Source organism: Oryctolagus cuniculus, chromosome 8, assembly GCF_051225735.1.
Source record: "Oryctolagus cuniculus isolate XC-2025 breed Fujian yellow rabbit chromosome 8, ASM5122573v1, whole genome shotgun sequence".
NCBI classification, from domain to species: Eukaryota; Metazoa; Chordata; class Mammalia; order Lagomorpha; family Leporidae; genus Oryctolagus; species Oryctolagus cuniculus.
The window spans coordinates 53,808,308-53,952,486 of record NC_142874.1 but is presented as its reverse complement, the minus strand read 5'-3'; the positions used below and the strand labels follow the sequence as shown (position 1 = coordinate 53,952,486).

At 42.2% G+C, this 144,179-nt stretch overlaps 2 protein-coding genes across 37 annotated transcripts; one reads left to right on the top strand and one right to left on the bottom strand.

The window, feature by feature from the left end:
- Nucleotides 1–33,995: 33,995 nt before the first annotated feature.
- SCOC (short coiled-coil protein) lies at nt 33,996–73,969 on the top strand. 35 transcript variants are annotated; one of them, XM_089302469.1, is made up of 6 exons: nt 65,323–65,411; nt 68,755–68,833; nt 68,937–69,097; nt 70,542–70,613; nt 70,983–71,063; nt 72,401–73,969. In XM_089302469.1, exons 3-6 carry the CDS (start codon nt 69,079–69,081, stop codon nt 72,541–72,543), a joined length of 315 nt encoding a protein of 104 aa, XP_089158595.1. In that variant the 5' UTR covers nt 65,323–65,411; nt 68,755–68,833; nt 68,937–69,078; the 3' UTR covers nt 72,544–73,969. The 35 variants fall into 35 exon arrangements, with proteins under 35 accessions (XP_017202823.2, XP_089158586.1, XP_008265647.2 ...); XM_070047541.2 differs by having other exon boundaries at nt 70,980–71,063; XM_070047543.2 differs by having other exon boundaries at nt 68,911–69,097; nt 70,980–71,063.
- Nucleotides 73,970–80,919: 6,950 nt separating this feature from the next.
- On the bottom strand, nt 80,920–140,201 carry CLGN (calmegin). 2 transcript variants are annotated; one of them, XM_089302459.1, is made up of 15 exons: nt 139,708–140,201; nt 123,580–123,732; nt 121,298–121,371; nt 120,252–120,310; nt 114,801–114,942; nt 101,517–101,598; nt 99,857–100,049; nt 96,159–96,348; nt 92,650–92,763; nt 92,386–92,536; nt 90,284–90,499; nt 89,196–89,321; nt 87,521–87,695; nt 84,778–84,878; nt 80,920–82,992 (listed from the first exon to the last, which is right to left on the bottom strand). In XM_089302459.1, exons 2-15 carry the CDS (start codon nt 123,721–123,723, stop codon nt 82,912–82,914), a joined length of 1,848 nt encoding a protein of 615 aa, XP_089158585.1. In that variant the 5' UTR covers nt 123,724–123,732; nt 139,708–140,201; the 3' UTR covers nt 80,920–82,911. The 2 variants fall into 2 exon arrangements, with proteins under 2 accessions (XP_089158585.1, XP_008265641.2); XM_008267419.5 differs by having other exon boundaries at nt 139,756–140,201.
- Between the last annotated feature and the right edge of the window lie 3,978 nt (nt 140,202–144,179).

Sequence of the window (144,179 nt, the reverse complement as noted above, 5' to 3'; positions counted from 1 at the left end):
GCCCCTCTTCCACACCAGCTCTCTGTTGTGGCCAGGGAGTGCAGTGGAGGATGGCCCAGGTGCTTGGGCCCTGCACCCCATGGGAGACCAGGAAAAGCACCTGGCTCCTGCTACCGGATCAGCGCGGTGCGCCGGCCGCAGCGCGCTGGCCGCAGCGGCCATTGGAGGGTGAACCAACGGCAAAGGAAGACCTTTCTCTCTGTCTCTCTCTCTCACTGTCCACTCTGCCTGTCAAAAAAAAAAAATTTTTTTTTATCTTTGTCCCCTGCCGTGGTACACCCATCAGTTCAGCCAGAGTGTGTAGAGGTGGCGGCTTAGACCCTGTGGCGCTGCCCCCAACCTTGCTTGGTTCCCCGTGCCTATGAATGGCAATAGAAATCTCTGACTGCCTGAGACGTGGATCCTGGCCTGTTTCCTGTCCTTCACAGTGTCTGGAGCCTTGGCCATGCACAGCATTGCTTCTCCATGCACAAATCAGACCTGAGGATCCCAGGCTCCTCTCTTTTCTGCAGGAACATCTCCTGAGCTCAGCTCGAGCTATGAGGACAAGACCAGGAACTCTTCTTTTCTTTAAACTTTTTATTTTAATTTTCAATTAGTTTTTAATGGCATCAATGTGATTTGTAGATACAATTCTAAGAACTCAATGAAATTCCCTTCCTCCCTTCCCCCTCTGTCTCTCCCACCCTCCTTCCCTCTCTCCCTCTTTCTGTCCCTTTTTTAGGTTTTGAGATAACATACTTCAAACTCACATTACAGTAGGAACCAGGAAGTCTTAGGTGTCCTTGTAAAATACATACTAGAGTGGCCGGCGCTGTGGCTCACTAGGCTAATCCTCAGCCTGTGGCACCGGTACCCTGGGTTCTAGTCCCAGTTGGGGCACCAGATTCTGTCCTGGTTGCCCCTCTTCCAGTCCAGCTCTCTGCTGTGGCCCAGGAGTGCAGTGGAGGATGGCCCAGGTCCTTGGGCCCTGCACCCGCATGGGAGACCATGAGGAAGCACCTGGCTCCTGGCTTCAGATTGGCTCAGTACACCGGCCGTGGCAGCCATTTGGGGGGTGAACCAACGGAAAGGAAGACCTTTCTCTCTGTCTCTCTCTCTCACTGTCTAACTCTGCCTGTCAAAAAAAAAAAAAAAATACATACTAGAGTCCAAGAAGAGGAAAATGGGGTTAAGTCTTGCAAGACAACTTGGGAACGATTCACTAGAATTCTTCTGATGTGGCTTATCCCACTCTGCTCTATTGCATAATTTGTGGGTAGAGGTGCCAAAGAAAACCACCATTGCCTGTTCCACCTCCAATGTCTGCACACAGATCTGTCCATTCAATTGTTAATTCCACAAATTCCAACTGAAAGTCTGCTGCTAGCCTCTTTGGGACATCCCTAGATGATTCAGACCTGGCCCACACCCTAAAGGATTCATGGTGTAGTTTGGGACATGATGCCCGTCCAGATTGCCCTAACACCAGCTGGAGTGTGCAGAGCACTGTGCGAGACACCGGGGGACCACGGGTTTCCTGTTAGAAGAGAAGGCTTCAGGGAGGCAGTGACAGTGCAGCTGGGCCTTGGCAGGGAAGACTGGCATTAGAGTGTGGGTACCCACAAGGTGTTGGTGGCTGGATGGCAGGAGACCAAGAGGAAAAGTGAGAGGGAAGAGAGGGCAAGTACAGTTAGGGGGTCGGGGAGAACTGTGGCGATACTGCCACTGGTGCCGGACACATTGAGTGTGGAATTCCTGTTGGCCATCCTGGTGGAGCTTTCCAGCAGGCAAGGACAGAGTCTTGAGGAAGCTTGAACTGGAGATCGCACATCTGCACAAAGGGGCCTTCGGAGATATTGGATGTTGCCTAGGAACTGGAGCTGAGTGCTACAGTGGCGCAATTAACACTCTACGCAACGACGCCAACGACTTCATTACTCACAGGCAGGCCGTCCACCAACTCACAGCTCTGCCTCTGCAGAAGCCCTGGGAAGACACAGAATCATGGGGAGACTCTGCAGTAGGTCAGAGCTGAGGGCTTGTCGGTGTGGGGCTCCCCATAACCAAAAACTGATTTATCTCGTTACATTACGGAAAAAAAAAGAGGAGGAAGTAGGCTGCCCTTTCTTCTCATCCCTGACTGGAGACTGACATCGTGAGTACCCCTTGATTCCTCCTGCTCTCTCGGGTGGACCCCAGCTTCTCAGAATGATGTAGACACATGTTCCGGCCGTTCTGTGATTAGTCCACTGCTGTGCTATTATAAGCATTATTGATCTCACAATCCATTAGGGCGCCAGTCACCATAAATAATTTATCTCTTCAGGCATGAGCTAGTCTCTGACACAGATGCCATCAGCAAGAATCCCCTTCAGGAGGTTTGTGCTGGAGGAAAAACAACTGCATTGCAGACGTAGATTAAACACACAAGGTCCATGGAGGAATGAAAATAATGACTGAGCAAATGCCGCGTCTGGGGATCGCGTTCTGCCGGGGAAGCTCTGTTGAGGAGAGGATGCGGCTGCGGGTTTGCAGACCAGCGACGGGCTTCCTAGCTGAGGGGGTTTGTTGAACGTATTGGAGCAGTTCTAGATGTTATCATTGCCGGGAAGCAGGGAGGGTTGGAGGGACTCAGGAGTGGGCAGGAACAGGCACAGAAGAAATAGTAAATGCGATCTCATCGAAGGGAATAGGGGAACTAAAAGACAAGTTTAGGGGCAGGCATTGTGGCATGTTGGGTTAGGCTTCTCACATTTCTTATCGGAGTGCTGGTTGCGGTCCTGGCTCTCCTATTTCTGATCCAGCTTCGTGCTATCGGCACCTGGAAAGGCTCAAGTGGGAGATTCAGATTGAGTTCCAGGCTCTGGGCTTTGACCTGCCCCAGCTTTTGGGGAATGAACCAGTGGGTGGAAGATCTCTCTCTCTCTCTCTCTCTCTCCTCTCTCTCCCCTTACCCCCATCTCTGCCTTTCAAATATTGTTTGAAGTCCATGTATAATTTTTCATAACATGCATTTCCATGAGCTTTCTCAAGGTCCCTTGCGTTTGTATGCATCTTAAACTTCCAGAGGCCAAGTGGGAAGGAAATTAAAGTTACAAGCTCTCTGGTAAACAAACAAAGACCATTAGAGCTTAGATTGCGCCTATAACTTGCTGAGAGGTCATATGACAATCCCAGTGCTCAGATTTCAGGCTTAAAGCAACTTTGCAAAGGAGGAGCCATCTTGACAGACAAGGGAGAGGGGGAGATGCTACTGAGGTGAGGGGGATGGGTGGGCAAAAGTCTGCAATTGTGAGCACACAAATCATAGGTGCCAGGAAATGGGTTTCAGCTGGGGCAGAGATTGGATGGTATAAAACTAGAGTTCCAAGCCAGGGCAGTGGACAAGGGCTGCCTGCTTATAACTTTTCCACAATTCACTGGAGTCAGAGGTGCCTTTGACAGGGTACTGAAGACTTGAAAAAAAATCCACCTTTTCTCCCATTAAAGCAACTTCTTAAATTTTATTTGAGAGAGAGAGAGAGAGAGAGAGAGAGAGAGAGGCTGCTCTCATCCACGGTTCACTCTCCCAGCACCTGTAATGGCTAGAGCTGAAATAGAAACCTAATCTGGGTTTCCCATGTGAGTGGCAGGAACCCAGCTACTCAAACCATAACCTGCTACTTCCCAGGGTACACGTTAGAAGAAAGGTAGGAATCTAGAACGGAGCTGTGACTCAAACCCAGGCCTTCCGATATGGGATGTGGGCATCCGCCAAGTGGTAGCTCAGTGCTGGGTGAAACGTCTGCCCCTTTTGTCTCCCTTGAGTCCTTTGTTCTTGAGCTTCCCAGAACTTCTCTGCCACTTTCAGTCTGGCAGAGAAAAAAAATAATCATTAAGCTCATTTAAAACAGGTCTACATGTTAACCCTGTGAGTAAGTGAGGATCTGGACAGAGCCCACGTCAGAGGGCTCAACCAAGGGAATGAACAGGCCGCCTGCTACAGACAAGCTGTGAGAGCTGAAGAGCTGACAGGAGATGCTGGGGAAGATATCAGCGACAGCCAGAGCCGGACGCATCCAGGAGATGCACCCAGGCCTCCCAGGGGATACTGGAACCATGGTGTGACCACAGAGGAGACATGGATGCTGCCAGAGACATCACCCAAAGCAGAGAGCCAGAGACAGGAGTGGGAATACTCCAACTTCTCTCCCCCTGCCCTGTAACCTCCTGCTAGGATTTCCCTTGGGCCTAGCCTAGCTGGATGTCAGCTAGGAAACAGTTCGCGGTATGAGCAGAGGAAGAGTGGGGGAATGGCTGACTTTTCCTTATGCATATTTGTGGATACCTCCCCGCCAAAAAGCAGTGATTGCCTGTGGAAAATCAATTTCTAGTCGTGGAATTGGGCATCAAGTGAGACAAAATTTATGGCAATACTTGTGACTGCATTGGTCTGAGTGTTTCTGTTAGGAAACTGGTGCAGTTTTAGCCAGGTGGCCACATGGCCCAACCTCTGGTCAAGCTGCACCCCCAACCTAATGGGATTCACTGCTCCTGCTTCCCTGCCCGCCCTCCGGCAAAGTTTTAAAAGGGCCTGTTCCTGAACACGTGCTCTCTTGGTTCTCTCTTGGCCCCTCTCTTGGCTCTTGGCTCCTCTCTTGGCTCCTCTCCTCCTCTCATCTCTCTTCTCTTCTCTATCTCTTACAGTCTCCTTCTCTCTTTTTCCCTTCGCCACTCCTTCACTCTGGTCTGTTGGGTGTTCTCCAATAAACCCTTTCCCTTATTCCGGCGTTCGGTGTATTTTGTGATGGCTAACATTAATATATAACAGTTTTGTTCCCTCCACCCCCAATTCATATGTTGAAATCCAAGCCCAGTATAGAGGTATTAAGGGATTGGAGGGTGGCAGAGTTTGGAGCACCAGTCTAAAGGCCACTTGGAACCAGCTCATCCAAATCAGAGTGCCTGGGTTTGAGTTCTGACTCTGCTTCCGACTGCAGCTTTCTGCTACTGTGCACCCTCAGAGGAAGCAGGCAATAGCCCAGGTACTTGGCTATCTTGCCACCCACATGGGAGTCCAGGTTGAGTTCTGGGCTCCCGGCATCAGCCCTGGCTATCATGGGCATTTAGGGGGTAAACCAGCAGATAAAAGATTTCTCTCTCTCTCTCTCTCTCTCATGTGCCACTGCACCTCTGTGTTTCAAATAAAAATAAATAATAAAATGAATATTAAAGCAAGAGAGAGGGAGAGAGGGCCTTGAGAGTGGTTATGGGGGCTCCATCCTCGTGAATGGTATTAGTCCCTCATACAAGAAGGCCAAGAGGTGCTTGTCCATTCCTCCTGCCTTGGGAGGACGCAGCAAGCAGGGGGCGTCTATGAAGCAGAGAGAGACTTCACCAGACAATGGGCCCACAGGGGCCTTGAGCTTTGCCTTCCCAGCCTCCAGAACTGCGAGCAACACGTTTCTTCTGCTTGTCAATGACCCCTCTAAGGTATTGTATCATGGCAGCCCAAAGAGACCAAAGCAGTGACTTCACAGTTAATACTGCTCAGTCTACTGCCAATTCTCGGGCAGAGTTCACTCCCCTGAAATCCCTTCTCAGGGCCAGTGCTGTGATGTAGCAGGTAAAGCTGTCAACTCCAGTGCTGGCATCCCATATGGGCACTGGTTCAAGACCTGGCTGCTCTACTTCTGATCCAGCTCTCTGCCACGGCCTAGGAAAGCAGTAGAAGATGGCCCAAATCCTTGGGTCCCTGCACCTGCGTGGGAGACCGGGAAGAATCTCCTGGCTCCTGGCTTCAGATTAGCCCACCTCTGGCTGTTGCAGCCATTTAGGGAGTGAACCAACAGATCAAAGATTTCTCTCTCTCTCTCTCTCTCTCTCTCTGCCTCTGCCTCTGCCTCTCTGTAACTCTGCCTTTCAAATAAATGAATAAATCTTTAAAAAAAGAGAACAGAATCACTTTTTGGACTCAGTGCTAGCCTGTACTGCGTTCTCAGCGTGCCCACAGTCTCCCTTTCCTTGCTGGGTCCTCTGCAGCTCTTCCAGACCCTTCTTTCCCCTCAGCGATCTCACACACCCTGAGGAGCATCTTTGAGCTGGATCGCAGTCTTGTCAGTTGACATTTTAAAAAAGGTTTTTCTATCTATTCTATTAACTTAAAAGACAGTGCAACAGAGAGGGGGAGAGAGACAGGGAGATATGCTCTCTCTGCTGGTTCACTACCTGAATAGCTATAACCAGGGCTGGGCCAGGCTAAAACCAGGAGCCAGGAACTCCATCCGTGTCTCCCCCATGGGCCCAAGTACTTTGGGCTGTCATGCTCTGTCTTCCCATGAACATTGTTAGGAGGTTGGATTGGAAGGGGAACAGCTGGGGCTCAAACCAACACTCTGATATGAGATGCCAATGTCACAAGTGGCGGCTTTACCTGCTGCACCACAACTCCAGTCCTTTGTAGACTGATTTGAGTAATGCAATCAACCACAAACACACACACACACACACACGTTATATTAAGGGGAATCCACCTGAACCTTCCAAGGCCTTATGGACACTCCTGGACAATGGGGCCCCCACAGAAAGCCTGCCCCCAAGGCGATGCTTCATAGTAACCACAAAGGGCTTCATGCCTTTACGTTCAAATGCCTGAAATTATTTCAAAGGACGGTCATGATGAGGGATGATAATATGAGGACAGAGAGATTCTGTTTTGTTTTATCCCAAGAAGTTAGTGTTGATTTATATCACATTGATTTAATATAATTCACTGGATGTGGATTGACCAATCACAGGGCAGATGGCCATGCAGAGACATGTTCCTACCCTTATACCAATTCAGTTAGGGGCAGAAGGAGGATGTGAGGGATTTGCTAGTGGCAGGGACTGCTGTCATCCAGCATGACACAGGCAAACCATTGCTTTCTGTGAATGGGATGTGATGACTGCCCTGCTCATCTGCTTGGTGCTGTCGCTGCAATTCACTAGTTCTTAAACAGAGCTTGACAAAATGGTCTTGTTGTTAAGCCAGGCTGCTAATTGTGCTGGTAATTAAAAATTGGCAGTGCTGAGTTTGGCCCACGTTCCCTACCTCAGAACCTTCCAAATCAGCATTTGCCTTTCACAATGAAGAAAACACCTGCTGTTTCCCCCACTCATTTTCTAGGACCTTCCAGTGCCACTTAGCTGCTGCTTTCACAGAGCCTGAGATGATTTCTGGTATTCCATTCAGAAAGACTGCATGTGCAGCAGAGAAAAATGGCTATATATATAGCTAGGGCCAAGCAGAGGATGACCTCCAAGAACGCGCCAAGGAGCTAAAGCCAGGACTGTGCTCGTGGCCTCAGCTCACCCTCCTGCCTGGCTTCTTTGATGACGCCTCACTCCATTCGGATTTCTGGCTCTGGGAGCCTGTCCGTTCCAGGAGGTTGTGAGCCACGCGGCAGACTGCAGCTTGCAGGCTTGTTTGTGCATGCGTCCTCACGCGTGCACATCCACTCACAGCGGATGCGTCAGCCTCCTATATTTATCCAGTTGCTGTTCCAGTGACTCTGAGAAGTGTCTGGAGAAAAACAAAGCTGCCTCCTCCTGCTAGGCAAGCTGCCTGAACTCCAGGGACGAGCTCTGCTGTCTCATTCAGTGTGCATGTGTGTGTGTTTTAGGGGGGCAGAGCGCGGTCTGCAGTGTGGGTCACCTGTTAGACACCCTCTCCCTCCCCAGCCAGCCTGTAGCTTACAAATCACAAGCAGACAGCTCTGGAGCTGTAATCACGGCTCTGCTGTCCTTGCTCGCTCCCAGGTGGGTCTGATTGGGATGCAGGGGATGTGAGTGGAGTGAACAGGGGACCAGGTTCCTGGGGTGGGATCAAGTGTGAGCAGTAGCAGCAGTAAGGAAGACGCACGTGGAAAGGAATCATTGTATGAAGAGTCAGGGATCATTGACGTCATCTTCCCCAGATTGCTGTCTTAGAGGTGAGAGAATGGAGACCAAGGCGGTGAAGAGTAATCTGGCCCCCGTGCTGACCCTGAAGCCCCGCCCTTCTGAAGCCCAGCACACTGACTGTCGTGATCCTACACCCAGCCGCTGGAGCGTCTCGTTACAGTGGGCCGTTCTCCAACAAGCACCCTTCAGAATGGGGGACCCAGACGCTGTGCTGAAGACCACGCACAGGTCTCGGCCAGGGAAGTCCACTCACAGGTAACAGGGTGTGTTGGTGGGGAATGACTAGAATGGAGCGCACCTCAGGTCTCGGGTTTCTGCCGAGGGCCACCACCTAAACAGGTCTTTGTCCTCTCTGTCCTTGAGCCGTCGTCTGGACTGTGCACTCCAGCCACTTCTTGGGCCATCTTTTATGATCATTTCCTAATTCTCTGTGGGCAAGCACAGTACCCACAGGATTACTTACTCCAGAAAGACCCACTGCAAATATCCAGATGGACTTTGTAATCTTTGCCCATTCCTTTACTTCTGTCACCTTGGATACCTTGATGTATCCAAGACAAAAATTAATACCATCCAAAATCTTGAAGAGTGATGAAATTCCTATTTAAGCATCCTTTAGTACGGATAAGAGGTTACTCAGAAGTACCTACTGCAAATTTCTGTTCTTCTCTATCCCGAATTCCACGACTCATGCCCATTACTCCGATTCCTCTCCTCTCTTCCTAGATTTCCAATCCAGGCTGCCTCGCCTGCCACATCTCCTTCCTTCTCCTGCTCCCTTCTGGAGTTCTGTGTGTTTCCCTTGCTTCTTCAGGCCACTTTATGACCATGTTACCTCTTTTCACTTTCTCCCAGTTCTCCTTTCTACCCATTTCTCTGACCAGCACACAAAGGAACAGGAACTAAGAAGCTAAGGCAATGATCTTCCTTAGAATGTGGGGTAGAGAATGGTTATACATCCTTACACATTATTTTTTTCATCTGAATCATATGAAAAAATCACATGATTTGTCTTCAACTAGTTGAACGGGGTAGGGTTGCTCCATTATTGAATTCCTAAAGACCTGGAAGTCATACAGCATTACTTACAGCCTGCTTCCATCTGCCGTTGCCCCTCAGACGTGGGAAATAGCCAGGGCCTGCCCTGGACAGCAGTGCTCCTAAGGTGCCATGGTGCGTGCATTCCCAGAGACGTAACTGTTGCCAGCTGGATACACAGCTCCTTCATTTTACCAAACTTTGGGTAAGTCTTATTTTTAAAGATTTATTTATTTATTTATTTATTTACATGAAAGAGTTACAGGCCGGCGCCGCGGCTCACTAGGCTAATCCTCCACTTGTGGCACCAGCACCCCGGGTTCTAGTCCCGGTCGGGGCGCCGGATTCTGTCCCGGTTGCTCCTCTTCCAGGCCAGCTCTCTGCTATGGCCCGGGAAGGCAGTGGAGGATGGCCCAAGTGCTTGGGCCCTGCACCCCATGGGAGACCAGGATAAGCACCTGGCTCCTGGCTTCGGATCGATGCAGTGCTGGCTGTAGCAGCCATTTTGGGAGTGAACCAACGGAAAGGAAGACCTTTCTCTCTGTCTCTCTCTCACTGTCTAACTCTGCCTGTCAAATAAAAGAAAGAAAGAAAGAAAGAAAGAAAGAAAGAAAGAAAGAAAGAAAGAAAGAAAGAAAGAGTTACAGAGAGAAAAAAGCAGAGGCAGAGAGAGAGAGAGAGTCTTCCATCCACTAGTTAAGTCCCAAATGACCACAACGGCCAGGGCTGGACCAGACTGAAGCCAGGAGCCAGGAGCTTCATCTGGGTCTCCCACCTGGGTACAGGGGCCCAAACACTTAGGCTGCCTTCCACTGATTTTCCCAGGTGCATTAGTAGGGAGCAGGATTGGAACTGGAGCAGCTGGGACTCGAACGGCTACCCATTGGCATGTTGGTGCTGCAGATGATAGCTTAACTCACTACACCACGGCACCAGCCCCTTAGAATGTGGGGTAGAGAATGGTTATACATTCTTACACATTACTTTTTTATCATAATCATATGAAAAATTACATGATTTTCTGATTATGCCAAGCCTTAAGCACAGCCCGAGGAGCACTAAACCCTTCAGAGGTGTCATTCCATGGCCAGTGCATGTGTACCCTGATTTCCCACCAATAAGCGCCAAAGCGGCAGCCAGCATGAGCAGAGCATTCAGCACAATTTCTGGCCTTGGAAGCCATCTTCACCCCTTGGAAAGCATCGGGGAAAGAACATCAGCCCCTCTTTGAGGCCTTTTGCCCTTCCTCGAGGGACGAGTCCTGACCGTTCTGTGTGGTGAAACTGCAAGGACTGAGCATGAGAAACCGAGGCCTTCCTTGCCGGGTTTCTGTGGGTCCCCCATTGGAGGATGGGTGTGTTCGCTCACTGCCCGCCGTGTGGGTGGCAATCACGAGGGGGTCAGAGCCCGCACCTGCTTCCAGCACCAGGGCTAAAGACCCAATTCTCCCTCTGTTGCAGTGTAGGGACGCAGTAGGTCAAGACGACACATGTGTTTTGCTAATTGTGTGTTCCACAGGGCCAGCCCTCTCTTGGGTGAAATGTACCAAGTTTTAGACTCAGAGAAAGGCACTAGGGAGTCTGACTGTGGCCACAATTAAGCCTTACTCTTCATTCCAGCTTTATCCTTAATAATGGATTCTTTTTTTTTTTTTTTACCTTCATTTGTCTGGTTCCTCCAACTGTTTCTCATTAGCACTTGTGAAACCATAATATTAACATTCAATTCATGTAAATTAATATTCAACTACTAATCCTGTAAATACCCCCAGGGAGGGAGCACATTAACTCATAACTCCTTATTGTGAGCGAATCTATGTCATGCAATTAACAGTTCCCATCACCCACCACATGTGAGTCTAAAGTCAAGGAAAATCCTAGGGTCATCCTAGGTAAGTCTTTAGGATGCTTTCAGTGGCGAAGATGGAGACTCCAAGCTCAATGATGCAACATACAGAGGATTTTTCTCCAAATCTCCCTCTAAGAAACTGACCTCCTTCCCAGTGACTCTGGATGTGGGTGGGTGGACAGCACAGCAGTGTGGTTGGAGGGGGAAGGGTGGTTTAGGGTCACTTTGTTTGAGTTCAAGCTTTCTCTATCCAACTGTAAGACTTTGGGCTGGTGACTTAACTTTTTTTTTCCTCAGATGTATCACCTGGTAAATTGGGACAATACCTCTTAGGATGATTGTGGAGAGTGAGATGAGAGAATTGTGTGAAGATCTTCAAGCAATGCCCGGCAGGTGGGAAGCCCCCAATAAATGTTAGTGCTGAGCAGTGGTAGTAAGAAAAAAATTTTCTGCCAACAAAAATTGTGCCTTGAGGATGCATGTGCCAATGGGAAATTGTCTTCACTGTTTAAAATCATCTTGTTTTGCAAAATTTCAGGAGGAACACTTTATTTTTTAATTTTTATTTATTTATTTTTATTTGAAACAAAGAGAGACATAGAGGCAGATGGGGAGAGATCTTCCAACTGCTGGTTCACTTTCCAAATACCTACAGCAGTCAGGGTTGCGCCAGGCTGAAGCTAGGATCCTGGAACTCCATCCAGGTCACCCACATGGATGACAAAGACCTAAGAATTTGAGCCATCACCTGCTTCCTTCCAAGGTATGTATTAGCAGGAAGCTGGATTAGAAGGGCAGTAGCACTCCAAAATGATGTACAGGCATCCTAAATGGTGACCAAACAGCAGCCCCATTATGGGGATTAATTTATGAAACTGAGAAACAGCTACATAGCTTTCTAGCAAATCTGAACTAAGATGTACTTGTTAAAAAAAAATTAGAAATACTGCTTCTATTGCTTTCCCCACCCTTGCTAGCTCAAGGATCATTTCCTAGCTGCTTTTACCCAAAGACACATGTCAGACCCAGATGGAGTGACAACTGCCTCCTGAAAGTCTCGCCACGGGCCCCTAAGTGGGGGCATTTCTAATTTTGAAATGAGCTATGTGGTTCAAAAGCTCCGTGCTTTCCAACAAGTCGATGATTGATAAGACTTTCTCGTTCACTGATCAAGCTTGGTAAAACGGAAAAACAAGAACTAAAAATATCCTTTGTGTTTGAGCAAGGGGCACTGAAGGTTAAAGGAGACAGAGCTCTACATATGCGATTATGTCATTGTGCGTTTAATCAGCAGGTTGGAGTAAGTTATCCTGAAATGAAACCGTGTTTGTTGTCTGTTCTCATAAACCTGTGCTTATAACTGCAACAGAATAGAATGCCTCTTCACTCACTGTTTTTTTTTTTTTTTAAGATTCAAGTTATTGGTCATTGTACCATCTAGGAATTTTATGAGCTATAGAACCACCAAGAAACTCATTTGATGTGACCTTCTGAAGGTCACCTTTGATTTCGCATGAATTTTCTATAAAACTGCGATGATCTCTTGCATGCTAATGAAGTAAAGGTGAGACATAATAAATGATGCCTTTTAGGTTTTGTTTCTGTCCTCCACCTGGAAAACCTGGATGAATAGCTCTTCAGAGAACTCTCACTGAGTGTCTTCTCCAGGTATTCATGTCAAGGAATCCTCATGACCTTCAATGTGTTTATCATTGCATTTCCATTTAACAAATAAACTAATTTATTAATCTGAGGTTTACACTGCCAAGAAAATGTCACCAGATTGAAAAAATAGATTTTTTTTTTTTTGACAGGCAGAGTGGACAGTGAGAGAGAGAGATAGAGAGAAAGGTCTTCCTTTTTGCTGTTGGTTCACCCTCCAATGGCCGCCACGGACTAGAACCTGGTGTGCCGGTGCCACAAGGCAGAGTATTAGCCTAGTGAGCCACAGCGCTGGCCGGAAAGATAGATTTTAAATTGAGCATTTGACCTAAAGTGGAGAGTAATAAAAGCAGAAAATTCATTTGTTGTTTTTGCAAATCTTCCATCTGTACCTAAGAGTTAGGCATCTCAGATCCACAAGGCTAAGCTAGTATCCTAGGCAAGGCAGCCTATACATTGAAGGTCTTGTTAATTTACAAAGCAAGACCTATGGGGCCAGCGCTATGGTGCAGTGGGTTAAAGTCCCAGCCTGCAGCACTGGCATCCCATATGGGCACTGGTTTGAGTCCTGGCTGCTCCACGTCCGATCCAGCTCTCTGCTTTGGCCTGGGAAAGCAGTAGAAGATGGCCCAAGTGCTTGGGCCCCTGCACCCATGTGGGAGACCCAGAAGAAGCTCCGTTGTGGCCATTTGGGGAGTGAACCAGCAGATGGAAAATCTCTCTCTCTCTCTCTCTCTCTCTGCCTCTCCTTCTATCTCTGTGTAACTATGACTTTCAAATAAGTAAATAAATAAATAAATCTTTAAAAAAAAGGAATAAAACAAGAGCTAAAATAAAGGCAATAAAGCCGTAACTTCATGAAAAGATCAGGTGCTTACAAAGAGTGACAACTCATTCTGAAACTGGGATCCTCTATGTCAAAAGATGACAAATGAAGGCTGGCGCCACAGCTCAATAGGCTAATCCTCCGCCTTGCGGCGCTGGCACACCAGGTTCTAGTCCCGGTCGGGGCGCCGGATTCTGTCCCGGTTGCCCCTCTTCCAGGCCAGCTCTCTGCTGTGGCCTGGGAAGGCAGTGGAGGATGGCCCAAGTGCTTGGGCCCTGCACCCCATGGGAGACCAGGAGAAGTACCTGGCTCCTGCCATCGGATCAGGCAGAGTTACAGAGAGGGTAGAACCAGAGATAGAGATAGAGAGAGAGAGAGAGAGAGAGGTCTTCTATCTGCTGGTTTCACTCCCCAAATGGCTGCAATGACCAGAGCTAAGCTGATCCAAAGCCAGGAGCCACGAGCTTCTTCTGGGTCTGCTGCATGGGTATAGGGCCTAAGGACTTGAGCCATCTTCTACTGCTTTCCCAGGCCATAGCAGAGAGCTGGATCGGAAGTGGAGCAGCAAGAACTCAAACTGGCACCCATATGGGATGCTGGCATGGCAGGCGGCAGCTTTACCCACTACACCAGAGCATGAATTTTTTATTTGAAAGTCAGAGTTACATAGAGAGGTAACAGAGAGAGAGAGAGAGAGGTCATCCATCTGCTGGTTCATTCCCCAGTTGGCCGTAACAGCCGGAGCTGTGCTGATCTGATGCCAGGAGCCAGGAGCTTCTTCTGGGTCTCCCACGTGGGTGCAGGGGCCCAAGGACTTGGGCCATCTTCTACTGGTTTCCCAGGCCATAGCAGAGAGCTGGATCAGAAGTGGAGCAGCCAGGACTCGAACCTGCACCAGTATGGGATGCTGGTACTGCAGATGGAGGCTTTACCCACTACGCCACAGCACCAGCCCCTCAATATATTTTAAAAATTTTATTTATATATTCATTTGAGAGGCAGAAAGAAAGAGAGAGAGAGAGAGAGATCTTACCCACTGACTCATTCCCCGGGTGCTCTGAATGGGGGAGCCTGGAACTCAATCCAGGTCTCCCACATGGGTGACAGGGACCCAACTACCTGAGCCATCATCATCTGCTGCCTCTCAAGGTCTGCATGGGCGGAAAGCTGGAGTCAGGAGCTGGTGCCGGGTGTTGAACCGAGGCATTCTCATGTGGGCCGCAGGCTGCTTAACTGCTAGGCTAACCACATGCCCCTGTAGACTGGGTATTTTGAAAGGGAAGAGCATGGCTAACAACATTTCACACCACGTTGTCCCATAGGGCCTGCACTGCATGTATATAACGTGATCAGTTCTCACAACAGCCCTTCGAGCTCAGTACGCACTAAGTGGTAGAGCTGGGTTTGTAATTTGGTGTTAATTCCAGAAAACCAGCGTGCTTTCTAAGAGGAGCAAATGCTCAAAACCACATTTCATCTGGTTTTTTGACAGCTATTTTCTGTTTCCAGTAACATTGTCTGTTAGTCTGGGCAGCGGTCGGTGGGCATCCCACCTCTGTGGGCAGCTCCTGGCGCTTCTGCAGTGTGCCTCCAGGGACTCCCACACCCTGGTGTGTGCCACGTTCCACGGAGAAGCAGGAGGGCTGATCTTCCTCTCTCAGCACCCTCTTTGAACACTTCCACTCAGATTTCCACAAGTCTCTGCTTTCCCGAGTTCTTGCTTTCTGCTTCAGTTTCCAAGAGATCCCTGACTTTTGTCTTCTAGTTCTACAATAGGATTTGTTAGATAAGAGAAATAGGCACAGTATGTGCTGTGGCTGTTAAGATTCGAATGCTAGAGTCTTCTGTGGTAGGGAAGTATTTCCAAAAATAAGAAAACAAACCCCAGAGGCACGGTCTCTGTGTTTCTCTACAAAGGCATCAAGCAGAAACCCTGGAAAATGTGTCACTCCCAATGCTTAGTCTCCAGCCAGGTGAGGAATCACAGGCAGAAATGCTAGCAAAAATGCATCCATCTTTGCTAAGGTCAAGGGCCTGTCCTCAATGCCCAGCCCTGGGGAGCTAGGGGTGAGTGAGGGGAGGCAGTCAACTGAGCTGAATGAGAGAAAGGCATAATTCTCGCAATTGTTCCCTTTAGGGACAAGTTCATTCAGATGCTTATGCGTGTTCGCCTGGATCCTAGTTGCGACCTCAGAGGGAGGTCGGGTCAGAAAGAGGACAGTTTCCCAAGTCAACAAGCACTCCACAGGAAGGAAATCCTAGGATCTCCCCCTCCCCCCACACCGTACCTATTCCTTCTTTGTCTGGAATACCACCGATGGTAATTAGTTCACCCCACTGTATGGCACTACCTGTTTTCACGTGGACATGTTTGCTGTGTGTGCCCCTTTGTTAAGAGCGTGCCTCCTGCTTACCAGAGTCCAGTTTCATCTTGGGGTCCTGATTGGAGAGTATGCACGTGGATCAGGAGAGACAACCCAGGTTCTCAGGCAGAGGTGGGAAGGGGAGGGATGGGTTCAGAATCCCTTGGGGGCTTTATTCCAAGTGTCTTTCCCTTGCTGCCTCTTCCACCCCACTTCACCCCAGGAAGAACTGTTATGCTTGAGGGTACATTGAGCCCCTGGGGCGGGGACGGGGGGGGGGGGGGGGGGGGAATGTAGGGTGGGGGGGCACCTCGAGTCTCTACAACCTAAAACATTTCACTGGAACTATGATAATGAGATGCCTGGGAATGGATTGCTTCTGTAGCTGATGGGATTTTTGGTCCACAAACGAAGGCGTGCGTAAGAAACATTAAATCTCTATTTTTTACAAACCAACCAGTTTAACCCAGAGCCCTGGTCTCTCCCGTCTTGAGAGAAAACAAGACCTCGAACACTCATGGGGGTCCCTCCCCCCTCAGGGTCGCACCTGTGCCACAGCTCTGCCCTGTGAAGGTGTCTGTGGAGGTAGATGGCTCAGTGTTGCTCAACCGTCCCACAGTTTTCCACTAAGCCTCCATCATCCTTGGTCCTAAGGACTGTCAGCATTTTGATGGTTCTGAGCCATGGCTAAGACTGGACCCTTTAGTCAGGTGCTTTAGGGGTACTGCCAGCCCTAAGATGTTGCCTGTGGCTCTTCTCAGTGGGTTTTGTGGCCTCCTTCCTGGTCTATTCCAAGGCCCCCTTGTACTCCACTTTTGGTCTAGGAACCTTTTTTCTAATCTTAGCAAAGCCTCTTTGCTTCCTGTTACCTCTTTATCTTTAACAAACCCCTGGTTCCTTAGCAAACCCTCCAGGTTGTCCTGTGGGCTCAGCCTTCTGCAAATAAATCCAGAAATTCTTGTTAAGTTATTTCCACATCCTGTCCTACCACATACTTCCCTTAAGGCAATGAAATATGGAATCAGCTCCAGGTTTGAGTAAGACAAACATACAGAAAAGAAAAAAACATATAAATCGGCAACCAAAAATTATCATTTCATATTTTATCCTCTTTTCATTAATAAATTGTAATTCTAGTTCCCAAATATATTTAGAAAGATGTTTTGGGGGCTGTTCCAAGAATCCTCCTAAATGTTCAAAATCAATTTAATACATAATAATGGTTCCAGTTAATGTTTGGAGATTTAAGAGATGGAAAACGCAGGTCTCCACCCATACAATAAGAAAAACCCTAGATAAACTACAAAACCCACAACTTCTCTTGACCTTATCAGAGAACTGATAATATAGGCAAACAAGTAACTCAAAACCAGGAGAGGGACACAGGCCTGCAGGGAGAAACAGGATTCAAGCTTTGGCTTTCCCAGGACAGATGCCGCCAAATGCCCTCAAAGCTGGTAAGAAGATTAAGCTAGGAATGTTTAAAGAGTTGCTAAAGGCCAAGTGTGGGCCAGCATGGCAGTGTGAGGCCTCAGGGGCTGCCGACACTGGAGGGTTCACATCCTCTTAGAATTTTTCTTCCAGGAACACCAGGTGCTGGCAGAGAGCTTCCGTGAGAGCCCCAAGGCAGCGTCCTCCAAGCCTGGGGAAAGGGGCCTGCAGCTGCTGCCTGGAGACCAACACCCTGACCATCTCCTTTATCTCCCTTATTCAACAAAGCTGTTATTGGCAGAGGGAAGAGGCTCAGAACCCTTCCCTGCAGGCCCTGGTGGAGAAGAGGGGAGAGAAAGAAGCCCCACCACTCACTGGGAGAAGGGCAGGTGTGTTTGCCAGGCCCAGCAGTACAGCAGCAGAAGAGGCAGGGGCACTTGGGACCCGAGTTTCCAGTGTTTCTGCCTAAGATGGTGGCTTCATGGCAACATGAGAGGCCACCAGGCTCTCCTTTCCCGGCTGAGCTAGGAAGGGTTGCAGTGGAAGACAGTTTGGAGGGCTACAAGATAAAGACTATCTCCAGGGATGAACCCAGAGGCAAGGCTCAGATCCAAGAGGTGAGACAAAAACACGGTTATCACTGGAGGAGGCTGAAACAGCTGGAGCACAGAGGGCCACCCTAGCAGCACTAAACTCCCAGGCCAACTCGACCCTGCTAAGACAAACTTCCACATTAAAAGCCGGGCAGAAGGAAAGTTATGCTTATCTCTAAGCACCAAAAAATATTTACTTAGTAAACATTTATTGTCCTATAACATGTTTACCTTTCAACAAAGAATTACAAGGCATACCACAAGGCAAGGAAAACACAGTCTGGAGAGACCGTGCAGTCATCAGACCTAGTCTCAGACTCGTGTTGGATGTGTCAGATAGGACATTTAAAATAACTGTGATTCATGCATTAAAGATTAATGGGAAAGGTGGATACTGTGAAACATCAGAGGGGTAATTTCAGCAATGCGGTAGAAACAGGAAGAAGGAATCAAGTGAAAATGTTGGGAATCAGAACCACAGTTACGGTTCCGAAGGCTGTATTGGACAAGCTCCGCAGCAGGCCACAGTCAAGGAGAGAAATAACGAAGTTGAATAGAGGCCAAGAAAGTTTACAAACTGAAATAAAGGAGAAAATGGTAGAAAAAAATAGAACAAAGTGGCAGTAGATATGGAATGGTATCAGACAGTCTAAAACGTGCATAATGTGAGATCCCAGAAAAAGTAGAAAGAGAAGGGAAAAGAGAAGTAGTTGAGAAATAATTGCTGAGACGTCTCCTAATGAGTGACAAAGCCTACCGTGGGCTGAATGTGTCCCCCCAAATTCATGCATGAGAACATGATCTCTAAGGCAGCAGTTTTAGAAGAAGGGATTCAGTGGGAGGTGCGCGGGCTATGAGGGTTCCACCCTCATGGAAGGATTTTTTTAAAGATTTACTTGACTGAGCCGGCGCCGTGGCTCAATAGGCTAATCCTCCACCTTGCGGCGCCGGCACACCGGGTTCTAGTCCCGGTTGGGGCGCCGGATTCTGTCCCGGTTGCCCCTCTTCCAGGCCAGCTCTCTGCTATGGCCAGGGAGTGCAGTGGAGGATGGCCCAGGTGCTTGGGCCCTGCACCCCATGGGAGACCAGGAAAAGCACCTGGATCCTGGCTCCTGCCATCGGATCAGCGCGGTGTGCCGGCTGCAGCGGCGGCCATTGGAGGGTGAACCAACGGCAAAGGAAGACCTTTCTCTCTCTGTCTCTCTCTCACTGTCCACTCTGCCTATCAAAAAAAAAAAAAAAAAAAAAAAAAAAAAAAAAAAAAAAAAAAAAAGATTTACTTGACTTATTTGAAAGACAGAGTTACAGAGAAAGGTAGAGGCAGAGATAAAGGTCTTCCACCTACTGGTTCACTCCCCAGATGGCCGCAACGCACTGATCCATACCCAGGTGCCAGGTGCTTCTTCCGGCTCTCCCATGCAGGTGCAGGGGCCCAAGCACTTTGGCCATCTTCTACCATTATCCCAGGCCATAGCAGAGAGCTGGATTGGAAGAGGAGCAGCCAGGACTCGAACTGGCACCATATGGGATGCTGGTGCTTAGGGCCAGGGCTTTAACCAGCTGTGCCACAGTGCCCGCCCCATCTTGGAAGGATTAGCGCCACCTCAGAAAGGCCTTTAGAGCCTGGGTTGTTCCCCTTCCGCCTTCCACCTTGCGACGAGCCAGCAGGAAGCTTGTCACCAGATCCCAGAACTTGGCATTGGATTCCCCAGCCTCCAGAACCATGAAAAAAACAAAGGTCTGAGCTTTATCAATTACCCAGTCTGTGGTGTTTTGAAGTTTTGCGGCACAAAACAGCCTATGACAGCAACTGGTATCGGAAAGAGTTGGGTGTTGCTATCATAAATACCTGAAAATATGGAAGCGGCTTTGGAACTGGGTAATGGGTGGATACTGGGACAATTTTTAAAAATGGTTTGTTTATTTAAAGGCAGAGCAAGAGTGAGAGCAAGATAGGTGCTACTGGTCGTGGAGGGGAGGGTGGTTGCAGGAATGAGTTCGTGGGTTCTTCTCCTCAGCTTAGTATAGAAATAAAAAGCCAGGAAACAATTTGCAAAGAGGCAGAAACTTTGATTTGATTGGCAAGCGACAGAAAAAAGTATCTGGTTTGAGGGGAGACCAGAAGGAGTGCCCGAGCTGGACACTGGCTTTGAGGAAGTGCCCTAGGTTTTTAAGGCATCACTGTCTGTTCATTGGGTCATCCTATTTGGGGTGCCTGTTGGATGGAGGTTTCATATACGTATATTGATTGGCTTGGAGTTCATGGAGATAGTAAGGGTCTCCCAGAAATGGCCCGACTCTCCCTCCTCTGCCAACTCTAGGTGAAAGATTGCACCCACCCTGAAGGTCACACAAGAAGCTATTGGGGGGAGGAGGATGCCAGTCAATCTGGAGACAGGCTTTCCAGACACAGCTGGCAGCCTGCTTATGAAGGACATTCTACCCGTGTCTAAGGGGCCCACAGACCCCCCAGCCCCACTGGGCCACCTCGATAGGGTCAGGAGAGGGATACCAGGGGAGAGAACGAGATTTTCCATCTACCGGCTTATTCCCTAAATGCTGGGGCCGGATCTGCACAAAGCCAGGAACTCCATTGACTGGAACTCAGGTGCTTGAGCTGTCACTGCTACTTGCCAGGGTGCACATCAACAGGTAACTGGGTCAGAAGTGGAAGTGGAGGCAGGACTCAATGCCTGGCACTCAGATATGGGATGTGGATGTCCCAAGTGGCAGCTCTGCCCACTGCAACACCTGCCCCATAGAACCATTTTTAAGTGAATATTGGAAAACCTCTGTGTTGCTATAAACTAGAATCCAGGGCAAGTCTGGGCTCAGAAGATGAGCAGAGCTTCAGAGAGAGCCTTGGTCTTCTGAGAGGTGAGTGTTGTGAACAGAGTGATATTAGAAATGGGGACAGGGCAGGGGACTTCGGTGGAGCCTTAGATGGGAATGAGGAAGATGGTATCAGAAATGAGAGGAAAGGCCATTCTTATTACAAAATGGCCAAGACCTTGGCTAATTTTTGCCTGTGTTCCAGGGTTTTATGGAAGATAGGGCCTAAGAGTGGTGAACTAGGACCTTCAGCAGAGGAAATCTGTGAGCAGGCCAGTGTTCAGGGTGCCACACAGATTCTCTTAATTGTTTATGGTAAACTGGGAGAGGAGAGAAATGATTCAAAGACAGGATTTATAATTAAAAGGAAAAGGTAAAGATTTGCCAAGTTCTCAACCTGGGCATGTAAAGAATAAAAAAGCATGTTTAGGAGAGAAAGCCAAAGATGTAACCGCGTGGCTGTTTGATAAGGAAATTCTCATGGATAAAAGGAAGCTAGGTGCGCTTTATCAGGATGATGGGAGAGTGGCCTAGAAATATCATTGGAGCAAGCAGATGAAAGGAAATAATAGAGAACAGGAATCAATGAAACTGTGAGAAAAAGAACAATACCAAAATCAAGGAGATAGGAAGAGAACTCTTTAATAAAATCATAAAGTTGGTAAGATTTTGGTTAGGCTGATCGAGGAAGAGGGAGTGAAAACAGAATTTACCAGCACCAGGAATGAAAGAAGACTTGATCACTGATCTCACAGACATTGAAAGGATAGTAAGAGAGTCTTACAGGTAAATTCAACAATTTAGGTAAGATGAACAAATTCCTTGAATGACCAAACTACCACAAGCTGCTCAAGGAGAAATACCTACCTGGAACTCTGTAGTATCTATTTTAAAAATTGAATTTGTAGGGGCCGGTGCTGTGGCGTAGCAGGCAAGACCACTGCCTGCAGTGCTGGCACCCCATATGGGCGCCAGTTCAAGTCTCGGCTGCTCCACTTCTGATCCCGCTCTCTGCTATGGCCTGGGAAAGCAATAAAAGATGGCCCAAGTCCTTGGACCCCTGCACCTGCATGGGAGACCCAGAGGAAGTTCCTGGCTTCGGATCAGCACAGTTCCAGCCGTTGCGGCGATCTGGGGAGTGAACCACCAGATGGAAGATCTCTCTCTCTCTGCCTCTCTTTCTCTCTGTGTAACTCTGACTTTCAAATAAATAAATAAATCTTTAAAAAAAATTTAAAAATTGAATTTGTAGTTTTAAACTTCTAAAAACTCTTAGCCAAATGGTTTCGCTGGTAAATTCCATGAAACATGTAAGCAGGAAATAATGCCAGTTCTGCATTATATAATTACAAGAATTTCAGTAATGCAGCAGAAGAGGGAATATTTCCCAACTCAGTTTATGGGGTTAGCACTACTCTAAAACCCAAGCAAGATTTTATACTGAAGGAAAGAAAACTACAGACTAAGATACCTATGAATATGAAAGCAAAAGTTCTCAAATAATAAATATTTTCAATCTAATAATATCAAAAAGGATAAGACAAGGTCAATTGGGGTTCATCCCTGATCCCAAGAATGAAAAGTGGTTCAAATTACAAGATAAATCAATGTAATTCATCATTTTATATGAATTCATTGCAGTAGGAGCAAAAAATATTAAATTCAATATCTGTGCATGATAAAACTAGAAACAGAACATTGTTAACTTTGCCTAGGAAAGTTATGAGAAGCCTACAACTTATGTCATACATTTTTTTAAAGATTTATTTATTTATTTGAAAGGTAGAGTTACAGAGAGGCCAAGGAAGAGAGAGAGATCTTCCATTTGCTATTTCACTCCCCAAATGGCGAAAACAGCCAAAGTTGGGCCGATATGAAGCCAGGAGTCAGGAGCTCCTTCCAGATCTCCCACACAGAGAGTGGGAGATATTGAGAGAATCATTGTCATCCTAGGTTGATGTCATTTAATGAGGTACTGGATAAGTGACCTGTGATATATTGTACCATGGACTATTATTTAGCCAAAATATTTAATACACTATTGAAAAAAAAAAAACAAAAAAATATGATTAAAATTTATTTCACTTGTTACCTGAAAAGAATATACACTATAGATTCACATAACACCATGAATGGATCGTCAATGCATTATGTAGGTCAAAGAAACCATATTGTAAGCTTACATCTTTATGACATATGTAAAAGGCACATCTATAGGAACAGAAAACAGGCTAGTGGTTGCCAGGGAAAAAGGAGAAGTTCTCCACAAAGAGGCTGGATGGGGCACTTTTTAGGATAGAACTATTCTATATGGTACGGGGTGGGGGATTCATGGCTCTGTACATTTGTCCAACTGTTTAGAACTGTAAACCTCAAAGAAATTCACTGCATGCACATTGAAAAAAAAAGTCAGCCAGGATGTCAGTGGGCACAATAGGGGATGCAGAGAAAAATTATTTGCTGAGCAGAAACTTTTTTCAAATGTCAAAGAGTAGAGAAAACAAACAGCAATAAATATAAAGTCATGACTTCAAAAAAGTTCGCGCATAATTTCTTCCCTTTGTGCACTGCAGTGAATCCTGTGATAACGTGGCTCCTGAAAAGCAAGGCCTGTGTTTGTCTCCCTCTGTAGGCCCACAAGTTACAGTACAGGGTTTCTCAACCTTGAGGGATGCAGGCCACCTCCCTTTTGAGAAGAAAAGCTTGTCTTGAACGTCCAATGTTAATATCACTTATACTCTTGCTTATAGGAAATGTTTATATGTATGAATACATAAATTATGCTTGTAATTCATATATAGCTACAAAACCACTTATAACAAAATTATAAATTAGACATGGAAAACTATAATTCCACCTGAGTAACATTAAATTGGTGAAAATCAGTCACTCCTTATGGCGTGACCCTGCTCCTGATGTCTGTGGTGTGGTCTTTGGGGGTGGGCGTGGGCAGGCTTGGTTACTATTGGCCCTATGTTCCTGCCATTATTCTCTCTTCTAATGACTGCATGAATCTGACGTCATTTGGGGTGACTTGAAGATGCTGGGAATCACATCCCACATTGGCACCATCACAACTCCTTGTAGCTCCTGTTGTAATGTTTCTATTCCCATCTGCACCTAACTGATGATAAACACAATTCAATGTAGATCAGGCTTGGTCCTCAAGCTCAAAGGGGCCCAGCTATGAGGTTGCCATGACACAGGTGGACACTGCAGTGATTATAAAAGAAGGCCCTGTCGTCTCTGTCCCGAGTCTTTGCTGGCTGTAGAGAATTCTGATGGAAGGAAGAGGAAAACATCACCCTCAGGTGGGATTTCTAAACCTTGCGCCACTACACTGATCTGTTTTGAACTATTTGGAACTGCCTAAGATTGGAGTAATGTTTTCTAGACTGAAAAAAAATAAAATAAAATCACTTTTAGTGGGCAGTTCAACCAGCGATTTAAACAGAAATTATTTTTCAAAACCCGCTTGACCTAATTCTGTTGATGATCTGTGATCCAGAGACATCCACACCATAGAAAGGAATAGTCATGGGTTCCTTCTGGAGTAATCCAGCACTTTGTTGTGTTTCATATGAAAAATAGAACATGCTTTTGAATGTTCACAACGGTGCAGTCAGCTTTGCTTGAATGTGCAAGATCGCAAGTCAGGGACTGGGCCAGGGCTATGTCAGAGAAAGGCGCTGACTGGCATCTTTTTTCTGGAATGCTGAATATCGCTGCCAGTTACACAACTCAACAGACAAGCTATTTAACCATCTGCCTTCGGCCTTGGTGCCCTGCAGATGTCTGGAGCTCCACGTCTGAGAACAGCTCAAGGGTCTCAATACCGCACTTGAGAACCCGACACCCATGAGCCAAATCCTGGCAGGAACACTGGCCGTCTATATAGTCCTTGTGCAAATCGCCAGCCTCCCTGTGACTTCACTTCCTCACCAGCGCTCTGACAGCAGCAGTGACGAGGCAGGCCTTTGGCACAGTGGCTAAGACGCTGTTTGGGATGCTTGCATCCTACAGGGCACTGCCTGAGTCCTGGCACTGTTCCCTATTCCAGTTCCATGCTGAGGGCAGCAGTGTTGGTCTCTGTCTCACATTTCAGAGACTTGGATTGAGTTTCTGCCTCCTGGCTTCAGCCTGGCCCTGTCTTGATTGTTGTGGGCATTTTGGGAGTGAACCTGTGGGTAGAGAGGAGATCTATGTCTGTCTATCTCTCTGCCTCTCAATAAAGAAAATAAATAAATAAGTAAGCTAATAGTGATGAGTTTCAAAGGAAGAGATGGCAGGTGAGGGAGTCCAGGCTATATCCCTCCCCAGATCTGATGCTTCTGTGTGTGGGTTCCTTTGAGCTGAGGGCACCTGGGCAAGAGTGGCCACAGGCACTTTCTCTGAGCTTGCCTCTTCTGCCTCAATACGCATGCTCAAAAGGATCTCAAAGGTCAGGAATTCCCTCCCTGGATGTGGCTCTTGAGCTGGGGGAAGATTGGCTGAGATCACTGGAAGGGAGGCTGGGGAATGATGCTGTTCTCTCCAGGGCTGCTCCAGACAACTTTTCTTCCCTGGGAGACCCTGTAGCTGCATGACAAGACAAGCTTTCCTCACCGCAGACTTCTCCCCTCACCCTCTCAGGACGACTCCTGCAGCCGCTACTGCCCTGAGGCCCAGTCTCTACTGTTGTCTGTAGCTCAGGGCGCTCTGCAAGATCCAATCCCCTGGGCCTTTGTCCAGTTTCACATTTTGTGAGACTTTTGTACATTTGTACTTCATTAGTATGTTTTTCCTTCCTATAAATCTGTCTTATGCCAATTTCATTTGTAGCCCTGCAGAAGAACCTAGAAGGATGGAGGTAAGCCTTTTTTTTTTTTTTTTTTTTTTTTGCTTCCTGGCACAGGAAACAGATAATATACCAAGAGAAAAGCTTAGCATGTAGGGTGGACTCTTGTTATCATCACACATAACACACTGGGTTACAGGCATTCACTCCTTGTTTTTTATTTAAACTCAACTGGTCTATGAAATCTTTGAGGGCGAGACAATAATTTATTTTCCTCTATCTATAGTCCTGAGCACACAACACTCAACAGATGTGTTTTGAACTAAAGAGGGGACAGAACTGGAAATCTGTCCAAGAGGAAGGAAAGAAATGAACACAATCAAGCAAAAGAACAAATCTGAGTAATCCTCACCTTGGAGGGCTATAATATCAGTTGCCACCTTAGGGTCATCCTCTATAGCAAACTTTTTTCATCTCAAGGCATTTAACAAGTTTTCTTCACAGTTCTTTTGGGTAGATGGCTGGCAGCAATTTCGTAACTACAAGTTTTCTTTGCTGTAGCAGAAACTTCAGTGCTAATAAGCAAGCCAACTTTTAAGAAGCCTTACCCTAAAGTGCTGGGAATGTTTTTGACCCAAGTGTTGGATAGATAGCATGTATCTGTCATCTTCCAATCTGCACACCTTGTGTAGGTTACACCTCCACACAACGTTTTAAAAAGACCTTTGCCCATCTGTACTGATGGCAACTGACAAATGTTTGCAGCACCATCACCACTCCCCTGACACTCCCTTCTTAAGTATCTCTCAACCTTCTGCTTTCAAAGGCATCCTGTACCTCCTCAGTACATAATCACAGGAAATCTAATACTCACTTTGAGTAGGCAAAGCCCTTAAGATTTCAAACCACTGAAGCTTTTTGTTAAATAGCACCCAAAATTAATGTTCACATAATCCATCCACCAGAGGGAGCCCACAAAGACAGAATACTAGGAACCTACTGACCTTAGCAAGCCTTCAATCAGAATTTCCAAGAGGCAACACACTTTGAAGGTGCAAAGAGAAAACTTGTCTAAGACAACTATGACTGTGACAATAAGGAAGCTCACCTTTTGGGAACACTTTATTAATTAGGATTAGTCAGTTGGAGAGGTGAGTGTTGTCGGCTTTTCTGCTGAATATAAAAATTTAATTTATAAATACAGTCTACACCTGTAGGAATTAAAACTTTTGTTGCATGGAAGCAGAACATTACAGTATATATGCAAATTAGAAAAAGGCACCCTGTGAGGTCTGGGGTGTAGCTTCATGGGCCATTATGGGCTAGATTTCAGACCCCACTTTGCCTTCCCAGGCAGCTCTGTGCAAGCATAGTACCCATATGAGGCAGCCCCAGAGTCTGGGCAGTGGTGGCTCCGAGGGATGCTTTGGAAAGCTTTTAATTCTTCCTCTCTCCAATTCCTTGATAAGGAGGATGTATTTTCCTAGTCTCAATGCAGCTCCAAGACCAGTTGCCCACCTGCTTTCTTCCAGTTACAATGCTGACCTTAAGTTCTTCCTATAAGAGAGTCCAGTCCACCACTCAGCTCTGGAAATGATCATTTTCTATTCTGTCCTCTTCTGCCTCTGATCTGTCCTGCTGGAAGGGTGTTGCTCATAAGTCCCAAGTTGTCCTTTAATTTAAAAATTTCATTTCTGGATCACTCCTTATGATTGTAACCACTCTCACCATCAGATTTTCTCACTGGTTAAACATTTTCGTGCGAGGAAACTGAAACCAGACATTCATTGAAACATCTTGTACTCGGGTGGGATCGTTTCACAGTCTGTACCTTATTTGATCTGACAGCAGCACTTAACACTGTTGACAACTCTGTCCTTGGGAAGCAGTTTACCATTTAGCTTCCAGAACGCAGCTCCCACACCTCTCCTCCGTCCATGTTGACTGCCCTGTCTCAGTCTCCTGCACTGATTCCTCCTGGTCTTCCTGACTCTAAGTTTGGACAGTCACAATCCATCCTCTCCTCTGCTCTGTCTGTGCCATGGCATAGGCAACCTCATCTCGTCCATGGCTTTAGAAAGCATTGGTCACAGACAATGCTCAAGTTTATTGCTCCCGTGCCCTGAACTCTAGACTCACAACATGCCTTGTAGATGCCTACTTCACGTCTCCGTTTGGATGTTCCAAGGCATCGCAATCTTGACGTGCCACAAATAGAACTCTTAATTTTCTCCCTCAAGTGCGTTCCTCCCATAGTCATTTTCACATGAGCCAATGATACTTCCTTTTTTGATTGCTTATATAAGAAATCCTGGAGTCATGTTGACTTTTCTGTTTTACATTAGCAGATGCTGTTGTTTCCCCATTTGAAATATGTCCAGATTTTTTTTGTTTTTGAAAAGCAGGAAGACTCAGAGAGAAGCAGAGAGAGAGAGAGAGAGAGAGAGAGAAAACTTCATATGCTAAATTCTGGGGCTGGGCCAGCCAAAGTCAGGGCCTTAGAGCTTAATCCAGATAACCTATGAAGGTGGCAGGGACTCAACTATTTGGGCCATCACCTGTTGCTTCTCAGGGTCTATATCAGCAGGCAGCTGGAACGAGGAGCTAGATCCAGGACCTGAATGCAGAGACTCTGATAAGGGATGCAGGCCAAACACTCCCCTGTGTGCAGACTTTGACTGCTTCTTACCACCCCCACAGCTATCACTCGGGCCTGACTCACAGCACTGACTCTTTCCCTGGATTATGGTCACAGCATTCTAATGGACTTCCCTGGTTCTGCCTTCTTCCATTCCTACCCCACGACCTCAGCTGATTCTCATCACTATAGTCAGAACCATCCTGTTACAATAAGTCAAAGTCTCCCCTCTGCATAACAAGTCCCATCTCACAGAGAAAAACCCAAGGACACAACAAGGTGCGGCAGATTCCACATGGTCAGTCCTCTGCCATGTTTCTGGATGCCGTTCTGGTCTCCTTGTGGGAACCTTCTCCAGAATGGCACCACGGGGTCTTTGTACTTGCTGATCCTTCTGCCACTGCTCTTTGTAATGATGTCTTTCTCCATCTCTGCTCCAGTGTCGTCCACTAGGCAGACGTTTCCTGGGTCCGTATATTAAGTAGCACCACACGCCTATCATTCTCTGTATGCCTTGGCTCACGTTATTTTCCTCATAGCATTTCTCTATGTATAGACATACTGTAAATATCTCGTGTATGTATACAAAGGATCTTGTTGCCTTCATGTTATATACCCAGCGCCTAGAACAACGTCTGGCACACAGCATGTGCCCAATCAAGATTTGTTGAGTGAATGTTGAATGAATATTGGCAGTTTAGATACTGACTAGAAGTTACATGCAATATGCAAAAGAAAATGTGTTAAAATTTGCTGAAGATTTTCCTGTGTTGCCCAAGCAGAATTGGGCATCTTGGAAAGCATTTAAAGAAACACAGTGTTTACCCTGGAAGCACAGTGGATGCCACATGAATATTTGATGAATGGCAGACTGGAATCTGCCATCTTTGTGCTTGAGTAGATTGCCTAGAGGTAATTGGGCAAAAAAGGAAGCTACGAATAACAGCATTTAACCCCTTAAAGTTGTGTTGACACACAACACTGTGTTTATTGCATTTCATTTTTACCCATGGCTACTAAATTCTGCTATTATAAAAGATTTTTATGCAAGTTATATTCCCATTAAAGTGAACATATTATGAATGTCATGGTTCATTATTGCTGATGCTGAAGAATTCAGTCTGATGCCTTTTTTAAAAAAATAAGAATGTCTCAGGGTTGCTATTTAAAATTTTCACTTGTTTATTTATTTGAAAAGAAGACACACATGGTGAGAGAGAAGAAGAGAGGAAGACAATGAGAGAGGGAGAGAGTAAGAGAGAGATATCTTCCATCTGCTGGTTTACTCCTAATGCCTGCGACAACCATGGCTGAGCCAAGTTGAGGCCAGGGAACTCAATTCTAGGTCTCTCAGGTGAGTGGCAGGGACTCAGCTACTTGAGTGTCATCACCATTAGCATCCAGGGTATGCGTTAGCAGGAAGCTGGAGTTGGCAGAGGAGCCAGGACTCAAATCTATTTGGGATACAGGCATCTCAAATGGCATCTTAACCTCTGTGTCGAATGCCCCTGCCCCCACCCCACCCATGTGTTATCAGTGAGTAACCATCATTGAAGTCATGAGTTGTGTTTCTATTTATCTTCTGCCAAAGATAGTTGTTTATATAAAAATTCCTGTCTTGATGTATGTGGTTAGGATATTAAAGTATTAGCGTTCTTCAAAAAGCTCATAGAAAGTAAAATTAAACATTTGTTTTGCTACAAAAAAATTTGAAATTCATATGTGGTATTTTTATAAGCTGCATTTCCATGAACTTTTTGAAGCACCTGAATATAATTACTGAAATTCAGTCCATTATTGAAATGACATATGATTTAGATACACTTTTGAGACTGAAAGATAAATTAATTTAAAACAGGATACAATTAAGGAAAAGTTTTGTCTTAAGAAAATACATTAATAGCCAAAGTTCTTCTCTGTTTTATTTCATTTTTATTTTTAAGGTTTATTTATTAATTTATTGATTTGAAAGTCAGAATCACACAGAGAGAGAAGGAGAGGCAGAGAGAGAGAGAGAGAGAGAGAGGTCGGTCTTCCATTCATTGGTTCACTCCCCAGTTGGCCACAATGGCCAGAGCTGCGCTGATCCAAAGCCAAGACCCAGGAGCTTCTTCTGGATCTCCCATGTGGGTTCAGGGACATAAGAACTTAGGTCATCTTGTACTGCTTTCCCAGGCCACAGCACAGAGCTGGATTGGAAGTGGAGCAGTAGAGACTTGAACTAGCACCCGTATGAGATGCTGGCACTGCAGGCGGTGGCTTTACCTACTAAGCCACAGCGCTGGCCCCTGTTTTATTTTGATAACATGAAATTTTCCTCTTAACAAACTTTTAAGTGTATCATACAGCAGATATTTAGGATTCATTCATATTTCATAACCAAAACTATATACTCTTTGAGTACCAGCTCCTCATTTTCCTGTTCACCCCTCAGTCCCAGCCTCATTCTGCCTGCTGATTCTGTGGGTTTGAACCTGGGATGTCACATACAAGTGGAGTCATATGGTATTTGATATATAGATGCAATGGGATGTTATTTGGTCTTTCAAAAGAGGGAAATCAAATATGTGACAGATAGCATGGGTGAACCTTGAGTGAAATGACTGGTTTATGGTAGCCTAAAGAAGAATGCAGGTCTAAAATTTCCCAATATTTCTTTTCTTACATACTTTAATGTGGGATCACCATCTTTAAAATGAACATGTAGAGGCAAAACGCAATTGGCATTCTCATTAGATTGTCTATTTCCATGCACCATGGCAGTCAGTATAGAGTTTGGACCAGGACTGCTTGGGTGAGAATCTTTGTCTCTCACAGTTCCTGGCTATGGGTCCTGAGCAAAAACCATTGGTTTTGTTTCCTTACAAGATTGTCTTAAGGAATAATGAGATGGGATCGCTTCTTGGCCTTTTGGCTAAGATCAAGTGTAGGAATAAAGACATGGTACAAGAAAAACTCAGAGAATGGTGCTGAGCAAACAGTAATCATTCAGTAAATACTAGCTATTGTTAATAGCTATACATAACGAAAATAAAGCTTCACCATCACATTCTCCCTTTGTAGTTAATGAGTTGAATTAATCCAATTTGCACTATTTTGTCAAAAATATTCAAATAGTTTCATGTGAAATTATTCCCAAAGAAGGAGAACCTCTTACTACAAAGAAGAATGCTTAACACCTTTCTTAGAGGTGCCAGTAGCTCTCCAGGAATCTCCTGATTGCATATACTTCACATGTCATAATTGGTACTCAGAGCTCTTAGAGAAATTCCTGAGCTATTGTTCAGAAAACGCTCTGAGAAAGCACATAGCAAACACTTCAACTTCATTATTGATGCTGATATGTTGCTACCATGAAAAAGGGAGTGTGAGAATGCTAATTAATTCATGAATTCTCCTCATTTTATGCTTTCTTCAGGTATGTGATCCCCAACATCCATGGGCATGCACACATAAACACACTTATATCTCATACCCCCCACTTAAAAATGAGAGACAGTGATTTATTACATAACCATATTATCTTAGTGCTTATGTGTTTGATTCCTGGTTTAGGAAAGATTATATACAATGAAGATTTGTATTCTTAACTTAACCTCCTTTGATGCAGGTGTATTCTATCCCTATTCATTCCACAATACATCTTATGGTGAATTTGAAATTATAGCATATATTATCATTGAGAAACTTACGATTCAGTCATATTATGGAGAGACAGGCACAGCATGCATGGATAATTATTTTTTATGACTGAATTTCCTAATACTTCAAAAAACTGTCATGAACTTCATATATGATAAACTTAACCATGACAGAGACAATTCAGGGGTGTTTAGTGTATTCCTAGGGTTGTGAAACCACCACCTGTCTCTAGTTTCTTTTCTTTTCCATCACCCCAGAAGTCATCATTCCTGTTCTCCCCTTCCCCATGACCACTGATCTGTTTCCTGTCTTTACGGACTGCCTATTCCTAATTTATCATGTAAAAGGGATCACACAAAGTGTCTGGCTCATTTTATTTAGCATAATGTTTTTCAGGTGTGTGTAAGTGATAGCATGTGTCAGTGCTTTGTTCTTGTTTTTTTGCTGAATAATGTTCCATTGGATGTATACTTCTGTATCTTTATTTATCCACTGATGAACATTTGGTTGTTTCTAACTTTTGACTATTATGAATAGTTATATTCATAACTATAAACACGTCCATACAGATTCCCTTGTGGACCTACATTTTTATTTCTCTTTGTTGTGAGTGGAACTCATGGTCAGCTTTGGCTCAAGACACCCTTGTCAAAGCTCCCCGATTCTAAAGGTCAAGCTAGACCTTCCATTCCACTTTTTTTTTTTTTTTTTTTTTTTTTTTGGACAGGCAGAGTTAGACAGTGAAAGAGAGAGAGAGACAGAGAGAAAGGTCTTCCTTTCCATTGGTTCACCCCCCCTCCCCCCAATGGCTGCTACAGCCGGTGCACTGCGCCGATCTGAAGCCAGGAGTCAGGTGCTTCCTCCTGGCCTCCCATGCGGGTGCAGGGCCCACGCACTTGGGCCATCCTCCACTGCCTTCCCGGGCCACAGAACCGGGCCACAGCAGAGAGCTGGACTAGAAGAGGAGCAACCGGGACAGAATTCAGCGCCCCAACCGGGACTAGAACCCAGGGTGCCAGCGCTGCAGGCAGAGGATTAGCCTAGTGAGCCGTGGCACCGGCCATCCACTTTGTTTTAATACTAGGCCAGCTTTGCAACCTTTCCTGCCTTCCTCTCTCCCTTTTTTCTCCTACCCTTTTAAAATCTTTCTTGGTATAGTAGAAGACGTGAACTAATACAGTCTAGCATTCAAAGCTCTCTTACACATGACTGTATATTATCTTCCACCTTTTCTCCCACCTCCTCCTTCCACGCATCGTTCTCTCCTGGGAACCGAGTGCCTAATGCCGCCTGTTGCTGAGCTTTCGCCAAGCCCCTTCACCGAGGAGCACTCACTGGCAGCCTGGACATTTTTGACTGTTGGGTCCCATTTGTCATTGATCATGCTTCTCACATATCACTTTCTCTGAACCTTTCTACATCATGTCAGCCACATATACTCTCTTCCTTCTTTAAACCTCCAGGACTCTTGTTTTTGAACCCCTTTATAAGTTGGTTAAAAACAATAGATAAATGTCTTACTTTGCACCCCAAAATGCCCAGTTTGTGTAATATAGGCACTCAGTATTTGTAGAATATAATTGAGAAATTTTATTCTAGTGAGTTCATTTCTATGAACTTGGGTGAATTGAAAAATTCTATGTATTAAAGCCCTTAGTGCCAAAGACAGAATGTAATGACTCAATTTTTAAGATCTGCTTAAAATATTTCATCAAATTTGGTCATTTTTTTCCCGAAAGGAAAGATGATTTGAAATTCTAGCATAGTCTTATATCTGTGTATTTGAATCTGAGCTAGTGAGTAGACCAGGAGAAGTAGTTGTAAAAGAATGCTTCCTCCTCAAACAATGGGCCCCTGACTAAGGACCTCCCTTTGGGGTCAACTTCAGAAACAGAAAAGGGGCATCCTGCCATTTGAATAAACGTTTATAGGGTAAGGTATATCTACAGTAATGTGAAAAAGCACTCTGGGCTCAATGTAGAGAGTCTTGTTTTTTCACATCTGCCTGATTGTCTGATTGTTACAGCGGCTGTCACTTAAAAAATTCACCTTTGTGTCACCTTTCAGCCTTACAAAAGACTTAGTCTCATATTACAAATAGGAAATCGAGGTTCTGAAAGCCTAGGTACATTGCCTCCAGGTCACGCTAGGTCATAAGTTTATCATAGGTATCCAAAAGATGATATATAAAATTAACTCCAGCCTCATCCTAATGGTTTCTGGGCATTTTCTTTGGGCAGTTCAGCTCAAGGAGACTGTCATGGACTGAAGGCAAGGTTCAGTGTCTAGCCAGGGTACAGCAGCTGTGTCAGCTCAACGACCCAGGGAGAGGCTGTAACTGTTTAACTTGTTCGGGAACAATATCCGGCTCGAATGAAGCACTCAGGTAAGGGGACAGTTAGCGCAAGGATCAGATAGCACCTGCTTGGCTGCACGCTTATTAATGATTGAACAAGCGCGATCGCATGGGACAACAGCCGCTCTTGTCTGCCCCCGTTTTCTCATTAACAGGCTGAGAATTGAACGAGATGGATGGTTCAAGCCAAGAGGAGGAGGACAGCACATTCACCAACATCTCTCTGGCAGATGACATCGGTAAGAAAGAAATGGATGAATTCTAAAACATACAATTCAGTAGCTGCTCAGAAGCCTTGTAAAGTATCATGTTTATTATTTTAATGATAAAACATATTCCTTTAAGAAATCTTTAAAAAGTGTAGCTACAAAGATAGTTTTAAATTAAGTGACAATTGTAGAGTGACAATTTTAAAAGTTCTTGTGGTTATGTTACATGTGCTTTTGAAGATGAATTAACCCATTTATTGGTTATAAAATGTTGTTTCCTAACAGTTCAGGAAACACGATTGTAAAGTTGTTACTAAGCTGTCTATGAAATTATTACCATAGTTTTATTCAACTGTGTTGTAAAATAATTTTATATTTTCTGAAAAACAGTATATAAAACATTTAGATTAAAGGATCATTTCAGAAAATATGTAGTTTTTTTTTTTTTTCAAATTAGTTTTGAGAGGGAGAGAGAGACAGACAGACAGACAGACACACACACACACACACACACACAGTCCCAACCATTGGTTCACTCTCCGAATGTCTGCACTGTTTGGCCCTGGGCTGGGGCTGGAGCTGGGAGCTGGGAGCTGAGAATGTAATCCACATATCCCATGTGAGTGGCACCATAACCCCTGCCTACCAGGGTCTGCATTGGCGAGAAGCTGGAATCAGGAGCTGGAGCCAGGAATCAAACCCAGGCACTCCACGTGGGACTTGGGCACTTTAATTGGTAGGCTGTAGATCTGCTCCAAACGTGGATTTAAAGCAAGGGCAAAGTTGACTGTATTCAACATGGGAGAAGGGAAAAACGAGCAGTGTTTTTAAAATGCTGAGGGAAGATATAACTGTGGCTCATTCAACGTCTCAGAGAAAACAGACAGTGCTGACTTGCACGATGTTAAGTGGAAACACAGGCACCCAAGGCTTGGGGTGTGCGTGTGTGGTTGTTTGGCTGTTTTTGTTTTCCATCCAAGTTCTTTCAGCACACTCACGGTAAGAAGCCAGCAAGACTGCCGCTAAGCAATGGGGGTTACAGATTTTGATTAACAGAGAGCAGCGCATGAATATTTAACATCCACTGCTCTTTCATGCAGCCACGCTTCTCCACTCTCTCCCTAAATGCTCAGATTCAAAAAGCGTCTTTCTAAAGTGCAGCCAGACAATTAACACAAGCCGCCAGCCAGGGCTCAGCTTCCCTCCCGGCGCGACAGAAACACGCGGGGGTCTTTGGAAATCAAAGAGGGGTATTTTTCAGTCTTTATAGGGGGCCGAAGGGGACAGGGTCCTGGGGCTGTTGAAGAAATGGGATGCCCCTGTCCTGGACGCGCTCCCACCAAGCTGTTCGAGAAAATGACAGAACTGCAGAGACTGTGAAGGAAACAAAGACAAAGGGAAACCGAAGTTTCAGAGCTTCTGTAAGGCACGGCGAGCCCTGAGCAAGTGCAAGGCGGGGCCGATCCTACTCCCGCCCCGCGCTGCCTGCTTGGAATGCCACTCGCTCAGTTTTCTTTCTGCCTTGTACCCCGGGCTGAGCCTGAAGGCAGAACCGGGGCCTTTCTGAAAGCCGTCTCCTCCATCCCGCCCCTCGACACTACCCTCCACGCCTCATTTTCTGTCACCTTTACACTTCCAATGCAGAAGAAGGCAGCAGGACAAGGAATCAAAATGCAGGTGTCCAGTGCCGCTGGGGCAACAATTCTGCATGAATGCTGAATAAACCGGAAAGGGGGAGGAATATGCTCTGGTGCTGGTGAGCGTGATGGCGGCCAAGGGAGCCCTGAAGATGTCTCCTTGCTCCCCGTCACAACCTGCTCCTCCCTGGTCCCAGAATCGTAGTGAGCAAAGGGCCTTACTTAGCAGATGGTCCAGCCAGGTAACCAGTGATGGGCTCAAAAAACCGTACTAGTGTGTGCTGTTTTCAGTATTTCAAAGTGACCCATGGCAATTGTTCACATCTGTGTCACAAAAATGCAGCAGTGAACTAAAAAACCATTGGCTTTTGGAAATTTTTATCTGTTCGATGTGATAGCACTAGCTAGCTCTTATTAGGAAGAGGTGTTTGGGCTTTGACAAATAAAAAACAGGAAAGTAAGTTATTATGAAATGAATGGAGCTTGCTTGACAGACATCATTCATTCAAACTGTGTAGTCCCTAAAGACTAGAACATTGAAAAGATACAGCTTACATTATAGGAAAATTTACTCCAATTTCTTCCCCTTTTGTACTACATACACAGCATACACACATGAGAACTTCAAAAACTTCATGGAAAACAGAATTAAAAGATAAGTTTATTTTTTAAAAAGATTTAGTTTACATATTTGAGAGACAGAGTTACAGAGAGAGGTAGAGACAGAGAGAGAGAGGTCTTCCATGCATTGGTTCACCCCCCAGGTGGCCCCAACGGCCCGAGCTGTGCCAATCCGAAGCCAGGAGCTTCTTCTGGGTCTCCCACATGGGTGTAATGGCCCAAGGACTTGGGCCATCTTCTACTGCTATCTCAGGCCATAGCAAAGAGCTGGATCGGAAGAGGATCAGCTGGGATTAGAATCGGCACACATATAGGATGCCATTGCTTCAGGCCATGGCTTTAACCCTCTGCACCAGAGTGCTGGCCCCTATAAGTCTTTTTTTTTTTTTTAAAGATTATTTATTTATTTATTTATTTGTGAAGTAGAGATATAGACAGAGGAAGGGAGAGACAGAGAGAAAGGTCTTCCATCTGCTGGTTCACTCTCCAAATGGCCGCAATGGCCGGAGCTGGGGTGACCTGAAGCCAGGAGCCAGAAACTTCTTCTGGATGTCCCACATTGGGCCATCTTCTGCTGCTTCCCCAAGCTGTTAGCAGAGAGCTGGATCAGAAGAGGAGCAGCCGGGACATGAACCAGCACTCATATAGGATGCCGCAAGTGGAGGCTTAGCCCACCACGCCACAGCGCCAACCCTGAAAAGTTTATTTGTATAAAAAAGTTTGAAGTTTGTACATGGTCTTAAAAGTTTCTGAAGCCCCTTGTTGTAATCATGCCTCAGGAACTGTGGTGCCAACTCCCAGTGTGGCCACTTCACACCCAGTGTGACCCTCCTTGGCTCCCATTCCCATGACACTGTTGCTTTCCATAATCAGAGGCTGGCAAGAGCAAAGAGAAGGAAGTTTTTATAAATTCTGGGGGAGAAACTTGAGGGCATTACACTTTAGTTTATCTTTGGTTTTCATTACTTAAGTAACCCTACTTCCTGTTACCGTGGAGCCATGAGAACGGGCAGTACCAGCAGTCACTGAAATCCCAAACCACTCATGCTCCCTAAACCCATGTGTAGGATGGTTGTGTGGATTTCAGAACAAATGACCCACAGAAACAAGGTTTTAAGTGATAGGATTCCAACCCTGCCTACACTAACCCCAAAGTACCCTAACTTTGTGACAAAGTGCCCCAGAGCATTGCAACAAAAATCACAGAGCTCCAGGAGGCTGGGGTAGGGGATGGGTGAGTTTCAACCTCTGTCAGAGACTGTGACGACTGCTGACCATGGACTGTTGCCACTTCATATTGGATTGAGCTGTGTTTCTTTAATGGCATCATCTTTTGCAACGCTGGGTTTTCTGCGGTTGCTGTAACCAAAAGCAAATTCTCAATTGAGAACAAGGGATGATGGTGGCAGTTTAGCAATGTTGGAGAAGTTATGTAGTACTGAACAGGTGTGCACAACCCCGAAGTAAGTCATTAAGAATGAAGCTTAGGGGCTGGCGCTGTGGCGTAGCCAGTAAAGCCGCCGCCTGCAGTGCCTGCATCCCATATGGGCGCCAGTTCAAGTCCCAGCTGCTCCACTTCCAATCCAGCTCTCTGCTGTGGCCTGGGAAAGCAGTAGAAGATGGCCCAAGCCCTTGGGCCCCTGCATCCACATGGGAGACCCAGAAGAAGCTCCTGACTCCTGGCTTCGGATTGGCACAGCCCCGGCTGTTGCGACCAATTGGGGAGTGAAACAGCGGATAGAAGACCTCTCTCTCTCTGCCTCTACTCCTTCTCTCTCTGTGTAACTCCGACTTTCAAATAAAATAAATAAATATTTTTTAAAAAAGAAGGAAGCTTAAACATTTTCTTTCAACAAAGGTGCATATTTTCTTCATTGACTGCTAAGTATTTAGGACATAAATGTGTTTCTATCTAAATACTTAATATATGGAACTTCGGGGTGTGCCTCTTGGACTTGGAGCACTGTGGGAACATTACTGGGACACTCAGGGCACCATAAACCAAGATAGTTTGGGAAAATCTGGTCTCCTGATACTAAAACTTCACAGGTCTCAGTTCTGGGACTTTGGCGCTGGGGCCCACGTGATGCAGGGTGGAAGGTGTCTGGTTGTGTCAATCTCTCTTTCCTCCACGGGCTCTGATGCCACCAGCCATCACAAGCTCTTCTTTAAGCTTTCTCTTCTTTCTCAGGCTCCATGGGGCAGCTGTTGCCTACAGTGTTTCCCTAGGATTCTCTCCTTAGCTACTTTTCTTCTCCCTTCAGACACACTCTCTGGATGACCTTAGCTACTCCTAGTCCCCCTCTTGCTCTCCCCATGCTATTTCCCAGTGACTCTAACATGAAGGTTGCAAATGCAAACACAGTCAGGGCCAGATAACATACATGTGGGCAAGAGGCAATGCTCCATCGACTATTTAACTCAATTTCCAAAACAACTATTAAAATATCAATTCTGTTTTCAGTTTATTAGGTAGTTCATCATGATGTTGTTAAATACACCAGACACTGTTCCTGCTATCATTTATTTCACAATGACATCTCAAGTTTAAATTCTTTAAGGACATGCTTTGTACATATGACTAATGGGAACTTGTGTGCCTATGAAACATATGGGAGCATTCTGCATTTCTCACCACCATTTTCCTTGAAGCACACTGTCTTCTCTGAGCAGATTTAATGTCCTATTTCTTATTTAGCAACTTATCCACAACTAAAAATTCTGTATGTTCACAGTGCATAATATAATGTTTGGATATATGCATACATTGTGAAATGGCTTAATCAAGCGAATTAACATATATAAGGGTACTTCACAAAGGTCATGGAAAATGGAATTAAAAGATAAATTCAGCAGCAGGTGCTTGGTGCACCAGTTAAGTCCCTGAGCTTGAGCCCCTGCTCCGATGTTCAGATTCCAGGTTTCTGCTAATCGTCTGCACAGACGATGGCTCGAGCACGTGGGTCCTGCTACCCACTTAGGAGACCCAGGTTGGGTTCTGGGCTCCTGGCTTTGGTTGGCCTGGTCCAACCTGGCTATTGTGGACATTTGGAGAGTGAATCAGCAGATGGAAGGTCTCTCTGTGTCTCTCTGCCTTTCAAATAAAATAAAAACACACAAATAAAAATTAAAGAAAAAAGGTAATTTCATTTTGAGCAAAATAATTTTGAAATTTATGCATACATATATAATCTCATTTCTTCTTCATGTTGAGAACACTTAAAAATTTACTCTTTTCCATCAATTTTTAGGTATACGATGTACTGTTAATAATAATCACCCATGCTATACAATAGCTCTGCTGAACTTACTCCTTTTAACTGAAATTTTAAATACTTTGATCAATGTCTCCCCAGTCTCCATCATTCCCCAGCTTCTGCCCCTTTCTACTCTCTGATGCTTTCAAGTTCAAGTTTTTAGATAATTGAGATGATGTATTAGTAGTCTTTCTGTTTCTGGCTTATTTCAGTTAGCATACTATTCTCTAGGTTCATCTATGCTATTGCAAATGATAGGATTTCCTCCTTTTAAAGCTGAATAGTTGGCTGGCACCCCGGGTTCTAGTCCCAGTTGGGGCGCCAGGTCTGTCCTGGTTGCTCCTCTTCCAGTCCAGCTCTCAGCTGTGGCCCGGGAGGGCAGTGGAGGATGGCCCAGGTCCTTGGGCCCTGCACCTGCTTGGGAGACCAAGAGAAGCACCTGGCTCCTGGCTTTGGATTGGCACAGCGCGCCGGCAACACATCAGCCAAAGCGGCCACTTGGGGGGTGAACCAATGGAAAAAGGAAGATCTTTCTCTGTCTCTCTCTCTTTCACTAACTCTGCCTGTCCAAAAAAAAAAAAAGTTGACTAGTACTCCACTGTACATAAACATACACATTTCCTTTATCTATTCACCTCCCAGAAGGCATTTAGGTTGTTTCCCATCTAGGTTGTTGTGAACAATGCTCAATGGATGTGGTTGCTGATATCTCTTTGATACACTGGTTTCATTTCTTTTGGATATTTGAGAGAGCTTTAAAAGGTTCATGGAAAATGCATATCATGACCAGAATAACTTGTATTAACTGGCTATAACATGCCTGACCAGAATCTAGTTTGAGAACCCAAGATGGAGATAAAAACAATAGTTTGGAAAAGAGTTCTTATCAAGGCCGGCGCCGCAGCTCAATAGGCTAATCCTCCGCCTGCAACACCGGCACACCGGGTTCTAGTCCTGGTCGGGGCACTGGATTCTGTCCCGGTTGCCCCTATTTCAGGCCAGCTCTCTGCTGTGGCCAGGGAGTGCAGTGGAGGATGGCCCAGGTGCTTGGGCCCTGCACCCCATGAGAGACCAGGAGAAGCACCTGGCTCCTGGCTTAGATCGGCGCTGCACACCGGCCTCAGCAGCCATTGGAGGGTGAACCAATGGCAAAGGAAGACCTTTCTGTCTGTCTGTCTCTCACTGTCCACTCTGCCTGTCAAAAAAAAAAAAAAAAAAAAAAAGAGCTCTTATCAGAGCAGCATGAATTCTGCTAAAATGGAAGGAAGAACAAGCATCAGACGGGTGGTGAGGCGAGGGAGGAAGAATGATGAAGTCATTGATATTTTGTGAAAAGTTTAGGATGATGATGCCTTAAGGAAATCAGCAGTTTGCAAAGGGTTAACTCACTTTTAGGAAGGGACATGAAGATGTTGAAGCTGGAGCCAGCAGTGACAGATCATCCACCATCAACTTGTGAGAAAAAAATTAATTTTGTTTGTGCCCTAATTGAAGAGGACTGACAACAGAAACAACAACTTCATAGACATCTCAATTGGTTCAGCTTCCATGGTTCTGCAGGCTGAAACATTAAAGCAGAGCAAATGTCTGCTTAACGGGTGCCAAAACTCTTGTGCCCAGACCAGCTGCAGACAAGAGCAAAGCTTTCAGTGGAAATTTCAAATAGGCAGGATCAAGTTCATGAGGTATTTCTTCCAAAAATTCTAACAGGAGGTAGAAGGTGGTTTTACCAGTATGATCCAAATCAGTGGCTACCAAGAGGTGGAAGCTGTCCAGTCAAAGCCTAGGTAGACTATTCATGAGCAAAGGTGACGGTAAGAGTTTATTTGGGATGCTCAAGGCATTTTACTTGTTGACCTTCTAGGGGGCAACAGATTGGAACCATCTGCTTATTAGCAGAGTGGTTTGAGAGAGTAAACCAAGACTTTAGCAGAAAAACACCTGGGAGGGCCGGCGCCGTGGCTCACTTGGTTGATCCTCCACCTGTGGTGCCGGCGTCCCTTATGGGCGCCAGGTTCTAGTCCTGGTTGCTCCTCTTCCAGTCCAGCTCTCTGCTGTGGCCCGGGAGGGCAGTGGAGAATGGCCCAAGTGCTTGGCCCCTGCACCCGCATGGGAGACCAGGAGGAAGCTCCTGGCTTTGGATCAGCATAGTTCCAGCCATGCTGGTCATTTGGGGGGTGAACCAATGGAAGGAAGGTCTTTGTCTCTCTCTCTCACTGTCTAACTCTGTCAAATAAATAAAAAAAAAAGAAGAAAAACACCTGGGAAAGCTTCACCAGCGAGTCCTCCTACCTCAACAGAACTCCTCTCATTCCTCTCATCAAATAGGGTCAATTTTATGAGCACTTCCATGGGAAATCATTAGACATAGATACCTCACAGTCCCCATTTGTCTGCTTCTGACTTCTTTTTGTCTTCTAACCTTAAAAAGCAATCTTTAAAGACATCCATTTTTCTTCACCCAATCACATAAAAAAGACTGCATTGACATCGTTGAACAGCCAGGATCCTCAATTGTTTAGGGGTGGATTAAATGGCTGGTATCGTTGCTTACAAAATACTTTGAGCTTGGTGGATCTTACATTGAGAAATAAAGTTTATATATTTTTAATCTTTTAATTCCATTTTCCATGAACAATTTGAAGCGCCCTTGTATATTAGCCAGCTTTGGGTATTTTTTTTAGAGCGATAAAAAAACAATTAATGTACCCACCAACACTTGTTTTCCCTCATCTTCTTGAGAACAGCCATTCTAACAGGTGTTCGGTGCTCTGTCACTGTGACAATTTGATTTTGTTGATAATCAGTGATGCTGAGCAGTTTTTCATGTGCCTGCTGGTCATGTGTATGGTTTCTTTTGCAAAATGTCTATCTTTTTCCCATTTTAAGACTGAGTTGTTTCTTGCATTTTCTACATTTGATGGAAGCAAGGGAACAAGGAATCACTTACATTCCTCTTAAAACTCTACTGTAAGAAGACAGTCGAGCGATTGGTCCCGGGTCCAGAGGTCTAGGCAGGAGGGGTGTGTGCTGAGGTTGCTCTGAGAACGTGAGCCCGCTCGAAGGGCAGAACTATTTTCAGCTTCTAGCTGACGATTGCCATGGAGAGACAGAAATGCAGATAAGAGGAATTTTCAACAGACACCAGATATTTTGAATATGTGTTCAATTGCCTCCTTCTCCCATGTTTTCCACCTGTCCTAATTTTGTAAACAACAACACAGAAGACCAAACAAAGCACATCTGCAGGACAGAGGTGGTACAGATGAAACTATTTTCAGACTTCTGCTCTCAAGTCTTTATTGCTTGCCTTTATCTCTCTTCTGAGTTTCTGACTCATGAGCTGATTGTTTGGTGGACCCCTAGATACTGCTGAGGTGCCTGATAAATTTATCACCCCCAAATTTATTCTCAATTCTGTAGTCATAATTTTAATAAATGGCCCCAGTTATCTAAGCTAGAAATCCACGTTATTCCTTCTCTCAGCCAATTACTGATTCTTGCTTACTTGACCTTGAACCTGTCTCTCAAAGAAATCTGGCCCTGTGCATCCCTACTACCATGTCCCTGGGCAGGCCCTCATTCACATAAACCACAGCACCAGCCCTCTAGCTGCTCTTCCTAGTTTTTATCCTCCACATGGGCCATATCGTTTCTTCTATTGCAAAGAACAACCAGTGCCGCATGTCCCCTGACAAATGAAGTCCAAGTCACTTAGCACGGTATTTAAGGTCTCCCCATCCAGCCCCGGCTCCACCTGTCTCTTGGGTGTCATTTCCTGTAGGAGACACTGGCAGTTTCAGGCGCACACTGCCTATTCCATGACTCTGGGTGTTGTGCTGCTTCCTCTTTACCAGGAACAACATCTTTGTTCTCGCCTGGCCAACTCCTACCTACCTGTTAAGAGCCCTGCTCAGGCATTACCTCCATCAGGAGCCTTCTTGATTCTTCCATGCTGTGTTAGGTCTCCTTTCTCTTTCCCGAGAACCCAGAGTTTGCCTTTATCAGGATTTTGTCCAAGCATATTCTACTCTATATTCTACCCGCATAGACATATGTGTGTGTGTGTCTCCTCCGTAACACACTACAAGCTGCTAGAAGACAGAGCTTTGATTTTAAAATGTCTGTACTCTTGGCATCTAGCACGGTGTCTGGCACATAACAGATAGTGAATGCATTTTTGCCAAAGAATTTGGACAGAATTTGTGCATGTATTGGGATGAGGGCCAATTAGGCAGGCCAGACCCCTTGCTGAGAACCCACTCTGAAGAGCGGATTTCCTAAATGGTTTCTAGGGGTTAGAGCTTCTCTTCTCCTTCCACTTCTGGGTCATTTTAGTTCTGTTTTCAGAAAACATTTATGGAGCACCTACTATCCCATGCTCGGTTTTGGATGGGACCTAGGTACCTGGACAGCTGGCCCAGGGTAGTGTGGCAGGAGGGCTTGAATTTCGGAGTCAGACATGGCTGGATTTGAATCTGTTCGACTTTGAGCAAGTTATGTAACAACGCCGAGCCTCTGTTCCTCCCCTAGCAAAATGATCACCGGAATGCGTCTCCGAAGTGTTTTGAAGATTGAACTGATCAGGAACCCCCTTGAGCTCGCCTGGTGCATCGTGAGCTCTCAGTGTTGCTCTTCCGCCACTTCAAGGAGCTCACACAAGTTTTTAAGACTCCCAGATTTGTCCACATTAGTTTTCATGGCAACGGCAGAGTCCTGTGGCCATGGCACTGTCAGCCAGGTCGCCCAGGAGAGGGAGACGTCAGCAAACCCTTCACAGGACAACACGGCTCGTTTCTGATCGGGATGCTAAAGTCTTTCCTCTTTCTCCCAGGCCTCCCGCCTCCCTGCCGCCGGCCTTCCGGCTGCTCCTCTCTTTTATGCCTCTGCCTCCTTCCTGACCGCGCGCTCTAAAACCTCTCCTGAAACATATTCAAAGCCGTGACTGCATCTGCTTTTGGCATCAGCCAATTAGCCCCCATTGTAAGGTCGTAATATGCTTCCCGGAGAAGTGGTGTGGACTGTCGCGTGCTCTCATTCGGTGCTGCCTCCTCCCACCGTGTGGAAAATGTAACAATAGCCCTTCAGGCCAGCTGAAAGTAGCCTGGGCTGCAAGAGCTTTCCGGAGGCCATCTGCCACCCCCTCCATCAGCACTCCAAAGAAAAGAGAGCGAGGGCCTTGTGTTTCGTCTCTTCCTCCATTATAATACAGGCTGGAGAGGGAAACAGGCTTGCGGCCACCGGGCTCAGAGAAACGCTGGGCATGGCGGGGATCTGCTCTGAAGGGAGCTGGGGTTTGGAGCCCGGCGTTGCAGCCAGCATCACACGCCCAAGTGTCTGCTGCACGGCTGTCAATAGCTTAGCTGGGTGACGCTGCACATGACAGTCCCAGAGTTGGGGCTTCTTGAAACAAGCACGTGAGGCTGCACCAAGTGCTGGCCCAGCGTGGGCTGTGCAGGAGGCCAGCGAAGCTCCTCTCTGTCATCTTTATTTATAACCTCCAATGAATTGGGCCATGAATAGTCACGTAAAAGGTTCTTGAGGGCTGACGTTGTGGCATAGCAATTAGGCTGCCACTGTTGATGCCGGCATCCTATATTGAAGTACCAGCTCCAGTCGCCAGCTGCCCTGCTTCTGTTTTTGACACAGCTCCCTGCTAATATGCCTGGGAAGGCAGCGGAAGATGGTGTAAGTACTTGGGCCCTTGCCAACCATGTAGAAGACCTGGATGGAGTTCCTGACTCTTGGCTTCAATCTGGACAAGACCTGACTGTTGCGGTCATTTGGGGAATGAGCCAAGGAAGGTAGGATCTCTCTTTTTCTGTCTCTCACTCTCACTCTTTCTCTGTCACTCTGCCTTCACATAAATAAATTTTAAAAAATCTTATTAAAAAAGTAAATACATTTTTAAACATGTATTTATTTATTTGAAAGGCAGAATTACAGAGAGGCAAAAAAAAAAAAAGAGGTCTTCCATCCACTGGTTCACTCCCCAAATGGCCGCAATGGCTGGAGCTGAGCCAATTTGAAGCCAGGAACCTGGAGCTTTTCTGGGTCTCTCACATGGATTCAGGGGCCCAAGGACTTGGGCCATCTTCTACTGCTTTCCTAGGCCATAGCAAAGAGCTGGATTGGAAATGGAGTAGCCGGGACTCGAACTGGCACCCATATGGGATGCCGGCACTGCAGGCAGTGGCTTTACCTGCTACACCACAGTGCCAGCCCTTAAATAAAATTGTTAATAAATAAACCTGTCAGGCATCCTTAAAGGTGTCAGAACAGATTGTCTCTAGCAGTGTGGAAATGGTTTTTGTGATGGAGTCAAACAAGCATATTGGTTCTGCCAGCAACGACAGGAAGTTTCATCAAATCTTAATTGGCCTTTGGATCCCTCTCAGAATGGATAATGACATTGGCAAGGTGGAACGTCTGTTGCTGTGAGCCGACGACAATGTGGACAGTGGCATTAGGAAGGTCTCCCCTGGCCCAGGAAAATGCCTTTGAGACTTAGCTAAGACAATCAATAAGAAAAAGGAGGTTAACCCCCTTCTCAACAGCTCTGAGAGTGCTGTGGCTCTGAGGTCACTAATGTATCGCTAGCCATGCTAAGTGCACTTCCTGTGACAACCTCTCCAATCAGAAGAAATCCACGTCACTGAAATAAATCATCTAGCCCAATGCAAAAGCAAGTTTTAATAAACAAGCCCAACAAATGGAGTGTGAAGGCACTAGCTAAATGTTTTCAGTAATCTAGAGTGTTCTAATATTCTCATCAAAGGATAAGTATTCATGTTTTGACTCTTCTTTAAAAAGACAAAACCATCCATCAGTTGCATTGTATCAGCAATGTGGTTTTTCTTCTTCATTTGATTAACACAAAACAAAGGCAGGAGTTAAAATGTTTGCATGTTGAATTGATGTGGAATCCATGATTGTGCTGCTTTCTTTTTCCAGAGGAGATCCCCAAACTCAGGGGTGAGTTTGATGTACCTGAGTTTGTGAGTAATGAGATGCTGACCTTTTGCAGGGCGACCTCCTGTGGATGGGGGCAAGGTGAGGACTCCCTAACAAAGGCTCCCGTTGGATTGGCTCGGCTTTGATCACACTTCTCCTCACAGGCTCCATTCTGCCTGACTTGTGCAGAATTTGGAGGGCACAGCCTGGTTTCCCTGGAGACCCCATGGTTCTCTTTGCTTTCACAGGTAGTCTGGAGTACAGCAAGCAGGAGGACATCAGCCTCAAAAGCACAGGAAAACTAGACGCATTAGATTACTATTGTAGGGCTTCCCGACCCTGGAAATACCAAATCTCAATGACCCAAAAGTTTTGAGTTGACCCTACTGGAAATATGTATGCCAGTCACAGAACTAGAGTTACTACAAAAGCTGTTTCAGGAAAACATGCTGGGCTCGCTTAGATAGACTTCAATTTTCATTTTCAATTCTCAACACTGCAAACATAAGGGACTCAGGGGAAGCCACTGTGAGTAGTGTCCATAGGGAGCGCACTGTGGTCCCTCTCCGCCTGCCTCTTTTAGTGACCTGGGCCTTCCTGAGATACATGCAGTCACCTGCTGGCTCTTTCAGCCCCTTCCCATTTACTTCCTTAATCAATCATTGTTCCCTTGTTCCTCCACACTTGGATGTTTCAGTATCAGCTGAATGACTTTGGCTCTTGGTACTCAGCCATACGCATGCGTGGTTCTCATTGCTGGTAGCTTGATGTTAGCAAAACCAGTTTGCAAAAGCTTGTGTTTGAAAATGTATTCATCTTTTCTTATCTCTCCTGTGAATCTTCGTTGCACCACCTTTCCCTAGCAGACAAAAGGCTCCACTATGATGAGTTCATCCATACGGATATTTAGTTTCATTTTCATCTTTGGTTGCAAGGTTAGTGGGTTTTTCTAAGTTCCTGAAAGCTATGTAGAAAGCTGCATTTACAAAAATGTTTAGAAGGTTTTTCCAAAGATGTTTCTTTATCATCTTTTTAAAAAAATTTTTGCAAATTTGAATGACTTGGAGCTTTGTGCTGTTACAATGTTTGGTAACTTATATAGTGAGTTCTTGTGCCTTTTACTTTGGGTCCTTTTTGTACACAGTGTAAAGATGGAATTTCTGTAACTACAATGTTACTGGTGCATAATTTTTACAGAAGATTTATTTCCTTATTTGAAGGTCAGAGTTACAAAGAGGGAGAGGGAGAGGCAGAGGCAGAGGCAGAGATAGAGAAGTCTTCCATCTGCTGGTTCACTCCTCAAAGGGCAACAACAGCCAGGGCTGTGCCAGTCTGAAGCCAGGATCCAGGAGTTTCTTCTGGGTCTCCTATGTAGGTGCAGGGGCCCAAGCACACGGGCTATCTTTCATTGCTTTCCCAGGCTATTAGCAGGGAGCTGGAATGGGACTCAAACCTGCAACCATATGGGATGACATAGCGCCAGCCCCAATTGCTATATACTTTGAGAAAGTCTTAAATTTGCAGTGCCTGTTCACCCCTAAACTTCTCATCCAGACCTTCTTTGACTCTGACCATCCAGCACATACTTGGCCAGGGACAACCTGTATGTCAAAGAACACTTTTTTTGCAGAATGTTATATATATATGCTATACACACACACACACACACATGCACACACTACTTAATTGTAAGTTGGGACATTATCTCTTTTTTTTTTTTTTTTGGACAGGCAGAGTTAGACAGTGAGAGAAAGAGACAGAGAGAGAAAGGTCTTCCTTCTGTTGGTTCACCCCCCAAATGGCCGTCATGGCTGGCGCACTGTGCTGATCCGAAGCCAGGAGTCAGGTGCTTCCTCCTGGTCTCCCATGCGGGTGCAGGGCCCAGGGACTTGGGCCATCTTTTTTTTTTTTTTTTTTTTTTTTTTTTTTTTTTTTTTTTTTTTTGACAGGCAGAGTGGACAGTGAGAGAGAGAGAGATAGAGAGAAAGGTCTTCCTTTGCTGTTGGTTCACCCTCTAATGGCTGCCACGGCCAGCGCACTGCAGCCGGCGCACCGTGCTGATCCGAAGGCAGGAGCCAGGTGCTTCTCCTGGTCTCCCGTGGGGTGCAGGGCCCAAGCACTTGGGCCATCCTCCACTGCACTCCCAGGCCACAGCAGAGAGCTGGCCTGGAAGAGGGGCGACTGGGACAGAATCCGGCGCCCTGACCAGGACTAGAACCCGTTGTGCCGGCGCCGCAGGGTGGAGGATTAGCCTAGTGAGCCGCGGCGCCTTGGGACATTATCTTTTTTACATCTTGCTATGAAAGGAATTAGGCAAATTCATAGCCAATGGAGCACTTTTTTAAAAAGGCAAACTGAGTATTTGTTTTTGCCAAGTTCCAATGATTATGAGTTTAAGGGTTTTGTTGTTAAACCTTTTTTGAAGGAGGCAGAGCTACTTTTTTGAAGGAGGCAGAGATGTTGGAGAAAGACGACTAATCAGAGGTCATTCTAGTTTTCTGTAGATTCTAAGTTCTGATGAAATTTGAAAATCATTTTTTTGGGGGGAACCTCAGTTAATTTTTCTTGACACAATATTATCTTTAAAATAACCCACACTCATCACAAATGAAACTAGGAGAGTAACAAAAATAAATATTTGGAATAAGCCCATATTTTAATAACTTGTCACATATCTCTTAAATGAATAATGGTAATAAGAAACATTTACTAAGAACTTAGTATGTGCCTGTCATGGTGCTAAGAATTTCACATTAATTATCTCATTTACTCCTCAGAAACATCACGGGGTAGGTATTATTGTCCCTGTTTTTCAGATTGAACACTGGGGTTCAGAAAGATTTAGCAACTTGTATACAAAGTAGGTCTGTGTGACTCCCAAGCCTTTGTCAAATGACAGTGTCTTGGAATAGAAATTACTAGATAGATAGCATAACTGATTAGGCAGAAGCAATAAGGCGCCTGCACTGCAGGTATTGAATAATGAAATATGGTCCTGCAGTTATGTTATGAGGTCAGTGTTTCAAAAATGTAATCACAGAATCACAGGGCAAGAAGAGCCCTAGAGGCTTTCCAGAAGTATTGGTATAAGCTCAAACAAGAAAGGTAGTATATAATATTGCATATGTGTGTGATTGCAGCCATGTAAGAGTAATTTATGTATATGGATGAGCAAAGGAAGAGAACATGGGGAACTGAATTTATTGGTGTGAAGGGATTATATGTTGTTGGGTTTTCCTGTTATGTTTATGCAATCTTTTCTTAAAAATTAGATTAACACTAGTTTTTCCTAATACACACAAGTAAGCATTGATCCTAACCTGGGTGCCAATTTCTAGATGCATGTGAAAATACCAGTGGTTGGATTATGTACATCTATACAAATACCTCCACTGCCTTTTGCATTTTTTGTGATGCGTGTGAGAAGTTATCTTAGAAAAATACAATGTAGAAAGTGGCAAATTTATCTGTAGGATTCACAGGGAATGGCAGGGAACAAGGGAGATAAGATATAAACTGTGAATGCCATCATTCAACACAACCAAATTTTATTTAATTTTATCTTTCTAGTTTGAAATGACCTCCAACTACAGAAAATTTGCAAGTTCCCTAAAAAGGATTCTTTTTTTTTTTCCTGAATTATTTGAGAGTAGCTTGCTAGCCTAAGAGTCCATCATCCCTAGATACTCTAGTGTGTGTTTCCGACCAGCAGGGACTGTCTCCTTCATGATCACGATCTAACCAACAGCACCAGGAAAATCGCATTCACACATTACTCTCTCACCTGATCTGTCAAGCCCACCTAAGTTTCGCCAGCTGTCTGGCTGATACCTTGTACAGCAAAAGTGTCCAGTTCAGAATCATACTTTCATTGCCCCTTGAATCTCCATCAATCAAGAACAATTTCTCAGTCCATAATTGACTTTCATAACCTTGGTAATTGTAAAGACTACAGGGCAGCTATTTCATAAAATGTTCCTCAATTTTGTGTTTGTCTAATGTTTTCTCATGAGCAATAAGTTAGGCCAAAGTGCTGCAGCAGTGTTCTTCTTACATCCTATCAGCTTGTTCTCTCAAGTTACCAGCGAGGTGACCTTTGATCCCTTAGCAGTTGGGAAGCATTTTCAGGGGTGATATATAAATATTCCTTTTCGCACCAACCTATTTTTTTTATTGAAACAGGTAGAGTTATAGACAGCGAGAGAGACAGAGAGAAAGGCCTTCCTTCCGTTGGTTCACCACCCCCCAAAATGGCCGCTATGGCTGGAACTGCGCCAATTCGAAGCCAGGAACCAGGTGCTTCTTCCTGGTCTCCTATGCGGGTGCAGGGCTCAAGCACTTGGGCCATCCTCCACTGCACTCCCGGGCCACAGCAGAGAGCTGGACTAGAAGTGGAGCAGCTGGGACTAGAACCGGCACCCATATGGGATGCCGGTGTCGCAGGCAGAGGTTTAACCAAGTAAGCCACGGTGCCGGTCCCTCGCACCAAACTATTTGTTTACATCAGAATAAACTCTTGGTTTTTCTAATTTATTGGGTGGGTTATAAGCCTTGGTTTATCCTTAGAGAAGGTGAGGAGGAAGAGCTGCATAGTATCTTAAAATAGTTTCTGTACCGTATTGACTTCTAAAATAGTTATTCTATAATTTTATCATGTAAAAATAGTATTTCAAACAAATACATAGAATCTATTCCCACTGCCTTGAATTATTCACATGATCGGGAATATTCACTCCATTTCTTCTTCTCCTGACTCCAAATTTATCTCCAGTAGAGATAGGGCAGCATGACAGCAAAGGAACACAGACTATTCTGTTATTCATGCACCTGGTTAACAAATATTCGATGAGCAGCTGAGCTGTAGAAGGCACTTGATGCAGGCTCTACATTCAGTGTGTGGTTAGGGTCTCTGGCTGGCTGCCCCCTGCAGTGAATGGCCGTTGGATGCAAGGCTGATCTCCCCAGAATCAACCTTAATTGCTCTCAGGAGATAGGCTGTTTATAAACTAAGCACGGGCACTCTCACACGGATTTTCAATCCACAACTCACATTGGGACTGTGACATAAACGTCTCCGTATCAGGTAGCAGTTTGACAAGATGGTGACATAGAACAGTGCTGTCTGTTGTGTCACTACACTGCTTCTCTTAGCCTTTCCTCCTGCATTGGCTTTAAGAAACACACCTCATCACACTTGGTCCCATCATTCCAATAGAAGCTGATGAGTGTCAGTGTCTTTAGCGTGTTCTGCCTCTTGCCTCCTCTCTTACTTTCTCTTCCTTCTCTTTGCAAAATGGTTTATCTGCCTGTCCTTTGCCTTTGCCTAGCCTCTATCTTTATTCTTTTAAAAACATTTATATGGGGCCAGTGCTGTGGCACAGTGGGTTAAAGCCCTAGCCTGCAGCTCTTTCATCCCAGATGGGCCCCAGTTTGAGTTCTGGCTGCTCCACTCCCAATCAAGCTCCCTACTAATGCACCTGGGAAAGCAGTAGAAGATGGCCCAAATCACTGAGCCCCTGTACCCACGTGGGAGACCCGCAATAAACTCCTGGCTCCTGGCTTCAGATTGGCTAAGCTCCGGCCACTGTGGCTATTTGGGGAGTGAACCAGCTGATGGAAGATCTCTCTCTCTCTGCCTCTCTCCACCTCTCTCCATAACTCTGTCTTTCAAATAAATAAAATGAATCTTTAAAAAATTAAAAAAGTATTTATTACTTATTTGAAAGGCAGAGTTATAGAGAGGGAGAGACAAAGAGATCTTCCATCTGCTGCTTTACTCAAATGGCTACAGCAGCTGGGGTTGGGTCAGGCCAAAGTCAGGAGCCTGGAACTCCAACCAGGTTTCCCACATGGGTGGCAGGTGCCCAAGCACTTGGGCCATCTTCTGCTGCTTTCCTAGGAGCATTGGTAGCTAGATGGATCAGAAATGGAGCAGCCAGGGCTTTGGTGCCCATATGGGATGCCAGTAACCTAACATCTTAACCTGTTAAACCACAACTCTGGCCCCTGTTTATTTACTTGAGAGATGGAGATGAAGAGGGAGAGAGAAAGGGAGAATGAGAGAGGGAGATCTTCCATTTCTCTGGTTCAGTCCCCAAATGCTCACAACAGTCAGGACTGGGCCAGGCTGAAGCCAGGAGCCAGGGGCTCCATCCAGGTTTCCCACACAGGTGGCAGGGATCTAAGCATTTGAGCCATCATTTGCTGCCTTTCAGAGGATGCATTAGCAGGAAGCTGGAAATGGACATGGAACTCAAATGCAGGCACTCCAGCATGAAATGCAGCTATCTCAAACAGCATCAAACAGCTGGGCCAAACACCTGTCCGAGTGACTGTGTTCTACCCTCCCCCTCTTCTGCCTTCTCCCCTCTCCCCGGATCCAGGTGTTCTTGGGTCCTCCCCTGTCACCCCTGATCTCACAGCCTGACCTTTGCACACTTTGCCCCACTGGCCCCACCACTGACTGCCTTCCCTATTGTATTGAAGGATGGCTTAAAGGTTTAGGGATAAAGTAACACATCACTAATCTAGGTTGAATCATTTGTTTAAATATTTATTTTATTTATTTGAAAGACAGAGTTATAGAAAAAGAGAGAGATTTTTCATCTACTGGTTCACTCCCCAGGTGGCCCCAATGGCCAGGGCTAAGCCAGACTGAAGCCAGAAGCCAAGAAGTCCTTGGGTACAGGGACCCAAGGACTTGGGCCATCTTCCGCTGTTTTCCCATTAGCAGGGAGCTGCATCAGAAGTGGAGCAGCATGGTCCCGAATCACTACTCATATGGGATGCCAGTGTCACAGGCAGTGGCGGCTTTATACGCTATACCACAACACCGCTCCCAATTGAATACTGTTTTTAGAAGTTTAGCTTCTTAAGCACATAGAAAAGGAAGTCTTTATCTCATATTTGCATTTACACACTTATAATCTACATTACTGTATATTACAATCATTCTAAGTCCATTAACTTCATATACAAACACTAAGATTATGGTTAATATTTCCTGTGTTTATTATCCACTTATGGAATATGCCTTTCCTTAGTAATCAAGTAATAATTCAGTCTCCAAGCTCTGGACTTCAAGTCCCAAGCATCGAATCCTGGCTCATCTCATCCAGCTGTGGCAACACGGAGCCAGTCATTTCACCTCTCTAGTTTCCTCCTCTGGTTAATGAACAACTGTGTGGTCTGAGCAGGTCTAATGACGGGGTCTGCAATATCGGCAGCATTTTTAGCCTGGGTTCTGAATGGGAACTAAGCTCTCATAAAGAACCCATCATATGCAATGAATCACACTTTTTTCCTTTTTTTTTTTTTTTTTTTTTTTGACAGGCAGAATTAGACAGTGAGAGAGAGAGAGAAAGGTCTTCCTTCTGTTGGTTCACCCCCAAATGGCCGCTAGGGCCGGCGCGCTGTGCCAATCCAAAGCCAGGAGCCAGGTGCTTCTCCTGGTCTCCCATGGGGTGCAGGGCCCAAGCACTTGGGCCATCCTCCACTGCACTCCCGGGCCACAGCAGAGAGCTGAGCTGGAAGAGGAGCAACCGGGACAGAACCGGCGCCCCAACCAGGACTAGAACCCGGGGTACCGGCGCTGCAGGCGGAGGATTAGCCAAGTGAGCAGCAGTGTAGGCCTCCTTATCTCTTGAAAGAAATTAGCTATATGCCGGCCTTGGAGAACTGAAAAAGTGCTCACGCAAATCGTTGTCTGTGTTCATTTGAGGAAATCTGGTTGAGAAAGGATACAATTGTTAGGTAGAAAATTCCCTTTGGAAAACTGGACGAAATTTACTTGGACTACTTAAATTTTAAGAAAAAGGAAGAATAATCTATATTCCTACCATTTAAAATATTCATTTGGACCAACAGGTCTTCAAATTATTATAGCTGTTAATATTGCCTGTGTGGAGATGAAGTGAAACTCCACTAGTATTTGAGACATGTACATTAGTTTATATTTTCCATTCAGTACTTTTTCGTTACAAATGAGAGCAATGTCTTTGTTCTGATTTTTGCTGTATAACAGCTTGCCCAAAACTTAGCACTGTAATACAACAGCCATTGTATTTTATTTGCAGCTGTGTGGCTGAGCAGTTCAGGAAGAGCCGAGCTGGGCAGTTCTCCCTTAAGGGTCTCTCTACCACAGAGGTCAGATGTCGGCCAGGGCCGCAGTCATCTCAAGTTTAATGGGCTGGATGTGCAGACGGCTCAGTCACGTGGCAGACTGGATGCTGGCTGTTGGCAGGGAACCATCTGGCGCTGTGCAGTAGAGCACCTTCAGGATAGTGGTCTCAGGGGAGCTGTGTCTTTTCTTGGTGTCTGTTTCTCCTCCGGAGCAAGAGTTCTAAGACCGTCAGGTGAGGTTGTGTGGCCTTTTATGACAATTCCTAGAAGTCACTTGTCACTTCCATCACACACTCTGAGTTGATGCAGTCCCATACCTGCTCAGGTTCAAGGTGAGGGAACATGAGAGAGGATGGCAAAGAATTTGCAACCACTTGAAAAATCAGTCTTCCAGGCACACTTGAATGATGATTTACATCCTTTCAAACTGTCATCTTTCTACATGGTCCATGTGTCCACCCCCGCCTCAGCCCTCCTGGGAAAACCTCTCCTAATAGGACTTCACACTCATGGAGGTGTGGATGAGACAAAACTCCTGGGGCCGGTACTTTAGGTTCTCTGGCCCCTCTCACAGAGAGGCAGATTCTCTGTTGCACACTCACCCGAGATCCCAGAGTGGTACAGGGATGGGAGAATGTCAGTACAGGAGTATCTTCAGCACAAAACTCTAAGCCACAGCCAGCTACCTGGGTCCATCCACACATCCACACCAGCAGGCAGGCGGAGCGCTGGAATGCAGGCAGCACTAGTCTCAGTTCTATTCCTGTGGTGAGGCTTCCAGCACTTGAGTCCCTTCACTCCCCGGATGCTCACTTTCCACCCATGATGAAGGCTGACAAACCCTCTGAGAGATCATTCAACTCAAAAGTGGATTCTCTGCAGAGCCACCAGTGTACACAAATCTCTGTGCATACAAATGTTCATTCTAGCCGGTGCCGCGGCTCACTAGGCTAAACCTCCACCCTGCGGTGCCGGCACACCGGGTTCTAGTTCTGGCTGGGGCACTGGATTCTGTCCCGGTTGCCCCTCTTCCAGGCCAGCTCTCTGCTGTGGCCAGGGAGTGCAGTGGAGGATGGCCCAGGTGCTTGGGCCCTGCACCCCATGGGAGACCAGGAGAAGCACCTGGCTCCTGCCATCGGATCAGCATGGTGCGCCGGCGGCGGCGCTCTGGCCGCGGCGGCCATTGGAGGGTGAACCAACGGCAAAAGGAAGACCTTTCTCTCTGTCTCTCACTGTCCACTCTGCCTGTCAAAAAAAAAAAAAAAAAGTAGTTCATTCTGTAAGTAGAAAATGTCACTAAATGAAGGATAAATTTTGAACAGAAAAGTAAACTTTGGGAAATAGAAGTTTGATTTTGAATCAATATTGCCACTAGAGGTCACTAGCACACCACTTCAAAGAGAATATATATGCTCGCATCTCCAACAGCGGGTCCTCCATGGACCCTACTTGGCTTGCAGGGCATTTCAGTTTCACACGAATATCTCCTGGCAGTGTTATGATGAGGTGGTAGCCGATGTCACTCGAGGTCGTGTCCCATACATGCCTGATGTTCTGGAAGGGGGAAGAAAAACCATCGGAACAATAAGGAAAATGACTTCTTTGGCTTTTTCACCTCCTCACTGGGCTGCAACAAGGGACAGTGTGACAGCTCAAAGGTGCAAAAGCACTGCAGAAATCCAGGGTCCATTTGATGCAGGACAGACGTATCTGCCTGGAGTGGCAGGGAAAACATAAGGACCTGGAGCAGAACTGTCAGTCATTCAGCCAATATTCCTGGACATCCTGGCACTGGGGCTGGCACCAGGGCTGCATTCAGGGAGAAGATTTGGTGGCTGCCTGCTAGGAGTTTAAGAAATCAAGCATGGAGGCTTGTATTCAGATCCTGAATATGCCATGCCAGGCCACCTCCCCTTGGATTTTCTCTCCTCACCTTCCTAGCAGACCCACAGGGCAGGTGCCACAACTCCCATTTCTGTCGATGTTCACTTGCATCATCCTAAGGTGATGCTAAGCCTTTTACATAAAGCTACAGGATATTTCTTCTCATCTGTGTCATGTAGTAGTGCATAAAGAAAACCTTCAATCTCCAGAGCTCAGGATTCTACCATCAACGATGAGTTGGAAGGCGAGTGAGGCTCTTGTCATAGCTTGAGGAACTACGTCTTCTCCGGGTTTAACTTGTTGGTGTCAGCCTTTAGGCCAGACCCTGAAGTCAATGCCGGGTAGGATGCAGGCACAGCTTCTCACTCCCAGCAGCAGGGTTTTCTCCAGTTTTCTGTCTTCAGTAGAGGAGGAGGAGGGCAGCCTGGCTGGAGCTCAGCTTCACACAGGTGCAGCCCTCATCTGCTTTGCTGTTCTGAATGTCAGAGTCACCAGCTGGCCTGGCAATTACTAAATTGAATTAATTGAAAACAAACTACAGGCAGGATTGTTCTGACCTCTGATTGTTGCAGAGTTTGGTCAAATAGTGAAAACAAAAAGTTGGGGGAGAGCTACAAAATGGTACTTTATTTACTGAAAAACATTATGATGAAGGTACTTAAAAAAGAACTTGTGGCCAGCGCCGCGGCTCAATAGGCTAATCCTCCACCTTGCGGCACTGGCACACCGGGTTCTAGTCCTGGTCAGGGCGCCAGATTCTATCCCGGTTGCCCCTCTTCCAGGCCAGCTCTCTGCTATGGCCAGGGAGTGCAGTGGAGGATGGTCCGAGTGCTTGGGCCCTGCACCCCATGGGAGACCAGGAGAAGCACCTGGCTCCTGCCTTCAGATCAGCGCGGTGCGCCGGCTGCAGCGCACCAGCCGTGGCGGCCATTGGAGGGTGAACCAACAGCAAAGGAAGACCTTTCTCTCTGTCTCTCTCTCTCACTGTCCACTCTGTCTGTCAAAAAAAAAAAAAAAAAAAGAACTTGTGTGAAATAGAGTTAAAAATAAGTTTATTTTGGTGCAATTTTGAAATCCATGTATATGGCTTTTCCATAATACGCATCTCCATGGTCTTCTTGATCCCTCTCCTAGGCGTGTACCTTTGACTTCTACCAAGGCTTGCTTCTTCAATCTCCAGTTAGTGCAGTTCTCTTCCTATTTGATTTTTAGACATCTCATCAACACATTATGAGAAATTTTTGTAGTTTCCCTTAAGAAATTGAATAGAAAAGGAGGAAGAAAAATGGGAACCTATGAAATAATTAAAGATGATGGAAGTTTCAGGTGATCTGCCATGGGCCTTGAGTATCCCTGCATGTCCTTGCTCATATGCCAGCGGCAGTACAGGCCCTGACCTAGCTGGTGTGTCAGTGGAGAGCAACTTAGAGGGATGAGGTAGTGAGTCTCCCTGGTTAAAAAGCAAATTTGCAGGGACGGCGCAGTGACATTGTGGGTAAAGCTGCTACCTGTGATGCTGACTTCTCATGTGGGCTCTGGTTTGGGTCTCAGGTGCTTCACTTGCAACCCACTTCCCTGCTAATGTACCTGGGAAAGCAGTAGAAGATGGCCTAAGTCCTTGGGCCCCTGCATTCACATGGGAGACCTAGAGGAAGCTCCTGGCTCCTGGCTTCAGCTGGCTGTTGCAGCCATTTGGTGAATGAACCAACAAATGGAAGATCTCATCTCTCTCTCTGACTCTTTGAAATGAGTGAATAAATCCTAAAAACAAAACAAAACAAAAAATCTTTGCTTCCACTTGCTGTAAATGCCATAGATTCCCTAAACTAAGCATTCCTCTCCTGGAGCACAGCCCACCACCTGTGTAGGCGTTTACTGGGGTCTCTGCCTCACCGTGATGGGGTCTGGGAGACAAGGTGGACAGAAGCAGATCAGCTTGAAGTTCCTGCCCCTGGTGAGCTGTAATAGAATCCATTCCTCTCTGATCCAGGCATCCTGTATTCCTGCCAGCATTCACGAGACAGGCAACTTTTAGTTTTTAAGTTGTGTAAAATCTCAGATCCTGACAGAAGCTGACCAAAGAACTCTTTTCAACTTGATTATTTTTGTCATAAATGGTTACCAGGGAAACAGATAACTATAAGAGTTATGTTTATGTATTGAAGTTAAGACAATCCCATTAATAACTTCACATCTTAGAGCCTTGCTATCAACTTTTATAAAATATTAGTTATCATCGTAACCCTCACTTCTATGAGGATGCCTTTCAAAGAATCCCTTCATACTTACTAAAAGTAGAATCCCTCAATGGTTAAGACACTGCTTAGGTCAACCACATCCCATACTAGGGTGCCTGCTTTGTTTAGTTCTGGTTCCACTCCTGATTTCAGCTTCCTGCTAATGGGCACCTTGAGAGGCAGCAGGTGGGACTCTGACATGCATGTGGGAGATCTGGACTGAGTTCCTGGCTCCTGCCTTCAGCCTGGCACAGCCCCAGCTGTTGTGGGCATTTGGTGAGAGAACCAGCAGATGGAGATTCCTGTCTGTCTCTCTCTTTCAAACACGGTTTTTAATTTAAAAACAAAAACAACAAAAACAAACCCAAAAACCAGAAGCCCTTTAATGCTCCCAGATCCGAATGATTAGTGTTGATTCAAAACCAGGTTATTTTAATAAAAATTTAGTGTAACACATACCCAACTGAAATGGCTGAAAGTGTTGACTTGTGTATAGAAAATCAGAGAATCACAAAATCCTAAAAAGCTGGAATGGGGAGGCACGAAGATAACTCCCTGAGAAAATGTGCTTTGAGAATCCGTGGCATGGCAAGCAGGGTGCTAGCCATCGGACAAAATCAGACATCAAAGAGGAAGCACCCAACATAACTCACTGGTAGTATTACTTGACAAAGTTTCAATGCTATTTTACATCAGGTTACAGGACCTAAATTAACTTCATTCCAAGTCCTCATTTGAGGAAGAGGAGTCTATAGTAATCAACTCATCTCCCACTGTCTTGTTACTCATTTCAAATATTTGGATGCTCTTTAGTATGTAGGTCTTAATGGAGACCAAACTAAACCTCTGTGTCAATGAATGAATGAAGAATTGAATGAACAACTCTAGGCTGAACCAGAACCAGAGCCCAGGATTCTTCTGGTAACCAATGCTTGCTGCTTGCTTGTTGAGAGGTCAGGGTTCTCCGGATCAGTCACTTCCATACCAGTATCATATTTTTGGCCACATTAATTTAATGGTATAGTTAAAGTTATTTTTAAATTAGCTTCGTTCTAAGTAATAGTATCTGCAATTGAGGGTTAATGGCCTAATTAATATTATTCTACTATAATAAAGTAACTATTTAACTAATTTTACAAGCTCATCTTGTACATCTTAGAGGTTCATCAATCTTTGAGAAACACTGATTGGAAAATACTTTGTCTAGAAAAAACTAAGCACCAAGACCACACAGACTCGTTCCTGGTTGTTTATATTTTTGACATAAAGTTTAAAGCTTGATTTCATGGAGGCCTTAAAGATCTGAATCCTCAATTGAGAAGCCCTCTAAAAATATACTGGTAATTTCTTACAATTTCTCCATCTGTTGAACAACCGAGTGAAGCTAATTTGATTAAATTAGCCAGCTTTTGGTTCTTATCAGGAAATTATAATTTTGAGAAAAGTATAGATGGATTTAATTTGCCAAATAGCAGTATGATGTACTGCTAAGTATAGTATACTGTACTGTAGTATACTATTAAGCCTGCTTTTGAAATTGTTTCAACAAATAGGATGCATTCTTTAATCACAACATTCAAGACAGCATTCATTCTCCAATGAATTCACTAACCTTTCAAAAGAAAAAAATAAGTAAAAAGGAAAATGTTGAGTTCTTATTTAGGAATGAAATGAAATGTTTCGCAGATTAATGAGCTTAAGTATCAGGGAACACACCTGGTTACACTTGAAAGTTATCAAAATGCCTCCATTTAGCATATTTCACCTTAAAATATCCACAGTATGTTTAGAATCCTCTAATTACTTAAGACAGAAGTTTTTTATGTGCATGATTGGGTGTGTCAGAACAGAACATCAAAATGATTTTTAAAGTTCTCCATTTTATTATTTATCATTTCTTTCCTTTAACTCATTGCCTTATAACAATTTCAATTTAGCATTCCTCTTTTTATTTAGAAAATTTTAATTTTGTGCTTTTATTTGGATGAACTATGATATCAATATTCGTATATTCCAGATTACATGAATGATTACCTTATAATCAAGCGTTTCTATGCAGTGTCCATGATTTTTATTTGTGCTTGTATCTTTTCCTTATTCAGAAGAAGGGAACTTTTTGCAACTAAGTTTTTAAATTATTTTACTGAAATTTTGTATAAGATCAATATATAGTTTAGGGGATGGTCACTTCATGAACAATTTGCAAAAGTTTCAATTCCCTTGTTATGTCCATTTAGGTTACTACACTTTTTTGCCACCTTTTTTTGTTTCAAGGTTGTTATTGTTTTTCTATTCACTTAAGGGCAGATCTTAACAGTTACACTCTTATCAAAGTTGTAACATTTTGTGAATAATATATTTCTCTCTAACCTAAATTTTATCCTTTTTATTCTACCCTTTTAAGATAGTTTTCTAATATACTTATATATGTTTGTTGGAGAGAGAGAGAGAGCTTCCATCTATTGGTTCATTCCTCAAATGCCTGCAACAGCCAGGGCTGGGGCAGGCTGAAGCCAGGAGCCCAGAACTCCATACAAGCCTCCCACGTGGGTGGCAGGACCCAAGTAGTTGGACCATTACCCACTGCCCCCCAAAGTGTGCATTGGCAGGAAGCTGGATAGGAAGCAGAGGCAGGACTTGAATAAGGTACTCTGCTATGGGATGCAGGTAGCCCAGGAGGTTGGTTAAACAGCTGTGCTTCACTGCCAGCCTATCTAAAAATGTCTTTTAAATTTTAAGTTCTCTAGCAAACACATGTTTGGTTCTGGAATTTTGAAGAGGTAAACACTCTCAACCATATTTAATCTCAAAATTTTCTTGGCATTTAAAAAATAGCTTTATCATCTAAAGTAAAGCTGTTTTTCTGTTTTCTAAAATGTGTATTTATAAACATGCAAGCTTCAGGTTTTCTTTTGACTTTTTTTCCCCCTCAGAGCAATTTATTTGTTTGAAAAAAGGCTTTGTTTGTGTGTTGTTTTTTGTTCTGTAGTGTTTTCCATGGCTGGTTTACTAATTTTATCCTGGGGATAGATTAGATGTATTTGTCCTCTGCATTTGCTGTTAAATTGCTAGTTGATGGGCTTGATCAAACAGGGTGCAATTTTCTTTCTTTCCATGTTTACTGACTTCATAGGTAGGAAAGTAAATGACATGTGACTGTGTCTCTTTGTGATGTTAATGATGTTGATACTCAGTGTCTAGATCATTGTTTCCTTTCATCATTGTGTCCTTTCATTATTTCCCTCCACTCAGGGGCCTTTTTAGATGCCATCTTAATCACATTCTTCCTCCATTAAGTTGTCTTTTGCCAAACTCAGAATCCATTATTGCCTCAAATACTTTTCAGTGCCTTACAATTTTCCTTTTCTTTCTGAAACTCTGACGACACTGGTGTTCCATCTTTCTCATTCCACAGGTTTTTGATGTTTTATTCATATCTCCACCCATTTTTCTATCTATTGTTTAGATTGGATAATTTCTTTTCTTTTCAAAGATTTTACTTATTTATGGTAGAGGTAGAATTACAGACAGTGAGAGGGAGAGACAGAAATATAGGTCTTAATCCGTTGGTTTACTCCAATGGATGGGGTCAACGGCTGGAGCTGCACCAATCTGAAGCCAGGAGCCAGGAGCTTCTTCCAGGTCTCCCACGTGGGTCCAGGGGCCCAAGGACTTCAACTGCTTTCCCATCCTCTACTGCTTTCCCAGGCCATGGCAGAGAGCTGGATCAGAAAAGGAGCAGCCAGAACTAAAACTGGTGCCCATATAGGATGCCGGTGCTTCAAGCCAGGGCTTTAACCCGCTGTGCCACAGCGCCAGCCCCAAGAGAGGTCTTCCATCCACTGGTCCCCTTCCCAATTGGCCGCAAGGGCTGGAGCTGCGCTGAACCGAAGCCAGGAGCCAGGTGCTTCTTCCGGGTCTCCCACGTGGGTGCAGGGCCCAAGGACTTGGGCCATAATCCACTGTTTTCCCAGGCCATAGCAGAGAGCTGGATCAGAAGAGAAGCAGCTGGGACTCAAGCTGGTGCCCATATGGGATGCTGGTGCTTCAGGCTGGGGCTTTAACCCACTGCACCATATTGCCAGCCCCAATACCACAGTTTCAAAAAGTGCTTTAAAATAGAATTGCCAGGAGCAGGAGTGGTATTGACCCAACATATTAAGTCACCACCTGACATACTAGCATCCCATATTAGGAATGCCAGTTCGTGTCCTGGCTGCCCCACTTCTGATCTAGCTCCCTGCTAATGTGCCTGGGAAGGCAGCCAATGATGGATTAAGTATTTGGCCCTAGCCACACATGTGGGAGGCCTAGATGGAGTTCCTGGCTCCTGGCTTTGGTCTGACCCAATCCCTGGTGTTGTGGCCATTTGGAAATGAATCAGCAGATGGAGGATCTCTCTTACTCTGCCTTTCAAATAAATAAATAAAGTAAAAATTTTCAAAAAAGGCAAAATGGGATTACCACGTGATCCAACAATTCCATTTTGAGAAAAACTAAAAACATGATCTCAAAGATGTATTTGCACACACATGTTCATAGCAGCATTAGTCATGATGGCCACAAAGAGAAAAAGCATAAGCATCCATCGACAGATGAATGGATAAACAACGTTTGGTATATCCGCACAATGGAGTACTATTCAGGAAATTCTACCATGTGCTACAACATGGATGAGTATTGAGGACATAATAGTAAGTGAAATAAGCCAGTTACAAAAGGACAAATTCTGTGTGACTCCACATATACTGTGGTTCTAGTGCACTCAAGCTCACAGAGGCCGAAAGTGGAGTGGAGGTTGCCAGGAGCAGGGGGTAGTAAAAATGAGTTGTTTGATGGGTACAGAGTTTCATTGTAGGAAGATGAAGAATTCTGGGGGATCAGTTGCACAAGCTTGTGAATGGACTTAAGGCTATTGAACTTAAGAATGGTTAAGATATAACTTCATGTTGTGTGTTTCTCCACTGTTCTAGCAAAACAAAATACTTGTAATAGTCTCTCTTGATCTTGGGTGTTCTGCAGTTTCACCACTGCATGAAATTCTTTACATTAGTCCTGCTCAAGAATAAAATATCTTTGAATGTGGAGATTCAAATACTCCAATCTAGGAAAATTTTTCGCTATTATTCTTAGTTAGTTCTTAGTTATTACTCTTAGAAATTTCTTAGTTATTACTACCCACATCCATTCTTGCTATTCTGTTTTTGATATTCCTATTAGATTTTTTCCCCCCATTCATTTCAAAGACAGAGAGACAGACAGACCTGCCATTCACTGGTTCACTCCCCAAAAGCCCACAACAGCTGGGACTTGACTAAGCCAACGCCAGGAGCCTAGAACTCCCACATAGGTGGCAGGGAACCAAGTGCTGAGCCATCACCCGCTGCCTCCTGAGCAGCAAAAGTGATCAAGCCCAGACACGCTGGATTGGTATGCCAGCGTCTTACCTGCTGCAGCTGATGCTTGCCCCTACTATTAGATCTGTTTAATCCCCTACCCCCAACCTCTGCCATTTATTTAGTTTCTGCATTGCATTGTAATAAATTGCCTCAAATTGAGTTTTGTAGTCCCAGACAAATGTATGGTTCTCAAGCAGCAAGTACTAGATGTTTTCCATAATCCTTTAAAGGAGCAAGGCTATGCAGTAGCAAAACGTCAAAAAACTGGTAGGCATAGTGCTCCCTCCTACAGCTAGGGAACTTCAAAGACAGAACAATGCGCTGCTGCTGACCGCTCCTGACCACTTCGGAAAACCAGGAGGAGGCTGCTTCTGCGTCCAGTGCTAGGGTGCTTACGAACAGCATCCTGCGGGTCACAGTCCACCTCCAAGCCTGGCACACAGCACGTGTGACCTTGAACTAGGATTGTGCGCGCTCTGGGCTCCAGTTCCTGCGGGCGCTGTGAGGACCCAATAGGAGCAGGTGACAGCAGGATTGAAGTACTAGTATTTCTAGAACAGCATTAAATGGCCAGGTGTACTGTGGATTTCATGACAGGGGAAGAAAATACGGATCGGTGCACTCAGGAGCTTTCAGGATTTGGAAATAAAAATGTATGGAAAAATCTGCTTTTAAAAGTGAGCATCTGCGTAATGCCTTCGTTCTACACGCAAGCGCCCTTTTCTTGAATGTGAGGATTCCTCTCTCGCCCGGCGTTTTCATCACGTCCCCTCCTGCCGACCGTAACCGGGGTTTCCCGTCCGGTTTTCCGGACGCCAGTGTTCGGGCTCCCGTGGAGACTGCAAAGCTGTTTCGCTAGGGCCGCCTTTACGCGCTCAGCTTCGCGGCTGTACTGTCATTGGCTGTTGCCTCGGACCCGCCCACAGAGCCCTGAGCTCTGATTGGACGGCAATGTCTTTCTGTTACGGCACAGGCGGACCCTGGGGCGGCGGACAGCTAACGCGCAGGCTTGCATTCCTGAGTGGGGATTGGCGGGCGGCGGGGCGGGACTGGGCGGGACTCCTCTCTTGGCGCACGCTCTGTGGGCGGGGAGGGCGGAGCTGCCGGTGTCAGTTGGTCCAAGTCTCCTGGCCTGAGGCGTCCTCCCGATCCCTCCCCTTCCCCGGCGCCTCTAACGGAAGGTGAGGGCCGACCTGGGCCGCGGAGGGCCTGGCCCCTGGCGACTGGAGGTGCGGCCTCGGTACCGCCGAGGGCCTGGCGGGCGGGGCGGGCTGGCCGCGGCTCGGCACGCCACGGGCCGGGAAGAGCGGCCTCGGGCCTGGGCGTTTGGTGGGCGGCTGAGGCCTGGCTGCCCGCAGAGCCCCTACGCAACCTCGTTTTCTCGTCCTCTCAGCACTGGGCCCCTAGGTTCCTTTTGGCGGCCTGCTAGCCCCGTCAACAGAGCCCTTGCTCTGGGGTCGGGGCCGCCGGTTGAGCGCCCCCGGCTCTGGAATGGGACTGCGGGATGGGGCATTCGGGTGGGCTGGGACTTGCAGGAGCCTGGATGCCGGGCGAGGACGCCGAGGTGGCGAGGGAGGCCAGTGAGCGGTGCAGTCGGGGCTGGGGCATCCAGGGGCAGAAGGCTGCGCCTGGGTGTGTTTCCTCATCGGTTCTCAAGAGAACCCACTGAACAGGTATTGGGGAGTGAGGATTTGGAAAGGAGAAAGGGGTTACATTCCTGAAAGGCAGGACTTGTGTTAGGCAGTGTGTGGGTTTCAGACTGTGATGTAACAATATTAAGGACGGAGGCAATCAAGATGTTCCCCGCACCTGAGGTCCCAAAGCTAGGTGTGCTGAAGCCTGTACTCACTGATTAAAAATGTGGGTAGCCACTCTGGGCGTCCACACCCATTTAAGTCCTCATTTGGCCCAGCGGTTCCTTGATCACTGGAATTTGAAACCGGATTTACTAAATCAGAGCAAGTTGGATCTCTGTGAAATGAAGTTGCAGTCATCGTGCAGTTGGCACAGTTCGAAGGGAATGGGATTCATCTCAGTTTAGTTAGAAAAACCAAAGGAGTTTGATATCAGGGGCTGCAAAGTGTTTGGCAACTTTTGATGAGGGCCACACGAAAGCTGCTTCCATTGCGGAACAGAAAAAGCAGGAACAGTGACATTAAATCCGGATTCAACTTCTTGAGACAGACGTTGCCTGTGAAACCTGAGGCGTGGTGTCCCGATCTGCAAGGTGCAATTTCCAAATGTTAGTTTGATGAAACAACGTATGTAAAGTGCTTAGCAAGTGAATGCTCAGAGACTTGGTTTTAGCAGTCGAAGTGTCATCAGTCTAAGTTTAGCAAAGCGCTTTACAGGTTCACTAGCAGTAAATGGGTGACAGATGAAGAAAATCAATTTTAGGTGGAGAAACGCCGGGTGGTTGAGGTTGGATGCGTTTTAGGGAAAAGTCAAAATGTTAGGTTCCAGATGTTAGCCCGGCTGTTTTGGAATGGTCCATAGCGGGCCACTGGTTGTATGTCGTCATGGTGCTGTGGGTAACTTACCTCCGTGATCTTGAGTAAGCGGATCTCATCTTCGACATTGGGTTCTTTATTTGTAAAATGAGACAGCTGGACCAGATGGTTTTCTGAAATTCTTTCTGTGGCCCAAATTAGAGCTAAAAGGCAGAAAATAAATAGCTAACATTTGTTGATACCTACTATGTACAAAGTGCTGTTACAAGCTTATTAGATGATCACAACAAACCCATGAGGTGCACATACTATTACTATCCTCATGATACAGATGAGGAAACAGAGACTGAGATGTCAACCTTACCAAGGTTCTCGAGCTCACAGTAGAGCTAGGGTTTGGATCCCTGTAATCTGAGTTGTTAATAGCTGTGTCAGACTGCCTTTTGAGAAGAGAGGTGTTGTGCATGATTAGAGGTAGCATTGTATTTGTTAAGATGGTAGTCTTTGGCTACACTCAGGTGGGTGACCATGGAAAAGATAATTTACTTATTTAAATAGCTCTTGTTCCTTATGCCTTAGTTATGTTCCTCATGCCTTAGTTCCTAGATGTTTATTCTCTCCATACCTTCTACTTTCTGTAATTAAATGACCAAGAAAAAGTCAAGGTTTGTTCCATTAACAAAGGCTAGGTGTGGATAGCTATCAAACTTCATTGTGATGTTTGTAAAATGTTTTGAAAGGTCTGACCCAAGGAACCTCAGAGCTAATGGAGCTAAGGCAGGGTTAGGATAGGCGGAGCAGCCTTGGCAGCTTGGATTCATTTCTGTGTTCCCACACTTGGGATGCTATCCCCTGCCTTCATGTCAGAATTGTGTGTTGAAGCAAGAGGAGTTGAAACTGAACTTTTAAGAGCACATTTGACGTGGAATTGGATTGATGTGATGGCAACTACAGATAAAAAGATTATAAACCTGAAAATCTTGTGTTAAGTACCTATTATGATGTAATGCTGAGCTAAATGTGCTCCTGCAGATGAGCAGTTTGAGGTCTGATCTGACGTTGAAAGAAAATCCATGGCGAAAACACTTTAAAGAACTAAAGAAAACTGTTGTTCCACACATCAATAAATCAGGAGATTTAGATGATGCACACGTTTTGCATTAGACGGCCCCAGGGGTGCAGTCTCACATGTTCTCTCAGGTTGTGTGGTTTTGCTGTAGCGCTGTCCTTGTGGCCCTGCTTTTGTACTCTTGCCCCAACCTCAATCTGGAATGTACTTTTAAAGTAATTTTTGCTTCAATAATCCCTTTCCACCTTGCTTTACTGCCCCCCTCCCCCCGCCAGTTTTCACTTTTTAGATGAAGTCAAACCATGGAGTTAGGCATAAAGATTCTATTGTCTGGATTACATGTGGCCAAAATTCCAGAAACTGCCTTCTATTTCCATACCTGCTGCATTGGTCAGCTTGGAGCACTTGTGCTTTTGGTGGAAGACTTTTTGGTTTAATATTTGACTAAACATAAGCAAAAGAATAGCCCATTCCTGTGCTATCTTTGATTTCAAAATCAGATTGTTGGATAGATGGTTATTTGTTGCTTTGGCTTTTATGTTATGTAATTCTTCTTAGCTGTCTTAAAATTGTTTTAGCTGTATTTTAAAAAACTGAATATTAGACACTTGAAGTACTTTAAAATAATTTAGCAAGGACAATACCAAATTGCAGTGTACTGCTGGCTGTGTAGTCCCAGTGTCCCTTTTGTGTTTGGCTGTGGCCTTTGCCATTTCTCAGACCTGCTTAGCTAGATCAATGGTTGGACTGACGACACCTGCTTAGAAATGTTTTCTTTTCTCAGGGAAGTGGCCCATCAGTTTTTCAGTGCTAACACTCTTCTTTTTCAATTCCAGATATGGTAATTGAATGGAGAGGAATACTTCTTGAAGTGTGGTCTCCAAACACTTGTAATAGGTTAAATAACTGTATAAAAGAAATTTTGAAAAAAAAAAAAAAAAACTTAGTAATCAATTTATTTGGATTTATGTAGACCTACTAATATATCCTTTCTCTGAAGTGTAGAGAACCTGAGAATTAAAACCATGTGAAAGAGAGATGGGGGAGAACAGCTGTAAGTGGGAAGATGCTAGAAGACTTGGAAGTAGGTTTATTAAGCATTTTAAAATTGATTATATACCATTTGTAGTTAGTGTCTTTTTAAATAATGCTATGTATAAGGGCTGTTTGGTGTCTTTGTTTTTTAGGTTGAATGATTCTTACTTGAGAAGAAGTTTATACATATGTAAATTGGACATTGTATTTCCATTTGTACACTACTACCTGAAATGTCACATAAATTAATTGAAGCTGTGAGGGTCTGTATAGTGTACTCATCTTTTGATTGTGATGTCAGTTCTAGGAGTAGGTAAGCTTCTTTAATAGGTCTGAGTTCCACTGGTTAGCATATGGAGATGTAATACTCATGCCTTGGTTGTAGTAGATGTTCAGTTAGTTCTCGTTTGAAAGAGTAACAACATCGACTAGATGGGTCTTAAGGCTGCTTCAGTATAATAGATTGTATTTGGCTAACACATCTGTTTTCAGTAATAGAATGCTAGCATTATTTAGTAAGTGAAATACATTGAATATGAAATGTTAGCAATATAACATAATTTGTTTCATAGGCATCTTTTGCTCTAATAAAATGTTAATATTTATTTTCTTATCTACATCCCGATTAGTCTATTTTGATTTAACTATAATCAGGAGGTGACAAGTGGAATTTTTTCATTTATTCCATATGCATGTTTCAGATATCTAAATTTTCTTTTAAACTTTATTTATAAAAATTAAGCAGTATATGTAAAATATTGCTTTAATAATGAATTTTTAAAAAATATTTTATTTATTTGAAAGAAAGAGTTACAGAGAGAAGTTAGAGAGAGAGAGGTCTTCCATCCATTGGTTCACTCCCCAATTGGCCACAACGACTGGAGCCAGGAGCCAGGAGTTTCTTCTGGGTCTTCCACGTGGGTGCAGGGGCTATCCTCTGCTGCTTTCCAGGCACATTAGCATGGAGCTGGATGGGAAGTAGAGCAGCCGGGACTTCAGCTGGCACCTGTATGGGAGGCTGGTGCTGCAAGCTGGGGCTTTAACCTGCTACATCACAGCTGTAGCCCTAATAATGAATGTTTTGAAAACATTTGTTTTCATCTCTACCATCATCCTTTATATGAGCTATTTTATTTTGCTATGTTCTTTTTAGCCATATTTATATATTTTACATAATTTATGTCAGTGAATATATAATTTTATAAAAAATTTTTCCATGTTGTTTTAGTTGTCATGATTCTTTTTAGTAGCCATGACACTAAAAATTACAACTGTAATTTACCAGACTCAGAGTGGATAGTTTTGTTGTTTCTAATTGTAATTGTAATTGTCCCTAGGCTAAATTCCTAGGGGTAATAAAATGCTCAGTAAAAGTTTTTATGAATCTTTATTATACTGCTTTCCAAAAAAGAATAGGTAAAGTTTGTGTCCAGTATTTATGTGTTTTCCCATGCTTCTTTGCTAGCATTGATCATTATTTACCTTTAAAAAATTTAATAAATGTACAATGGGATTTAATTTTATGTATTTTTTAATCAAGAAGCTCAACATTTTCTATTGTTAATTTAATCATTGTAATCTATTTGTACTCTTTGTTCATTATTTATCCAAAGTTATTTACTTTATTCTTAGAAACCGTAAGGCGTGTGGAAAGGGTCCTGCTGGGTTGGGTAATGTGACTACATAATCATTTTTGAAAAACAATCTAACATTTTATTCCTCTGTGTGTCTCTGTTTCTAACTTTACCTTATTGTAGAACATTCATCAAGGATTTGGCATCCACGGCCCAGAAGTTTGTTATCCAAGATGATGAATGCTGACATGGATGGTATGATCTTCATTTTCCTTTTCGTAATGTTACTGGTTTTATGGACTTTTGCTTATTAAGCAATATAAAGCAGAGGAGTAGTATTTAGAAGACTTGGATTGTGGCTCATTTACTTATTTATATCTCATCTAATTTTAGAAAGGCTCTAAGGCAGCTTCCATTCCTTAACTGGTGATGTTGACAGGTCATGTTTATCTTCACCCTCTTGTCCTCATCTGCATTGTGGGGATGTAACCTTTTCATTGCCAGGGCTCTGTACAAGTCAAGTAAGATAATATAGATGAAGGATTTGCAGTTTTAAGTACTACTCAAGGCAAATGATACTTACTGTTAATTAACAGTACTTTTTGAACCTTTTTATTACAGCAGTTGATGCCGAAAATCAGGTGGAACTGGAGGAAAAAACACGACTTATTAATCAAGTGTTGGAACTCCAACACACACTTGAAGGTTAGCTTACATTTTGTAGTTTTCTTGAATGGCATCCAGTTAATTGGAATTTTAAGCATTTATGTTGCTAAATTTTGTTAGTGTGTATAATTTTTAAAGGGTACTTGTAAAGGTCTTATTCTTCCACCTCTTCTGGCCTGGAGCTTTGGATGGTGGTTTAAAGAACAAATAGTATGCTTCAAAAAGGAAGTCAAATGATGATCCCAGGCTTCCCCCTTTAAGGGTTAATATAATGCTTTTTGGTACAAGAGCCCCTTGTAAGTCCTGCATTGTTACTACCTATACTCTAATAAAGCTTATAGTAAAGTAAAAACAATATATCAGGCTTAGAGATTAAAAGAGGGTTCATCTGAATTTTTTCCATTTTCTGAATGTCTTGGTAAAATTCATACTACCCCACAAGTATCTTTTGGCTAATTATGAAGTTGTATTTTTGTGTTTTTTGGCACCATAGAAAATATCATGTCTCACAGAACCCTCCAGAGGCTTTTATAGAGTTGTTAAAAGCCAACATCTATGATTTCCAGGGGTACTTTCAGACTCAGGTCACTTCTGCCTCATACAGTCAGCCTCAGCCTGTCTCACTTCCCTGCTGTTCTTTTGGCCTGTCAAGCATGCTTCCACTCAGGGCTGTAGCAGTTGCTGTTGGCCTCTGCTTTGATCTTCTTCCCGTAGTTGCATATCTATCTGGCTCATTCTGTCACTTCTTTTAGGTCTCTAGTAACCCTTAACCTTGCCTTTTCTCCAGACCAACTCATCACTGTGTGACACTGTATTTGCTTATTTAATGTTTGTATCCCCTAATGCACATGTTCCCATAAGTACTTTTTTGTTTGTTTGTTTACTGTTGCCTTGAGAACAATGCCCAGTTCTTAGGGCACACCCAATACATATATTTGTTAAATGAATCAATGAAGATTTTGCTTGATCATCAGGAACTGCTGCTTTTTAATTTCATGCTAACATACAAATACAAAATGATCAGTTGCTTGGAAACTAACTGCCTATAACTATGAATGCAGCTGGGTTAACCCAATACATATTTTAAACATTGCTGGCAAAGATGTTATGGTTGTATGTGACATGAACTAGAATTTATGTTTTAAAAACAGTCTTAAAAAATAATCATTATAAAAATTAAGTGCTTAACACAAATACTGTTTAAAAACATTTGGTCTAATGTAGAATCTCTAAAAATTGTTGTCAAGTGATTCACAGTTTGCTTTTTGCTTTAGCTTCTCTAAAATAATCTTAGGATTGAATAATCTTAAGCATTTTGTGATACAGAGTCATCACCATCAAATTATTGATAATGGAATTTTTATTTTTTTACATAGATCTCTCTGCAAGAGTAGATGCAGTTAAGGAAGAAAATCTGAAGCTTAAATCAGAAAACCAAGTTCTTGGACAGTATATAGAAAACCTCATGTCAGCTTCCAGTGTTTTTCAAACAACTGACACGAAAAGCAAAAGGAAGTAGGGGACTGATGTCCCTTCTCTTTCATGGAGTTGCTGCTGACCTTTTTTTTTCCTTTAAAACTTCGATAGATTCCAAAAGTTACAGTACTTTTATTTGTGGCTTCACTGAATATTTCGGAAGATAATGTCAGATGTAGGCAAAATTAACTACTTAACTGGAGATTTCCACAAGTTTGTGTATTATGTTAGTCTATGAAAATGTGCAAATGTATTGTAGAGACTTTATAATTAGAATCGCATATATTTATGACACTTGAAGATGAATGTTTTATCGAGTTTACTTTGATTTATAGGCTTAGCACTGTCTTTTATTATAGGCTTAGCAAGATATACAAGAAAAACCCACCATGTTGTGAAAAAGTGACCAAAATCATGTCCTGAATGCACAGCTTTATGTACCTGTCCACCATGTTGTGCCTCTGCTCCATTTGCCTCTTCCTTCCCACTCACTTCCCCAAGGAAAACAGTTTGACATTTGTAAAAGTAATTTTAATAGTTAATCATCTATGATGTAATCTGAACCCTAATTGTTGAAACTTAACCAAAATAAGATACTTTCTCAGCTAGGGCTTGTCATTTGTGATACTTAGTAATAAGATAGGATTGCTGGTTTCTCTTTAATCAATTAAAAACAGATGGAGGCTAAAAAAATGACTTTTCCTTGAAAGTAAATTGTCATGAATTTTAAAAGCTTCCTTTTGTACAAGATAATCTACTTGGTATCTGTAAAGATAGGCGTCCTAGTCATGTGTGTGCTTAAAAATAGAAAATCTTGAGGGAAAATAAACTAGGGTGTAAAAGTACTTGGTAAAACAGTAGTGAAACAACTCCAGATGTTTTCACTCGAGAGTTGTGTGATCTCTAGTGCAGAGTACATATTTTGGGGAGTATATTTGAAAATGGATTGTTTGACCTTACATAAGCCACCACCAGAAGAGAACAGTAGAAAGAATTTGGTCTCAAGGTTTATTTGTAGAACCCAGCAGATCAACTGCAAAACTCCTTGAGTATATTAGTATCAGAATTGGGAGAATTTCACGGGTGCACTAATTGATAACCTTGCTCAGTATTTTATCTTACTTGTTCTCCCAGAATTTTCTGTAAAGTCAACTTGGTTTGCAGAGTTTTCATTATCCTTTAACAATTTTTAAAAACTTAGTTTGTAGACTGTTTGGTAAGGGAATAATCAATGTCAGAAGTATTATTAAAATGTTCTAGGAAAAGAGATCAAATAATATAGTTTATGATTACTAGATTGGACTACTTTTAATCATGGAATAACCTTATTGTAGAAGTGTAAGATTTGATGTATGAATATATAGTAGTTACACTACAAACATTTTGCATCCCTTTTGTGACCTGATTGACAGATATTTAAATTGTGTTGCAATTCTGCTTTGCTGTTTAATAAAAAGCTGTTTCAGAGATTATGTGTGTTTTGATACAGTTGTTTTAAGTAAAGTGGGGTACATAGGGAGAGTGGGGGATCCAGGGTGTTCAGTGCCTCAGGGTAAATAACATATCTTATTTAAGGTAGTCAGTTACTGAGTATCTAGAGGAACATTCTTTTTATTAATATAAATATTATTAGTTATTATACATTGATGAATAATACATGAAAATCACTCAAAAGGATCCAAGATCTCCAAGGAAAAGGGATATATTTTTTAGGCTCAGCTGCCATAACAAGAGACCCAATGATAAAAAAATTAAGTAAATAGCAGCAGTCTGCCTCACAGCTGCTGGTTTCTGAGGTGAGCATTCCAGGCCAGCAGGCTTTGTTGCATGTGATTATTTACAGTTATTGAGGATGCTCTGCCATTGCAACCATGGCTTCAAAGTCATTCTAGTTATCACAAAAATTTTTAAAAGGGTTATTTATTTATTTGAAAGAGTTACAGAGAGATCTACCATCTGCTGGTTCACTCCCCAGATGGCCACTGTGGGGAGCAGCTCGGACTAGACTAAGTTACTGGAATTAAGACTTATTCTATGCATCTGCTCTCCTACAATATGGCGCTGGGAGAGGAGAAAACAGCTTCTACCCAGCTGCCTCCAGTTCAACCAATAAACTGTAGGACTTGCTCCTGATTGGAGAGCAGCGTACTCGGCGTGTGGGCAGCCGAGTTAGGATTGGCGGAGGAGGACTATAAAGGAGGAGAGAGACGGCATGCACCGGGAACATCTATGGGGAACATCTAGCTGAAGGAACACCTGTGCAGCCCCCGAGAAGAGCCGGCCGGCGGTGTGCCGCTCCCCTGCGGAAGTGGGGAATGCGGCCAGGGGGAACTGCCCTTCCACGGAGGTGGAAGGGATAGTAGCCAACCCGGGAAGAACCAGCAGCAAACCCGGGGAGGGCCGAGCAGACAGAAAGAACAGCGCAGGGTCCTGTGTCGTTCCTCCACGAAGAGGGGGAGCGACATAATGGTGCCGTGACTCGGATATGAAGCCTAGGCAGGGTTTAGTGTCGTTCCTCCGCGAAGAGGGGGAGCGACATAATGGTGCCGTGACTTGGATATGAAGCCTAGGCAGGGCTTAGTGTCGTTCCTCCACGAAGACGGGGAGCGACATAGTGGTGCCGTGACTCGGATATGAAGCCTAGGCAGGGTTTAGTGTCGTTCCTCCGTGAAGAGGGGGAGCGACAGCCACAATGGTCTGGGCTGGGCCAGGCTGAAGCTAGGAGCCAGAAGCTTCTTCCAGGTCTCCCATGAGAGTAGCAGCGACCCAAACACTTGGGCCATTAGTGGGGAGCTGGATTAGAAGTGGAGCAGCCAGGTCATGAACTGGGGCCCATGTGGGATACTGGGATCACAGGCGGTGGCTTTACCTGCTGTCATAATACTGGCCCCTAGTTACTACAGTTCTAATTTGCAGAGAAAGAACATGTGCGTGTACACATGTAAGGTTTTATGGGTTGGACTTGAAAATGGCCCATGTGTCTTCTGCCATTCCAGTGGTGTGGAGACCTGGTTACGTCCAGACATGAGCTGTTGAGAGATGCCCTGACTACCAAGCTACAAATTCCAGCTACAATGTTACTATGGAATAAGAGAGGATTTTGGTGACAGCCAGCAGCCTTAGTTACAGCCTTCTTCTTTTGCTAAATATGTGTGCACAACCTTCCCTCACATAGAAAATACTCAACACTCATCCATTACTGACTCAGTGCAAGATCTGGCTTTTGTAAGGTCCATTGAGGTTTAGATGTGGCATCTAATAACCTGACCACCTCTAAACTGTTAGGCAAGTCATTTGCTCTTATCCTTGCCCTTGACCGTTTCCAATGTGATGGGAACAGGATAGCCAGATACAAAGGAATAAACACTCAGAGCAATTCTGGAAAACTGGGCAACTGAAGCTTGGATCCCTACGAGTGAAGCTCCTTGATAAGCCCCTGCTCTGACCTCTGACGGGGGTTCCCCTTGTTCTCTCCGGGTTTTTTCTCTGAAAAGTTACTGGTGCCTGTCATTTTCACAACAAGTTCACGTTTCTTTGGCAGTACAATTCCTCGAAATCTCAAGCTATTTATAAGCTGGCTTCATATGCCAGAAACTGCTACCAAGCTCCTTTCTAGACCGAATTCTCAAAGTTTGCTGCATTTCTTCATAGGAACCAGCCTCCCTTTAACAGAGAGCATCTTCAGATGATTGAAAGTAAGACTGCCCTGGGAATGCTGAACCAGCTTGTTACAGGGATCCATCCCTTTGCCCAACAATCGCCAGAGAAGTCTAATGGGCTTTCCCTCACCTTAAAAAGCCGCCTGAGTCCCTTTTGCCATTCAGGGTCTAGAAGCAGCTTCTAATCCTGTAAAGTTCTTAATATCTGAACGTTTTCCTCTTCCTTTCTCTGTTCTTTCTGTAGTACTTTACTAAAAATACTAAGCAACAGTCAGCCTTCTTAACATTCTTTTTCCAACCAGGACTGTCAGCTTAATAGGGGACAAAATGTCTGAAATGTGTGTTCCCCGTGCTTGTCATTTCAGTGGTTAGCCAATGCCACGTTTTCTTTTTGCTGCGGCATCGCCTCACTCGAGGATGCCAAGTTCTCTATTAGAATGTAGGTGGTACACTGTGCACAAGGACTTGTGTAGTTTCTAACAAAGGCTGCATTTTAGGCTCCTCTGAGCCCTGTTCTACAAGGTGCCTCATTATTGGGCCCTGTATTCAGTCTGCCTACTCCAATTTTAACAGGAATGCTGCTAAAAACCATTTTAGAGATTCTCCCACTCTCCTTATATGATCAGCCTGGTCTGCCTTCAGCAAGACTGTTTAACACTAATCCTCCTAAATTGGTTGCCTACCCATGGTAATTTTTCACCCACTGAGCCACTCACTTTGCTTATTGGCTGAAAGTCCCTGGGTGTTTTTGCTGCATTTGGAGCTGAGCCATTTCTTTCCCTGTACTGCAATAGCTTGACATCTCTCACAAAATAGTCCTGAATGAAGTCTTCTTTACTATTTTGGCAAGTATCAAAATAACTGTATTCTCCAATGTTTCCTAGTTCTACCTGCTGGTGGGATGATGATTGGCAGGGAAAACCAGCATATTCCTTGTGGGCTGGATGTTTTACATCCTCTCAAAATTCATATGTTGGAATCCTCACCCTCAATGTGATGGCCGCAGGAGGTGGGGCCTTGGGGAGATCATTAAGACATGTGGGCGAAGCCTTCGTGAATGGGATGAGTTTCCTTTGGAGAGAGACCTCAGAGAGCTCCCTGGCTTCCCCGTCTAACACATGAAGAAAACAAGTCAGCACTTGTGACCAGAACCTGACTGTGTGGTGGCACCCTGGTCTCAGCCTTCCAGCCGCCAGAATGGTGAGAAATAAATGCCTGTTGGTTGTCTCAGTCTCTAGCAATTTCTTAGAGCAGCCTAAAGGAGATTACAAGACCTCCTTTCCCTAGCAGTGCTTCCCCCAGTGACTGACACTGCTGTCCCACCCAAGCGTGTCTCTGTCCCCTGTGGACATTACTTACAGCAGGATACCACAGCTCACGGTCACCACATTGTAGAGCCAGACATTTCAGAATTTCAGGTTTTTCCGATTTCAGCAAGTATTATGACTGAAATACTAGTATAGTTTGGGGCAGGACCTGTAATCATATACTTTAACATTTCTGCAGCAGAATACATGAGTATTACTACTTATTAGGAGAAAGAAAAACACTATATACATAAAAGCCTGTCAAGGTCAGGTCTGGCTACCAAATGAGGTTTGGTGCCAAAATGATGAAAAAACCTTCACCTCTCAGAGACTCTTGTGGATTTTGGAATTGTACTCAGAGCAACAAGCTTTTATAGAAAAGTAACCAAAAACATGTAAGCATTTAGTTCTAACCAGTTAATAATGTTGTGTCTCTATGAGAAGATTTCAAAAAGCTTCTGAAGAATGGAATTAAAAGATGTTTATTGGGGCCGGTGCTGTGACATAGCAGGTAAAGCTGCCTATGATGCCAGCATCCCATATGGACTCCAGTTCGAGTCCTGGCTGCTCTACTTCTGATCCAGCTCCTTGCTAATGTGCCTGGAAAGGCAGGGGAAAATGGCCTAAGGCCTTGGGCCCCTGCAGCCACATGGGAGACCTGGAAGAAGCTCCTGGCTCCTGGCTTCGGCCTGGCCCAGCCCTAGCTGTTGCAGCCACTTGGGGAGTGAACAAGCAGATGTAAGATTCTCTCTCTCTCTCCACCCCCCATAACTGCATTTTGAATACATAAATCTTGAAAAAATATTTTGATGCAAAAATTTGAAATACATATTTTTCATAATACACTTTCCATGAACTTTCTTAAGGCCCCCCCCATTCCTGTCCATTACTCTTCCCCTGATCTTGTCCTTTTTCTAAAAGAGAGACTTCATGATTCAAAGCAAAACAAAATTGTTTAACAAAGAGATTATTTAAAAGGCAGAGTTGAAATAGAGAGCAAGCGACTGAGAATGAATCTTCCATCTGTGGGTTCACTCCCTAAACAGCTACAACTGCTGGGGACTGGGCTAAGCAGAAGCCAGGAGCCATCATGATCTGCCATGTGGGTGGCAGGGGCCCCAGCACGTGCATCATCTTCCTCTGCTTTCCCAGGTGCATTAGCAGGGAAATGATTTAGAAGTGGAGCAGCTGGGTCTTGGAACCGATGCTCACATGGGGTGCTGGCTCTGTTTGCAGCACAACACGCCCTGCAAAACTGATCTCAACTGTAGAATGTAAAGCCTTTCTGTACTTTGCTGAATGATTTCCCCCCCTATTTTCAGTTAACACCCTCTGCTGGTTATCATCAGCTACTTCTTCAATGAGGACATAACTGACAGTGCCAGCACATACCATAGATCACTTTAAAGACCTTCTGTCAGAGCCAGCGCTGTGGCGTGGCAGGTAAAGCCACTGCCTGCAGTGCCGGCGTTCCATATGGGTGCCTGTTCGAGTCCCAGCTGCTCCACTTCCAACCAGCTCTCTGCTATGGCCTGGGAAAGCAGTAGAAGGTGGCCCAAGTCCTTGGGTCACTGCACCCGCATGGGAGACCTGGAAGAAGCTCCTGTCTCCTGGCTTCTGATCAGCACAGCTCTGGCTGAGGCAGCCAATTGGGGAGTGAACCAGCGGATGGAAGACCTCTCTCTCTCTCTCTGCCTCTCTGTAGCTCTGCATTTCAAATAATCTTTTTTTAAAAGACCATCTGTCAATCATTTCAGAAGACAATGATCTAATTGCTTCTTAGCTACTCAACTTGGGACTCCAACTATGGTTTATTTCACTTAGAGATTAATGGTACTTTTTATTTTAATTTTGTTTGAAAGGCAGGTGTGAGGAAGGGAGTGGAGATAGATGGAAGTGGGGTGGGAAAAGGAGGGAGAGAAAGAATGAGAGCGAGAAGTCTTCCATCTGCTGGTTTATTCCTCAAATGCCAGCACCAGCCAGAGCTGGGCCAGGATGAAGCCAAGAGCTCAGAACTCAGTCTGGGTCTCCCACACTGGTGTCTAGAACCAAAGTACTTGAGCCATCACCTCTGTCTCTTGGATGCCATTAGCAGGAAGCTGGAATTGGAAGTGGAGTTGGGACTCAAACCAGGCACTCTGATATGGATGCAGGCATCCGAAGTGCATCTTAACTAACCACTTTGTCAGACTTGCCTCAATGACATTTATAAGACAAACTTACTAAAACAAAGACTTTAGCTTCATCTGTAAGCAATGTAAGAGAGAGGAACGTTGAGGAGTGATGACAAACTATAATAATACATTGTAGTCAATTGCATAATGTATTTGTCTTGTTTTAAATTATTTAAAGTTGCTTGTCACGTGTTTGCTACTAAAACTTGAAAATACCAAGTTGTACAAAATATGTGTACTGTATTCATTTAACAAACACCAAGAAGACACCGTGTTAGGTGTGAAAACATCATTTGACAGTTATCCCATTGCTCATCTCCTCTAAATCCACCCTCACTATCCCATGCAAGGTTCTCTAGAGGAAAACCCCAAATGCACGTTCTCCCATCAACGGCTGTCATATGAACTGTCAGATCAGAGTTGATTTTTTAAAAACAATTTATTTATTTGAAAGGCAGAGTTACAGAGAGGCAGAGGCAGAGAGAGAGAGACAGGTCTTCCATATACTGGTTCACTCCCTAGATGGCCACAATGGCTGGGAAGCCAGGAGCTTCCTCCAGGTTTCTGATGTAGGTGCAGGGTCTCCAGCACTTGGGCCATCTTCTACTGCCTTCCCAGGCTATAGCAGACAGCTGGAATGCAAGTGGAGCAGCCAGGACTCAAACTGGTGCCTTTATGGGATGCTGGCACTGCAGGGGGCGGCTTTACCCACTACACCACAGTGCCAGCCCCCGATCAGAGTTGATTTTAATAAGCTCCTCACAGCTGTCAAACTGTGGAAATGCATGGGGACTCTATACTCTGGGAAGAAATTACTGACACTTACATAGCATACCATCATGTCTTAATAACTCATCCATTTGTGTTTAAGTAGATATTTTAGCTGTCTGTTTTAAATCCTGCAGAAGTTAAAACATCCAGCCAAGTTGGAAAGAGAACCAAAATATTGTTCATAGATGCCTACAGTGTAATATACTCATGCTTTAACTCTTCTGGATAGTTTTCACTGAATACCAAACCTCTCTGGGGCTAGAATTCTAATTTTTATGGTATATTACATGTGCTGCTAATGGTTCCTTTTAACATGTTAGCAGTTCCATCCTGTGTCTTCCAGGCATGGACTGACTGCAAACAGACCACTATTTCTACTCACATGTTGTCTTCCTGGAGGAATGAAAGACAATCTAAAAAGAAAATATATATTGAAGAAAAGGGAAGAGACTTCTAGTCAAGTCAAGAAAATCTCTACAGAGGCAAACTGAAATAAAGAAAAGCAAAATACACTTATTTTTCTCCTTTATTCGAGAAAACAATACAATTTAAGTCATTTTAAACAATAAAGTCAGACTAACGTAGTAAAAGTAAAAAGCCACCTGGTGATGAAGAGACTGTTCTATCTACTGCGCAGATCTAATATATGTTATTTGTGAGAATTTAACTTTTGGTTCAGCTGATCAGTCATGGTCCATCCACAACGTACATGCGCAGGAGTCAGCAGCAACTTGGCAAAATTGAGGGTTTTTGCAAATATTTTGATTGCTCAAATTATATCATTGCAAGCTCATGGAGTTTACTCACATTTTAAAATTAATCTATAACCAAGAAAGTAAAAGTAGCTTTAATTAATGTTTAGGAAAGATGTTCACATACAGACAGCTGGCAAGAAAGTTTGCACAAAATCAAGAAGAGATCTATCTCCTGAAGTAGCACTTTACTTTCATAAATATCTTATCTACTATAATTCAATGTCCAGTTTCTTTGGACTTCCAAATGCAAAGCAAGAAAGGGAGTCCTTGCAAGACGTGTTCAGTTAATATTTAAGAAAATACAAAGGATGGTTAATTATGTATTAAGATTATCCACCACCAATTTATTGCAGTACAGAACACAGTGGTGGAGTAAAGCACTTATATTTTCAGCTCTATTCTCTGAGATAAGAAGCAAATAGTATCATTGGCTATGTTTGGCTTTCTTTAGTAAAAGCACATTTTCCTTATATGTAAGTTCTAAATGTACATACTGGAGGTTGTATGGAACTTGAATAGGGCTTGCCCAAGCATGAAGTATGTATGTTCATGAAGAAATCTCAACTCTGACTCAACCACTATAATGTTCTCTAGGTACTTAGTAGCAAAGTAGTTCTGTCCTTTCAAAGATTGTAGATCTCTTCCAAAGGGTCTATGCCTGTTTCTCAGGCACAAAAATCCCTAAGTATTTTAAATGGAGTAACACAGCATCACGATAATGTGGTTCAATGGTTTTTGGTAACTGCTTTCAAAAGAGGCAATAGACAGGGTTGATCCTATCCACCCCAGAGAGTGCTCTGAAGTCGGACAGCAGACTGAAAATATATGTGAATTTGTCAGGGAAAAAGCAGGATGAAAATACAAAGCATGATGAACTGGCATCAGCCATGAGACTCTCTTAAGAATAAAGAACTTCAAGCCTCTTCAATAACAATCTTTGTTTTAAAGAAGGTATAATTTAAAGAAGAAAATATATTTAAATTGTGCTTTTCAAGAGAAATGTCCTCATAAGCAATTTTGTGACTCAGGTAAAACACTCTATAAAAGCTTCAGGAAGAAAATCTGTACACTATTTTGTTTTGAAAAATCTATTGTTTCTGTATTCAAATGTAAGATATGCTGCAATATTATCCAGTGATTTAATGAATGACACTTAAAGGTCTGTTTGGTTCACTTGTCAACAAAGCCCTTCTTCAAAGCTATCTACAATTTAAGTGAACTGATCATAACTATAATTTGACACAAACTAAGGAAATGTGGATCACTTATATCAACTCCAATTGTTGACAGAATCACACAACCATACAAAAAGGTTTATTGCATTTAGCTCTGTACAACAGAATATGCTGTTTTTAAAAATAATTATAGAATGACCAGTTATATTGTGCTATAACCATTTCAGTGAAAATTCTAATAGCTGATGTTTTCAATAGCAGTAAAACTGCTGCATATTATTTTGCTGTGTAAAAACTAAAACTACCTCCAAACTACTAAAACTATTAACTACTAATGATTTTTATTCTCTGGAATGTAACATGTTGCTTTTATTCTAAATTCAAAGACCAGGTAACTTAAAAGTTACTACTGTTATGTTTTTTCCCCCTGAAAAGAAAGATCAAAATAAATATCTCAAAGAATAAGATTGCTGGATATTAGAAGAGGGTGTACACATTAGTGCGAGTCCATCGTGGCACACTGATTGCCGAAGGCCCACTCTCTTGGGAATTAAGAACGCCCGCCCAGCGCTAGTCCTTTCGTACTCTTCTTTTGCGGACTGACTTCACGGGCCCGTCTCCAGATCCTGTGCTCTCATCTGCTTCTTTCATCTAGAAAACGGGATTGTGAGCATTTTAGTCTAACTACGTCACTAGAAGATGGTAAGCAAAATATTCCTTAGACTGAAATACATACTTGAGTAATCAAATGTTATCTATGTTCCTTCACTTCAGACAGCTTACCAAAAATACACACACTTCCATTTGTGCCCTTTTAATATTTATAGAGTGACTGTGCTTATCAAATCAGGTTCTGGCAATACTAACAGCGCCATTCACAATGTTGTTTTATGACTTAGCACTCCATCTCAATGCCACAATGAATGGTTCCATATTCTCACTGTGGGCAAATAAGCACTAACTCTTCACTAGGAGCACGGAGTCGCCGAGCTGGTTTTAAGAGACACTTTCAGAACCTCTGGCATCCAGTACCTCTTGCAGACACGGGGAGAGAAGAAAGGAAAAGAAGGAGCTGACTGATGGTTTGAGTTTTTCTTTCCTTTAATTATTATCCTTCCAGAACAAATGTTAATATACAAATGAAACTCTAGAAACAAAGACCATTTAAAACACTGCCCTGGGAGCAAGGCTCCCCACTGGCTTCCCAGAAATATGGATCTTCATGCTGGATCATGATCCCACACACCCCTCAAAAGATGCACAAGGCAGTTAAGACCAGCAACCAGCTGTGTATATCAAGTAAGTTTTAGACAACACTTAAAATCACAAGAACGCCTAATTTATTAGGGTGATGGCTTCAAACAGACACAATAGAAAATATTTCATCACATGCAACAGGCCAAGCTTCTGCCTCCATATTCCCACTTATTCCCTGATGATTTCTTTCTTTTTCTTTAAGTGCTTATTTACTTATTTTTATTTATTTGGAAGGCAGAATCATTCACCTACCCACACCCACACACACACATACACACACAGGGTTGGGAGCCCGGGGAAGAGACACAGAGAGACAGGGCTATTTTCCATCTACTAGTTTACTTCTCAGACACCAACAACAGTCAGGGCTGAGCCGGACCTAAGTCAAGAGCCAGGAACTCCATCTGGGTTTCCTAGATGGGTGGCAGGGACCCAAGTACCGTAGTCATCACCTGCTGCCTTCCAGGTACATTGGCAGGAAGCTGGACTGGAAGTGGAGGCAGGACTTGATCCCAGCCTTTCCCATATGGAATGCTGGGGTCCCAAGTGGTGGTGACTTAACCTGCTGTGCCACAATGCCTGCCCCATCTTAGATGATTTCTGGGTCCATAATAACTGATTTAAAAAGATGGCATAAGTTCCATTAGGATACAAAAAATAGGGGGAAGGGATATATCAAGTTAATAGGGGGGAAAAACCCTAGTTCATTAAATAGTTGAGAAAAATATCCTATATAATTATAGCAGATGGTACTCAACTAGCCCATGAGTGAAATATTTCAAAATGTGACATTCTTATTGAGACAATAAGGATCTTTTTACAATAACCATAAACTGCTTTGTAATAATGAGGATATTCTCATTTAAATATCCAAATTATCTGTTTACACCTTTCAATAGAATATTTTAATGATAAAGTCAAGCTTTTTTTTTTTTTTTTTTGTACAGATAAAGTTCTTTCGTCAGGCATGCCCATGTTTATTTGGCAATAAGATAATGTCTACTAGTTTCTTGCCTTCTTTATAGATACATCTTTAAATCAATAAGTAGGTTCTTATGAAAGCTGGGAGAAGTAAGGCAAAGCTCTCTCCACAAACCAGACTGCTACTCTCATCACAGTACTGTTGATGGACAGCACACGTATGTAGTCTCGTCTAGGTCCTGACGAAGAGCTGCTTACCTCGTCCTCGGAGCCGGACTTGTGTGACTTGTTACCTTCTTCTTGCCCTTCCACAGTTTCCACTTCTTCTTCACTCTTCTCCTCAGCGTCACCTTCCTCTTCTAGAATACAGATTTGATTAAAGACAAATATTTGTTGTATTAGGATTCTACTGAAAAGCATTAAATGTGCTAAGGAAGATTTTTCAAGATAAAATGTTACTTGAAAGACACATAGAGAAACAGATAAGATAGAGAGCTCTCCCAACTGCTGGTTCACTACCCAAATGCCACAAACAGCATGGGCTAGGCTGGGGCTGGGCTGGGGCTGATGCTGGTAGCTGGAAACTCAAACTAGGTCTCCCATGAGGGTGACAGGAATCCAGTTATCATTGCCACTTCCCAGGGTCCATGTGAGCAGAAATCAGGAACCAGGGGCTGGGAATCAGACTTAGGTTCTCTGATTCAGGACCTGAGCATCCTAACCAGTGTCTTAACCACCAGGCTAAAGGCCCACTCAAAAGGAATTTATTTAAATTTCAATAATAAAAGCATTTTCTTTTATTCAAAAACTTTGAAAGTTAATTATAAATACTCACTACTTTATCACATTTTCTAATTCAATCAGATGTTAAAAACTTTTCGTATTCAGTCTGTATGTGATATAAAACCAAAGAATTATCATTTTTCCTGTGTTCACGTCTTAGAGAAATCTTGCCTTCATTTTCAATGATCTTTTATTCTTCAATATGCTACTTATTTATGCTTGTTCTTTGTGAACACTGGCATGCAGTTTTCTGTTTGGATCCATTTAGCTAAAACTCCAGCTCTGTCACCATCACCACCAAAATATTGGGCAATCCCTGGGAGCTCCTCATATAAAGTAAAAAGTTCTGGGGCCAGTGCTATTTCATGGTGGATAAAGCAACTGCCTGTGATACTCGCATCCATATGGGCACTGGTTCATGTCCTGGCTGCTCCCTGCGAAAAGCAGAAGCAGATGGGCCAAGTACACGGGCCCCTGCCACCCATGTGGGAGACCCACAAGAAAATCCTGGTTTCAGCCTGGCCCAGCCCCGGCCATTGTTGCCATTTGTGAGGTGAAACAGCAGGTGAAGATCTCGTTGTCTCTTCTCTCTCTGTAACTCTTTCAAATAAATAAATCTTTAAAAAAAAAAAAAAAAAAAGATCAAACCTAGGTAACCCTGACCATGATCTGGCCCATAGTAAGGCCCCCAAAATGTTGTAGCTAATTTAAAAAAATCAATAAATACATAAAAGTAAAAAGTTTGAGCCCACCAACTGTACCTCTACAATGTATTTCTATATCCATAATGTGGGACTACATGAATATGGGGAAGTACTTCCTGTAAATAACAAGGCCACTTTGATACTTATTCCACGTAGCTATATATAGTGCCCTCTAAATAAGACTGAGACATCAACAGGCTAAGTCCTAAACAGTTAAAAAGATAAGGTTCGAGGTCAGTGCTGTGGTGTAGTGGGTAAAGCCACTGCCTGCAGTGCCGGCATCCCATATGGCCGCCGGTTCGAGTCCCAGCTGCTCCACTTCTGATCCACCTCTCTGATATGGCCTGAGAAAGCAGTAGAAGATGGCCCAAGTGCTTGGGCCCCTGCACCCATGTGGGAGACCTGGAAGAAGCTCCTAGCTCCTGGCTTCTGATCAGCACAGCTCTGGCTGTTGCAGCCAATTGGGGAGTGAACCATCGGATGGAAGACCTCTCTCTCTCTCTCTGCCTCTCCTTCTCTCTCTGTGTAACTCTTTCAAATAAATGAATAAATATTTAAAAAAAAGATAAGGCTCTTGAGATTTGATTATTGTTTATAGCCCTGTCTATACTCTCGAGGAACAGTGGTTTTTCTGCTTCCTACCTGTTCAATTCTTTATTTAGTGGAGGGTTCAGCTTGTGATTATAAAGAAAACTGAAAATATGTCATTGTAAAAGTTAGAAGAAAAATAAGATGAGGAAGGGGAGAGTGAGGGAAGGAAAGGTGGGAAGTATCATTATGCTCTTAAATCTGTATATGAATCACATGAAATTTGTTCCTTTTAATAAATAAATTTAAAAATTTCAACTTAAAGATTTGTCTTTTAAGATACTTTGATACACACATACATGCACACATGTTTATATGTATATGTGCATGAAAACATATGTAGGTGTACAAGTATATATATTAGGGTACTGGAAAATGGAAATAAAAAGTGAGTTTACTTTGATGCAAAAAACTGAAATTCATGTACAAGTTCAAGGAAAAGTTCAAGGAAAAGCCTGGGTTCTTCAGTTCTAACACCTTCCAGTGTTTGTACAGAATGAGAAGGGAGCATATAATTCAGCAAAACCTTCAGGAAATTCATGAAATTTAAATTCCTGATAAATAACGTCCACTGGAAGGCTCCGTGTTGATTTCATTTGGCACTCACCTGCTTGTACCTATTCCTCCTCCCCACGGGCCATGGTATACCCCTTCCACCTCTACACTCCCAGAGGCAAGACAATACTCGCAAAAACCTACGGCTTACGGGACTCACTCCTGCCACCGGGTTGAAGCTACTGAACCCTCTGAATCAGACACCACAAACCAGGTGGCTGCTCGCAGGACTCTCTGTCCTGGCCACAATCAGGGACTCCTGGGGACTCAGATGCAGGAATTCGCTAGTTCTTTCAAGAAAATACGCTGTTTTTGCTGTTTTTATTAGCTTCGCCCAGGCTCTCTGCTGGAAATCACTATGGCCAGCTCACCTTTTTCGAGAACTTCACCATCACTTGGTTTTTTTTCCTCTTCCACGTCTGCTGGTTTCTCCAGGGCCGCTTTCTCTTCTGTCACTTCTTGCTCCTTCACATCTTGTTCCAGTGCCCCCTTTGTTTGTGGTTTACATATGTCAGTCTTTTTGTAGTCTGCATCTTCGTATTTCTTCTGACGTGATTTAAAATAGGACATTTTTCAGTTTGGAGATTGCTCAGAAACCTGAATATAACCCTACCATACAACCCAGCCATCCCACCCCTTGGAATTTATCCAGAGGAAATTAAATTGGCAAATAAAAGAGCTGTCTGCACCTCAATGTTTATTGCAGTTCAATTCACAATAGCTAAGACCTGGAATCAACTTAAATGCCCAACAGTAGACTGGATAAAGAAATTATGGGACATGTACTCTATAGAATACTATACAGCAATAAAAAACAATGCAATCCAGTCATTTGCAACAAAATGAAGGAATCTGGAAAACATCATGCTGAGTGAATTAAGTAAGTCCCAAAAGGACAAATATCATATGTTCTCCCTGATCAGTGACAACTGAGCACCTAAAAGGAAACGTGTTGAAGTGAAATGGACACTATGAGAAACAATGACTTGATCAAGCCTTGTCCTGACTGTCGAGGAACAATTTACCATTTTGCTCCTTTTAGTATTTTTTTGTTCTACTTAATACCATTGGTTGAACTCTGTAATTAACACACAATTATTCTTAGGTGTTTAAATTTAACTGAAGAGTGACCCCTGTTAAATATAAGAGTGGGAATAAGAGAGGGAGGAGATGTACAGTTTGGCACATGCTCACTCGGACTTACCCCTAATGGTAGAGTTAGAAACATGCCAGGCAAAAAAAAAGAAAAAAAAAAGACCTAAATGAAAGATCTCTGCAAATGGGCCACCAAAGAAGGAGCTGCCTTTCTCTGAAAGGAGGAGAGAATTTCCACTTTGACTATGTCTAAATAAGACTTTTCTCTGACGGGAGGAGAGAACTTTCACTTTGACTATGGCCTTGTCTAAATAAGATCAGAGTAGGTGAATTCAAGAGGCTTCCATGGTCTTGGCAGCTCATGACAAGAGCCTTGGGGATTAGTGACGTAATAATAATAATTAGTGTCAATTGTTAAATCAACAATAGGAGTCACTGTGCACTTACTCCCCATGTAGGATCTCTGTCCTTAATGTGTTGTACTATGTGAATTAATGGGAAAACTACTACTAAAACAGTACTTTACACTTTGTGTGTCTGTGTGGGTGTTGTTGAAATCTTTACTTAGTAAATACTAAATAGATCTTCTGTATATAAAGATAATTGCAAATGAATCTTGATGGAGAATGGGATGGGAGAGGGAGTGGGAGATGGGATGGCTGTGGGTGGGAGGGAGGTTTTGGGGGGAAAAAGCCACTATAATACAAAAGTTGTTCTTTGGAAATTTATATTTATTAAATAAAAGTTAAAAAAATAGGACATTTTTACTATAAGAAGAGCACTATCTTATAAAAAACCTTTGCAATAACTGATTATGTTCACAGTGAACTACAGATAAAAACTTACAGGAAATGTACTTTATTACTTTTCAGAATCAATTGCTTGAGTCACAGAGCTCCTAAACACTAAGAAATTGAAAAAAAAAAGTTGAAGGAAATTCACTTTCCTTACCTTAACTTTCTTTGGCCAGCAAAATGAGGTAACTAATGCTACGGGCAGCCCTGCTGTCACAAAATAAATCAACCAAAGCCATGGACGCTCTTGTGCAGCTGCCATTAACTGTATAAATATACCAGGCTACAAAAGAATTAAACACACAAATGCAATTCAAATTTTACAGGCCATCATGGGAAATACGACAATAAAAAACTTACTGTACGAAGATGTTTTATATTAAGGGGTGATGCACTTATAAGCACAAACAAAAAGTTCATTTTCCCATTTTGTACTTTGTAAATTCTAATTACATCCTGAGCATACCTTAGTGAGTGAGACTTTGTGAAGTCTCTAATAATCTATTCTGTACTTTCAAATGATTTGTGCTTTTCTTTTATATATAAAGAAATTTCACACACAACCTTCAGCAAGGAAAATTTTTCTCCTATGTAAAATCCGAGACCATCGATGGTTTAGTTAAAAGAGCTTCCTGATGAGAATCTCCCTCTTTCCTTACTCTCTTGGAGGATTTTGCTAGTGTCCAAAGAAACCATAGTAACTGACTTTAAGGACACATTTGCCAAGGTGTACTTTGTTGAAATATTTAGCTTTAACCATTACTAACCAGTCTTTTAAGATTTGGTGGGGATGGTGCTGGCAGGAGAGGAACTGGAACAAAGTTTAATACTGTTAAGTTTTGAGATTCTGTGCATTCCTCTAAGTGAAAAGTTTTTAAAGTGAATAAAAAATATTTTGATTACTATTACCACTTGAGTCTTGAAATGGCAAGGTGAAAAATATACTAGGTGGACCCTTTTCTATAAGTAGCAAAGAGGCATTACATTCCTTTAAAGATATAATTTAATGAAGAAAATGTGTACTTAAATATGCATATATAGTTCATTACATAGTTTATAATGGAGTTATAACACAGTAAAGCCAAATATTTTGCCTATATAAACTTAAGTACATTTCCTTGGTGTTTGATAATTATTACACATTTGTTTACCTTTAAAAGGGCCATTTATATAACCCATACCCAGGATCAAATCCCCTTTATTTCTAAATATAGTTCCAACACCCCTCTGTGGATAATGCCATACCTCATTAGCATTTGCTATCATTATTTTAAATCCCCAACCATCTGCAGCCCAGCGATCTGCTATTTCTTTTTCTGAACAGATAATAAAATTGTCAAAGTAGATATCAGAGGTCATGGACCAAAGCTCTAAACCAAGGGCACGGAAAGAAGTTAGAAGAAATGGATGATTGTCTTCAAAGTAATCCGGATTAGGAATTTTTTGAGGACTCCAGATTCCCTGGGAGGAAAAAAAAATAAAGGTATTGTCAAATAGTTTCATTACAAATGCTGCTCAATTCGTAGTCGCTGTTAAAATGAAATTAGCAATAATAACTGGAAGAAATGAAAAGTTCAACTGATAACTAATTAATTAGTAATTCACTAGAAATAGAATCTTTCTCTTTTGTACATGGTGCTCTCGATGAATGATGTTGACTTTAAATGCTGCAAAAAAAAAAAAAAAAGCAAAATGGAAATGTAACCCACATAGAAGCTTGAGTACTTAAATTTCATAGGTGATACAATTTTAGGCAAATTTCTTAAATTTAGTAGTTATTCAAGGCAAGGTGCCCCAAATCAGATAGATGACTGTATAGCAAAAATGGAGTGACTCCTTTTAGCATATATCCATGACAGCCATCATTAATCAATCACGACTGAACCTCAGAACAATTATTCAACATAAAATTTCCACTAGCTCTTAAGTGATTAAACTATTAATCAAATCAAATAGATTCAGCAACATGATCACTCAGGGAATCACTCTGCCCTATTATATTTATTCTGTGCCAGACTTTATGCCCCGTGCTAGGAATATAGACCAAGACAGACACAGTTCCTGTATTATGTAACTTAAAGTCTAACAAGAAAGATAGACATTAAACAGTTACCAAAATAAACATCCTGTGATAAATGCTATGAAGAAACTACAGTGCTTAGAATATGTAACCACATATATATTATGTTAGAAAATAGCATAAATAAATTACAAAGATAAAATAAGGGGGTTATATGAGTAATACAGGAAATACCCAAAGGATGTATGATATTAGAAAAAATTCCCAATTTTAATACTACTAAAAAATAAAGAACAAATTAACCACAAGCATTAATTACTAAAATATACAATGGGAGTCTTCTTGATCTGAATTAATTTTATATATATATATATTTTTTTTTTTTTTGACAGGCAGAGTGGACAGTGAGAGAGAGAGACAGAGAGAAAGGTCTTCCTTTTGCCATTGGTTCACCATCCAATGGCCGCCACGGCTGGCGCGCTGCGGCCGGCGCACCGCGCTGATCCGATGGCAGGAGCCAGGTACTTATCCTGGTCTCCCATGGGGTGCAGGGTCCAAGCACTTGGGCCATCCTCCACTGCACTCCCTGGCTACAGCAGAGAGCTGGCCTGGAAGAGGGGCAATCGGGACAGAATCTGGCACCCCGACGGGGACTAGAACCCGGTGTGCCGGTGCCGCAAGGCGGAGGATTAGCCTAGTAAGCCGCGGTGCTGGGCTTATATTTATTTCTATAATAGAACTTTACTTGAAAGTGAGTATCAATTGATAATTAGAAATTATCTTCAGTTCTTAATTTTGTTCCTCTGAAAATTAAATATTGCTTTATTTTTATTTTTTGAATTAAAATATTTTTATTTATTTTCATTTTCTTTGAAAGACAGAGAGAGAAAGAGAGATAGATCTACCCACTGTGTTCACTTCCAAATGCCTGCAACAACCAGGACTGGGCCAGACTGAAGCCAGGAGCCAGGAACTCCATCCAGGTCTCCCCCATAGGTACTAGAGGCCCAACATAAAATTTCCACTAGCTCTTAAGTGATTGAGCCATTACTGCTACCTCCCATAGTGCGCACTAAAGGAGGTTGGATTGGGAGTAGCTAGGACTTGAACCAGGTATTTGAAAATGGGATGCAGGTACACCAAGCAGCAACGTAGCTACTTCACCAAAATGACTGCTCCCTTTACTTTTCAAATATAAATTAATTGGGGTCTTAAGATTACAAATCAAACTTTTACAGGTTAGCATAATGTTATACATAATTGCACATAAAAGAAAGTATCTCACCATTTTTAACTTTACTAAGGAATTGGAATAAGTGGCTATTACCTGGTAGTTAGGATTATCAATCAATGGAGGTCTCCATATGCCTTTGTATTTTGGGTTATCTATCATGGGAGGCTTCCACTCGCCACACCCAATCCGACATGCTGGATTCGGAATGTGAGGTGCTTCCCATTCTCCATCCATGTCTTCATTCCTTAGGATATTAGAACAAAGCAAACACAGTAACTTCCAGTCTCTCCTGTCAGCTATATAAGCTGGTAACAAAAACAGATAAGAAGTTGACATCTGAAGGTGAAGAGTGCTTACCAGTCATCTGGCTTTTCAGCATTAGGATTTGGGATAAATTTTGGCTCATCATCGAGCCAGCCATCAGGTTTAGAAACATTTGAATCTTCTATCTGGGCAGGTTCATTTTCATCCCTGCAAAAATACAATATTTTATGTTACTAATTATTCAAAAGTTTAAGATGCATAAGTTGCAAAATTCAGAAGGTATCATAAGAACATTTCCTATTCACCTGTCTGTGCCTACTATCTCATTCCACCTCTTTTCCATCCAACTCTCTGCTAACCCGCCATTTTGTGTTTTATTCCTTTTTGTTCTCTAGGCATGCATGCACCTATGTATTGTTTTTCAAACAAATGATGGTATTCTACATGTAGTACATTACAGCTTGCATTAGCCACTTAAAAACTTAAGTTACTCCTCAGCAAATATCCCACCATTTTTAACTTTCCTAAGAATTGGAACAAATAGGCACCACCTCGTGGTTAGGATCTGTGATCACTAGGATATCTCCATATGCCTTCATGTTTTGGGTTGTATTTGCCTACTATGTATCAAAAGACTGCTCTAAGAGCTCTGTTACACACATACACACATATACATATATATTTAAATACACTCATGCATGCACACATACCTGCTTCATTTTTGACAGCTGTCTAGTTTTTTAGTTTGAGGATATACAATATTTAGTCTATCTCCTCAAGGGACATTTAGTATTCCAAAAATTTTACTATTACAAACAACACTAAAATGAATATTCTATAATATGTGCTATTTCTCACCCATGGAGATATAAGAGAATGTGTATTTTAAATGCTGATAGTGTCTTCCAAATCACTCTGTATTAAGGCTGTACTCCATTTCTAGTCCCCAATAGCTGTGTACAGCAGAATCTTTCTCTTATCCTTGCCAATAGTGTTACCAAACTTCTTAAGTTTTGCCCACATGATAAGGGAAAAATGATATCTTACTGTAGTTTGTGCATTTAACATTAAGTAATATATAAAAACATTTGTATTTTTTAAAATGCATTATCTTTATATTAAGAAATTAGCCTTCTGTTAGCTGCATAAATTGAAAATGTTTTTGATATTGTTTGTGGAATGTTTTTGCCATATATTTTATTTAGTTTTTACAGAGTTGAATTTATTAATATTTCCTTTTATGACTCTACACTTGATCTTAGCAAAAGGCCAAGAAGCCACCCTTTTGACTCTTGTGTTTTGTCATATTTAGAAATATCTGCTCTACTCCAATATCATTTTTTAAAAAGCTGTTCACATTTAATTGTAGTGTTTTTATGTATTTATTTTTTATAGAAAACTTTTATTTAATAAATATAACTTTCATAAGTACAACTTTTGGATTATAGTGGTTCTTCCTCCCATACCCACTCTCTCACGCCCAAATCATTCCACCTCCTACCCCCTCTCCCATCCCATTCTTCATTAAGATTCATTTTTAATTATCTTTATATACAGAAGATAAACTCTATATTAGGTAAAGATTTCAATAGTTTGCACCCACACAGACACACAAAGTATAAAGTACTGTTTGAAGACTAGTTTTACTGTTAAATTCTCATAGTACAACACAGTTAGGACAGAGGTCCTAATGGGGAGCAATTGCACAGTGAATCCTGTGATTTAACAATTGACACTCTTATTTATGATGTCAGTGATCACACAGAGCTGCCAAGGCTATGGAAGCCTCTTGAGTCCACAAACTTCGACATTATTTAGACAAGGCTATAATCAAAGTGGAAGTTCTTTCTACTGGGATCTCCCTCACAGAGATCTTTCATGTAGGTCATTTTTTTTCAGTGTCTTGGCTTTCCATGCCTGAAATGCTCTCATGGGCTTTTTAGCCAGATTCTGAGGCTAGAGTGCTGTTTAGGGCATTTGTGATTCTATGAGTCTGCTGTGTGTCCTGCTTCCCATGTTGGATCATTCTCTCCTTTTAATTCTATCAATTATAGATTCAATTCAATATCAATTATAGTAGACACTTGGTCTTATTTATGTGATCCCTTTAAATAGTGTTTTTATTTAAAAAATACTAACCTATAAAGTAAATCTTAAAGAATAACATAAACATAATTACCATATGTACTCAACAGAACTACTAATTTTCATCTTTACTGAAAAGTAGACATTTTAAACGAGACACTACTTTATGACAAAGCTTGAGCTGTAAAATTAGCTAAGATAATCAACTCTATAGATTTACAGACTTGTCCTTGCCTGATAAATTAATGTTATTGTCACTCTTTTGAGTGATTAGAGTAGCCAAAAGTCAAAATTTAAGGGAGCCTGCCTGGCTTCTTTTCTTCCATTTACTTATTTATTTATATGAAAGGCAGAGTGACAGAGAGGGAGGGACAATATAGACAGAGATCTTCCACCTGTTGGTTCACTTTCCAAATGGCTGTGGCTGGGCCAGGCTGAAGCCAGGAGCCTGGAACTCCATCTGGGTATCCTGTGTTGCTGACGGGGATTCAAGTACCTGGGCCACCTTCTGATCTTGCCCAGGCACCCCAGCAGGTGAGCTGGACTGGAAGTGGAGCCGTGTGCTGGCACAGAAGGCGGCAGCTCAACCCACTGCACTACAATGCAGGTACCAAGGAGCATCTCTGTTAGTGCTTTATAAAACAGATTCTAACACTTTTCACCAGTCAGAATGAGGTTGTTATAGGTAGTTTTCTTTTTTTAGGGGCAAATGAACTCCTCATGGGTAAATATTAAGTAGTGCTAGACAGCCCACTTGGAAGAATGCAGTCTACTCTTTCCTGATAGGATGGAGACAAGGAAGTGATGCACCAAGGATGACTTTTTATTCTTTGTTTTTTACAAACACACTGTTCTTCCTAGCTTGCACAACTTCCCAGGACACTCACTGTCTGAAGACAAATATGTTTTCGCTACTAATCACTCTTCCTTGTGAACTATAAGAGTTAGTTCACAGTCTTACTTTTCTAGGAACCAGGGATGAAAAAGTGGTACTTTAGATTCATGAATTTTTCCCCACAGCACTGAAAGCATTAAAAAAATTACACATGGGGCGGCGCTGTGGCATAGCAGATAAAGTCACCTTTCTGCTATGGCCTGGGAAATCAGCAGAGGATGGCCCAAGTCCTTGGGCCCCTGCATCCATGTGGAAAGCTCCTGCTCCTGGCTCCAGATTGGCTCAGCTCTGTGTGTTGTGGCCATCTGGGGAGTGAACCAGAGGATGGAAGACCTCTTTCTCTCTCTGTCTCTTTGTAACTCTGCCTTTCAAATAAATAAATAAATCTTTAAAAATATATACACAAATTTCAAAATGTAATAAAATCTGTTAAAATGAAAATTTAAAAATTAAGATACAAGGAGTTTCAAAATCCAGTTTAGAAAAGCATTTCATACAAAATAGTCAAAATAAGTAGTTCACTGTTAAAATAATAAGTTTCACTGGTTGTGGATTTCAGTTATTTAATGCCTGATTACTTAATTATGCCAATTAAAGCCTTCTTACTGAATTCTCTGCTTACCAGTCTTCTGGTTTGACAGCAGAAGGATCCGGGATTTTTGCTCTTTCATCCCACTCATCAGGCTTTTTGTCACTGGGGTCATCAATTTCTTTGGGGGGATTAATAGGAGGAACCACATCCTCCAGCAGACTTCCTTTGTTTACAAGTATTTGGTCGATTAATACTTCAAATGTGTCATCTGGATTCATCACTAAAGACCAAATTGAATATATTAAAATTACGATACATATTTAAAAGTAATCTTCTAAATAATAAAGTGACTCTAAACTTCATGGGTAAAATTTTCTCCCAGAGAATAACCAATGTGTTAAATCAAAATATACCGAGATCAGTCAATATAATACTTCCTAAAATACAGGCAAAAATTTTAAAATATTTTTAAGTTTAGTGTTCCATTACTGAGAGAGAGAGAGAGAGAGAGAGAGAGAGAGAGAAAGGAAGGGAGGAAAGGGGAGGGGAGGGAAGGGAAAGGAAGGGAAGGGAGGAGAAGAAAACCCTGAAATCTAGCTGTGTTTGGGACTCATGACCAGTTTCACGTTCACAGTTATGGAACACAATTCAATATTCTTCAACAGTGTAAAACATTTTGAAGTCATCACAAACTTAAAAGTTGTAAATACACTATAAAGAATGTAAGTTTTTCCTGACCCATCTGCAAGTGAGTTACTAACTTCACTGATGTCACCTGTTTTGGTGGCTATTTTCTACAAACAAGGACACCATCCCACATAGCCCCAATCCAGCCAACATCAAAAAATTAACTGATACATTGCCATAAATTCAAATTCAGTGACTCATCTACTGTGGTGTAAAGTATCTTACAGGTGACTTAAAATATTCAAGCTTATACTTACCAGCACATTTGTTTCAAGGTATATTCTAGCCATATAAAAGTCCCTAAGCCAAAACTGTCATAAAAGATTCCCTTAACCTTTCTAACAACAAAATGAGAGATCTCTTATTCTTCTGTGAATCTGGAGGTCACCAGATAAAATTTAGATATTTGGAAAAAAAGGATGGATGAAAAAGCTGCCCAACATAGCTTTTAGTAAGCAACAGAAGCTCCTCCAGACTTCACGAGCTAAGTGGCCACCACCTGCTAAAGCAACAGCTCTGCAGGAATATCAACCTCCGTGCTTCAGTCACAACAGCACCAAATCACTCGTATCAAAACCAACTAGTTCAGTTTGTATACAAACTCAGATAAAGCAAGCCCACACTCAGTATTTTCTCTTTTTTTTCCTCCTCTATTTCCTCTTCTAATACAGCTGAGATTACAACGACATTACTAAAAGGAAGGGAAGAAAGTCAAGATTAAAACAGAGTGGGTGTAGGATCTTTAAACCAAAAAAGTGCCAGGTCCTTCTGAATTCAGTAAAAGGCATTTCTTAAGAAAATTCTTGAAAATTCAGATAGCTTTCTGATTAAATTTTGTAACTGAAATTGATTTTTTAAAAGTACAGTTAAAATGAAAAAGTATATGACTAACAGGCATATGTGAAAACAAAAATCTCTGTTCAAAATCTTTGGCCAAAAATATTTCTGTTTAGAAAACTGCATTAAATATTTTAAATGACTCTATGATAAAAGGCAGTGCATTATACAAGTTTGTAGATGTACTCTTGAGCTACAGAATAATATAAAAAGAAAAAAAGTTTTAAAGAAAAATAATCCAATAATCCTCACTCAAGGGTCAAAGTTTTTATGTGCAGTCATAAAAAAAGCAAGTGTTTAAGAGTCAAGACTTGAATTTCAATTCAAGCCTTATCAGTCATTCTCGTCTCCTAGGGTAGATAACAGCTAAGTTAGCACAAAACAGAAAGACCACTGCACACCTCACATAACCGTTACAAGTAGAAAGCCTAGCACAGTGTGGTATGTTTCAAGTGATTCATGTCATTAGTTTCATTTTTTCTACTCTTTTCCTATTTGCTCGTGTAATTTACCTTGTGGCCATCATGATGTGCCTATAATTTGCATATCACGCTCTCCATTTGAATAGCACAGGCTAAGTATCTCTTACCTCAAATGCTTCAGATCAAAAAAGTGTTTCAGGCTTCAGACACTTTTGCATTTAGGAATATTTTGCATTGCCTTTTCCAGTTGAGCATTCCTAATCTGGACATCTGAACTGCTCTGAAATCCACAATACTTTAAACAACATGTGGACACTCAAAAAGTGAGAGACTTGGTGAGAGTTTTCGGTTTCAGATTTCCAAATTAAGGATAGTCAACCTAAATAAGCACTCTGACTGTTGCTGAACATTTTCATTGTTATCATCTTTGTATTGTACTCAGAACTGCCCCTATTACAGCATTTAGGTTGTTTCATATTTTCAACATATCTTCACACACTTAGGTCATTCGCTTTCTTCTGAATTATTTTCTTTGGATAAATTCTGAGAGTAGAATGGTGGTTCCAAAGGATGTGAACCTCTTACGGCCCTTGATAAACACTACCAATTTGCTTTTGACCGGTTTGTAAAAATTCAAATTGAATTAAATTCATGTGTTCTGTTCTGGCTATAATCTCTCATTATTTCTACAGTGTACACTGTATTTCTGGAAGTGTCCAGTATGGATATCTGATATGAAAGATACAACAGAGAATTGCTTTAGCATGAAATAAATGTGTCCACAACTATAGCCTTTGGAAAGAAAACGGAAACACCTTAGTCTTGGATGGAGATGAGAACTGAGAAATGAAGCAGTGTTCTCCTGAGGGCGGGTGTTTAACCTGGAAGTAGACGTCAGTTAAAGCGCTCACTTTCCACACTGGAGTCCCTGGGTTTGACACCAGGGCTCCAGTGCCTGACTCCAGCTTCCTGCTAGTGCAGACTCAAGGAATCAGCAGTGATGGCTCAAGTCATTGTGTTCTTGCCACCCAAGGGGGAGACCCGGATGGAACTCCTGGCTTGCCTCCAGCCCAGTTCTGTCCCAGCCATTGCAGGCATTTGGGAAAATGAACCAGTAGATTGGAGCTTTCTCTGTTTATATGGCTCCATTTCTATCTGTCTGCCTCTCAATTTTCATTAATGCAATTTACTTCAAAACAAAACAAAACAAACAAAAAAACTCCTACTGGGTTTGGAAATGCTATGAGAACCGTATGTATGTGGGAACCCAAGAAATCATCTCTTAAAATGTCCCTCTCCCCTAAAACCCATGCAAATTCCTATTGACTGAAGTAAAGCTAAGAATGTTCACATGTGGTAGCTCAATGTTCTTCCTTTCAAAGTAAGGTCTACGCCACAGCCATCAGGAGTAACCTCACTGCCTCAGAACAAGGTCTCAGCGTTTGAGCCTGGCATGAGGGAGCTCTTCCTCTTTATTTCCCAGTTTGCTGTTCTTATAGCACCACTGCCAACCATGTCTCCAATACCTTTTGCCCACCCATCCTTCCACATCCCATCTATACCTCAGAAGGCCAATTCATGTGTAATCTTCACTATGTTTGCTCCAGGTTTCCAAGGTGGAAGTAAGAATGTCTTTCAACTCTTAACTGTGCTTCATCTGAATCTCTCGCGTGACACTGTATTTTCTGCTTCAAGAATATAATTATGAACATCTTCTTTTCCCCAAAAGAGAAGCCCTTTGAAGGTAGGATGCATATTTGTTTTCTCCTAAAGCACTTGTCATGAATAACATACCTAATATGCAAATATTTTTGAACTTATGAATGAAGTAAAAGGATATACCAAGGGTATAAAGATGAGTCTTCCTGTCTGTAAAGAACTTTTTAAGGTCTACATCTGGAGGTTTGGCATGTTTCTCTTCAAAAACTCCAGTTTTTGGATGTTTATGTCTGAAGATAAAATGAAGTTTATAATCTTCTCCACATTTATCTGGTCCAAACATAATGGTATAAGATGTTTTATCATAAAAGTTTTCCTTCAAAGAGAGATGAGTGTTGGGATTAGTTGAGAATTAAGAGTAGTTAATGAATTTCTCTATTCTATCCAATGGGTAGAGTTACAAAAATGTAACAAACGCTAATTTATCAAAGGACTATTTAACACGAGTGACAGTAAAAGATGTGGGGAAATGACAGATTTTACTTCAAAATAAATTTAAAAACACACACATATTACATCCATCCTGAATACAGATGAGAGAAATTTCAACTACCACAGAAACATCATACAAAGTTTTAACTTTGTATAAATCCATATTAATATTTTATTGAACAAAAGAAAGTGATCAAGGGTTCTTCAAAGAGTTCATGAAAAAAATGCACATTCTCTTTTAATTCTATTTCCATGAATTTTTTGAAGTCCCCTCACCCTTATGACATTTTGGATAACTATTCGTTACTATCATTCAGGAAGAGACCAGAAAATGATCCTTAACATAAAATGAAGAGAGATGTGGACACAAAACAGACAGAGACACGGTCCCTATTTCACTACTAGTCACATCTCCTTTTCTGGCTTCGTGTAGTGGTTAAGAGTATTATGGGGTCTGGGGTCCGATATTGGGGTTCAAATCAACCACTGCCACCTAAACTAGTTGTATGTGGCCCTGAGTAAATTTTTTAGCCTTTCTGTTAATCCATTCAATAACCTCAGAAGCATGTAGATTATACCACCTACCTTTTGAGGTTTCTCTGGGGGTTAAGTGAGTCAATCAGATAAAGTGCTTACAGAAACTTGGCATTAGAAACTTTTTGCATCCTGCCTTCAGGTGATGACCTTACAGCACTAACACAGAGCATCAGTGTGCAATACATGAGGCTCTCTTCTCCCTGGCCCTGTAAGAGGTGGTGCATGAGGAGGCCTTCCGTCACATTCCATAGCTGTGCGTGGTGGCATCTCATGTAAGGTCTCACTTATCTTATTTCAGTTACATGCAGAAACTGTGACACAGCCTCCTACAGGAGACTGCGTAAGAAATGTCCCCAACCTCTAAATGGTCCTCCTAAAGTCTCTTAGAATTATGTAGCCACTTCATCATGAAAAATCTTAAAATACATTATTTTCTGTCTGAACTGGCCCACCTATTTATTTATTGGCCAATTTGTTTCACTGCTCTGCTCTATTTACCTACTTCTCCAATAAAACTACAATTGTTATTTTGAAAAGAAAATAACTCCAAGTTGATATTCAACAGTATTTGTAAGCATCATGTCATTGTTGACCTATAGATGTGAAAAAGTTGTGTGCTGCTAAAGGTTACAAAACTGATGCCTTGAAGTACTTTCTATGAAAACTTACAGCAAATTGCTAAAGCTACAAAAACTTATGCTGAAAAATGATGTTCAAAGGTCTTTTTTATTTCACTTGAAAACAGTTTTATCCATTACTCCTTAAAGATACTTATTAACTTTAATAAGATTTCTTAAATAATAAAATACCATACCAGAGCCAAATCCCCAGTGTCTGCTAGGAGTTTAATGTATGCACCTCCACAATCAATACCATCTTGAAAATTTACTTCATATCTAAATGAAAGGAAAAAGAACCACACTGCTGATAAAGATTACTAATTGCTCTTTAAAATCTAATGTATTCCTCTCAATTCATTTAAACAGAAATGTTTCACATTACCAGAAAGCTTATATGAAGTGTATCCACAGCCAGGAGCACGTGAGCAGAAATGCTTTTCTATTACTACAATACAGTACAGGCACATGATGAAAATATTCAAAATAGAATGATTACAATCAAAAATAGAAAACCAACTAATTTGTTTAATTTTTTTCAAAAAAACTGTTAAATGAAGAATAAGATTGACTAAAACTATAACAGGAAACTCCAAATTGATAAGGCAGATACTATACATATTCCTTATAAACTAAAAAACAAAATGTTTTTAAAGCCACAAGGAGCACAACAACAAAAAGATTTCTAAGAAATTGCTAATGATTTCAGATGTTCACCAGGAGCCTTTAAGTTCAACTATACTTAAACCATGTTAAATACATTAGGCATTTAATTAATTTTTAAATTTTTATTAGAGTGCATAAGGGGAGGGTTGAGGGTTGGAGGGATGTTATGGGGGGGAAGCCATTGTAATCAATATTCTGTACTTTGGAAACTTATATTCATTAAATAAAAGTTAAAATTTTTTTTATTAAATAATTTTATTAAATAAATTTAACTAAATAGCTCTGGCACATGGATTTCATAATTTCAATTGATAACTTGGAGTACCTCAGTAAAATAACCATGAGCTAAGGGAAATTTTAACTATCTAACAGAGCACCTCAAAAATGGTGGACTAATATCAGAATGCTTTTGTAGATTTACAAGACAGTGTAACTCTCAGCAAAGGGTTTTTTTCTTTAAGCAAATAGTGTTGCTAAGACAATGAGGCAAAGTTAGAAGGCATTTCTGGTAAATCAATGAATTACATGTGAGAAAAATCAACGAGGAGGCTGGCGCCGTGGCTCACTAGGCTAATCCTCCGCCTGCAGCGCCAGCACTCTGGGTTCTAGTCCCAGTTGGGCGCCGGTTCTGTCCCGGTTGCTCCTCTTCCAGTCCAGCTCTCTGCTGTGGCCCGGGAGGGCAGTGGAGGATGGCCCAGGTCCTTGGGCCCTGCACCTGCACAGGAGACAAGGAGGAAGCACCTGGCTCCTGGCTTTGGATCAGTGCAGTGTGCCGGCCGTAGCGGCCATTTGGGGTGTGAACCAACAGAAGGAAGACCTTTCTCTCTCTCTCTCACTGTCTAACTGTGCCTGTCCAAAAAAAAAAAAAAAAAAAAAATCAATGAGGAAATGGCTGTCAAAGTAGAAATCAGTAAAAACCAAAAAGTTACGATTTTGTTAAGTGAATTCAAATAAAGAGATGGAAACTTGAGAAGCAACAGGAAATAGTGTTAATTTGAATAAAGGACTATTTTTAAATGTTTCTGAGGAAATTTTGGTGACAAGAACATGAAATGGTAACATATAAAGTTTTAATAGTTTGAACTCAATTAGTGTGTGTATATAATATGTACATACATACACACATATATACATACACATACATACACACACTTTACATCAAAACGAACATAGGAAACAGTACCATTTTTAATGACTGCCTCTGACTTGTTAGACCATGGGTGATTCCCTGCCTACTATCTACAGTGCTGAGTTTATCAAGCTCTTTATGGCAGTGATTACAAGGATATCTTGTGCAGTCAGAAAGATCTGAGAGTCACTCCTCATTCTGCCACTTACTCTAGAGACACCTTGGTTAGGGACAAATTGTTTAAGTCCTACCTATCTATTTGCTTGTCTGCACTATGGGGAGATGGCCCATTCCTGTTCTTCAAAGGATGGTTGTGGTGGACTGAAGGATGGGCTACGAAAAGCTCAAAAACATGAGCTTCTGTTATCATCAGAAAAAAGGTTTGTTCTGTTCTTTTCATTTTCCTTAAATAAAGGACTCTTTGTTTTCCTCAGTGACTTATTTTTATTTTAAGGAACGGCTGACAATTGTTTTTTCATGGCATTGGTGTATCATGTGACTTAAAGGTCATTATTTAGGAAAAATAAAATAAAAATTTATTGCTTTATCATAAGTGCTCTTATGATACAGTATTCTGCGAAAAAGGAAGAATCAGAAAGAACAAATTTGTAAACTGTCTCTTTCATTGAAAACATTGCTTTGTTGTTCTTTTATGCCTAGATATCAATCACTGTGCTTTATCTATACTACAAACTTAAAGAATTTCCAAATAATTTGTGTTTAGCATAAATAATCCTCTATAGAGAGTCAGCAAAATGTACATCATACAGCTTGACAGCTGCTAAACTTCAAGTTATAGGAAACTGGAAGCATTTATTAATCCTAAGTGGTTTTCAGTATCATTTCCCAAAGTCTTGCATCAAATGCTCCTGTTAGAGGGGGAGATAAACTTATGTAGTTGAACATGTGTGCAGACAGTTTTAGAACTAAAAGCAGGTTTTGATGTGTAGAATTAATTGCTCAGGTCCAGTAGTGGGTTAAGCCACCATCCCATATCACAGTGCCAATTCAAGTCCGGGCTGCTCTGCTTCCTGTTCAGATCTTTATTTTTTCCCCTTTATTTTATCCTTTAATTTTTATTTAAGGAAGACAAACTTCATGCATTTAATATACACAAATCTGGGAACATGATGATTCTTCCCCTCCACCCATATACTTACCTTTTTTCCTCTCCCTTTCCCATTCTTATTTTATACAAAGGTCAGTTTTCAGTTAATTAATTTTGTACCCATAAGATTAACCCTACACTAAGTAAAGAGTTCACAAAATAGTATGAAAAAAAGACAACAGAACAAAAACAAACAAGATGTCAAATGTCAAGTTAAGAGCTGTTCAAAATCATCACATCTCAAGGTATCAGTTTCACTCTTATATATTACATTTTTGTTACTCTATTAATTGCCACAGATCAGCAAGATCATATGATATTTGTCTTTTCGTGACTGGCTTATTTCACTAAGTACAATGGTTTTCAGTTGCATCCATTTTGTTGCAAACAACAGGACTTCATTTTTTTTTTATTTGACAGATAGAGTTAGACAGTGAGAGAGAGAGAGACAGAGAGAAAAGTCTTCCTTCCATTGGTTCACCCCCAAATGGCCACTATGGCTGGTACCACGCCGATCTGAAGCCAGGAGCCAGGTGCTTCCTCCTGGTCTCCCATGTGGGTGCAGGCGTCTAAGCACTTGGGCCATCCTCCACTGCCTTCCCAGGCCACAGCAGAGAGCTGGACTGGAAGAGGAGCAACTGGGACTAGAACCTAGCTCCCATATGGGATGCCAGTGCTGCAGGCAGAGGATTAAGCAAGTGAGCCATGGCGCCGGCCCTAGGACTTCATTTTTTAACTGTTGGGTAGTATTCCATACTGTGTATATATATATATATATATATATATATATATATATATATATATCATAATTTCTTAATCCAGTATTCAGTTGATGGACATCTGGGTTCATTCCATATCTTGACTATTGTAAATTGAGCTGAAATGAACATGGGGGTACAGATCACTCTTTCATATGCTGATTTCAATTTCTTTGGATAAATTCCCAGGAGTGGGATGGCTGGGTCATATGGTAGGTCTATATTCAGATTTCTAAGTTATCTCCGTATTGACTTTCATAATGGCTGCACCAGTTTACATACCCACCAACAATGGATTAGGGTACCCTTCCCCCCACATCCTTGCTAGCATTTGTTGTTTGTTGGTTTCTGTATGAGAGCCATTCTAACGGGAGGTGAAACCTCATTATGTTTTTGATTTGCATGTCCCTGATAGCTAGTGATACTGAACATTTTTTCATGTGTCTGTTGGTCATTTGAATTTCGTCTCTTGGAAAATGTCTGTTCAGGTCCTTTTCCTATTTCTCAACTAAGTTTTGATTTGTACTTGTTGATTTTGTTGAGCTCTTTATAGATTCCAGAAATTAATCTTTTATCAGTTGCATAGTTGGCAAATATTTTCTCCCATTCTGTTGGTTTCCTCTTCACTTTGATGAGTTTTTCTTTTACAGTGCAGAGGCTTCTCCGTTTGATGTAATACTATTTGTTAATTTTGGCTTTGTTGCCTGTGCTTCTGGGGTCTTTTCCAAGAAATATTTCCCCATGCCAAGGTCTTGAAGAGTTTCCCCAATGTTCTCTAGTAATTTGATGGTATCAGGTCAGAGATTTAGGTATCTGATCAATTTTGAGTGGATTTTCAGCTTCTTTTTAATATGCATAGAATGCAGTGAAACAAGGCCCGAGTGCTTGGACCCATGCTACCCATGTGGGAGACCTGAATACAGCTTCCAGCTCCCGGCTTCAGCCCGGCCCAGCCCTGGCTGTTTTGGCCATTTGGGAAGTGAACCAGAGGTTGGATGATCTCTCTATGATGTCCCCACCTACCCTGTAACTCTTTCACATAGATATAAAAAATATTAAAAAAAAAACTTCTCAAAATCTTTAATGTGTTAATAAGCTTCCTGAGTTTTAAATTATGATTTTTTTAGGTTATAAAATTTATATTGCCACATAATACGCACAGGTTGAATAACTCTTACCTGAAATGCTTGGGACCAGAGGCATTTCATATTTTGGAGGCTTTTGCCTTTTGGAATATTTACATAGACTTTACCTGTTGAGCAGCCCTAATCTGAAAATCCAAAGTCCAAAATGCTCCAAAGTCCAAAACTATGAGTATCATGTTGGCATTCAAAACTCTTTTGATTTCAGAGCACAATGCCTGCTGGTATGTTACCCTTCAAAAAGAGCATGAGAAAAGAAAATTTCACTGCTAATCACTGGATCCAGCATTTCAGGGAGAATTCTGGGGTGTAGTAAGGCATGTGGTAGAAATGCCAGGGAGCACAGAGACTCAGGATAGCCTTATAGGGAAGGGAATAAAGCAAACTGCACCGACCACCCCATTTCCACAGATGGCATCAACCTTGAACCCAGAAGGACTTACATGGTAGAGAAATTGGTAACAGGAGGCTCTGAGTAGTTCTTACTAATGCCACAGTATTTCCTTCTGGAGAAGCCAATAGCACTGTCCAATCCTGAGCCTAGTTTTGGGATCTGCTGGGGAATTTATGCCTAGCCCATTTTGTATCCTCTCTCATCCAGGCTCCAGCTTCCCAGCACCATCCTAAGGTCCTACCAATATGTGGTTCCAACAAGTGTCCAGGCAACCCTACCCACCCACTCTTAGCCTGAGAAGCAGCTGGGGCCCACGTCTCCACAGCTCCAGGAGGTAGCTGGGCAGTTGCCCTAAGCAGCTCCCCCTGAGAAGGCTGTGCAAAGTCACCCACGCAGTCCACAGACACTGACAGTGCCTTACCCTTATTTCTAAGAATGCTGAACTGTGTCTATTCAGGCCAACTAAGGCAAAATTGTCCCTGCATAGCTCCTAGAAATTGATAGGCATTCTACCCTCACTGCAGGACAAACCATGCCATGCTGACCTACACCTGTCAGAGTGGTCTTATGAAATTGACAGGCCCATCATCTTCACAAGTGAGCCAGTGGCACCTCATGTGCTTGAACCCACCAGAATAGCACTGTCCCCATGAAATTCATGAAAATTGTCATATTCATCATGTCTATGGCCTTAAGAACCATACTCAGAACTGCTGGCAAATCCACCTAAGAGAGTTGTACACAGCTACCAGAAAAATCTCTTAACCCCCAGAAGCCTTGGCTAATGGGACACACAGGAAAACACCAACACTGATTACGATTTTAGAAGCTAAATAGTGCTTGTATTAATTCACGCACATGAAGCCAGTGATAAAACAGCCTATTCAGCTGACACCCTAGTCTTCATGACCAGAAAATCTTCAGTGATGAAAGCCGCCCTATAAAACTGGTGCAGGAAATTTATCAGTCAGATGCACAAAAAGCAGCACAGGGAAACATAAGTCAGAGTAACTGTCACTGCCAAAAAAACAAAGTAACTTCAGCAACAGACTCCTACCCCCCCCCAAGGAAATTAACTTATGAAACTCATATCAGATTTCTCAACAGAAACCTTACAGGTCAGGAGAGAATTAGATGATATATTCAAAATCCTGAAATGAAAAAAAATGCCAACCAAGAATACTATACCCAGCAAAGCCACTCTTCAGAAATAAAGGAAAAGTACTTTCCAAGACAAGCAGAAACTACCAGACCAGCTTTACAAGAAATTAAGAGAGTCCTACATCTAGAAGCAGACGAATGATAACTCTGATCATGAAAAGAAGTGTAAGAATAAAACTGACTTGTATAGTAGATACACAAAGGAGTAAGAAAAAGGAATCAAAGCTTCCTAATACAGAAACCCACCAAATCATAAGGATTAACAACAAAAGAAGAAAGGAACAAAGGATATACAAAACAACCAAAAAAATTTAACAAAATCATAGGAGTAAATCCATGCCTATCAACAATAACACTGAATATAGTTGGATTAAACCCCTAACAAAAAGATATAGACCAGTAAAAAGGGTTAAAAACAAAGCACTGATACGTTAATTACCAAAAACTTACTTTTCCAGTAAAGATACACATAGACAAAGTGAAGGGATGGGAAAAGATAATGTAAACTCAAGGTAAGCAGAGGTAGCTATACTTATATCCAATGAAACATATTTTAAGTAAAAAACTATAAAAAGGATAAGGAAGGTCACTGTGTAATGATGAAAAAATCCATTCAATAAGAGAAAATATCAATTATAAATATATAGATACACCAGGTTATAGAGTACTCGACTGCATACAGAAAACATTTTACTTAAAGGAAGGGATAGAGGTTAACACAATTATAATTGGGGACTTCAACACCTCAGACCATCCAAAGAAATGTTAAGCTATACTGTAGACTAAATGGACTAATAGATGTTTACAGAACATTTCATCCAATAGCTGCAGAATTCTCCCATCAGTACATGGAACATCCTCCAGGATAAGCACATGTTAGGGCATAAAACAAGTCTGTAGGAATTTTGAAGAAATTGTATCATGTATCTTCTCTGACTACATGGAATGAAACTGGAAATATAAAACACAACAAGGAGACCTTTAGAAATTGTACAAAATACATGGGTACTTAATGCCATGATTTTGAATGATCCATTGATCAATGAAGAAGTGAAAAGGGAAGTTTTAAAGTTTAAAGTTTCTGGAAGCAAACAAAAATGAAAATACAACATCCTGAAACCTATGTGATAAAGCAAAATCGGTGCTAAGAAGGAAATTTATAGAAAGAAGAAAGATCTCAAATAAACAACCTTACAATGCAACTCAAGGAACTAGAAAAACACCAAAAATTGAGCCCAAAATTAGCTGAATGAAATAAATAGCAAAGATCAAAGAAACACATCAAGTAGATAAAAAGCAATGCAAAAAGATCAATGAAATAAAGTTTTTCAAAAAGATAAACAAAATTGACAAACTATAGCTTGACTATTGTAAAAGGGAAAACTCAAATAAATAAATGCAGAGATGAGAACAAGACATTATAACTGACACCACAGGGGCTGGAACTATGGTGAATAGGTTAAACCTCTGCCTGCAGTGCTGGCATCCCACATGGGCACCAGTTTGAGTCTCAGCTGCTCCATTTCCAATCCATCTCGCTGCTAAAGGCCTGTGAAGGCAGTGGAAGATGGCCCAAGTGCTTGGAAAGTGAACCAGCAGATGGAAGGCCTTTCTCTCTTTGTCTCTCTCTGCTAATTCTGCCTCTCAAATAAAGCTCTAAAAAACAAACAAAAAACCCCCTGACATCACAGAAATATGAAGATTCATTATGAACTATTACAAACAACCAAATACCAACACTTGGAAAATAAATAGATAAATGTCTAGACTCTGCCCACCAAAACTCAACCAGGAGGGCACAGAAAACCCGAACAGACTAATAAATGAGTAACAAGATTGAGTTAGTAATTAAACATATCCTAATAAAGAAAGGCCCAGGATGATATCACTGTTGAATTTTACCAAACTTTTGAAGAACTAACACCATTTATTTCAAACTATTCCAAAAGAAATATTGAAAGAGAAAGACCTCTTTCAAAAAAGGCCAGCATTACTCTGATAACAAAACCAGACAAAGACACAACAGAAAAAAGAAAACTATAGACCAGCATCTCCAAAAAACTTAGATGCTACAATTCTCGACAAAATACTAGCAAACTCAATCCAACAAGCATATCAAAAACATCATACACTGTGATCAGGTAGGTCTTAGAAGTTCTTGAAGGTATGGAAAGAGAGAATGGGTTAGAAGGCCTTTTTAGTGAAATAATCAAAGAAAGGAAAACTGCCCTAATTTGGAAAAAGAAAGGAAAGTCCAAGTATAGGAAGCACACAAACTCCTAACAAACATGACCAGAAAAGTCTTAACCATGACACATTGTAGTCAAATTCTCCACAGTAAAACATAAGATTTTAAGATGTGAATGAGAGAATTGCCAGATTACTTTTAGAATATTTCCAATTAAACTCACAACTGACTTCTAATCAGAAACCTTTCAGGCTAGGAGAGAATGGTGAGAGATAGTCCAAGTCTTAAGAGAAAAAACTGGCAAAGCAGAATACTATACTCTGCAAAACTCCAATCTGTGAATGAAGGTAAGCATCCAGCCCTACAAAAGATGCTTAATGTTGTGCTACACACAGAAACATGGTCATCACTACAAAGTAAAGTGAAGGCAGAAAAACTCCCAGGAAAGTACAAAGAGAATCCAAAGTAAACAATAGAAATATTTATGCAAAACCATAGGGCCAAGTTGTTACTTATCAATAGTCACCTTGAATGTAAATGGCCTCAACTCTCCAGTAAAAAGATACAGACTGGCTGAATAGATTAAAAAATAAAACCCAGAGCTGGTGCTGTGGTAAAGCCACTGCCTGCAGTGCTGGCATCCCATATGGGCACCTGTTCGAGTCCCAGCTGCTCTACTTCTGATCCAACTCCCAATTCCTTGAGCCCCTGCACCCACGTGGGAGACCTGGAAGAAGCTCCTGGCTTGGGTTGAGCCATGAGGACATAGAAAACCTAAACAGACCCATAACCTAGAAATTGAATCAGTAATAAAGACCCTCCCAGCAAAGAAAAGCCCACGACTGGATGGCTTTACTATTGAATTCTACCAGACATTCAAAGAAGAATTAACTCCAATTCTTCTCAAGTTATTCAAAATAATTGAAAGGGAGGGAATCTTTCCAAACTCCTTATATGAAGCCAGCCTTGCCTTAATTCCTAAACCTGAAAAAGATACAACAGATAAAGAGAACTATATACCAATTTCTTTGATGAATATAGACACAAAAATCCTCAAAAAAATACTAGCCAATCAAATCTAATAACACATCAGAAAGATCATTCACCTGGACCAAGTGGGATTTATCTTGGTATACAGGGATGGTTCAACATTCACAAATCAATCAATGTTATACACTGCATTAACAAACTGGAGAATAAAAACCATATGATTATCTCAATAGATGCTGAGAAAGCACCTGATAAAATCTAATACCCTTTCATGATGAAAACTTTAAGCAATTGTGTATAGAAGGAACATTCTTCAACACAATCAAGGCAATTTATGACACACCAATGGCCAGCATCCTATTTAATGGGGGGAAAAGTTGGAACCATTTCCACTGAGAACTGGAACTAGACAAAGATGCCCACTCTCACCACTGCTATTAAACGCTGTATTGGAAGTTTCAGCCAGAGCCATTAGACAAGAAAAAGAGATAAAAGGGATAAAAATTGGCAAGGAGGAAGTCAAACTATCCCTATTTGCAGATGACATGATTCTATATACAGGGGATCCAAAAGACTGTACTAGAGACAATTGGAATTTATAGAAGTATTTGCTAAAGTGGCAGGATATAAAATCAACACACAGAAAATAAGTAGCCTTTGTATATACAGACAATGCCATGACTGAGAAAGAACTTCTAAGATCAATTCCATGCACAATAGCTACAAAAAAATCAGTATGTTAGAATAAATTTAACCAAGTATGTCAAAGATCTCTATGATGAGAATTACAAAACATTAAATAAATAGAAGAAGATACAAAAAATGGAAAATTCTTCCATGTTATGAATTCAAAGAATCATCAAAATGTCCACAATACCAAAAGCAATTTACAGATTCAATGCGATACCAATCAAAACACCAAGGACATTCTTCCCAGATATAGAAACAATGATGCTAAAATTCATATGGAAACACAGGAGACCCTAAATAGCTAAGCAATCTTATATAACAAAAACAAAGCCAGAGGCATCACAATACCAGATTTCAAGACATACTACAGGGCCGGCGCCGTGGCTCAATAGGCTAATCCTCCGCCTTGTGGCGCCAGCACACCGGGTTCTAGTCCCGGTCAGGGCACCGGATTCTGTCCCGGTTGCCCCTCTTCCAGGCCAGCTCTCTGCTGTGGCCAGGGAGCACAGTGGAGGATGGCCCAAGTGCTTGGGCCCTGCACCCGCATGGGAGACCAGGAGAAGCACCTGGCTCCTGCCTTTGGATAGGTGCGGTGCGCCGGCCACAGCGCGCCAGCCGTGGCCATTGGAGGGTGAACCAACGGCAAAGGAAGACCTTTCTCTCTGTCTCTCTCTCTCACTGTCTACTCTGCCTGTCCAAAAAAAAAAAAAAAAAAAGACATACTACAGGTCAGTTATTATCAAAACAGCCAGATACTGGTACCAAAACAGATGGGTAGACCAATGGAACAGAATAGAAACACCAGAAATCAACCCGTGCATCTACAACCAACTTATATTTGACAATGAGTTAAAAATCAACCCCTGGTGCAAGGACAGTGTCTTCAACAGAGTTGGGAAACTGGATCTCTAAATGAAGAAGTAAGAAGCAAAATACCTACTATACACCTTATATAAATATCCACTCAAAATGGATAAAAGACCTACATCTATGACATGATACCATCAAATTATTAGAGAACATTGGGGAAACCCTGCAAGACATTGGCATAGGCAAAATGTTCTTGGAAAATACCTCAGAGGCACAGGCAATCAAATTCAAAATTGACAAATGGAATACATCTAAAAGTTCACAGGAAAGTATAATTAAAATGTAATGTGCATTTTCTATAAACATTTTGAATCTCCCTTTTATTTAATTTAACCAAGGAAGCAAATTATCTCTATAATAGTAATCACAAAATCACTGATGAAATATATTGAAAATGACAAAAAAATGAAAGACATCTATATTCACGGATTGGAATAATTAATATTGCTAAAATGTCCATACAACCCAAAGTGACCTACAGATTCAACCCAATTCCCATCAAAATACCAATGGTTATATCATAAGTCCACGGTATTTATAGTATTTAATAAAAAAACCTCTTCATATTATTTAGCCCAATTCTCTTTATCAATACTATGAGAAGACATACATCCCTCTCATTCTTTACATTTTTGTTTTTTTATTTTTTTGCCAGGCAGAGTTAGACAGTGAGAGAGAGACAGACACAGAGAGAGTTACAGACAATGAGAGAGAGACATAGAGAAAGGTCTTCCTTCCATTGGTTCACTCCCCTAATGGCCGCTATGGCCGGCGCTGCGCCAATCTGAAGCCAGGAGCCGGGTACTTCCTCCCGGTCTCCCATGTGGGTGTTGGGACCCAAACACTTGGACCATCCTCCACTGCCTTCCTGGGCTACAGCAGAGAGCTGGACTGGAAGAATAGCAACCGGGACTAGAACCTGGGGTGCTGGCACCGCAGGTGGAGGATTAACCAAGTGAGCCACAGCGCTGGCCTCTTTACATTGTTTTTAAACACATGAAAGAATGCAGGGTAATTCTTGATCCTCCTTGTCTTTCTTCAGGATCATTATTTCATACTTCCTTGAGTTATTTTCAAATATTTGCTACCAATCTTGCAAGCCATTTTTTGTTTACTTGCCTAATGGTGACTTGTAATGAAAATATTAGATGATCCATTTTATTATGGAGGAGTTAGAATTTATTTTCCCTTGCCCTTTCATTTAAGCCACAAAGGGTCAAACAGAAAGTGATCTATTCACATAAGTTTCAAGAGAAGAGAATTATCTCAAACTCTCAAGGAAAAAGAACCAGGTCCTGAACAATGACAAAATAATACCAAGTTCAAATGTTAGTCCCAATAAGTACCCAAATAAAATTTCTAGTTTGCTTAAGTAATGGTCACATACATTTTGATATTACTTAATATTTTAGTTCATTCAAATGACAATGTAGATTAAACCAAAGTATCACACCTGAAATATTAAGCTAATGACACCAAATTTTTGCTATATTTTCAAAAATCTTTAAAATATAGAGTATTTTAGTTATATCACATAGAAAATGTTTAACATGTTAATAGAAAACTGAAGATGTTGTAGAGGGATATAATTTACCACTCATGATATTTTCATTTGTTTTATTTCACTTTGCATACCTACATTTTTTGATATAACAGGAAATAACATTTACACATTCTTTTGGTTTGTAATTTGAATTGTATCAGTTTTATCATTTTGTTTGCACAATTCATATTTGTTTCATAGCAGTATAGTGAGATGAACTCGAGAAATTTATGTCCCTGATTTTATGATAGTGCAAATGCAAGCAACATCACTGGTTTATATCACCATTGGGGGCAGAGGGGACTGTCTGAGAGAGCGTGTGACCTTTAAAAAGGGTCCACCCCAGAAAGACGCTACTCTGCATCTGTATTCCCTTTCTGTAACAGCAACATTCATGAGTCCATTCTGAAAATACTGAAGTTAATATGACGGTTCTAAAAAAAATATAAGCTTACTGGGTCCAAAAAATTTTTGAAATCTATGTAGTTTTTTCATAATACATTTTTTTCATGAACTTTCTAAAGGTCCTTTATATTTAATTGAGAGTCATTTTAAGAAGAGTTCAAATAAAAATGGTGATTTTATCATGTATTATGTTGATGGTGGTAGAATTCTACATATTATTAGAGCATATATTATATGATTTTATCATTGATCAGCTTTTCATTGAAATTCTCAGAGTGCTTTTATATATGCATGTGCATTTGTGTATTTAACTAATTGAAACGGAAAAGGAACATTTGGATTTTTAAACCTATTATCAAAACATACACTATTTTCAGAAGCTAGATTACACTCAACAGATAAAAATTCAGAGAAAATAATAACATAACAAGACTTACTGAACTATCAAAGGTTTGTCAGCAAAAATGAAGGGTTTGGCCAATATAGCAGATATTGCATGGTGTTTTGCTCTAGATTTCAATACTAATCCTCTGTCACCAGGTACTCGGTTTTCTTTCAACTCTTCTATTTCCCATCTTCCTAAAAAATAAAGCAAAGGAAATTAAACTAAAGAAGAAAACACTAACTTAAATTATTTGTCAGTAGTTGTAGTTTTTTTTCTATGAAGTTAGATTTGGGCAAAATGAAACCAATACTGATATATATAAACCAATATACTGATATATATCTCTGTAACTCTATGTATGCCTGCTCTGTTTCATTTTCCTATCACAAGAGGTTACATTTTCTTAATAAAGTTCTAGTTTGTGAAAACTAATGAACAGCAAATGCTATAATATCTGATTGAGGCACTTTTAAACTGGGTTAGTTTGGTTTTCTCTGAGTGACTCTTTAATGTAGTGAATTATAAAATGTGGTTTGTCTGCTAGGGTCTATCAATACTGTACTTTTAATTAGTTCAATGATTTATGAGGCAGAGATAAAGATAGAAAAAGAGAGGGAGAGAAAGAGATTGAGAATATTTGCCCATATGCTGATTCACTTTCCATTTGCCTACAATGACACAGCCTGGGAGTCAGGAGAAAGAAGCCGGGAACTCATGGCAGGTCTCCCACATGGGTGGCAGGAAGCCAATCACTTGAGCCATCGCTATCTCTCAGGGTCTGCATCAGCAGGAAGCTGGAGTCAAAAGCTAGAGCCAGGTATTGAACCCAGGTACTTTGATGTGGGACACAGTTATCTTAGTGTCTCAACTGCTAGGCCAAATGCCTACCCCTTACACAGCATTTTTAAAATGAGAGGTTTTAAAACAACATGAGACAAACTGCATTCTTTACTCAAAATGTGTAAACTGGCTCTATTTATTGTACTTTGAAATGGTTAGTGTTCATCAGCCACTTTTTTTACATTAGTCATTGCAGGGATTTAAATTTTACTTTGAAAAACTAAACAATTCACACAAACCTTTCCCAGGCTAATGCAATTAGCTCTCAGAACTCATGGCTGCATTTATGCACATCTTGTTGGGCTCCCTGTAGCTCAAAAGTCACACTGGAGTCTATTTCCTCTTTTTTTTAAGAACATGAATTTAATCTGTGGAAACTCTTCTAATTTTGAAAATTACAGACATTGTCTTTTACAGAACTAAATTCAGTAAAACCTGCTATTTCCCAGTGCTGTGTCAACACCAAATATTGATTAATGAACACTTTTGAATCACAGATGCCCTTGTATTACTTTTTTTCTTCTTAAAACAATGATGTTGGATTAGCAATGTCTATGAATCAAAGAAGGATAATTTTTGGTCTATCACTGTGTATACCTGTATACTTTATAGCACATTAAATTTTTTTTTAAGTTTCTAAGTTTCTACCCACCTCCTAATTTTAGTTGTTTTATAGTGTTTTTTGTTAAATAATCATAAAACTTTGAGTATCGACTTTGTGCCAGACCCTGGTTTTTTCTTTTCAACTTTTATTTAATAAATATAAATTTCCAAAGGACAACTTTTGAATTATAGTAGCTTTTCCCCCATAACCTCCCTCCCACCTACAACCATCCCATCTCCCACTCCCTCTTCCATCCCATTCTTCATCATGATTCATTTTCAATTATCTTTATATACAGAAGATCAACTTAGTATATACTAAGTAAAGATTTCAACACACAAAGACACACAAAGTACAGAGTATTGTTTGAGTAGTAGTTTTACCATTAATTCTCATAGTACAACACATTAAAGGCAGAGGTCCTACATGGGGAGCAGGTGCACAGTGACTCCTGCTGTTGATTTAACAATTGACACTCTTATTGAGAACGTCAGTAATCACCCGAGGCTCTTGTCATGAGCTGCCAAGGCTATGGAAGCCTCTTGAGTTCACCAACTCTGATCTTATTTAGACAAGGCCATAGTCAAAGTGGAAGTTCTCTCCTCCCATCAGAGAAAGGTACCTCCTTCTTTGATGGTCGGTTCTTTCTGCTGAGATCTCACTCACAGAGATCTTTCATTTTGTCTTTTTTTTTTTTTTTTTTTTTTTTTTTTTTTTTTTTTTTTTTTTTTGCCACAGTGTCTTGGCTTTCCATGCCTGCAAAACTCTCATGAGCTTTTTAGCCAGATCTGATTGTGTTAAGGACTGATTCTGAGGCCAGAGTACTGTTTAGGGCTTTTGCCTTTCTATGAGTCTGCTGTGTTTCCTGCTTCCTATGTAGGATCATTCTCTCCTTTTTAATTCTATCAATTATTTGCAGACACTTCTTTTGTATGAGTAATAAATTATTATCAACCTGAGGTTTGATAATGGTCTGATTTCAAGAAGCAGAAATTTTATCTTTTGATTTTTAAAGATATTGATACTAACAAAATTTTTCTTCCAATTACATACTTAGATTTATCATCAAAGAAAAAGGTAGCAGTTGACATTTTAATTTTAGAAAAAACAAGTTTTTTTCTCACTCCAAATTAAACAGTAACTTCCTCTTAACTGAATCATTTGCCCAAATTATGGACAGTAGTGAAAAATACAAATTCTGTAATAAACAAAATTTCACAAAGACTTTTCATTCATTTTGGTGTAGAGGGTTAAGCTGCTTCCTGCAAGCTGGCATCCCATATGGGCATTGTTTCATGTCCTACCTGCTGTACTTCTGATCCAGCTCCCTGGTAATGCACCTGGGAAATCAGCAGAAAATGACCCAAGTTCTTGGGCCCTGCTACCCACCAAGGGAGATCCAGATGGAGTTTCAGGCTCCTGGCTTTGGCCTCGCTCAGCACTGGCAGTTGTAGCCATTTGGAGGGTGAACCAGCCAATGGAAAATCTCTATTCCTCCCTTTCTCTCTGTAACTCTGGCTTGCAAATAAATAAATAAACCATTTTTATAAAAAAAAGAATTGGTTTTTATAATACATTTATACTTCTTTTAATAATCTGAAAATTTTAAGCAATTTCCCTCCACACATCTGCTTACTCCTGAAAAACCTGAAATGAGATTGACTCAGGTGGTCTTTAATAGAAACTGGGATTCACACTGTGAGTACTAAATATTCTGACAAAGAAATCTGTTACTGGTTTCAACTGACCACTAACATGCCACACTGCTACTATCAATCCCTAAATTAGAAATTTCAGAACCTGGAGCTTCAGTAGATTCCATATTTTCCTAAGCTGTTTTTATAAAGATTTATTTATTTATTTGAAAGGCTGAGTTACAGAAAGTGAGAGAGAGAGTGATGGAGAAACAGATCTTCCATCTGCTGGTTCACTCCCCTATGGCTCCAATGGCCAAAGTCAGGCTGATCAGAAGCTAGGAGCCAGGAGCTTCTCCCAGGTCTCCTACATGGGTGCAGGGGCCCAAGAACTTGGGCCATCTTCTGCTGCTTTCCCAGGTACATTAGCAGGGAGCTAATGTGGAGCAGTTGGGACTTGAACCAGTGGTGCCCATATGGGATGCTGGCACTTCAGGCAGCGACTTATCCTGCTACACCACAGCACCAGCCTCCTAGGCTGTTTTTAAAAAATCAATAAACATCAGTCCAGACAGCACAGCTAATCACAGAATGCTGGCAAACTTCTGAGTGGCAGCCTTTAATGTTTTAATAGTAATATAATATTATAAAATTATGAAAGTGAAGAATTTATAGAAAATGATGCCACCCATACTCTCAGCAGCTTGGCTCCAAATATTTCAATAGTGTCACTTTCCAGGTGATTGTATGACATATTTGTTTTTTTTTTTTTCAGGAATTACTTATTTGTTTGAAAGGGAGATGAGAAGGGAGTGAGAGTGAGAAAGGGAGAGGGAGATCTTTCATCTACTGGTTCATCCCCAAATGACCACAATCAGTGGAACAGGTCCAGGCTGAAACCAGGAGCCTGGGGAACTCCATCTGGATCTTTTGCATGGATAACAGGGGCCCAAACACTTAGGCTGTCTTCTGCTGCTTTCAGAGGCACATTAGCAGGGAGCTGGATTGGAAGCAGAGCAGCCAAGGCTCAAATCAGTGCTCTTACACGGGATGCGAGCATTGCAGAGCACTGCTTAACTGGCTGCGCCACAACACTGGCCCCTTGTGGCAATTATAAACCTTCTGCATTTGCACACCCAGTTGAACCTTTGTATGTATTTGTTGAACTGAGTTATTTATTCAAATACCTAAAGTTTAATAAGATAATATAAATGATACTTGGGCACAAAAAAGATGTTTGATTTTGCTTGCTTGCTTTTTAATTTTAAGCTGAGGGGTGAAAAAACTCATTTAACCATTAAAATTCCTTTTTGCCTAGTAAGAAACAGACACTTGAAACTCACCCTTAAGATAGACCACATCTTAATTTCAGGGAAGCTCTGTCAGTGGATTCTTAAAAAACACAAAATTAAAATAAGTACCCACCTAACGCTCTTGGGAAAACTGTGAAGTACTGAATGTCCATGTTTCAAGCCAAGCATTCTGTCTGATAACACATGCTGTATTTGTGCAGATATACTGTACACAGCATGGCATGACTTGGCAGATTTACTGTGTCTTTGGGGCAAGTTATTCTCTTCTGTAAATGGAGACTATGGCAGTGCTACTTGTTCTTTACATATAGTGGTGTTCTTGATGGAGTAGATAAGCACAAGGATCTGCTGGGATGGAGGACACTTTTTGCAGAGGAAAACATAAGGGTGTGATCTTTATCTTATATCAAAACTGACACTATGGAAAGGAAATAGATGGCTGACATCCCACACAGGCCATTACTGCTTTGTTGTTCTGATGCAATGGTCTGTTGGGGTCTGAGTGTGAGGCTACATGCTAGAGGCACTTCCTGCCATCCGTCACCTTGACAAGAGGCTCATCTTGCTCTAGGATACACTAAAGAGGAAGCTGGTTTAAGACTAGAAGGAAGAAATTCTCTTGTAGTCCTGTTAGGGGAACAAAGATGACCCTTGTCACCTTGTAATGCACTTCCTTCTCAAAACCTGGAGATGATCCTATTACAGTCTGTGAAAATAGATGTGTGGGCTTCAGAAGCAGCCATGTACTTTGCAGCTCTCATTCATCAGCCTTTGTTTTGTACTTGTTAGGAGAATCTTACCATAAATCATAATCTGATCTTGCTGTGCCCATGCTTGAGCTGGAATGACAGTAGCCAGAAACAGTGCTCAGGAAATTAAAGAAAATAACTACAATGGAGTGAAAATCCAACTGTTCTGAGTTAGAAAACTGGATGGTGACTCAAGAATGGGATTTCCAGAAATACTAAAGAAGGACTAGATAAAAGGCTGAACATTTTCTTGTGAGACAGGGTAAGGTTCTGGGCCAACATAATTTAATGGAAATACAATCACAAAAGCTAGTGAACTCTGGGTCGTATTGGTTATATTTAATATTTAAATAAATATTTTACCATCATATATAGAAATCTCTGCATCTGAATCATCTTTCTTTGCTTTTGATAAGACCCACCTATAAATAAAATGGAAAACACACATATGTCATTAAAAATAGAATAACAATTTATACATACACACATTAGGAACACAGCAAAAGTTTACCCAGCACAGTCACTGTTCACTCAAAAATAAATTAACATATAGAGGTTAAATAAGGATGCCTATAAATAATCCTGTAAGGCTGGAGTTCAGTCAAATTTTTTTTGACAGGCAGAGTGGACAGTGAGAGAGAGAGACAGAGAGAAAGGTCTTCCTTTTCCGTTGGTTCACCCCTCAATGGCCGCTGTGGCTGGCAAGCTGCACTGATCTGAAGCCAGGAGTCAGGTGCTTATCCTGGTCTCCCATGGGGTGCAGGGCCCAAGCACTTGGGCCATCCTCCACTGCACTCCCGGGCCACAGCAGAGAGCTGGTCTGGAAGAGGAGCAACCGGGACAGAATCCGGTGCCCCAACTGGGACTAGAACCCGGGGTGCCGGTGCAGCAGGCAGAGGATTAGCCTAGTGAGCCGTGGCACCAGCAAGTTAAGTCAAATTTAAAGTCTGCAATTCATTAGCTGCATGCTCACAGACAATATACACTAAGGTTCAGTGTCTTCACCGGTAACACTGTGATAAATATAGAACCTATCTACCTGCTTAGGATAGTGTCCGACACATAATAATCAACAAATTTTCATTTCTATTGTTTCACCCATATTTAAGATGGAACAGTAACTGAGATTGGTCATCTGAACTTAGATCGTTAGTATCTATCCTAGAGAACGAACAAATATTACTCCTCATATTCAAGATGTATATTTCTCTATTTAAATGAATACTCAAATTAAACATTTCTATCAATGACAAAAAACATGTGTTAAGGACCATTTTCACATTGCCAAATAAAGTAATTTAAAAATTCTTATAGATCTGTAGTACAGCTAATTCTCATAGATCAATGACCAATTATTTCAACAAAGCTACTCAAATCAAGGAAAACACTCTCTTCAACTTTTTACTTACCCAGCCAATTTTCCACTATCAAAGGTTTCTGCAAAATATACTTCACCTATGGGTTGAGGTGTCTTATATTTAACCTAGAAAATAAGTTTTAAAAATCTGACATTAGTCATATTCACAAATACTTTCATTAAATGATCTCGTAAGTTAAGAATATTGCATGCAATGGCTATCTAGGGATACAGACAAGGGGCGGCCTGGTCTCCGGCCTCAAGACATTAGAAACACTGTGATGACAAATACTCTGTGTATGGAAACGGAGGATTCTCTGACATTTCCTAACACAGAAGGGATGGGGAAGAATTTTGAGGAGGTCAAGACCTTAGGGTTTTGGTAGATGGCAATATTTGGGGACAAAAATCATAGAAGTAAAGGAAATACCCCAATAAAAAGCATATTAGATGAAAAACTTAATAAACACATGGGTTACTGTAAAATCAACTCTTAAATTTCATTGGTAGGTGACTAAAAGATGATGATATCATTTTCAGAGATTATGAACATAAAAAATAAAAACTCAATGGAAAGAGCACTGGGGAAAAAAAACCAGTTCTTGGTATGATGTGGTTTCAAGTGGCATGTAAGTGTCGGCTGCCATGATGGGGGGTGGTGGTGCTGATGGCGCTGTGGCGGCTCTTTACTCCTAAATGCATCTGTGAGGGAAGTACTCTCATGGTGCCCATTTTACATGCTATGAAACTGGGAGAAACAAAGTAACTCCCCTCCAGTCACACAGATCCTGTGGGACCTAAGTGTATATGAGCCCAGCCTTGCTCTGCACTACTACACTCTTCAGCACTTACCAACAACATACTTTAAGCGATGAAAGACAATGTATTAGCAAATCAACTGATAACTTGAATTGATCATGAATGAAGACAGTGCTGCCCATGGAAATAGATCACTCTGGGTCCTTCCTTTTGTGATTTTACCTGTATGACCATTTAAGTGATTTTTCCTCTGGGCTTTTAGGGAAAAGGGCACAAAAGTATTTTTTCTATTTTCACTGCCACTACCCTTGTCCTCCTAGTCCAGTGTTTCCTATCTTTTTTAAGAACATCAGTAATTAAACAAAATTCCGCATAATTACTGACAGGGTCAAGATTTGGATACCAAAACTGCCAGTCTTCTATGAAGTTTACTCAGGGACAACTTCAGCATTCCCTGTGCTTTTGTAGCTAGCAAAATGGTCAGTAATTTGGCAGGATGCTTCCCTCCATTTAGACCACTCTTAGAATCATCAGAGTTTAATTTTTCCCTTAATTGCTACTTCACCATGTCTGAATTATGCAAGTGATAACATTAGGAGCATCAAAAGTTGTTCTTTCCCAATTCTCATCATCTTCTCAAATTATCAGCACACACAGTCAAGAGTGGTCCCTCTTTGTCCATTTCTTTGACACATTAAACTCGGAAAGACCCTTGAATCAGCTGTACCTAAGTCAGTCATTAGCACTTCAACTACTTATTTTGTAGATCATACCACTAGGCTTTCCTTGTAGAATTTAAAATTTAACAAGGGAAACAGAACATTCACTTTAAACAGCTAAACAGTATTTACATTTGCAAAATTAAAAAAAGAAACCTGTTATCAAGGGAAGTAGAGTAAAAAAGTCCATAACAACTTATAAATTATTCCTGTTGGCTGTATAAACAGTGCCTGGCACAAGACAATGACCACTTCCTCACCATCAAAAACATTTCTGATGATCACACTGGATAAGAACCTTCTTCAGTGTGAAAGCTCTTATGTACATCATTGTCAAGTTTCCTACAAACAGTGTCAATGTCAACAAGGCCATCCCAGAAACTCGAGGCAGCCTTGCCCCCAAAGCCAGCCTCATCATCACTTCCACTTCTAATTCATACTTCATGTGCGCATTCTTTCCTCACAGAAATAAAGAAAAGCCACTTATTTTGCTTCTTAGAAAGACTGAAAATTATGCTACTTTTTATGTCATCTGAAAAAGTCTGACATTATCAGAAATAAAACCAAAAACCTCATTCTGAGCTAAAAATCTTGATCCTTTTTAAATAGTGACAAAATTTGATTTTGATAGTAAATACCTGCCTGTATTAATTTGCTAACAAAACTGTAGCAGGTGGCATACAAAAGTTTCTATTGTGTGTGAGTACTCTAGAAACCAAAGCAAGATTGGAAAACAAAAAGCAATTTTTAAAAATTTGTGTACAGAATGAAGACTTTTAAACCCAAAATGAATTTGAAGAGATGAGTTACTCCTACATAAAGGACTAATTTGTAACTCATTTCCTGGTAACCTTACCTCTGAGGAAGTTTCGCCTGTATTAACATCAGTCTCTTCTGAATTTTCCTCAAAGTCTTCCATCTCAACACCATCATCCAGGAATTCCGCATTAATTGAGATGAATAGAAGACCCAAACCTAGCCAAAAGTCTTTGAAATTCATATTGATTATCTGTGGAATTAAGTAAACAGGGAGAAAAAAGTTGTGAAAGATATGTGTTAAGTATAAAGTATCACTATGCTCCTAAATCTGTATATATGGAATATGTGAGATTTGTTCAGCTTATATAAATAAAAATTATTTAAAAAAGAAAGCATTTCTCTTTAATTCCTCCTTTATTCCAGGTTGGCTTTTTTTTTAAAAAAACTTTTATTTAATAAATATGAATTTCCAAAGTACAACTTTTGGATTATAGAGGCTTTTTCCCCCCATGACCTCCCTCCCACCCGCAACCATCCCATCTCCCACTCCCTCTCCCATCCCATTCACATCAAGATTCATTTTTTTAAATTTTTTTTTATTTTACAGGCAGAGTTAGTGTGAGAGAGAGAGAGAGAGAGAGAAAAGGTCTTCCTTCTGTTGGTTCACCCCCTAAAGGGCCACCATGGCTGGCATGCTGCACCGATCCAAAGTCAGGAACCAGGTGTTTCCTCCTGGACTTCTATGCGGGTGCAGGCGCCCAAACACTTGGGCCATCCTCCACTGCCTTCCCAGGCCACAACAGAGAGCTGGAATGGAAGAGGAGTAACTGGGACTAGAACCCGGCGCCCATATGGGACGCCGGCACCACAGGTGGAGGATTAACCAAGTGAGCCACAGCGCCAGCCCTTGGATTCATTTTCTTCTTTTAAATTTTTTATTTATTTATTTATTTTTGGGCAGGCATAGTTAGACAGTGAGAGAGAGAGACAGAGAGAAAGGTCTTCATTTTTCCGTTGGTTCACCCCCAAAATGGCTGCTGCGGCCGGCGCACTGCGCCAATCCAAATCCAGGAGCCAGGTGCTTCCTCCTGGTCTCCATGCAGGTGCAGGGCCCAAGTACTTGGGCCATCTTCTACTGCCTTCCCAGGCCACAGCAGAGAGCTGGATTGGAAGAGGAGCAGCTGGGACAGAATCTGGTGCCCCAATCGGGACTAGAACCCGGGGTGCTGGCGCCACAGGTGGAAGATTAGCCTAGTGAGCCGCGTTGCCGGCCCTGGATTCATTTTCAATTATCTTTATATACAGAAGTACAATTTAGTATATACTAGGTAAAGATTTCAACAGTTTGCACCCACACAGAAACACAAAGTGTAAAGTACTGTTTGAGTACTAGTTATACTGTTAATTCACATAGTACAATACATTAAGGACAGAGATCCTACATCGGGAGTAAGTGCACAGTGATTCCTGTTGTTGATTTAACATTTGACACTCTTAATTACGACATCAGTAATCACCCTAGGCTCTTGTCATGAGCTGCCAAGGCTATGGAAGCCTCTTGAGTTTGCCAACTCCTATCTTATTTAGACAAGGTCACAGTCAAAGTGGAAGTTCTCTCCTCCCTTCAGAGAAAGGTATCTAGGTTGGCTTTTAATTTTATATACTTACAATGTTACTGGCATGTTTTGAAGCCTTATTTATATATGTGAAAGGCAGAGCATGAGAGAGAGAGAGAGAGAGAGAGAGAGAGAGAGAGAAAATCAATCTCCCACCCACTGGTTCACTCCCCAGATGGTCACATCTAGGTCTCAGCCAGGGCAAAACCAGGAGCAGGAACTCCATCTCTATCCTGGCCTCCCATGGAAGCAAACAGCTGCCACTCCAACCAGCACTCAGGTATGGGATGCCAGTGTCACGAGCAGTGACTTGGCCCACTGCACCACTAAGGCCAGCCTCTCTAGGTTGGTTTTGAAAATGAAATTAACAAAATTACTTAATTAACGAAATCACATAACAAAATTACTTAAATTAGACCTTGAGCAAGTAAAAATACAAACTTCAAATCTCTGAAGAAACAGATTCTACAGGTACAGGCCTTCTTCCAAAAAACAGGCAATGTCACAAAATGTAAAGACACAGATAACAGTGATAATCAAACCTAATACACAGACTCCATTAAAAGTAGAAAGTATCATAATTCTAAATATTTATACTTACAATGTTGCTTAATGTGTATGCACAATTGGAAATTTTTTTAAAATTTAAGTAAAATTAAATAATTAAAAAAGCAAAGCTATTATATATTTATATTTAAACACTAAAATACTAAATTAAAAGTATTTTTGCAAATTTAATGTGATAATGCTTTGCTTAAATCACAGCTAAAAGATCAAATATGGGACTTACTGCAATCAAGTTGACTGCTATAAAGAAAATGCTTTTGCATTTACCTTTCCTATAATTTTGTGACTACATAATTATCTAATCATATCTCTACTCAAACCCTGCAAAGTTTCTGTTCTTTATAGTATTAATTGAAATGAGTGGAAGCCAAATAAAATCTGGCTGTCTCTTAGCGGAGGAACATGGTTTATATAATCATGTCCTCCTCTACTCCCAATAATGTATAATAAATTCAAGCTTTAGTCTTTGGTGCCGACAGACTTTTAAATTCCAAGTAAATCTGGACATGGACCACATGTGGCAGCCAGTCCTTGGTTGCAAGGTGATCAGAAATCTGCTAATTCAGAATACATTATTTTCCCCCCAAATTATCATCAGCATGAAAACTTTTTAAAAAAAGTAGATTCCTAGAGTGAATTCTTAGACCCTTCGAAATATGTTTATAGGCTTATGTGGGTTTAAGAAACACAGATTCCCAATGAGAGAGCATCCGACATCCACCAGAATGGCTACCCTCAAAACAATAATACATATTGGGAGTAAATGGAGAAATTGGAACCTTCATACATTGCTGGAGTGTGTGACTATAAAATGATGCCAATACCTTTAGAGAAAACTGTGTGGCAGATTTTCAAAGTATTAAAATATAATTTTTGTATGTATATAATATATATTATTATATTTATATCCCAGCAATTCTACTGCTAGATATCTGTCCGAAGAAATTAAGACAGATGTCCACAATAAATCTTATATATAACTGCTGAAACATTTTTCATAGTAGTCAAAAAGTAGAAGCAGTCCAAATATTCATCAACTGATAGACAAACAAAATACAACATGTTCTATTCTATTCTATCATTCAGCAATGAAAAGGAATGTAGTACTGCTACATGCTACAGAACAGATGAACATCAAAAACATCTGGAGTCTGGGGCTGCCAGGAGAGTGCAGGGGAAGTCAGGCAGGCAGAGGTTGCTCTAGAGCTTTCTAAATTCATCCAATCCGATTTTATTTTCTATATTATAGTTCTTCCTAACTTTCTGCTAGCAATACAAGGGTCCTGCAAAAGGGTCTTGCAAAAGTGGAATTAAAAAATAAGTTTATTTTGGTGCAAAAAGCCTTGTTTTGTTTTGTTCTGTTTACAGTAGCTATGTTGGGAGGTGTGAGGTGGTATCATATTGTGGTTTTGATTGATTTGTATTTCACTAATGATCAGTGACACTGAGCGTCTTTTCATGTGTTTGTTAACTATTTCCATATCTTCTATGGAAACATGTCTATTCAAGTCCTTTGCCTATTTTTCTATTTTTATTTGTTTTCATTGCCCAGTTAAACATCAGGTTGTTTTGTTGTTAAAATTTTTTTTTTGACAGGCAGAGTGGACAGTGAGACAGAGAGAAAGACAGAGAGAAAGGTCTTCCCTTGCCATTGGTTCACCCTCCAATAAGAGTTCTTTACAGATTCTGAATACCAAAACATCAGATAAATCAGTACTTCAAAAAGTTTGTGGAGAAACTGAATTACAGTTTGTTTTGGTGTAAAATATTTGAAATCTAGGTGCAATTTTTTTCATAACACATTTTCTATGAAAATTTTGAAGACTTCTCATATGTATGCATTTCAGTTTTTAGACCAAAATAAATGTATCTTTTAATTCCACTTTACATTTTTTTTTTTTGCCAGGCAGAGTTAGACAGTGTGTGAGAGAGAGAGAGAGACAGAGAGTTATAGATAGTGAGGGATAGACAAAGGTCTTCCTTCCGTTGGTTCACTCCCCTAATGGCCGCTATGGCCGGCACGGCGCCAATCCGAAGCCAGGAGCCAGGTACTTCCTCCCGGTCTTCCATGCGAGTGCAGGGACCCAAGCACTTGGGCCATCCTCTGCTGCCCTCTCGGGCCACAGCAGAGAGCTGGACTGGAAGAGGAGCAACTGGGGTAGAATCCAGCACCCCAGCTGGGACTAGAACCCAGGGTGCCCGCACTGCAGGCGGAGGATTAGCCTAGTGAGCCGCAGCGCTGGCCTTTACATGAGCTTTCTGAACTACTTTCATATTTGAAAATGTTTTCTCTCATTCCCTGCATTTTTTTCATTCCATTGATTGTGTAATTTGATGAATAGAAGTTTTAAATGTTGAAACTATTTTTAGTTGCCTGTGTGTGCTTTCTGTGTCATATAAAAAAAAATCATTGCCAATCCAACACCATGAAGTTTTTCCCTGGTTTCTTCTAGGAGTCTTATAGTGTCAGTTCTTATGACTAGGTTTTCAATTCATTTTAAGTTAATTTTTGTGTCTGAACTAAGGTACAAGGCCAACTCCATTCTTTAGTGTGTGGATGGCCAGTTTCCCTACTGGTACTTGGTGAGAAGACTTACCCTTTTCACACTGAATGGTCTTGGTACCCTTGTTGAAAACCATTTGAATAAATCCATGAGAGTTCATTTCTAGGCTCTCTATTCTATTCTTTAGGGGCATATGTTTATCTTTATTCCAGTCCTATACTAATTTGAATACTGTTGCTTTGTAATAAATAAATAAATTTAAATTCAGGGAGTATGACACCTCAGTCTTTATTCTTCTCAAGATTGACTTGAGACAATATAATTGAAGGATAGATTTTTCTACTTCCACAAAAAAAATTTCACTGAGATTACGACAGGGATTGCACTGAATCTGCAGATTATTTTGGGTAGTACTGATATCTTGGCAATATTACTTCTTCCAATCCATGACACAGGCTGTCTTTCCATTTATTTATATCTTCTTTAATTTCTTTCTGCAGCATTTGTTGGTTTTCATTGTCCAAGGATTTCTCCTCCTTGGCTAAGTTTATTCCTAAGTTTTTTTTTTTATGCTATTGTAAATGAAATCTTTTTAATTTTCTGTTGTAGTGTATAGAAATGAAACTGATTTTTTACATTGACTTTGTCCCCTGCAACTTTAACAAATTTATTAGTTCTAACAGGTTTTTGGGTTTTTTGTTTGTGCAATCGTTAGGGTTTTCTACATATAAGATCATTTCATCTCCAGAGACAACTTCACTTCATCCTTTTCAATCTGGATGCTTTTTATTTCTTTGTCTTGCCTAATTTCTCTGTTCACAACTTCTAGCAGTAGGTTGAATCACTATGACAGAAGAAGGCATCCTTCTCTTGTTCCAGATCTTAGAGGAAAGCTTTCAGTCTTTCTCTGTTGAATCTAATGGTAGTTATTGGCCCGTCACATGTAGCCTGTATTATGTTGAGGCACCTTCCCTCTATGCCTGACCTGATGAGAGCTTTTCATCATGAAACAGTATTCAATCATGTCAAATGCTTTTTTCTGTATCAAGAGATGATCAAGTGTTCCCCTTCCCTACATTCTATTAATCTGGTACACAGTCAGCGTTCTCCCGAGAAACAGAACCACTCCCTGTCCACTCCCTCCCCCATATGTGTGTGTATGTATGTGTATGTATATGTGTGCATGTGCACATGTGTGTGCATGTGTATGTGTGTATTGTGTATGTGTATTTGTGTATATGTATGTATATGTGTGCCTGTGTATTGTGTATGTGTATATGTATGTGTGTGCATGTGTAAGTATGTATGTGTGCATGTATGTGTGTACGTGTGCGTGTGTGTACGTGTGTATTGTGTGCATATGTGTGTGCACGTGTGTATGTGTGTGTGCATGTGTGTGTGTGTGTGTGTAATTATTTACTCATGAGAAGGAACTGGTTCATGTGATTATGGAGGCTGAGAAGTCCTGGGATCTGAAGTCAGCAAACTGGAGACCCAGAAGAGCTGATGTGTTCCCAGCTCATGTCTGAGGTCCGGAGATACAGTCTGAAAGCCAGCCCATTCCAGATCAAGAAGAGTCAATCTTTCAGTTTAAATGCAAAGGTAGGAAATACTGATATCTATTCAAGCAGTCAAACAGGAAGACTTCTTCCTTCTGGGAGGATCAGACCTTTTGTTCACACCCTCAACTGTTTCAAGAAGGGCAGTCTGGGGCTGGCACTGTGATGTAGTGAGTAAAGCTACCATATGGGCACTGGTTAGATTCCCAGCTGCTCTACTTCTGAGCCAGCTCCCTGCCAAAGGCCTATGTGCTTGGGCCCTTGCACCCACGGGGGAGACCCCACAGAAGTTCCAGGTTCCTGGCTTTGGAAAGGCCTTGCTCTAGCTTTGCAGCCATTTGGGAAGTGAACTAGCAGATGAAGATCTCTCCTACTGTCTCTCTCTCTGTAACTCTGCCTTTCAAATAAATAAATCTTTTTAAAAAAGGGCAATATGCTTTTATTCACTCTACGATTCTAGTGCTAATCTCCAGAAACACCCTCACAAGATACACCCAACATAATGTTTGACCAAATAGCTGGGCATCTCATGGCCCAGCCAAGTTGATACATATGAGTAACTATCACAGCCATCTACTCTTCAGTAACGAAAAGCCAGGACTTGTAAGTCTCTGGGATTGTTTTATTTTTTGTTTAGCATTACCTTAACTAATATATACTGTTTACTAAGACTGAGTGTTTCTTTTTCCTAATTAGAAAGACACAGAGTGATGGAAATACATCACAAGATATAATAGAAAGTACAGAAAGAACCATAACAGTGGAAATAATAGTTGAAAATACAACTTTCTGGAGTTTTCCATAGCAAAGAACTACAAAACACTCAAAGGAATCTTATCGGACATCACTAAAGAGAGAACCTTCTCCCTCTCCTCCCACTGACCACCTGACATTAGTGAAATACTCAGAGCTGAAAGCCTGGATATGGGAATATTATTTAGTTGTACTAATTACAAGAACAAAATATCTCTGTACACTGATTTTAAAATCATAGCTACATACTACAGTTAAATTACTAAGTAACACTATTTTCCAAAAATTGAGTTTATATAAACATTAGAATGATATACTTATTTATTCAGGATTTATATATACTACCTGCATGTAACTGGAAAAAAGTAGCATGAGACAAATCGGAAAACACGAAACAGGCAAAAATCTAAGCTCAATAGAATTGGGACTCTAATTTCTGTATTCACGGTGCTCCAAAGCATGTAGTACTTGGCAATTCGGAGCAGATACATGTTCAAAGAGTGAATGACAGTGGAAAAGGTTAAAAGGAAGAGAGGCTGGTGCCGCGGCTCACTTGGCTAATCCTCCGCCTGTGGCGCCGGTACTCTGGGTTCTAGTCCCAGTTGGGGTGCTGGATTCTGTCCTGGTTGCTCCTCTTCCAGTCCAGCTCTCTGCTGTGGCCCAGGAGTGCAGTGGAGGATGGCCCAAGTGCTTGGTTCCCTGCGCCTGCATGGGAGACTAGGAGAAGCACCGGGCTCCTGGCTTCAGATCAGTGCAGCGTGCTGGCCATAGCGGCCATTTGGGGGGGTGAACCAAAGGAAAAGGAAGACCTTTCTCTCTCTCTCTCTCTAACTCAGCCTGCCAAAAAAAAAAAAAAAAAAATAGAAGAAGAAGAAGAGAGATAAATGTTACCAAGCAACAATTTAGGATGACTTTGTTGTGATGGTAGCAATTTCACAGGAGGTTTCCAGGCAAATAGGGCAAAAAACAGAACCTACTGTATATAAAAGTTTACAAGATCTCTGGAGGAATGGAGAATTCTTTTCCAGAACTTCACGCCCAGAAAACTCTATGGAATGAATCCTTATAGATGTCTTTACACTTTTATGAGGGAGAAATAGTTATGTTGATGCTTCTAATATTGGTCCTCTAACATTTAGGGTAAATTATTAAAACTTAACATAGTGAAAGCCTTTTTGTAGAGAAAAGTGTTAATGGTTCAGAAAGCTTTCATGTTTATGATCTAATTTAATATAAGTGAGTTAATCATATTTTAAGTTGTGCTCTACATCTATGAAGAAACATTTTAATGTGCTTTTTAGAGTCTTGCCACAGACATGTAGCATTTTTACAGCTCTAATCGTAATTTACTTAATAGAAAAGACAGTAAACAAAAATTAGATTAAAATATTTGTTACACTAGAAAGAACACCAGAAAATATTTCACTGAAATTAGAGGGAATTCTTGAAATTACCTGGCTATGTGGCATACAGAAAATTCACCTTTGAAGGATCTCAGATGAGATGGGAGTGGGTAATGGTGGCACCTTACAGAGGCAGCCTTCTTCTATAGAAGCTGCAAAACTAGATTTGAAATGGAACTTCTTTGATGGAAGCAATGAGCATGATTCAGAGAAAGCTGTATCAGAGAATTGTTAATTTCTTAATAGCTAATAGCTCACCCAATAAATTCAGGAGAGGCCAGCCAGCAGATAATAAAACTCAGCACTCACTAATTCATTCAAGAAATATTTATGACTGTCAGTTATCCACCAGGCATTACATTAAAAACATTAGAAACCATTCACAGTAATTAGCAAATGTGCATTGTCATTTATCTGGAAGAGATACAGTCAGGATGGAAAACACAGTAAACAAATAACCTAGGTACGATATGTAAACTACAGTAAGTGACAGAAAATTAAACAAATTGTGACAAGGCAGTAATATGTGGTACAGCAGGGCAAGCTGCTTTTGGCACCAGCAACCCGTATGAGAGCATCAGTTTGAATCATCCTTATTCTGCTTCTGAGCCAGCTTCCAGCTAACGTGCCTGGAAAGGAAGCAGAAGATGCCCCAAGTACTTGGGCCCCACCATCTAGGAAGGAGACCATGTTGGATTCCCCGGCTCTTGGCTTTGGTCTGGTGCAGACCTGGCCATCATGGCTATTTGGGAAGCAAATCATCAGAAGGAAAAATCTTTCTCTCTCTCCCTCTCTCTGTTGCTCTACCTTTCAAATACGTACATAGCAAATCTTTTTTAGAAAAAGTTTTGACAGCAGTTGGGAAACTGAATTTCTGTGCCATCAAAGGGGCCAGGGGAAGCCTCTCTAAGGAAGTACTATTCAAAATGAGATGCAAGACAGAAAGGATTGGTTTCCTGAGGCTGCGTACAAAGGAGGGCAGGTGACAAAACACTGAAAAGGGAAGGGCAGAGCAAAAGGAGTAAGAGCTGCTGCTGAGTACTTCCAGGGTTTCAACCCCGCTCATTCCAGTCTTTTTATCAGGTGAGGTGGAGGTGTTAGTATCCCATGTTATGCAGGAGGAAAGTGAGGGGCAGAGAGGCAAGTAATCATTTAGCCAGGGCTACTAAAGAGAACAGGCAAGACCCAAAGTTAGGTCTAGCTTCAAGCTCTGCATTTTGTTCATCAAGGCTCTACTGTTGGTGGTTAAGTTGTTTAGTCTCTACTAAATGACACTAAGGTCCTAGTCTGATAAGATACAGTACATGGGGCCAGTGCTGTGGCACAGTGGGTTAACACCCTGGTTTGAAGTGCTGGCATCCCACATGGGCACTGGTTCTAGTCCCGCCTGCTCCACTTCTGATCCAGCTCTCTGCTATGGCCTGGGAAAGCAGTAGAAGATGGCCCAAGTCCTTGGGGCCCTACACCCTCGTGGGAGACCTGGAAGAAGCTCCTGGCTCCTGGCTTCAGATCGGCACAGCTCCGGCCAATTGGGGATAAACCATTGGATGAAAGATCTCTCTCTCTCTCTGCCTCTCCTCTCTCTGTGTAACTCTGACTTTCAAATAAATAAATAAATCTTTTAAAAAATACAGTACAAGGCTGAATATTTTCATATCATGTTCCATCTTTTAGACATAAGTTCTAATTTGTGTGGCTTTTATATTTTTTTTTAACTTTTATTTAATGAATATAAATTTCCAAAGTACAGCTTATGGATTACAATGGCTCCCCGCCCCCCGTTACTTCCCTCCCACCCGCAACCCTCCCATTTCCTGCTCCCTTTCCCCTTCCATTCACATCAAGATTCATTTTCAATTCTCTTTATATACAGAAGATCAGTTTAGCATATATTAAGTAAAGATTTCAACAGTTTGCACCCCCATGGAAACACAAAGTGAAATATACTGTTTGAGTACTAGTTATAGCATTAAATCACAATGTACAGCACATTAAGGACAGAGATACTACATGAGGAGTAAGTGCACAGTGACTCCTGTTGTTGACTTAACAAATTGACGCTCTTGTTTATGGCATCAGTAATCACCCGAGGCTCTTGTCATGAGTTGCCAAGGCTATGGAAGCCCCCTGAGTTCACTGACTCTGATCATATTTAGAAAAGGTCATAGTCAAAGTGGAAGTTCTCTCCTCCCTTCAGAGAAAGGTACCTCCTTCTTTGACGACCTGTTCTTTTGTGTAGCTTTTATATTTAAGAAGCTTCATTTTGATGCGTATCCAATGTGATACAAGTATGTTTAGTTGGTTGGTCAAATGGCCTTTTTTTTTTTTTTTTTTCAGAAAAGATTTTAAAGCAGCTTTAAGGGCACAAGAAATATAAAAAAATAACAATATACCTTATATTTTATGATATCCTAAAATTTTCCAGAGACTGTTCATGCCAATTTCTGGATATTTAAGAAGATACTTGTATTTCTAGTTAAAAGGTTCAAGGATAAGTAGTCAGTTTTACTACCGGAACTACATACAACATGCCAGATAATGTAAGTGGTTCTAGCTGTCTCCTTTCCTTAATAACAGAATTTCTAGGAAGATCATCTCCATTAATTGCTATTATGAACAGCTTCCTTTGAAGGGCAAAATACTATGCTGCAAAGATGTTCACACTAGGATGCTGTGAACGTAAACTCTCATTGCTAAAGGGGCTTTGAAGATGGTTAATGACCTTTAAATAGGCAAAAGAGCCTGTATTATCCAGGTGAGCCCAATGTAATGCCAAGGGTACTTAAAAGTAGAAAAGGAAGAGAGAGCCGGGCAAATGAGTGGTCAAAAGTGAAGGGTCTCCTGTTGAAGTGAAATGGACACTATGAGAAACGGTGACTTGATCAGCATAGCCCTGACTGTTAATGAACAACTTAATTCATTATCCCTCTTAGTAGTTTTTTTTTTGTCTGTTCTACTTAATATGACTGGTTTAATTCTGTAATTAAACAGTTATTCTTAAGTGTTGAAATTTAACTGAAATGTGATCCCTGTTAAACATAAGAGTGGGAATAAGAGAGGGAAGAGATGTACAATTTGGGACATGCTCAAGCCAACTTGCCCCAAATGGTGGAGTTAGAAACATACCAGGGGACTCCAATTCAATCCCATCAAGGTGGCATGTACCAATGCCATCTCCCTAGTCCAAGCGATCAATTTCAGTTCACAATTGATCATAATGAAAGGACTAAGAGTCAAAGGGAGCACATAAACAAGTCTAGTACCTGCTAATACTAACCGATAGAATAAATAAAGGGGAGAGTGATCCAACATGGGAAGCGAGATACTCAGCAGACTCATAGAATGGCAGATGTCCTAAACAGCACTCTGGCCTCAGAATCAGTCCTAAAGGCATTCCGATCTGGCTGAAAAGCCCATGAGAGTATTTCAGGCATGGAAAGCCAAGACACTCTGGCAAAAAAAAAAAAAAAAAAAAAAAAAAAAAAAAAAAAAAAAAACCCTAAATGAAAGATCTCTGTGAGTGAGATCCCAGTGGAAAGAACAGGTCTTCAAAGAAGGAGGTACCTCTCTCTGAAGGGAGGAGAGAACCTCCACTTTGACTATGACCTTGTCTAAACAAGATAAGAGTCGGAGAACTCAAGGGGCTTCCATAGCCTTGGAAACTCATGACTGGAGCATAGGGAGATTACTGATGCCATAAACAGGAGTGTCAATTTGTAAAGTCAACAACAGGAGTCACTGTGCACTTACTCCTCATGTAGGATCTCTGTCCGTAATGTGCTGTACATTGAGACTTAATGCTATAACGAGTACACAAACAGTATATTTCACTTTGTGTTTCTATGGGGGTACAAACTGTTGAAATCTTTACTTAATGTATACTAAACTGATCTTCTGTTAAAAAAAAAAAAAAGAAGAAATTATCAATTCCCAACTTGACTCTCACTGGGATTAAACATGACAATAGGTCTGATCTGATTTCATCATCATTTAAAAAATCATCTATTATTTTCACTTTATGTTTCTGTGTGGGAGCAAACTGTTGAAATCTTTACTTAATGTATGCTAAACTGATCTTCTGCATATAAAGAGAATCGAAAATGAATCTTGATGTGATTGGAAGGGGAGAGGGAGTGGGAAAGGGGAGGGTAGTGGGTGGGAGTGACGTTATGGGGGAGAAGCCATTGTAATCCATAAGCCGTACTTTGGAAATTTATATTCATTAAATAAAAGTTAAAAAAAAAAGTGAAGGGTCTCCAACCACCACTGGGGCTGCTGAATGAACTTGGGAAAGTGAAGTTACCAAGTTCCCCTTCTTCCCACTTCCCTGGGCCTCTATGGTAACTGGTCATGGTAACTGACAGGCCCATCTGCCTGGCTAGCTGCCCACAAGCCTATAGTGTAGTGGTTTGGCCCTGGACCACCTGTGTCTGTAAACTCACATAGGTGACTGGGGCATGGGTAAGCACAGCTGCCTGGGGATGGCTGTGGGTGTGTGGATGCATGTGGTGATGAGTAATTGTGGCTATTGCTGTATGCAGCTATGTGTGGCTGTGAGATGCTATCTGTGTGTGTGAGTGTCTGACTGCCTCCCCAGACACACAGGCAGGTATCTTCTGTGGCCCCACTGCCTTGAGGGGGGCAAGTGGTTGTTCCTGGTGCCTTTTTCACTGCCACTGTGAGTAAGGGAGATATAAATCCTCAAATGACTGAGTTGTTCTCGGACCCATTGGAACCTGGATCTGCTTGTCCTGGGCCCTAAGACCCTGGGCATACAGAGGCCCTCGAGGATGGAGGAAAGAGGCTGGGAGCCAAGGAGTGTGAGCAATCTCAAGAAGCTGGAAACAACCCTTACTGGCCATCAGCAAGGAAACAGGGACCTCAGTCCTACAATCACAAGGAACTGAATTCTGTCACTGGGCTGAACAGCCACGCACTCAGATCTCCCCCAGAGCTTCCCGTAGACTGCCCTGCTCACATCTTGATTTTTAGCCCAGTGGAACCTGTGTCAGACTTCTGACCTACAGAATTGTGAGAAAATGCACTTGTGTTGCTGTTAGATGCTAACTTCATGGAACTTATTATGGCAGCAATGAAAAACTAACATTTGTCCTGTATTCCTAAGTTCTGGTTCCTTTGAAAATTAATGTAGAAATGTTCCTGCCACCCAAGTCTTAAGCCTTAACAATAAGGACAATAGCACTTTTTCATTTCTTCTACTGCCCGTTGCCCCTCTGACCTTGCTGCCCACCAGCTCCTTGGAGCCCTCTCCTCTCTGGGTTTCCACGGAACAATTTCTGGTCCTCTTCCTTTTCTCTGTCTCCTTCATGGGTACCTTCCCGAATCATCTGAAAATGTTGGAGGAGCTCCTTAGGAGTCTAGTCCCAGGCTCTTTTCCTCTAAGTACTCTTGCCTTCTATCTAGAAAAGCTAGCCAATTCCCAAAACTTATTCATAGCTCAGAGGCCACTTTCTAGTTGCAAGTTATCTACTCGGATATGCCAAAGCTTGCATTAATTTGAACATGTTCTTTCCTCTTAAATCTGCCTTCTAATTCCCTTTTCCCATTAACTGCACCTCAAGTCAACCAAATCAGTTAGTCACCTTACCAGGACCTGAAGATCATACTCTCTGATCTCCTACGTCCCTGGTAACTAAGTCCATTTGAGTTTACCTGGAATGTTTCTGTGTTCCTGCCATAAACTTAGTTTAGGAACCCATTCTTTCTGAAAATGATTAAGAAACTGTCATTTTGCTTCTTGGTTTCCCTTCTTGCTAATCTCCAAATCCATCCTCTGTTTCTCGCTGGCATATTTTTTTCTCAAAAAAAAAAAAAGGGGGGGGGGGGAGTCCAGCACTGTGGTATAGTGGGTAAAGCCACCGCCTGCAGTGCCGGCATCCCATGTGGGCGCCGGTTCGGGTCCTGGCTACTCCACTTCCTATTCAGTTCTCTGCTATGGCCTAGGAAGGTAGTAGAAGATGGTCCAAGCCCTTGAGCCCCTGCACCCACATGGGAGACCCAGAGGAGGCTCTTGGCTTTGGATCCGCGCAGCTCTGGCCATTGCAGCCAATTGGGGAGTGAACTGGAGGATGGAGGACCTCTCTCTCTGCACCGCTTCTCTTCTCTCTCTGTGTAACTCTGACTTTCGAGTAAATAAATCTTTAAAAATAAATAAATGCTTATTTATGTTCAATTACTCCCTGTACTTCTCAGCATAAACTCTGCCTTTTCTAAGACTCATGTCCTTCACTCTTAACACTCCCCTGCTTACAAACTCATGCTTCTGTATATACTATTTCTTGACCCCTTCGTGCTGTTACCCAGTTCTGATGGCTGACTGAGGACTCAGCCAATGCTGGTATGCTTCAGGGGTGTTTAAATAATAATCAGCTGGGTCCGGCGCTGTGGTACAGAGGGTTAAAGCCCTGGCCTGAAGCACCAGCATCCCATATGGGCGCCGGTTCTAGTCCCGGCTGCTCCTCTTAAAATCAAAATTAAATAATAATCAGCTTATTATTGAGAGATGTAGTTGTCATGTGTTTCCAGGAACTCAAGTACAGAATGGCGTATCGGAAAGTACAGTGAGCATGGCAGCTAGGCCTATTGTTAAAAATGCTCTGGTCCTGTTTTCTCATGTGTAGAGTGGAAGGGTTGAACCAGATGATCACAAGGCGTTGAGGATGACAATTCTAGTTTTCTCATTAAGAACACTAACATTTATTAGGGACTGACATCAAGCAGTAGACCTAACTTACAGCAGAGTCCAACCCCTAGAGCACAATCAACACACATCATCTACACGCATGAAGCTTATTAACTGATGATAAAATTTAAATGTGATTGGAAGATCCAATCGATTAGACATGAAGGCAAAGCTGCAAACTGAAAAGGGGCCAAACTTAAAGGGATGCAAACATTTTTGCTGGTTTTTAGGCATCAAGGTTTCCCTAAAAATTAATTTTCTAAGTGAAGACTTTTTCCCAAGGCTACGGTATTTACTTTGTCTCTTTCTCTCCAGAGCCTCGTTGCTATTTGCTTTTAAAACCCAAGCAAGTGCCTCCTCCTGGTTACTTGGGCAGATGCTATAAATAAATTCGGCTAAAGTGTCTGATTGATAGTAAACAGGCTTCGGGAGATAATGAGTCTCGGGTAATTAGGGCTTCGCTGCATGCAACCCAATCCCTTAGCTCGCTCCCCAGGGGCGCACAATGGTCCCATGCAGCCTTCCTGGGAAGTGGCCGGGCGCGCCGGCAACCGCCCGCTGTAGGGTGGGTGCCTTCGTCTGTACGTCTGTACAGAGGTGGGGATCTGCACAAACAGAGCCCGTTTTGTGTTTGTGTTTTTGCGTGGCGCAGCCGAGAGAGCGACCAGCGGCCGGACCGCCCCGGGTCCCTCCACACCCCTCGGGAGTCCGCCCGGGGGCTCGAGCTTGGAACGGGGCTGAGACGGCAACCGCTGGAGTAACGGACTCTGCGGCCCGCGGCCCCGCAAGCCCGCGATGGGAGGCCGAGCTAGGCAGGTGCCTGGCCCTCCCAGAGCCCGTCCCAGCCCTGGCGCAGCAAGCGGACGAAGCAGTCCCTGAGGGCCCAACGGACCCGAGGACCTCCCTCCGCCCAAGGCTGGCCGGTGTCCCAGGACGCCAGCAAAGCGAGCCACAGAGCCCCGCTCCCTGCATCCCCATCCCTGAGCTCAACGTCGCCCCGCTCTCACCAGGCTCCAACCTGTTCAACCTTCGGAGCCGCAAGAGAAATGGGAGCGGCCCGGAGACACCCCCACCACCCCACCCCGCCCTGGGGGAAGCAGCAACGACTCCAACTCCTCACCCGGCCCCGAAGCAAAGGGCAGCGAGCAGGGGGCTGCCGCTCACACACCTGTCTTGCGGGTTTGTTCCCGGTAGTGGCAGCTCAGATGTCCGAGTCGCTGCCACTGGGTCCCGCCGTCTTTCTAGACGCGATCCGGCCGGCGGCCGCCCAGCAGCGACTGCTAACTGCGCGTGCGCGTGCGGCGGCCGGCCGGCGCGGGAGGCGCCTGTGGCGCGCGCCGGCAGCGCGGAGCTCAACGGCCGCGGGGGCGCCGCCCGGCGAGCCCCGCGCCCAAGCGCAACCTCGGGGCCTGGCCATGGCAGCGTGGGACTCCCCTCCCGGGGTAACCCAGAAGAATTTCTCTTCCTCACCCCGAGGTGCTCCTTGCGAGTCTACCCGTCGTTGCACAGTCACTGAAAGTTGCCTCAGTCATGTGTTTGAACGGCGTCCGGTCCATGGGTGCACCAAGATTAGACTGGCACTGGAGCATTTAATAGGGTGCTGTATGTTAAAAGGTGAGCAGCGCTGTGGTCAGCTCCCTGTTTCGTGTGTCTGTGAGAAATACATCAAATGTTGACCGGAGTTCATTTGACGTAAGGTATTGCTTTTCACTTGCCGACAAGAGTGTTAGAAAGACTTGCTACCATTTACCGTGCTGTGTGCTAAGAGTGTTAACGTTCATTGTCTTCACAACATTCCAGATAGTAACGTGCTTGAACGCATAACACTGGTGAGTTGTGGAAACAGGATGCGAATCAGGTCATTAAGAACCCGTTGTTGAAACCCGTATTCTAGGTTAAAAATGTAGCGTCCGTGTAGTGTTAAGTCACAAGCTCCATTGCTTTACGGGCGTTGGATGGTGCAGTTTTCTGTATTTAGATTTTATAGAAAATCTTGGAGTTTGGTGTAATCACGATTACCTTTTATTAGGAAGACACATTTAGCTGATGGGTCTGATTAGTTGGTGGGTCTAATTAGCTAGAGGGTCACATTAGTTGGTGGGTCTAATTAGCTAGAGGGTCACATTAGTTGGTGGGTCTAATTAGCTAGAGGGTCACATTAGTTGGTGGGTCTAATACCCCTGCTGAAGAATCTCCAGTTAAGGAAAGGGTGATGCTGTATGCACGATGTGGGATTACTGGTTGGAGGTCAGGACTGTTAAGCATTTTTTACATTGCTTCACTGTTAGGATTATTGCATTCATGGTTTCTAGACTTTTAATGCTCTCACCTCCTGGAGAGTACTTGGATAGTGTTTCATTTACTGTGGAGAGAGAGAGGGAGAGGATTTTATTTGAAGTATACTTTGTAACACCGTTATCCACTTAATTTCTTGTATCTTTCTATCTTTTATTATTCAGCATAATTCTGTGGCCCCTTGTAAATACTTTTGATGTGCTTGAGAAGGACTTTTAAGGATCTAAAGTTTATATGGAAACAGCTGTAAATTAAAGATTTTAAAAAGAGAATTTAGGAGATTTAGTATTCTTGGTAACACAGTACTGAAAACTTCGAGGACATTTTGACCATTTGCTAGATTCACGACTTCCATAAATAAAGCCCTTATCTTCATAAAAATCACCTGAGAGACACACAGAGAGAAAGAGATGTCTTCCATCTCTGGTTCACTCCTCAAATGCCTGTAATAGCCAGGGTTAGCCAAATCCAAAACCCAGAACTCTATCTGGGTCTCCCACATGGGTAGCAGGCATCCAAGTACTCTAGCCTATTGCCTCTACAGTGTGCATCAGTAGGAAGCTGAAATTGGAAGCAGAGCCAGGACTTGAACAAGGCGCTCTGATATGGGGTGCAGGCATTCCATGAAACGTATGAATGGCTGCCCCAAATGACCACCCTGATGGTTAATTTAGGTGTCTCCTTCACTTGGTTAAGGAATATTTAAAAACCGCAATAAATTATTTTGGGTGTGTCCATGAAGATGTTTCCAAATGAGATTAACATGTGACTCTGAGCTGACCAGGTGGGAAGACCCATCTTCAATGTGGTCCCGCACGATCCGACAGCTGGGGGTCTGGAGGGAATAAATCCAGAAGATGTGTTTCTGTGAGCTGGCACACGCTCGGCTCCTTCCTTGGATATCAGTTGCTGGCCTTTGGCCTGCAGGACTTAGACCAGTGGCCCCCTTGCAGTCCTCGGGCTTTTGACCTGAGCTAAGAGTTACACCCTCAGCTTCCCTGATTCTGAGGCCTTCAACTTCTGACTGAGCCATGCTACTGGTACCCCAGGGTCTCCAGCCCATAGAGGACCTGTCGTGGGACTTCTTAGTTGTCACAGTTGTGTGAGCCAGTTACCCTCATGAAGACCTCTTGCTGTGTCTGTATGCTTATCTCATCAATTCTGTCTCTCCACAGAACGCTAGCTAAAAGAGTGCTGCTTCCAGTAGGACAATACTCCGTCCCATCAACTAGTGTGAACATTCCCCACTTTTAAGGTTTTTATAGCTTTCTGATTATCCTGGTCACTCCAATCTTGGAGGCTAGCCTAGCTCATGCAGTTCTTAATGTGTGGAGTGAAGACACAAAATCTATGCTCTTTCTACAATACTTTGCCACTTCAGAAATAGCAGGATGCAGGACATGCCTCCAATTGTCTGGTTCAAAGAGCTCTGTGGAATGAAATTTTAACCCAGATGCAAGATGTGGACTCAAAGCCTAGACAATTCAAAAAAAGTGTTTTCTTGGTTAATAGAGTTGGAAATATAATTTTTAAAAGATGGTCCAAGAAATAGAGAAATAGAAGCAGATACTTTATTTTTTGCTTGATTGGTTTGAATTTTTCAGAAAAATGAGTATATTTATATTTTGGCAAAAAATGTATCGGGATTGGATTAAGATGGTGGAGTAGGGAGGGAGCTTACTGCTCTAGTCTAGGAGAAGACAGTTTTAAAAAAGTGGAGAGAGTGCAGTCCCAGGGAAGAGTTAGGGAGGAAACAGCAGAGGAAACTCCATGAAAATTAGAGGGACACTGTGAACCTACATGGAGGGTGTGGATGGGCACAACTCAGGATCCCAGCAGCTGAGAGCCTCCGCACCAGCTTTGGAGAGTGAGGTGAGACCAGACTGCAACAGCCCAAACCACTGTGATAGAGCTGCAGGCAAAGCCTGGAGAGAATCCGGCTTGGAGCTCTGTGGAGCACAGTGTACCTGCCAAACTAAAGGAGAAAAAAAGGGGGGAGATGCACGTTTCTCTCTCCCCGATCACCCTGCGTTACTTATTTCCTGAGATTGTTTCCTTGATGTTTTGACAAGAATAAGAAACAATATATATCATGTTTAGTAATAGTCATGTTGTTTGACTCTGATTTTAACCAGATGCTTCTCCTTCAAGTATATTGTGGGTAGAATTATCCCATCTTGCATTTTTATCCTGTACCTCAAGAAGAAACCCAAGAAACACTACCTGATCTCAGGACTTACAAAGCTATATACACTTTAATTACCAAAATTAGTATGGTATTGGCATCAAAATAGATATACATATCAACAGAACCAATCAGTTTCCAGAGAGACTTACATGCTTATGGACAACTGATTTTCAACAAAGGTACAAGTGATAGAAAAAGTATAGTCTTTTCAACAAATAGTGGTAGTGCAACTGGATATTCTCATGTAATGCAAAATGATAAATAATTCATCCCATGCCTCACATCATACACAAAAATACTCAAAATGGATTACAACCCAAAATATAAACTTATAGAAGCAAACAGCATAAAAATGTTTTTCAATTTGGCATCATGCTGTGTACTGAATTGTATCTCCTTCTGAATTTATGTATTGAAGCCCTAACCCCTCATGTTGCTGTATTGGAGATAAGCCTTTAAGGAGGTAATTGAGGTCAAATGACATCATAAAGATAGAACCCTGATCCCAGGAGAATTGGTGCTCTTACAAACAGAGAAAAAGATGACCAGAGTGTTTGCTCTCTTCCATGGGAAGGCAGAGGGAGTGGCAATTTGCAAGAGAAGAGATCCCTTGCTAGACATTGACCATGCTGTGAGGAAATAAATTTCAGTTATTGAAGTCACTCAGTCCCTAGTATTATGCTGTGGTAGCTGCCACCTCCAGAGATCAATTTCAAGAGGGGTGATTATCCTATTTGTTCTCTCCTTGGTCCCTACTGCTGGTGGATGTTCAAGGAATGTGACGTGGTGCAAGATCAGAGTAGAGTGCCCACCTGCACTCAATTGTGTCCTCAAAGAAATGCAAGGGGATATCATGGTCATTAAAAAAAAAGAGATTTAATTGGGCTAAGTGTTTGGTCTGGTGGTTGGGATGCCAGATAAACTATCCTTGTTCCATAGTACCTGGGTCCAATACCTAGTTCCAGCTTCCTGCCAACACAAAACCTTGAGAGATGGTAAGTGACAGTTGAAGTAGTTAGGTTCCTATCACCCATGTGGGAAACCTGGATTGAGTTTTTACCTCCTGGATCTGGAATCTAGAGAGTGAGCCAGGGGGTGGGAACTCTGCC

Excerpts from the sequence above, each read along its gene's own strand:
- SCOC (XM_008267425.5), top strand. The coding sequence starts at position 34,084 with ATGGATGGTTCAAGCCAAGAGGAGGAGGACAGCACATTCACCAACATC. Across the intron at positions 34,151-70,541 it reads CTCTCTGGCAGATGACATCG|AACATTCATCAAGGATTTGG; the intron begins GTAAGAAAGAAA and ends ACCTTATTGTAG. Across the intron at positions 71,064-72,400 it reads ACTCCAACACACACTTGAAG|ATCTCTCTGCAAGAGTAGAT; the intron begins GTTAGCTTACAT and ends TTTTTTACATAG.
- CLGN (XM_089302459.1), bottom strand. The coding sequence starts at position 123,723 with ATGAATTTCAAAGACTTTTGGCTAGGTTTGGGTCTTCTATTCATCTCA. Across the intron at positions 100,050-101,516 it reads ACACTGGGGATTTGGCTCTG|GAAAACTTTTATGATAAAAC; the intron begins GTATGGTATTTT and ends CTCTCTTTGAAG. Across the intron at positions 90,500-92,385 it reads TTGATAATCCTAACTACCAG|GGAATCTGGAGTCCTCAAAA; the intron begins GTAATAGCCACT and ends TTTTCCTCCCAG.